The sequence below is a fragment of the Melozone crissalis genome, unplaced genomic scaffold (assembly GCF_028551555.1).
Source record: "Melozone crissalis strain CALT ecotype California unplaced genomic scaffold, PUWL_Pcris_2 ptg000016l_1, whole genome shotgun sequence".
Classification (NCBI taxonomy): Eukaryota; Metazoa; Chordata; class Aves; order Passeriformes; family Passerellidae; genus Melozone; species Melozone crissalis.
The window spans coordinates 6,575,372-6,712,996 of record NW_026535794.1 but is presented as its reverse complement, the minus strand read 5'-3'; the positions used below and the strand labels follow the sequence as shown (position 1 = coordinate 6,712,996).

Genomic DNA, 137,625 nt, shown 5'->3' with positions numbered 1-137,625 from the left:
GGCTAGGGAAGAGCTCTGAGGTCATCGAGTCTGACATATGGCGGAACGTCACCATGTCAGGCAGGCCGTGGTGCTGATTGCCGTGTTCCCGTCTTTACTTAAAATCTGCAGAGACTGTGACCCACTGCCTCCCTGGGCTGTCATTCCAGTGTCTAATCTTCCTTTCCATGAGGAAATTCCTCCAAATATCCAACCACAGCTCTCTGGCACAGCTTAACGCCCTGTCCTGTCATCCTGTCCCTAAGGGGATACCCCACCCATGTGTAAGAGAGGTGCCAGGAGCATGGCCCTGTCCTGTTCTGTCCCTGAGGAGATTTACCCCATCCATGTGTAAGAGAGGTGCCAGGAGCATGGCCCTGTCCTGTTCTGTCCCTGAGGAGATTTACCCCATCCATGTGTAAGAGAGGTGCCAGGAGCATGGCCCTGTCCTGTTATCCTGTCCCTGAGGAGATTTAGGAGATTTACCCCATCCATGTGTAAGAGATGTGCCAAGAGCATGGGCCAGGCTCTCCTTGGTGGCACCCAGCAATAGGACAAGAAGTAACAGGCAGAAGCTGGGGCACAGGAAATTCCACCAGAACATGAGGAAAACTTCTCCCCTGAGCAGTGACTGAGCACTGAACAGCTTGCCCAGAGAGGCTGAGGAGTTTCCCTCACTGGGGATATTCCAGAACCATCTGGAAACAATCCTGTCCCATCTAGGATGGCCCTGCTGGAGCAGGGAGGTGGGACCAGGTGACCGCTGTGGCCCCTTCCAACCTGAGCCATTCTGTGATTCTGTGAGATATAACCCATGAAATAGCAACTTACAAGTTCTAAGTGACACCCAGTTGTTGGAAAAATAAATAAATTATTGGTAGGATTGCCATGTTAAGGTTTAGGGTTCGACATGTTTCAATGATCTCAGACCTTGGGGAAGGTTAACAGAGCTTGGGAAGAAGGAGCTACTACTGATAGTGGACACAAAGAATGCAGAATTTACAAGCCACAAGGACATTTGGCAGAACTTCCAAGATAAGGAAGAAATAAATAAAACCAACTCAGTAACTGTGCTGAAATCAGCTCCAACTGGGTAAAAGGTGATTCTGGCAGGGAAACATCACAACAACTGACCCAAGAAACCCACAAGCTCCAAAGATGAGAAAGTGCTTGTTAGCATAAGAAGTGAGAGAATCATTAACCAGTAGAAGATAGAATGCTAATTAAGAAAATACCTATCCAACTTGTAGCAGATCAACAATAATGGCTTTGTTTGCTAAAATGTATAAATAGTAAAAAGTAAATAGTAATATAAATAGTAATAGTAAAAAAGTAAATAGTAAAATGTTTTGATAGTGGGTGTGCTTGATTTGTGGAAGACCACCAGCACCCAGGCTTGTACAACTCCAAAATAAATAATGTCTCACTCAGATGTGTAATTATTGGCTTGTTGCACACTAGTTAATGTGACAACAGCAAGACCTTCTGGCTCCAGAGCATCTGATGGCTCATCCATGGAATGTGGTGGGGGTCCCCAAGGCTGCCTGAGGGACGGGACAGGCTGGGTTTGGGTTGGGGGTGAGGGTTCTGCAGCCACCCCTCACCTGCCACCTCTGTGTGTGTGAGGCAGAGATGTGCAGGTTGGGTTTTTTTTCTCTGTTTTTTGAAGGCAGCAGTGTTGCAGGTGAGATTTAGCATGGGAGTTTGTATTTCCCCATCAGTGGGGGTAGAGAGGGTCTTGCCTGGTTGTGGGGCTGTCAGAAGTTAACCTGGGTTCAGAGACTGGGCTGGAAGAATCCATGAGGGGTGTGGAAAACCTGGTGCTAAACACCCCCTGGTGCTGAACACCAGCTCAGGTTGAGGCAGTGCTCCAGTGTCACTTTCAGTCCCCAAAATATCTGGGAATGGGAGCAGGGAGCAAAGCTTCAGGGATTTGGCAGTACAACATGGCTGCTCAATACTGTGTTTTATATTTGAGGTCCTCAGTGAGTTGAGGCTCATTCCTGGAATTTTTTTTGGTGCCTCTAAAAGACAATTTTTTCTTTTAATGGGTAACACCAGTTGCAAGTAACTCATGTGGGCTAAGTCTTTCATGTGACCAGCAGCATGTTGTCCCAGCAGCAAAGGGATTTCATTCTGTTTTACTCTATTTTATTTATGTGTGACTGAAATAATTGCTCAGCAGTGTGATTTATTCTAGAATGGATGGACCTGCAGGACTGTCCTAACATTTTCCTTAGGAAGTCAGGCAAACTGCCATGAGAGTCACATTTCCAGCTTTGGAAATGGGAACCTCAGAGGGATTATGGGCTTGTGAGCATGACACTGAACTAGAATTTCAGGATTCCATGTTCTCCCATGTGCATAAATCAGTAAGGCTTGCCTACTGATAGAGTAAATTTGCTTTATGGCAGTCTTGAGTTCAGTGCTTGAAACTTGACTACATCTGTGGTGACAGCTCCTGCCCATGATGGCCAAACATGAAGAAGTTAACAGGAAAGGATTTGCAGATCAGGTGCCTTTCAGAAGTGGGACTTCCTAGTATTTGAAGTTTTAGGCTCTTTTCTTATTTTTCTGCTTCATTTTCACTACAGCTACTTTAGGAAAAAAACCCTGTAATTTTCTTGTTAGACAATTGTGTATGTGTAATATTCCAGTCTCTTGAAATGTTAGTATAGCAACTTTTCTCACAACTGAAACTACCCCACTAACAAGTGAAAACTTAATGAAAATGCTCTTTAATAATGTCCTTGGAAATTAAATTGAAAGATTCTCCAAAGGCAAAATGCGTTTTCTAAATTAGTTCCAAGCAGTACAAAGCACAGTAATATCCTAGAGAAGCCTGAGGAAAGGACAAAGTGTTTGTATGAAAGAGTTTACAAAGGAGTTAGTTATTTAGTCCATGCATAAACCTGCACTGACTTTAAAACCAAAGTTTTCAAGGTCCGTGTTTAATTAAGATAACTAAATCAGCCAAAGGACAATGAAGTTTTTGAAGTATTTCCTTGCAGGTAATTTCTCATTTCTTGTGGACTAATTGTTATCTAGTATTTCTCCTTGTTATATCTATTAGGTATATCTATTCTTTATTTTTTTCCCCTTCTTAATCCTTCTTTAAATACTTTAACTACTGTGAAGAAAAAACCCAGTTACTATGATGTCCCAAGGCTACCCATCAAGAAATAGGGAGACATTTTCCATCTCCAATTTTTGTGAAGACTACATTTGAAATGGAGGCATGTCTGAACACTTGCAGCCAGAAGTGGGTGATACAAAGATCCTGTTTGTGTCATTGAAAAGCACCTGCAAGAAAGGGTCTCCTCCCTCTAAAGATCTTGAAGAAGGGGAGACCTCATTAGTTTTCTAATGAAACACTGATGATAAATGGGAAACAAAAATATATTATGGTAAAAATTATGTATCATAAAGGAAATGTATTTACTAAGTCTCATTACAACAATAGAAATGAGGAGAGTTTTTATTAATTGATTTAAAAATGCATCAGAAATTATCTTGAGTATCTTGAAAGTGAACAATGAAATCACATGTTAAAAATTATAAAGATATTAAAGGTTTTATAGTCAGAATCTTCCATTGCTAATAATAGCAGTAAAACCTCAGCAGGTTGATCTGTGTATTTACAAGGATTACTTTGCTATTTTAAGTTTTAGTCAAGTTTTTGACTAAGTTTTAGGTGTTACTGAATGTCCTCATTGTGAGACATACAACCCAAGCCTCCTTGCAGCTTCAGAAATTCTGGGCCCTTTCCTATTTGGGAAAGGGTAAAAGTTCAGTTTGTTGCAGGCTGGCATGCCTTTTGTAGCAGAAATGTGCTGATGTGCCCAAAGTGCTGCAGTGGGTGATTTCAGAGGAGGCTTTTGGCAGGAGCTTGAAATGTTGCAGCCGTTCTCTCTGCTGACACTGTTCAACACACTTGAGCTTCCCAGCTGCCTGAGCTCAGCCAGTTCACTTGCTCCTGCTGATTCCTCGGTCTGCAGTGTGCCATTTCCCTTTGAAATCAGTCTCTGGTTGTCAAAACTCCATGGTGTGCTGCTGCAGTGGGAGAGATCCCAGGAACCTCCTTGTCCCAGGGCCTGCCCCAGGCGGTGCCTGCCCAGGTGGACGCGCCATAGCAAATCCTCTTCTGAGCCGCCGCCCTTGGTTGTCTCCAGTGGGACCTTTCTGACAGGGACATCTCCTCTACATGACTTTGATCTTTTAACTTTCTTATTAATTAGAACAGGGTTGATCATTGATTCTGGCAGAGCAGATTCATGTCCACCTGCAGGAGAAATGCATTTGTGCATGTTATTATGGTGGCAAAAATCAAGGGTATGGTTTCTGCAGCATTAACTCATCTGAAAAGCTTCAACATGAGTTTAAACTGCTCTTTCTTTCAGTGGCTGAGAGTAGTGCAAGTTTTTTTGGTGCCAGGTTAAGGAGTAGAACTATTTCATGCTTGCTTTTGCAGTTCTGAGGGCATAAATGGTATCTGAGTTTTAGTCAAATCAAAATGGAAATTTGTCAAGACAATATTGATCTAACTGGTACTCTAAGACTCATTAACAGCACAGATTGAGAATTGACTTTCAGTAATTAATTGCTTGTAAGCAAAACTTCTTAAGGTGAGTAGGGACTTGCTCAGTGTGTTGGCAAGTGCTGTAATTTGAAAGACAAAAATGTTCTGTTTGAAGTTTGTATTCACAGCTTAATAATATTGTGATTATTTCCAGATGAAACAAGTTGTGAATGTCTTCTTTTTCTGAATGAGGGATCATTAACATTATAGGCTTGTATTTTAATATTTTACTGCAATTTAACTATTCCAGTTGGAATAAATTGTATAAATAGCTTATGACACTAGTTTTTCTTGAATGATAACTTAGAGGAATCTGCTTCCTCTGTGAATGGTATAGCTGTAACAGCTGGAGAGATTCTGGTCTCCTTTTTTGTTTATTCTTCTACCCCTATAAGCTTAATTTCTAAAGCACTATGAAAGTTAATGTTAAAAATGTTTAAGATATTAGATAGATAAAGATATTAATGCTACTTTAATTATGTGTAGCAGTCATCAAATTGCTGGACATGGCTGGTTTTCTGTGTCTTGAAAATGAACAGAAACTGATCTATTACACTAAAGATAATTCACTGACACTACTCGATATACTTCAGATGGTATAAATATAAAGTAGGGGTTTACAGAATGCTGGCCTTATTTACAGGGTTGACTTATAGTGACTGTGTCTGTAGCAGTGTAAGTTCTGAAACACATTAAGGGGAGAAAAGTAGACATAGAGGAGTGCTGATTATATTTTGAGTGTCTCTGAACAACTGTTTTAAAAGGATTGCAACCCTGAGTTTGAAATTAGGCTAGTTTGAGTAGGAGTAGGCAGTTTTTTCCCTGCACAAAAACCCAACAGCACAACCTCTGCTTTACAGCTGCCTTTTGTGTCATCTTTACAAATATGTATTAGGAGATGTCAGACCCAGCTGATTTACTGGCAGTAAATGAACCTGTAAAACAGGGATTTTGCTAAGCAAGGGCTTTCACTGCTGCCTTTCTCTCCCACTGCCAAAACAACAACCCCAGCATAATATCACAGAACTTTTTCTGCTCCTTGGCCATGAAGGGTTGATCTGATAAGAGATGTTTTGCAGCATGGCTGGGAGGGAGGACTGTGTCAGACCACACTGGCTCTCATGCCACGTTACTGGGAGAGAGGAGACTGAGGCACGTGCAGAGTTTTGAGACACAGGTGTGTTTGTGCATCCCTCTGTACAGTGAGGTGTGCTAACAGAATTTCTCAAGGTGACACCACTCAGAGACATAAGAATACACAGTTCTCTACCATGCAACAGTGAGAATCAAAGTTATGACTGGACCTCATCCAAGAAGTAAAGCTGAGTGCCTATTTCTTATCCAAGAAATAAAGCTGAGCTTGGCTGACTACAAAAATGTCCACGTGCAAATCAGAGCCCTATGTGCTCTGCAGAACAGCACCAAGCTGTGAAAACTAGGGCTTGTTCTCTGTGAGAGAAAAACCAAGAGAAAATAGAACTGAGAGACTGAGGTGAAGCACCTTTGCATGGTTTTGTGGTGTTAATTGTGCTCTTGGCTGGGCTGACATTGATAGGCAGCATCAGAACATCTAGAACCTTGTGGACTGGTCATCAGAATAATTATGATCTGTCTTGAGCTGATCAGAAAGTTCAGAGTGACAAATCTACTTCAATTTTAATAGTGTGCACTGGTTTTAAGTTCAAGGTTGATTTGATTCCTTGCTTGGCTACAGGTGCAGCACACAAAATTGAGCAATGACCTTGGATAGAAATGCGATAGTCCTGAACCACTGGGTGTTGAATTAACACGCGTCCAACACTGTCCAAACTTCTCAAGAAAGCTGCAATTATACAGATCTTTCTTTCTGTTTTTCTTTATTTTTTTCCTCCATGTAAATTGCATATTTATATTTATATGTAAATTGTGCCTTGTTGCGCAGTTGTTTACCCTGTGGCCATATGCTGTCATCATTAATAGATTCTTTTAAGGTTCTGGAGTGGCAAAAGTTAATCTTATCTCAAGTTGGCTTGGGAAATACTTGGAAGAGATTTCTGCAGTCAGAGCCCAAGTATTTGTTCTGTTGTGACTGCATGTGCTGAATACTCCCACTTAATTCCTAAAGTAAATACTGTTTTTCAGCTTCTTAGCCAATAAATAATGAATGCACTGCTGTATTATCCCCTAACTGGTGCCTTTCAAATCTTCTCATGGTCTTTGTTCTCAAACAATCAGGAGTGGGCAGAAGCATGAATGTGGCTGTGTGTATTGGGGAAGAAACAGAACAAAGTTGTTTTCAGGTGATTTCTTGGTTACTAACCCCTCTGTCCAAAAAAAATAGAGAAGTTAAAGGATCTTAAGTTCTGTTTAAAGGTCCAAAATTTCATGACTTCTGCAGACAGGAAGTGACATACAAAGCTAAAAGTCCTCCAGAAAACTTGGAATTACCATTCCAACCGTGGTGCAACAAACCTACAGTGCTCAAAATCCCTGTGGTTCCATGGAAGGACAGCAGCTGTGCCAGGCAGGAGCAAAGCAGGGTTTTACTGGTAAGAACAAAAACCTTTGGCAGGGTCTTTTAAGACCACAAGGAGCTGAAGGTGATCTCCTTCCATAAGGGTTTTTTGTGTGTGACCTTTGAGGTTTGTGTGTATGTGTGGGGTTTGTGGTGGTGCTGTTGTTGTCACCCCTTTCCCAGCACAGCCATAATTTTACCCTCTAGGGTAAAACAATTTCCTGTCAGTGCAAATCACTGATCCATACATGGACTGCCTTTTGGAACTACCTGGAATTTCAGGATGGTATAGGGCAGTCCTGATATGGCAATGTTCATTTCTGCTCCACATTTTCCTGAAAACTGATGCATGTGACAGGTGCAAAGTGCTGAGCCATGTATTAAGTTTTCCCAGCTTCCACAGGAATGTGTAAGATAAACTTTTAGGACCTTGAGAACTCAGTATAACAAAAAATGCCCAAATTCTGACTGTTTCTTACAATGACATGAATTCTTTTCACACTGGTTGTTTGAAGGTAGAAATTAAGTGCAGCAGGTTATGTGGTTTTGTGAATGTTTTGGGGAATGTGCACGTATATAAAAATATTTGTATGTGGATTTTTAGCCCTACTACATTTTAAACTCCCCAGAATCTTGTGCAGTTCTACTTTCTTACATATTTTAATCTTCATCTAAAAATGTCCTTGCAAAAAACCTGTTCTAATTACATTCATTATATCTGAAACTTCATTTGAATTAATCTGAATAAAGGCTTCTGCTCCCTTTCTATAACTAACGGATTTTTGCTATAACTGATTAGATGGGCTGTTTTGTCTTCAAGTTAGCTGCTTTTTTGATGCCTGATAAAATAAGCTTGTAAATATATGTTTTTCTTCCTCACAGAGATTTTAATTCTTTTAACATGAGAATTTCAAAACATTTGGATGAAAGAATATTGAATAAGCAAATCTGTTGTATAGTTCATGATTACATGGGGTTTTTTTCTGATTGTTTTGATCATGAAATTTTACATAGCCAAATGCTAGAACTGTTGAAAAATGTAGAGGAAAATGTAAAGAATGAAATATTCTAAGTCCTACACTTGTTGAGCTAAATACTAATATGAGAGGTGAATGAAGCATGGGGTTTATATTAAAATTAAATTCAGAAGACAACTTCATTAGTTGTCTTAGTATTCTCAATATCACTTTAACTTGGAAAGCTAATGTGTCAGTGTAGTATTGTCAGCAGTAGTCTAACTCAAAACTTTAAAATAATTGCAAGTTTCTTATATAAAATCTGTTTGACATGGCAGGTAGATGAGTGATACATATTCTTACTTGTTTTTCTATTTGTGCACTTTCCAAGCACTATGCACTGAAAATAGTTTCAAAACAGGAGCTTTTGTTCAAAACTTGTATCTTAGTTACCCACTATGAATTTCAATTAAAGTTATATTTTAACAACCCCCCAGCTTGTGCTTGTTATTTGATATTTGCCATTATTTCCTGTAGTCTTTCTTTACACAGATAGAGAAGGGAAAAAGAGAAAGATGATCCAGAATTGCTGGTTCTGATGGAAGCATTCAAGAGAGCAGAAATATTACAGAGTACATTGCACAAGTACACTTATCATAGACATGAACAACATGGTTACTGTAAAGGTTACTGTTTATGTTTAGAACTTTATTTTACTGATATAAAACCTGTAAAACCTTACCTCAAATATGTTCATCTGTTTCAAATACATAATAATATTTCACTGACAGGAAGCTTATTGATGTAAATTCAAAACCACCTTTCAACAAAACAAATAAAAACCCAAAATGACAGAAAAGGAATTCACTTCTACATCTCTTGAAGCTGAACACAAAAAGAACAAACTAAGTATTATTAGAGATTTAAAGAAATAATCTTTACATTACATAGGCATTTTTTTTCTACAAAGAGAAGCGTACCTGTTTTATATACAATAATGTGTGGTTGCAGTTTTTGCTTCTGTTTTATATGGTCATACTGCTCCTCAAGCATGCTTACATCCATCCTGGTGAGCTTCTTAACAGCATCTGAAACCTGTGGCTCTGAGCTATGAGTCACTAAAAAAATACCAGTCACGTATTTGTAAGCCTTCACCATCTGTTCCAACAAGGAAGAAAAAGCCAAGCAGAAGCAGGACATTTCCTTCATTGTGCTGGCAAAAAAAAAAAAAAAGCAAATCAAGTGTGAAGCATCTGAAATCTTCCTAAATGAAGGAGTGACTTTCTTCCAAGCACGGTGCCTTGTGTCAGGAGCTGCCTGGTCTGCACTGGAGCTGTGGATGTCACCCAGGTTGTTTTCATGCCGAGTGCCCGGAGCTCCTGCAGACAAGGGTTCAGGATCAGGACTGCATAGCTGGATTCAATGTTTACTCAAGGCTGTGAGCATACGAACCTTTGCCAAAAAAAACAGTGAAGTACAAACCCTCGCTGTACACAGCCACACACAGAAAAGGCTGGGTAATACTGGTTTATGTAGCAAAGTTAATTCTTAAATGCATGCTGTTGTGGAGGCATCCCCAGGCCAGGAGTTCCGCCTGGGAAATATTTTTCTTTTTTCCTGTGTATTTTGTGTCTTTCCCCCCCACTCTCCCTTCCTTAACTTTCAGTTACATTCTTGCTGACGCTTCTTGGGGCAGTGGGGTGGGAGGGGAGAATTTATCAAGCTTTCATACTTTTGTGCTTATTGTTGCCTTTCAAATAATATGTTAAAAGTATTTGAGCCTGGGTGCAGAGTCAGAAAAATATGGGCCAATAACACTTGCAATTGGGAGGCTGGGGACAGGAATGCCTTACTCTGACTCATTCAGGACTTCTGCTGTTCTCTAAAATGAAATAAACTAGAGAAATAATAATTTTGTTAATGAGAGCTGAACAGACTTTTAAAATGCATGGTAAGCTAAATTTTAAAACTCAATGTTAACATTATTATCTCACAATGAGGCAAAAATTTGAAAAACATTTCTTTTGATCATATCAGATAAGGTATAACACTTTGCCTGGGCTATGTACTGCAAGTTTTTATCCCTGAAATAGGTCCATCAAGGGCCCAAGACAGTAGTGGGCGAAAAAATTATCCAATTAAACTGTAGTTTTAATACAGTTGTGCATCTGGTCATTCTCACACAGTGACACATTTTTGGTAAGAGTTTAAAAGGACTATCTAAAAATGAATTTGAGTAAACAGGCGGGTATTTCCTAAGAGCCGCTTTGAATGCAAGACTGAAGTTTTGTAACCAAAATGTCATCCTCTACTAACAATTTACCTTTTGTGTGGCATAAACCAAGTAAGGAAAACAATTCTTATCTCTATTCTCTGCTCCTGTTGTTTTTGCACGTGTGTTATGGAGATTGTTTACTGAGATTGAGTTCTTAATTGGGTTCTGGTGATGGTTGTTCATATTTATTGGCCTATGAGGTCCAAGCTGTGTCCTGACTGTCTGGAGACAGTAATGTTTTTTTCTTTAGTATCTTTTTAGTATTCTTCAGTATCTCTTTATTATAGTTTTAACATAGTATTAATATAATATAGTATAGTTTTAATAATGCAATTTGTTCAGCCTTCTGAGTCAATGGAGTCAGATACCCATCATTCCCATATGTTTGGGCATGCATATGATAAAACACAACAGAAGTCACAGAATCACAGAATATTCTGAGTTGTGAGGGACCCAGGGATCATCTAGTCTGAAGTGAATGGTCCATAGAGGGATCAAACCCACAATCTTGGTGTTATTAGCACCGTACTCTAACCCACTGAGTTAAAGTCAGTGGAATTGTAAGGAAGATTAGTGGTTTGGAGTTGCCATTAGTGAAAAAAAAAGATAGTTTCTCTTAGAAATGGATAACATTCCTGTCACTTTGATGATAGGCTTTTATTTATCCATTGATCTCTTCAAGATACTTTGTGAGGGGATGTTTCATTCATGGAATGTTAAGGGTTGAAAGGAACCTTAAGGACCATCTTGTCCTAGCTCCCCCTGCCATGGGCTGGGACACTTCCCATTAGATCAGGTTGCTCAAGGAATTGTCCAGCCTGGCCTTTAACACTGCCAGGGTTGGGGAATCCACAGCCCCCTGGGAAACCTGTTCCAATATCTCACCACTCTATTTCTTCCTAATATCCAGCCTAAACTTCCCCTCTATCAATCTGTACCCATCACTCCTTGTCCTGTCACTACAAATCCTGATGAAGGGTCCCTCTCCAGCTTCCCTGTAGGCTCCTTTCAGATACTGGAAGGTTGCAATGAGGTCTTCACACAACTTTCTCTTCACCAGGTGGGATGTTAAATCCTCTCTGTAAAAGTCAGTTGTGCTACAACAGTTACATCTGTGTAGCTGAAATGGTTACATTCCCTTTGTGCACACATGGGAAGAGCAGGAAGATGTGTCACACTCTGGTAAGGAAGGTGTGTTGTTACATGGTATCAAGGAACTGAGTAATAAATTCCAAGTTTTGTTTCCTAACAAAATACGGGGACTGGTTGGGAAGCAACAATATGTTATTATAAAATTTATATGTAAGGAAGAGATGCCATTTACTGAGACCCATTAAACAACAACAGAAATAAGCAGAGGTTGTATTCATTGATTTTGAAAGTTATAAAGATATTAAAGATTATGTAGTCACAATCTTCTGCAGCTAATAAAAGAAGTAAACCCACAGCACGTTGACCCATGTACGTAGGAGGTCTACTTTGCTATTTCAAGTTTTTGACTTAGTTTTAGGTATTACTGAATATCATAAGACATATAAATCAAGCCTCCTTGCAACTTCAGAAATTCTGGGCCCTTTCCTATTTGGGAAAGGGTAAAAGTTCAGTTTGTTGCAGACTGTCATGCATTTTGTGGCAGAAATGTGCTGATGTGCCCAAAGTGCTGCAGTGGGTGATTTCAGAGGAGGCTTTTGGCAGGAGCTTGAAATGTGCAGCCGTTCTCTCTGCTGACACTGTTCAACACACTTGAGCTTCCCAGCTGCCTGAGCTCAGCCAGTTCATCTGTTCCTTCATGTTCCTTGGGTTGCACATAAATGATTGACTGAATCAGGCCGAAATCCTGCAGATCTGGGGAATCCCCTTGGAGGTTCTGTGCCTGCAGGTGACAAGACTCTAGATATGCAGTACAGAGTTCTGGGAAGGCTCAGCAGGCTCACATGTGTAAATCTGCTGTAGCTGACTTGTTAATAATTACTCCTGCCTTTCCAATATGCTTGTGCCTTACAGTTGGGTGACCTACCTCAGCTGCAGTCCTTTCCTGCCTTAGCCAGAGAGAGAACAATAAATACAATACTCTGTCAGAGACTGTGGATACTCATGAATTTGGCTTCTCTTTACCTCAGAAAAAGCATGTGTCATGTTAGAATTGTTCTGATGTATCATGGCTTTGTTAGATCTACTTTGATTCTCTGCCTTCAGCAGTGACAAACGCCTGGTGCTCTCTAGCAAGCAGTGCCTCAATGGCCTTGTTTGTCCCGTGTTCTGAGTTGTTGTCACATGGAGTCTGCCTCTGGACCTTCAGGCAGTTGGCTTATACATTGGGACAGGAGATTTAATTAACCTCATTACAGTTGAAGCTGGCATTCAATACAAACATTATTAATGGTCATAAAAGTTACCCAACCTTTTTAAAATTCCAGTCACACTGTTTGACTCTCTGACCTCCTGTGAAAGTGACTTGTGCAGCCTGCCTGTGTGTGGCAGGAGGAATTACTGGGATGGCATCCTTAAACCAGAAACACAGGCTCTGCCTTCAGAGATGTGAGCTTCACTTCTCCTTAGAAGAGCATTTAACATGTAATGAGTTTATATCTGATCAGAAATTATTATTAATTATTTGTGCTGCACCATTCCGTCAGCATCAGGAAAAGCCATCACACGTATCCACGTGAGTGGTTTACACAAGTCAGTCCCCTCCCAAGCAGTGCCATGGGTAAGCAACAGAACCACAAAGCAGGTAAAGGAGCCAGATGGCCAGTGAGACAAAGGGAATGGGCCCAGGTGGTACAGCAGAGAGGAGGAACTGCAAACAGGATTAGCTCAGCCAATCCTATATACATTGCAGTTTGTTTGCTTCTCAGGGAAAACTTGTGAACAGAGTCTGCACAGAATTGTTAAGGCTGGAAGAAAGCTTTAAGATCAGCAAGTTGACCCAGCACCACCACGTTCACCATTAAACCATGTTCTCAGGTGCCATTACCCAAGGGCTTTATAACCCTTTCCATGAAAAAAAAAAATCCTTAAATCCAGTCTGAACCTCTCCTGGTGCAATGTGAGACCATTTCCTCTCATCCTGCCACTTGTTACCCAGGATTAGAGACCCCACCTCACTATGACCTCCTGACAGGAGCTGTAGAGAGTGAGAAGGTCCCCCCTGAACCTCTTTTTCCCCCTGAGCCTCTTTTTCTCCAGACAGAGCCCCCACAGCTCCATCAGCTGCTCCTCATCAGACCTGTGCTTCAGGCCCATTCCCAGCTCAGCTGCTCTTCTCTGGACACACTCCAGCAAAGTCTTTCTTGTCGTGACAGGCCCAAAACTGCACTCAGGGTCTGAGATGTGATTGAATCAGACTCTCTAATTGTATATGAGTTTGTGTATATATGATATGTGTGTTTATGCAGGTACACTTTGCTATCAAGTCATGTCTCTTGTGTCTGTATATACACACACACACATATATACATGTGTGTGTTTTTTGTGAACAATTTGCAACCAGGATATGATTAATAAAATAAATTGCAGCTCTAATCTCCATGACATCAGAAAATACATGAGGTTAATTGTGACTTTGATGTGTAGTGAGCTGGTGCAGCTAATCCTTGTTATGCCACCGGGATAAATTTGAAAACAGATTATCCACAGGTTCTGTTTTTACAGCATAGTGGAACAACTTCCTTTTAGGTATTACTAATAAATAAAAATAAATTCCTTTTTTCATGCATGCACACCATGTGATTTCTTTTAAAATCAGTCAATCAATCTTTAAATCGAGTTACCTGGAGCTCCAGAGCCCTGTACACTTTCCCAGTATGCAGCAGGTGGCACTATTGGAGTGGCATGGCTGTGTTTGCCTGAGACTGACGCCTTAGAGATCTCCATTTGGGTTGCTCTGGGTTGCTGAGGAGTATAAGCAGCCAAGCCATTTCCTAGCACTGGCACATGTATCTCTGAGCAGCACCACAGGTTCTGAAAATTTATTGCCGTGATTAGGTTTGTGTCAAAACTCGTTCTTTTTTAATTGAACAAATTCCTGATCAAAACATCATCTGAGTGGTTTTCACTTGATTATCCACTGAAGTCTGAAGTGCCCTATTTCCCTTAAGGCTTTTCTTCCATCACAATGGAACCAATTCTTCATTTCCTTGAGGCAAAACAAAATTTGAAATACTTCATAGTCCAAAAGCTGTGTCTTTAGAACCTGAAGTAGATGTTTACTGCCCTTGACCTTGGTTGCAAAATCTCATTTAAAAAGATGCCACTAATTTTATCTCAAACTAATTAATTTGTGTGCAGTAAATTAGTTTTTTATTAAAAATTGTTTCGAGGACCTTTTAGGAATAATTGTTGATTTAAAGATAATTAAAAATGCTCATAATGGTTAAGTGACTGAATGCACTTCCTGTAACGCTGGGTTTTACTGCACACCTGAGACTAGAGGTATATTATTCATGATATTCGTGTGCTGAATTATAGACATGTTTAGCACTGTTCATGGAGATTAAAAAGACAGAATACAAATGTCTGTGCATTTTAACTGGCACTGAGAAGGAAAATCAAAGTTACTGTGCTAATCCCCTTTCTCTAGCTTTCTCTAGTACTTTCTAAATTTTTATTGAAGTGCAGTCCTAAAGTGTAAGAAAGTGACTATTTTATTGTTAGAAAATGGAATGGCACAAAGAAAGACAGAAGCAAGGTGGCTGCTATTATTTGGATTCCAGGCAGTATTAGTAGAATCAATAGTAATGGTTTACTTTTTAGTGAGATTTTTGATAAGAGCACACACATTCCTATTGTTTGAAAGCACAACCTTAAAGCACGCCCCAACTGTAGCTGTTGTGAGTAGAGCACAGGACTTTCTGATGGGGCAAGATTATTTCTGGTGCTCTTTGCATGTCCTTGCTAATGGGGTGAAGGATCCTATGATGGAAGTTTTCAAAATGATCTTGAGGTGTTTCCTCTGTCTGATCTTTCCTGTGCTTTCAGACCTAAAGGATTCAAGTATTTTAAAGGATTCAGGTATTTTAAACCTGCCCTTCAGGTCCCTCTGAAGGTTTGGTGAGCTTGGGTTGCATGTAGTCCCTCTTCACATTTCCTTGACAGGATTCTAAATACCCATTTTATTCCTTGTGTCTTGAGGTAAATATAATTAGGTAGTGTGTGTAGGTAGGTATATCCCAAATATCTCTGATTCTGCACTCTGTCTGGGTGTCTCTATAGCTTAAATCAAGCACTCCAAGTTAGCACTGAGGGTTTCATACCAAATATCTTGTGCTTTACATGCTTTTACCAAGAAAGGTTGGACCAACTGATCCTTGAGGTCCCTTCCAGCCTGATGTCCTGTGATTCTATGATTTAGTACTCACTCATCTGGCTTTGCAGGTGTCAGGATCTTGGTGCTATCCAGTCTCCTCTGCAGAACCACATTCTTTGGTTTTTTCTATTTTTCTTTTTGTGGATGGTAAATGTGGTCAAACAGAAATTACTGTGTTCCTGCATGTTAAATTCAGTGCTGCTCTTGAGGAGTTAAATGCAGCAGATGTTCTGTATGTGTTTTTTGTGCCTGACATAAGCAGCATTTGAAAACCTCTGTTTTTCTGTCTTGACTTGCTGAGGATTAAATCATATCCCTTTGGAGTGTTAGTTGCTACAAAAAGTAAACTGAAATGCTGAAATGTGCTTTGTTATAAAGCTGCTCCCTCTGTTGGTTGTCTCATTGATAGGACTGGAATCTCTCCTGGGCAAACAAACAGCCTCCAAAACTGAGGGTCAGGAATTGTTCATTTTGCAGCTCTGCTATCCTTGCCCACCAAGAACTTCTGAAATTCTCTTTTAGAAGTGACAATGTGCAGAGGCAAGTCTAAGAAGAAACTGAGCATATTTACCAGTTAGAGATTTTAAACAAATGAACTTTTGATATCTTCCCTCACAGTTCCCCTGGCCTCTTTCTCCTCTGTACTAACTACTTTTCTGACTGTTTTCTATCCATGGAGTTATGAAGGCTACAGCTCTGGGAGGTGACAACAGCCTGTGGTTATTTGTTCTGCCAGAAGACATAACAGGCGTATAGGAATTCTGTGGGGATTTCAAGCAGGGTCTAAAACAAATTGTATAAGCGATGTAACTTTTCACCGAAAAATCCACCTTGATTTTTCCACCTAAAAACTAAAGGATTGTGATTGCAAGATTTTTGGTCCTTCCTGGATGGTGCTGAAAAGAGCAAGGTGGTTATTAGTGTCCAATTCAGGCATTGTTTGAGTAGGAATGAGTTTATCTTTGATTGCTTTTAATCAATAAGATGTACTTATCTGTAAGTGAAGTTTGATATGAATCAAACACAGCATGAAAGAACTGGTTAATGTCTTGTTAATGAAAAGTTTTTTCTGGATGACACCATCTTGCTTCTGATGTATTTGCTTTTGAGCACTAGAACACAAACCACTTTGGTATTCATCTTCAAGAAACTCTGCTGGGTGCATAAGTTAACTTTAATAAGCCTTGCAAATGGCTGTAGTTAGGATAGTCCTCCAAAGAGGATGGTTAAGTACTGTTACTATTGTGAGAATGAATGGGGACTTGAAGCCTGTGCAGAGGAGGAAAGTGTCCTAAAAATAACTTGTTATTCAGAAGCATCCTTCACTTCCATGCAAAAATCTCATGAGGGCTTTGTGCTGCACTTCATAATCACTGATAGCCTAAGTGAGTCAAGAAAATTACAACTGTAAAACTAGAGTATATAAACTACAGTATATAAACTAGAGTATGTAAAACCAGATACAATTCCACAGTGCCTGATTCAGTACCCACTGAAGTCAAAACATCTTCTGATCAATTCAATAGAAGTGCAGTTGGAGGATTGTATGCTCATGATCAAATAAAAGCTGCAAACTGACCAATACCCATGAACCTGATGGTATAGTAGAGATTGTGTATTGAGCCATCATTTAAACTCTTTTCTTGTACCCATTTTTTGTGTGCTTGTGTGTATTTTTATATGGAATCCTGCACCAATTCCTCATGAGTTCTCTGTAAAGGGCCTTAACTGGTTAATGCAGTACCACACCTGGCATATTGAATATGCACATGTCAAAAAATTCACTCAGCCGGTAAGTTTGTGGAGTAATTACTATACTTAAATAATCAACATTTTTAGTCTCTATACAACAACTGTGCTTTGGGCTTCCTCTTGTGGAATTCATTTACAGGGATTTCACTGGATCTTTGATTGTGCTTTTATGGAACCACAGAGTGGGCCAGGTTGGAAGAGAGCACAGTGGGTTATCCTGGCCAACATCCCTGCTCAAGGGTTGTCCTAGGGCACATTGCATGGAATTGTGTTCAGATGGTCCTGGAATGTCTCCAGTGAGGGACATTCCAAAACTCCACAGCCACTCTGGGCAGCCAGCACAGCAACAAAGTTCTTGCTTACACTCCCCTGTTCATGGCACAGCCAGTATAAAACCAGCAACTTCAATCAATTTAAACATTGAGTTCTTATTCTTACAGAGTGAAGACTTTCCACTGCTTTTGGAGGTATGGACAAACATAATGGTTACCACAAGATCGTGTGCAAAAATAACTTCAACAGATAAGCACATATTTAGGGAAACAAAAACATTATTGGTGTTATAATGCCATCTCAATAAAAAGAACAGAAACTTCATCTTTTATTTTATGGTACTGCGGTATTTTATATTTTCAGTACATGGTTAAACATTGCTGGAGATTTTGTGATAAGAGTGCTTGCAATGCCAAATAGAAAGGGAATGACCTTTAGGGCATTGCCATTGTTCAGATATTGTTCTAGCAGGTAGGTCCAGTGCTCAGGCCGAGACTATTTCTTTTTTAAACGTGATGTGTTAATGTGTTACTGTTGTGTTACTTGGAGCTTAACATTGTAAACATCTCCTTCCTCATTAGCAGCAGTGCACGTGACTCAGGTTTCTTGGCAAAAAAGGTTGGCTTGCATCTGACCCAGCTTACTATGCTTTGTGTTTCTGAGGGTAATTAAAGGGCCACAAGATTTCTTATTGGGTAAAGGATAATTGTGCTGGCAGAGTTAACAATGCTTGTACTGACACGGGCTGCTGTGGTTTATTGCATGTTTGTAACTTAAGTCTCTATTTGCAGTGACTCTTACCTGTCCCATTGCTTTTCCTGGGCTCACCTATGCAATGTGGAATACCTGCTTGGGGCTTAGAAACAATTGGCTGGCTGCTACTTAAAATAACTAGTTAGGTGCCCAAAATCTACTTTTGGGAGCAGGAGGATTGTTAGCTTTGTAGTTGCCCATGTGTTTCCTGTGGAGGTGTGAGTCCTTCCACATCCCATTAAATTATGTAGCTGGTATAAATCAGGTTAGCTGGACTGCTGTCAATACAGTCACCCTAATTTAGAGCAAGGGTCTGGTCCATCTCCTCTCTAGCTTGACATGTCTCAGATGATGTGGTGATAATGAAGCCTGGAATTTAGGCTGTCACTGTTTTCGAAGGAGTTCCCCTGTGCAAAGCTGAAGAGGGTGTTTAAATCCAAGTTCATATCAGGGGACAGCTGAGATCAGAGGCAGGTTTTGATACTGGAATTGAGAATAAAAAGTGAAAAATCTCAGTGTGTAGGAATGTGGCATACAGTTAATTTGTATTTTGCAATGAATTGCTACAAATGTGCAGTCGCAGTTAACTGACAGTGGCGTAAGAAAAAATAGCTTTAATTGGCACCCTAGTTGTAACTTACCTGAACAGCCAGGGGCCCAGGAAAGCATGGAAGTATTGCTTCTCCATCAGGTCAGAAACTAGTTAATAGGAAAAGAGGAATAAACTTGCTTTTCCCTTTACTCTGCTCCACGTGTCTTGAGTGATTAATCTGTGCTTTGCCTCGAGCTGTTAATCTGCAGTGGTGACATTTCAATTATAAACAGCATTTTGTCCATCCCCTCTGGAAATTCTGGATTTGTCAGTGCTAAAACCTCACCAGTACATGAATGCAACTTCACTGATAAATGCACAGCTAAACCTTCTTTGCTTTCAGGAGACATTTTTGGAGGCTATGGCATGAATTTGAGTCCAGAAAGAACAGCAGCAATGCACATTTTCCATACTCAAACAATACATTTGAGACAACGCTGCATTGATGAAAAGATGGGCAACAGAATGACTGGGTGAAACATTGATCCTACAAACTTCCTGACTGTCTTTTGAGAAACATGGACAGTGAAAGTAGCAACAACAACATTCCCACTTTGTCTTTCAGTGGATTCTCCTCCTGACTTGTCTTGGCCCCTTATTCCTAATTAAGATTGTTAATACAAGGGAGGTTATTCCAGTCCCAGCTTTACTGTGCTGTTTAAGTCAAGTTATTTCTTGTTTTTTGATACTATTCTGACCTGATTGCTGAAGAATAGAACTGATTCTTACATCCTCACAAGACTGCTTTTTTACTTATAAACTCTGGTTCCCTTTCTACTAGCCAATACCTCCTTTGAAAAAATTAAAATCCACTCATTTTTCTTTTTGAGAAGTATTCATCATTCTTTCATTCAGATTTACATTTCTTGTTGTTTTTTCAAATCCTTTGAATATTGCAGTGCTTCCAGCCTCAGCCTTTGAATCTGTCACTGTTTACAGGGACTGTGCAGCCAATGAAAGGGCTGAGCAAACCTCTCCTCTCTGGCTCACCTGCCACATTCTGCATTAATAAAAAACCCAGCCTCTGTGTGTTATTTGATCCTTTGTTTTCTGGTATAAATTACACCGAGGAAACAGTTCTTGGTAACATTTCAAAAATATTGTTTCCTTCACAGCCTCTGGTGAAGTGAGACCTTTGTTCAGGACAGGTTCATCCAGCATGAGCTCTTCAGGGGCAGGCAAATTCCACCACTACCTTGTGGCCATTGTTCAAAAGCTTGTTCTTTATAATAATATAGAAATATTGTAAGTATAAATCTATGCGTGTTAAGCTTTGAGAAATCACTGGATATATTTTTAAATGCTCAGTCTATGACAAAATTTGGTAATATTTTATAGTTAGAATCACAGAATGTTCTGAGTTGGAAGAGACCCACATGGATCATCAAGTCCAACTCTTAAGGGAATGGCCCATACAGGGATCAAAGCCACAACCTTGGCATTATTAGCACCGTGTTCTGACCAACTGAGCTATCTCAAATTAAGTGTTTGTACTGTAAAAATATTTTAAGATCCTGGGCATGCAAAACCTATTTGACTTCATTAAGGCTCTGCTGAGATACTGCCTTGATTGCAGAATGGAAGTGTATTTTAGATGAGTCTTTTTTTGATTAAGGAATACCACTTTGCTTGTCACAGGCAGATAATGCAAAACCCTAAAACCTCCCCAACCCTCCCAAGTGAAAAAAGGCAAACTAGAAAACAATAATTCAGCCAAAGTAACAATAGTGGGATTTTTAATGGAATGCTGTGTGTGTTTGTGCTGATTAGAGTGTGATACCATAACAGGGCTGTGGGGTAGTAATTGCAACAACATATTAAAATTTAATTAATTCCTTGGGACTGTGGTTTGAGGTTGCTGATTTTGATTTGGTTCTGGACCCTGGGTGGCTCCTGCATGGCAGCTCTGGTGTTCTCTCACTGGCCTGGGTGCTGCCCCTGGGTTTCCCTGTGTAAGGGTGCTGGTTATCCGTGCTCAGCTGCCCCATGCACCACCCTGGCACAGTGTGACCCCATCACATCATCCCACCATCCCACCATCCTGATCCCAAGCCCCTCAAGATTTGAACAAGGGTCTGTGTCAAACTTTGCAGGTGGTTTTTTTTTTTAGTTGCTCACCAGTAGCTGTAGCTGGACAGTTAGGATTTAGCAGCTGCATTGTGAATTCCGTATGCTTGGCTAATCTGTTGTTTTAAGGAACAGGGAAGACAGTCCTAAGATGAATGGGCTGGACAAGAGCCACCAAGAGTGAGTTCAGCAGAACTGAGCAGAAACTGGGGGAAAAGTGATCGCAGCAGCAGGTAATCTCGACCATCAACTCACGGACCACCCATCAAAAGGGACTCAAATGCCGGGAAAAGTAATATAATTTGTAACCAATAAAAGCTGACGCCTTTGTTATAATGTATAAAGAGTGTAAAGCTTTGAAGACCGGCACTCCAGCCTTTTGCAGGTTACCACTCCGCTCCCTGCTTTGCTCAATCTGGAATGAAGGGACAGCACCACCTCGGCCCGGTGTGCGAACTGGGGCTGTGCAGCGGGGAACGGGCCGTGTTCGGGACAATCCCACGGCAGCATCACCCTACCATGGCCTCAATCCACCACCACATCACCCCCGAGCTCTGCCCGGCCCCTCCAAGCGAGGGATGCAGCTCTCGTCCCGCTCCCTGCCCCCTGAGCACTCATTAACCGCGGTGCCGCCGCTCGACGGGGCCGGGCCGGCGGCTCCTGCCCCGGGAGGGAGGCCGGGCCAGCAGAGCCGCCTCCTTCCCGCTCCCTGCCCCGGCTCCCGGCTGAGGGCCAGTGCCGTGCCGTGCCATGGCCGCTCCCTGCTACCTGGGCTGGGATTTCAGCACGCAGCAGGTACCGCGCCACCTCCCCCGCGTCTCCCCTCCCTCGGCCGGCGGCGGGGCCGGGGCTGGGGCTGCCCTTCCCCTTCCCTTCCCCTTCCCTTCCCCTTCCCTTCCCTTCCCTTCCCTTCCCTTCCCTTCCCGCTGCGGGGCTGCGCTGCCCGGTTCGGCTCCGAACGCGGGCCGGGGCTGCCCCGGAGGGATGAGCAGGGGATGGCGCCGCCGCCGCCGCTGCGGAGCCCGATCGCGGCCAGGCCTTCCCTCTCTCGCCGCTTCCGTCCCCTCCCCGCGCCTTCCGTCCCCGCTCTCCTCCTTCCCCGGGCGGGTTGGGTTTCCCGGGCGGGGCTGCTCGCGGTTCCCGGGCCCGGCCGGGGCTGCGGGGAGCGGAGCGGGGCGGTGCTCCCGGCCCGGTTCTCCCTGCCCCGGTTCTCCCTGCCCGGTTCTCCTTGCCCCGGGCTCGCAGCCGCTGCAGCCCCACACGGGCGGTGCCAAATTATTCACGGAATTACACAATCCTTAAGGCTGGATTGTCCAGAGAGGTTGTGGAGTCTCCGTTACTGGAGTCAGTCAATAGATGTCTACTCAGAATCCTCCTAAAGCAGGGAGGTTGGACCGAATGATCCACTATGGTTCCTCCAACCTGACCCATTCTGTGAGTCTGTGGGAGGGACCTCTAGAGATCATCCAGTTCAGACCTCCTGCCAAGGCAGGGTGACCTGGGCGCAGGAATATGTCCAGGTGGGTTTGAAATGTCTCCAGAGAGGGAGACTCCGTGTCCTCCCTGAGCATCCTGTTCCAGTGCTCTGCCAGAGTCAGTGTAACAAAGTTCTTCCTCATTTCGAAGCAGAACTTCCTGTGCTTTATCTTATGGCTGTAATAATTCTGAGTGATTTCTGTGTTTTAAGATGTCTGTGGCCTGCACACAGTGGATGTACCTGGTTGTTCTCATATCCCCTTCACCTTCATCCCTTTCCATTTGCCCCATCTGAAGCAGTGGGTTATATATCTAAATGTGCCTTGCTTCCCCATCCTGCTAAGGATGGGTTAAATCCTGGAGAACTGTGGTCATTCTTTATATGCAGGCTGCATATAGACCCCTCTGCCTGCTGCTGTAGGAGCTGGGATTTGCACCCAAACCCAGATTCCCAGTGTCTTTGTGTGAATCAAAACTGAACCTGGATGCTCAGGTTTCTGCTTGAAATCCTGATTTGTCAGAACAACCAGGTACTGCTGCCCTGTGAATAGAAACTCTGCCCAAGTTGTGCAGAGACCTGAACATGTTAAAAATAGGTGTTCAAGCATAAATCACCATTATGGTTGTGCTGAAGTTTGGGAGCTTGAAAAGACACATCCAGGTTAGGTTGATCAAGTGTTTTTATGGGGACATGCTGCAAGCAGAGAGCCAATTAAGCTGCAGTGGGTCAGAGCCATTTTTAAGCTAGTGCAGGTTGGTAATGAGTTGTGCCAGGACATGGATAATGGCTCTACAGTGCTGTGGTAAAAATGGGGTTGGCCTTGTTATTTGAATGCAGCTCCTTGAGATGACAGAATTGTAGGTTCTTTTTTTAATCAGTTCCTTTAGCAGCAGCTTGCACTCTCGCCCTGGTTGGAATAGGCACAGAATGTGAGCTGCTTCTTGCTTTTCTTCTCAGCTCTTACTGTCTTTCTGCAGAACTAGCTGAACTTAAGTGAAGATAGATGAGGAAAGGCTGTAGTACCCTTCTAATTCGTGCTTACAAGAAGGCTCAGCTTTGTGGAGTTGGGGATGTTGCTTTCTGTGGCATTAGCTCAAAATACACTTGTATAATGCCCTCTGAGCTTTTCCAAATGGGCAGAATTTAATTTGCTCACCATCTGGGGAGCAGGAAAGGTGTTCAAGGTAGTCTAAAGGGTCTGTGAGGTTCCTTGGCAAGATAAGGCAAAAAAAAGGAGGTGACAAAAAAAGAAGGTGTATGACATCTTTAATCTAAGATACTGTATTCTTTGGAGGAATTGGAAAAAACTGGCTACTGTGATGCAAGCTCTGAGCCTGGTAACATGTTTGCCATTCTTTAACACATGCCTGTAGCCTGATCTTGTGCGTTACAGGAGAAAGAAAATACAAACAAACAAACCCACATGTTGCTGAATAGGTAACATTCTGGAAATTCACATAACTTGTTTAATGTAACATTATGCCCTACTTTCAGTGAGTTGTATGGATTGGGGTGATTTTTTTTTTTTTTGTTCATTTTGTCTGTGGGAATTAAATTATTTTAAATGAGCCATCAGTGCTATTCAATTATTGCTAGATTTTGTTAACTTCCTGTTTTATATCTTCCAGTTGAAAGTCATTGCTATTGATGAACAGCTGAGGGTCATTTATGAGGATAATGTTCATTTTGATAAGGACCTTCCGGAATTTAAGTAAGGCTTTTTATATTTTATATTTTACTTGGATAATGTAATTTAAAGCTTTGGAGATTGGGGTGGGGGAACTGTTGCCCTTTTTGGTCTCACTGATATTTATGGAGGCATAGAAAAAGTCATGGCATGTTCATGTTTCCCACTCTGCAAGGGTAGTATATGCTCTTGCCTTCCTTGAATAAATGTAAATGTAACAAGAGCACCCAACAGGAGATAAATTAGAAAATATACTCCAAAATATTACATATAAATAGATCATTCTTTTTCTTTTGGAACTTCAGGCTTGTGGACATGACTGGGTGGGATGCTCTCAGAACAGCATGTAAATTGCATGAGGGGAACATCTAAAAGACATTTGGAGATAAATTCAGTTGTTGAGATGTGGGATGACAGTATTTGCTTACTTAAATGATAGACTAGAATTGACAAATGTCATCCTCCAGTCACAAGTTTCAATAAAACACACTTATTTACTTGGTGAATTGAACTTCATCTTTGAGGTTCAAGTCACTAATTGTGACAGAAATAATTATGAATCACATGTAGTCAATGAGCAATATCAGCAATGGATTCTATCACAGATCTTTAGGATCAGGGCCTTTCCTAGAAAATCACTTATTGTGCAATTGTGTCAAACATGTCAGCTCCTAAGAGAAGGGTTTTACTTTTTCATGTTTCAAACACTGATCCTTGCTCTTAACATAAAAGCATTGCAAATTCTCTTTGGTCATTATAAACTTGAAGAACTCTACTTGGCAGGGAAAAAAAAATTGCTGAATTTACCAAGAGAAAATCCTGTTTTTCTGTAGGACTCAAGGTGGAGTCTACATCCACAGTGACAGACTGACAGTCACTTCACCAGTGCTTATGTGGGTCAAGGTATGAACAAACTTTATATGGATCAACTTTTTCCTTGCTGTGAAAGTTTTTTGTGAGCAATAGTGGAACCTATCACTCAAATCCAAATAGTCCTTTTGCTTACATTCTCTTTCTTTGAAGTGTTGTTCTGTGTCTTTGGTATGCAAATAGTAATGCTATCAACAAACATAGTAGAAATTGCTAACATTTTGTTGGGTTTTTTGTTTATTTCTTCACTTCCTACTATTATAGCATTCTACGTGTGAGAAATTCCTTCCTGACTTTCCTTCACTTGAAAAAAACCCCTATTTTTTTCCCCCTCATACACAACTGGGACAGTGTCACTTTGCCTTCCTTGAATCTGTGTTTTTGTAGCACCCCTATTACTTAAACTATTTAATTGAGAATACGCTCTGCTTGTCAATTGATGTTGCAGCTGGCAAGTGGTGAAAAGGCAATTTATTCACTGGTTCCCAGTAACTTTGACTGATGTTTATTTTGAAGTACAGCATTTTTAAAAATCTTAAAATAAAGCGTTTCTTACTTCTGTGCAGATTTTGCAATATTTACGTGAAGGCACACAGTTTGGGGTAATTGGGAGTGGGGCTAAGCCTCATCCCCAATGGGTACAGCTGTGAAAAGCAGGTGAGCAGCATTGACAGCAATGAGCCATGGAGAGCTCAGGTGTGCTAATCACAAAGGGAGCAGAGGGCACACAGGTGCAGTGCATCAACATCAGGAATATAAAAGGTTGGGCTGAAGAACCAGAAGGGCAGATGCCTGCAGACTTCTGAGGTGGGAGGATGTTGCTCTGTATGGGCAGACATCTGAAGCCTTCTGGTGTGGTAAGGTGTTGTTGAGTATGAAATTTAAAGCCTTCTGGAATTGTGTGGTGATGCTCTGTGTGTCCTGGCCATCTCAACTGTGACACGGGCATGGTGCTCTGTAAATTTGCCTAACTAGAGGGATTTGAATAGTTAAAATATTAGAAAGGTCACGGAACTGCCAGCTGGTGATCCGCAGTAGCTGACAAGGTTTGGTAAATTTGCTTGCAGTTGGTTTTTTAAACCATAATGAAGAGGCACTGTTGTGATTATTAAATTAATAATATAATGATATAGGTATATATGATGTTTGGAAGTCTTGCAGTGCTCCATTTGTCAAGAGAGTCTGGGAAATGCTGATCTAAATTAAGTGATTTAAAGATAGATTAATTTTTTTTTGCTTTAAACTTCAGGAAAATGTGTCAAGAACAAAATTTGCCTAGGTGCCTGAAGTGCTAAAATCACTTGAATTATCTTTCTGTTAAAGACACTGTGAGTTTGTTGACACTGGGATTACTGGTATTGAGGTTACCTTATATCTTGTAGGATGGGGTGCAGGGAGCACCCTATTAAGATTTCATAGATTTTCAAAAGTAAGAACAGAAAAGATAATCCTGCTTTGTGTCTAGCACTCTTAAAGTGCTTTTTAATGAACTGGAGTTCTTTAATTTTTGCCTCTTATTTGGGATTCAAAGAGTGGATCTTTGTGATTTAGTTTCTTTAAAGATCTTATTTTTCCCCTGTGTGACTCAACTTTTCTTTTATGGACTCTCACTTAATAAATTAATTTATGTAGATTTTTGAAAAGTCCATAGTCATTAACTAATTTTTCATTGTCTGCCAATGAACTCTTATCAGTGATGACATGAATTTACTGTTTAATTCCGGATTGTGAGTATGCATAATTTGATGGCTCGTTACTGTCATTCTTGATTCTGTTTGTTGTTGTAGGCTCTGGATGTGATCTTGGAAAAGATGAAATCTTCAGGCTTTGACTTCTCTCAAGTCAGAGCAATGTCTGGTGCTGGCCAGGTCAGTTTATACAGAAAAGTTCAGTTTTACTGGATTCTTTTATTGAGTAAGAAGTTGATGATAAGATAAATTTAAACAATTATATGGCGGGAGACTGTAATGGCATAAAATAATACCTGAACTTGTAAAAAATAACATCTAAACGTCTACATAAGCATCCACAGACATTCCTGAGGGGAGCTGGACACCTGAAGCACACAGAGCAGTCACTAGAAGATGGTGGGAGTGGAGGATGAGGTTTGCAGTGTAATTGTTTAGATCAGCATAGTGCAGAGCTGCTTGGCTTCATGTTGTTTTAATTCTTTGTTAATTTTGTATTTCAGCAGATCCAGGTGCTTGTGGAAAATGGGGTAGGAAAACCAGCAAGGAGCACAGTTTGCTAAAAGCACAGCGATATCCCACTGAGCAATTTTTTGTTGGCATGGACAGGGATCTGCACAGAAACAACAAAACCCAAATGATGCAGAAATGACAGACGTGGTTCCATGATTTAGCCTGTAGAGCATAATGCCTTTTTTTTTTTAATTTATGGAACCCACCCTGACATTTAGTCAGTTAGCCAGTCTCCTCCTAGCTCTCCAGTGAATCAAGAGAGGCTTTTACAACTTTCACAGATGATATTCAGGGTGAGGACAGCACCAAAGCAACAGCTAATTCTGACATGTGAGGTTTAGGTTATTCATCTTGATGTATCTGGGACTATTTAATCAAAACCCTTGCTTTCATCTCCATGTTTTATTGATTGCAGTTGAAAGTCTGAGCGAAGTGTCTGAAAATCAGAGCTGGTATCAAGGCTCTGTTATGAATTCTTCAGTGGAGCACGAGTTGGAGACTACCAAGCAACCACACCTTACTCAAGTGAATAAAGAATGTGCATTTCCAGACTGCCCATATTCCCTTTATTTTGCCCCCTCCAGCAAGAGTGACAGGCTTGATGGATCAGGGGGCTCTGCTGAAATAGCACAGAAATAAATTTTGGCTGTGGAGCCCTGGCTACAGCTCAAAGAGCCCCCCAAAAAGTATCGAATGCCATTAGCAATACATTAATTATCCCCACTAGAAAATTCTGTGATTCAAAATAATATTCTGATTTAGTGTCTGCTTTGCTCAGTCTTAAATAAGAGATTTTTTTTTTTTTGTGAGGCCTTTGATTTGAAGTAGGCCGCTTTTTGGTCCTGGTTTGGGGAGAGCTCTTTTGTTCCTCAGAATGTAAGATCAGGACTTTGATGCTTGGGAGGGCATTTCCAGCTCCTGTTTCTGTGTTTCCTACAGCAACATGGGAGTGTGTACTGGAAAAAAGGAAGCATCCAGATTTTAAAGAATGCATCACCTGAACAGCCTTTGCACCAATCACTAAAGGTAAGGTGCACAAAAGCTCTGGAGGGAGGGCTGCACTGTCCTTTTTCTGATCCTTACACACTGCTTTTCTTCCTCTTTTTTGGCTGCAAGCCCCTGCAGCATAAATGAAATGTAGTAGTTATTCCTTCAGTTGCAGGACTTTTGACACTTCATTTTCTCCTGAATTGACAGTATGCTCCGCTTTAAAAGCTTACAGGTGCCAGTGGGTGTCCCAGAATCTTTCTGTGTCACAGTAACAGCCTCTTTGTTCTTCTAGAATATGTAGTATTTTTGGAAACAATCTGTAAATATCTTACGTTTTTAATATATTTATATTTACAAAAAATTGTGGCAAAAAGGACTGCTGTACCTGAGTTTCCTTGCAGGATTTCATAAGAAAATAGATCTATTTAAGAAAGACCATTTTACACTTGCCTCTGAAAGGATAGAAGTGTAATGTTGTGTGGGCTTAAAATCCTAACCAAGTACCTTGTTGACCTCAACGTTTTATGTGTGTGATTGGTGCGCTTTGAACACAGACTTGACAAGCTTTTATTTAAAAAGAAAAATTGGGAGGACTCAGCTTTTCTCTGGAAGGCCCTTCTTCCCTTACTTCGGTGTCAGAAAGGGCAGATATATGTTGAAAGGGAGACATTTTGTGTTAAATGTGCTAAATCATTAGTTTTGTAACTGTCATCTGTGCAAAACTCATGAAAATGGCATCAAAATCCTGGAATAAATGGTGTATTAAGCCTCAGTTGTATTTCCAGGTGGTTGTGCCATGCATTAAGGAGAAATGTGTTGTTAGAGCTGTGGGAGGATAATCTGATGGTTTGTGGAAGGGTTCTAAAAGGGGCTGGGGTTTTGGCTGCCAGAGGATGTGAGAGGTGACAGCAGAAAGAGAATGTTGCTTCCCTCTGAAGCCAAGTTTGGGTTGAACTTTTCATCCCTGGCCAGCATGGTACCCAATATCAGCTTTCTGTAATTGCTGAGAGAAAGGCAGGAGGCACGTCAGAGAGCTGAGCTGTGAGCTGATACCCATGGCTGCTGTATTTCATTACTCTAGCAGGGAATTCAGAGATCAGACTTGCTAATAGAGGGTGTTGTTGATTACAGGGCTGTTTTTCAGTCAGTGACAGCCCCATCTGGATGGATTCCAGCACAGCCTCCCAGTGCAGAGCCCTGGAGAAAGCCCTGGGGGGAGCCCAGCACCTGGCCAGGGTCACTGGCTCCAGGGCCTACGAGGTAAGGAATGGATGGGGGGGGGAATTCCCAGCAGAATCCTGTGCTGGAAACAATTCTGTCAGCCCAGGGAGCTGCAGCAGCTAACCATCAGCCATTACCTAGCAAAGACAGAGCTTCTGAAGGAACTCCAACCATACTGTGCTTTGCAATAGTCTCACACAGGGAGATACAGAAATTTCACAGTGAAATGAACCAAACACTGGAAATTCTGCTGCAGGAGGCAGTTGGAGCATTTGGCCAGTGGCTCCCAAATGCAGTGTTGGGTGGCCATGCTTAAATTCTCAGGGCCTGCTTGTCCCCTGGCAGCATCTTGTGTGGCCACATTTCTACTGGAATGCAAACCCAGTTTGTGTTACACTTTTGTTTAGGGTGAATCCTTCCACCTATTTGTGAATCATGCTCTAGGTTACTCCTGCAATTAAAGGATTGGCCTTTTAATATTGCCTGGAGGCTGACAAGCAGCTGTTGACCTAAGAGAAATGTTTCAGAGGCTTGGGGCACTGTCAGAGATTCACTGTCACTTGTCTCCTCTCCCTGAGTCTTCCCTCCTTGTAACTGTGACAATTGTGACAATGAGTTCTGGAGTGGGAGCAGGGCTGCCCTGCAGGCACCTCAGCCCTTGATTAATCAGAATAAGGCTTCAACCTCCCAAACTGATGTTTCTGTTTCTGAATCATCATTATGGCTGATGTTGAAATCAGACTTTGCATACCACTAACATTATTTTTCACTTGTTAAATGTTAAGGTTTCAGTGTTATAAGGTTTTTTGATTGTCTGACACAATACATGGATGAAAAATAAATACTCTTAAAGCTGTTTTTAGCCTGTGCTGGAGTTTCTGCTTTGAGTATGAAACTTCCTGCTTTAATTTCAATTCACCTGCCTCACAGGCAGGTACATAGATTGTGTAGCTTAAACCTTTTCAGGGATTTGAAGGCAGCATTTGAATTGTGCTGGTTCCTCTGCACAGAATAAGTGTGATTCATTCCATTGAACTGTCATTTCTGAAATGTAAATTATGGATAGTAATGCTTTTCCACATGCCTTTTTTTCAAAAGGTGAACAAAATTCTCATAATGAGACTATGTGTTATACCCTGTTTAGTGCAGATTGCCTGCTGTGCACTGACTTTCATCATGCATCAGGCAAATTAAATATCCGAAGTGCAATGTTCTGAACTCATTACGCAGAGTTAATGATTATTGACTCCATTTAGGGTTTGTGTTTCTAAGCATTTGCATTTCTTTCTCAGCGTTTTACAGGAAACCAGATAGCAAAGATTTACAGCCAGAATCCTGAGGTCTACAAGCAAACTGAGGTTGGCTTAACTTCAATTCCCTTATTGGAAAACATGGTTGAAAGTCTCTTTAGATTTATTTTTGTGGAGATGTTTTTACAGACCTTTTTGTTAAAGATTATTCTGATTCTTGTGTTTGAATTAAAGATGAACATAGAATTTAAAAAAATTCTGTTAAATTATTAGTGATTAGACAGATAAAAATCTGACATTGGTTCTACTTTGAGTGTTATGCTACTCAAGCTGGTGAATTGCACTTCAAACTGAAGTTGTTGGGGGAGGAGAACCTCAGACCACTCCTATGAGGTTGGTGCCAGAAGGAGATCCCAGAGCCTGGAGAGGGATGGCAGGTGAGCAGGAGAGAACCTGGAGGGCAGCAGCAGCCAGCAAAGGCACCTTCATGGGTGGAACAGATGAAATGTCTGAGCAAACACACATGGCATGGAGAATAAACAGCAGTTAGGGGGTTCTGATCCTTTTAGCATCATAGGGATGCTTCCCAGAGTGTTGTAATGGAAGGATACAGGCTCTCCTAAGCTGGTTCATAGTCAAGGATCATCTCCTCCAAGCTCTGAAGTGATGCATCCCAGCTGAGATTAAGTCAGGCAAAAACATCAGGGGTGCTGTGTGGATGAACAAATTGCCCCTGGACAAACTCAGACACAAGAAGCCTACAGAAGGTGGAAATAAAAGCAGTAGCCTGGTAGGAATACAGAGAGGTTCTTTGAGCAGTTAGGAGTCAGGTCAGGGAAGCAAAAACCCTGACAAAATTAAGTCTGGTCAGGGATATCAAGGGCAATGAGAAAAGCATTTTTAGGTATGTTGGTGTTAAAAAGATTTTTGAGAAATGCAGGCCCTCTCCAAAGGAAATGGGAGACCTGGTTATCCAGGCTGTGGAGAAGGCCAGGTGCTCAAGGACTTTCTGGACTGGCCAGAGCTCCAGCCACATCACCTGAGCCACAGCAGGCAAAGGCAGGGACTGGGATGATGAAAACCACCCAGTGTAGGAGAAGATTGAGTTCAAGACCATCTAAGGAACCTGAAGTTGCACAAGGACCTGGTGAAATACTTCCATAGGTCCTGGGGGAACTGGTGGTTGAAGTGGCTAAGCCACTATCCATTGTATTTGAGAAGTTGTGGTAGTCTGGTGAAGTTCCCACTCACTGGAAAAGGAGAAACATAGATACCATGTTTTTATAAAGGGGAGTAGGAAGACCTGATTTTCCATTACTTCAGTTCTTCTTAATAGCATTATTTTTATTGGTGAGTTTATTGTTTTAAATCTCACCCTTGTAAGAAGCAGTTCATTTCATGAGAAAGTGAATTGCAAGTTGACTCTATTTGGTTGCAGAATGATAAATTTTTTTTTTTTTTTCCCCTTCTTTTCTTTTACGTTCTCATTGTAACTAGAAAGGTATGAGATGAAACAACACTGATACATTCTGGTCATAAGCTTAAGACTAAATTTAGAGAAAGATATGTTACTGGGGGGAAGTGGGACTGAGAACTCGCTAAACCAATTTCAGACTTTGAGGGCTGTTTGAACTGATGGCAACTTGTAGCAATAAAACCTATGCAAAATGCATTCAAGCACAAAACATCTCTCTGCCAGAGCTGCTCTTGGGGCCCCTCAAGGAGCACTTAACAGCTTGGCAGTCTCAATGACATGTGGAAGGTGGATGTTTTTGCTTCTGTAGGTCAGCTTGCTAAACTGGCTGGCTGATTCACAGTTTAACTTCATCCTTTTTTCCTTCCATTTCAGGCAGCTAGTGCCCACTGGGGCACCACAGAAGGTAGGCCTTTGTTACCTGAGCACAATGTGATGTATTCTTGGGGAGAGATGCACCGAGAGCAAGTGCATCATTAAATTTCCTGGCCATTACAACCACCTCTTAGATCGCTGCTTCACAGCATTCAAGGGCAGCCTGTAGCCAGTGCTTTTGTGATCATTAATAAAAACCTGTCACTTCTGGCTCGCTCCACCTGTGGAGGTTTGATTCTGTTTAGTTATTGGGTGACAAGCATATTTCTTCTGAGTGAGTCACAGCACAGAATGAGGGATTTGTCTGCTTTTGTGCCAGCTCCTTGGCATCAGGCAGTGCCTGATCATGCCGAAAGCCTGGTGGTGGCTGGTTAACCTGGTAGCTCACACTGCAGATGTGAAGAGGAGGAAGGTTCACGGTGGATCTGTGTCCTAGGGGGCATTTTTTGGCAGCCCTACAGCTGGATGTCATGCAGCTGGAGCATGCCCTGAGGCAGAGCTGCAGGCAGGAACTCAGTTCAAAGCTGTTTATTATAGTTTATTGTAGAGTAACTCCAGGGAGGTCCAGGGGCTCAGCTGGAAGGAAGGCAAAGGGTCACAAAGAGATGCTAAAGGTGCTCCAAGAGCTTCTAAAAGGTTCCAGACCTGTGCTGTGGGTGGGGCAGAGCAGGGTTCTGAGCATTTCCCCTGTCATCGACATGCAGGTGGCTTTGTGGTGGTTTTTTTTTGGTTTCTTTTTTTTTTGGTGGGTGTGTGTGTTTTTTTCCTTAGAAACTGTTTTTCTTAGAAAATGAGGTTCTGTAATAGACTGAAGTGGTGGATTCATGCTAACACAGTATGATAACATACCAGGTGTGTTTTGCATGTTTCAGAAGGCAGAGCTATTAACAGCTTTTATCATGGGGTTACTTGTAGATTGCTATGTGCTCTATTCCTGTGATGGTCAGAACTGAATAATCCTTCTAGGTGTATTTTTGTGTGCTTTCTGGGCCTAACTTTAAACATTCATTAACATTTGCTGCTTCAAATTATTTAATTTGCCTTCTGCTTTATTTGAAGTGATTACTGATATGACTCACTACTTCTCACTGTTCTTGGTTTTTTTTGCAGAGAATCTCTTTGGTCAGTAGCTTTGCAGCTTCTCTTTTCCTAGGAACTTATGCACCCATTGATTACAGTGATGGTAAGTGTGGGCTTTTTTCATAGTAACAGTTTAATAAGGAAATTTTCCTTCCTATCTCCACATTACATAGTTGGGGGACAAGGTGTCTGGTATTTGTTTTCAATCTTTAAATTTTAATGACAAGTATATTAGATTTTAAGCCAAGTTACTTCTTTCAGTTTGATGTTTGCTATGCTCATCTCTCCCCATCATACTGATTCCCACTTCTATCTAATGGATCCACAGAAAAGATTCTTAAATGTAATTATAGCTTTTTTCATTATTTTGTGATGTATAAAGGAGTTGTAAGATTTTCTAGAGACATCAGAAAGCTGTGGAATCTTAAACAAAACTTCAGAGTTCTGATATTTGTTCTTTAGTTTTGCTGGTTTAGCTCAGAGATGCACAGGATGAATATGATGTATATTGTGATGATTTCTTCCCCACTTAACTGGAGTTTGGATCTACAACAGAAGTATATTTTCAAAATGAACCAGGGAAAAAACCCCATAAATGAAGCAAAATGCACTAAATTCAGTTAAAAAAAATCTTCTGTATCTCTCCATTCATCATAGCAAAGACAAATAAGTGACAAGTCTATCTCTCTTTTCTGTTGTGTGTTATCTTGGTTGTCCAGCTTTTAAATGGCCATTTAAAATAGCAATTACAAAGGAAAGCATTTTCCTGGGAGCTCTGCTGTTATTTCTAAAAAAATTTCTGATTTCTGCTCTGAAACTAAGAAGATATATTTCAGAGCTGAAAGGTTGGATAACAAGGGTCTCCATGGATTTTTTGCCTTATTGAGACATGGTTGACACCCCTGTGTTAAGACCAAGTCATTTTTCCTCCTTTGTTATTCCATCAAATCTTGCAGGAAAAGACAAGACACCTCAATTTTAGCTAATGGACAACTTACTTGCTACCAGAGCTTCCAGTTATACTTGAGACCTCAGAAATGGCAAGGCAATCCATGCTTGTTTCACACCACTTGTGAGATTATGATGTCTGTTTTCTGGTCCTGTCCTTTTAGTCAAGTATTCCACAGCTGAATTTTATTTTTTGTGTATTATTGGCAACAATAACTCCTTGGAGATTTTCACTTTTCTCCTCAACAGGTCCAAATACTGAGCACTTGGGCTGCTCAGCCACCTACTGGATTTCAAAGAGAGATAGTGATAGCTTTAGCTGCTTTTTCTGATAAAGAAACATATTGGTTTTATATTTTTCAATGAGAGTGCAGTGTTAATTTTGATTTGAATGTTTAAAATTATAAACATTAAAAATATCTCCTGTTTTGGTTTGGTTTTTTTATTTTTTGGTAATGTTACTTTACCTTTTCTGCTTGGAAGCAAGTGGAGGAAAGCCATGCTTCTCCAATTTCAGAACATGAAAAATTGTTGCAAAACAAAATATTTTAAAGTAAAGAAAATTTAAATTTCCTTAATTGGAACATTTCCTTAGAAAATGAGTCACATTTTTCAAACATCTGCAGGAGAGCATGTTCTGTTACACCTGTGGGTATTTACAGAACCTGAAGAAATGTTTTGTGCTGTTCAGAGCATGTAAGATTATTAAATCTTTATGTGAAAAAAGATAAGAGAACTAAGCAGGATGTTACAAAAGATTTTTTGGCATTGTAATCTGTATTTTTCCTCATTCATTCCTTTCTTCTGTTAATATAATGAGAGAGAGTTCTAATTCCAGTAATAAAATATAATGGATGCAGTAGTTATTTGGATGCAGCAGAAAAAGTTGTTTTCTTGTCACTTACAATTTCTTGCAATTCACTTGATCTTTTACTTAGCACCTGTGTATTGTAGTTTAAAATGTATCTCTCAAAATAATATTCAGATAATAGACCTATTCTTCATTTCTGTAGGTTTAACTTCAGGTCATATCATCTTTAAAAGACCCTGTCAAATTGTTTAGCTCTACACAATAACTTATCTCCAAATTGGCAGGTTATTGTGGGAAATGTGCTATTCAGTTTCAGAGTTTTTTCGTTCTCTTCTTAAAGGTCCAATCTTTTAAGGTTCAAATCACTTGAGAATGGTTAAGCAACCTGAGTGATTGATTTAAAAAAAATGAAATTACCTTCTAGTGGAATGAATGATTTTTATTTCTATTGTGCAGATGTTAAAAGTAAGATACATCTGGGACCTAAAAGTTGAACACTTGGAGCATTGCTTCTTTTAGAAGACACCTTCAGGAACAGCAATTCAGCTCTTGACCTAGAGAAACTTTATCTTTTGAAATGCTTTTCTAAGAGCTTTAGGCAAATTGTAGCTTAGCATATTTGTGTTTTGTTGTTCTACCAAAAAAGGACGTGTTGGACTGAAGCTTTTCCAAAGGGGTGTGTTGGGCTGAATTTCCTCCTCCTGTAGCTTGTGGTGTCAGCAGTTACACTTGTCATGGCTTTAGCTCTCTGAAAAGGCAACCCAGAGGGCTGTAATGCAGAAACAGATGCACTTAACTGCTTATAAATGTATGCAAATATTGATCTTCACTTTGTGGATTTATAAAACCAGTTAGTCTGCATGGCTGGGTCACTGTAATGGAAGTGTTTGTGTTCTCCCCTTTCCCCCCAAGTGCTCAAGCACTTCTGTATTTGTAGTAAATATTAACAAGTCCTGCTTGTGCTCCTGGTGGTTCTGTGCTAGAAGTCAGTGATGTTTGCAGTGAAATATGGAAATTTATTATTCCATGTTTTGATCCTTCCCTCAGCTCTTACTGTGCCATGGCCTTGGCTGTTGGCCTTCACTGCTGATGGGGTGATGGGTCAGGGCTGCCTTTGGTTTTTGCTTGTTTTCTCCCCTTTCCTTCTTAAATTATTACTGATTTTGTATGTTAAACTTTGTGATGTTTAACAAGAGCAGAGGTGCTAGAGGTAGGAACTCACTGTGAATCACTCCTTGTATAATCAGAGGAGCATGCAGCTCTTTTTATTTTCCACAGAGACTCCCATGCCTACAGCTGGATGGGATAAATCCAGCCCAACAGATGAATAGTTCTTCTAAAACAGTTGTTTCACATTTTAAAAATAAATTTCTGAGTTTGGGGTAAATTCTCTCACCTCTCTCTTCTCAGGGCACATGAAAGTCTTTGTGCCGCTGCATCTACCAGTCAATAAACTGAATGGTTGTTTCTGTATAACATTCAGTTATAAAGATTAGAGGCTTTTCTGGTTTATGCAGGAAAAATTGAAGGCTACTCTGATGTCTTGTAAAATTGCATTGGAGGATTCTGGTGAAATGTTTCTCCAGGTTTGTGGGCTGTGGACAAAGAAGGACTAAAAAAACCAAACAAAACCTGCACAAAACAAGAGCTAATCTTTCTGTAGAAATACCCTATTTATTTAAAGATTCTGTTCCTCACTGCTTTAGTTTAGTGAGGAGGTTTTTGGCCTTTTAAATCATGGACTCTTCCAGGAAAACTTATAAATTTGTATATTTCCTTGTGGAAAGTCCTGTTATGCCTGAGAGCATGGAACATGTGGCTGCTCACACCCTCTGCCTCTGAAAAGTGCAGGTGGTGACTCTGGGCTCAGTTTACCTTGTCAGGACTCAGTTTACCCTGGGAAGGAGGGGATGGATGGATTTAAGAGTGGTCTGTCATAGAGACATCAGATATGCTGGATTAAATCTTGCCATCTTTTCGAAGTGTGTGATTTTGATGGCAGAAAAGGGATCCTTTGCCCTTTGGGACGGTTGTTGCACTTTGTGCTCTGTCAAATTCCTGCTGTTTCAACATAGGCCAAATGTTTTCAATAATAAATTGAATTGATTGATTTGGATAAAATGAATTCTATTTTTATGTCATTAAGTATAACCCAAATATGCTGCTGTTTGGCTTGGGTTATTCCAGTGTCTCAGCTCAAGTGTGCAGCACTTTCTGTTTACAACACCGTGTGGAGCACTAGGTCCAGACAACACTGGGGGTGCTTAGGATTGTACTGATAAATATAAAGTTTGTCTTTAAATGATGTTAAACCCATTTTTAAGTCTGTATGAAAAAGTGTGCTGGGAGTTGATAGGGTGGGCTTACCTGTGCTTGTGTAAGCAGCAGCAGAGTGTGTGTGGAGTGTGTTGAAGGCTCTTTCTCAGAGCAGAAGCACTGCTGGAGCCTTGTGATGTGCTGCCTGAGATGGGGCTTGAATCCTTTTCTTCCTCTGCATCCCAGCACTGCAAGCAAAGTCTTGTTCCACAGGCACTGCATGTGGCATCAGCTTCACCATCTTTATGATTTGAAAAGCTTAAAAATGTATTGAACAGAAGGAAATATCAGGCTTTCCGCTGTGCTCAACTGAGGATGTGGCTGCATTTCTGAGATAAATAAATGGAGGGCTAAGCAGTCTTTAGAATGATTGGTATTAATTGGTATTAATCTAGAATAAGAGTATTGATTGGATTGGTATTAATCTAGAATAAGACTACTCTATCCCTGAGCAGCACTAACCAGAAATACACATTTTCATGTCTAATGAGATGTTCAGTTAAAGGCATCTTAGAATCATAAGCCAGGGGTGTGGAGTGCTCAGTATGTTATATGGATTTGGCCACTAACCAACTTCAATTAACTTTTAAACCAGCAATAAAACAGTGAGAAAAGAGCAATGAGAAGCCAAACCAAAACTGTAAAGGCCTTTCCCAGATCTAATGATAGTTCTGGTGAGAAAACAGGTGACCAAATCAGTTATTTAGATTTTTTTTTTGCATCCTGTAAATAATTTCACAGAATCTGGCCTTAAGAGGTTTGCACACTTGCAGGTGTTGCAGATTTCATTGGGCTACTCAGCATGCCTGAAAATCATGGCTTTGGTATTCAAAGCTGGATACCAAATTATCCTCAAAATTAGAGGCTTTATTTGAGAAATTGGAAAGGGAAATGTTGAGATGGAGGAGGATTAGTCAGTGTGGATTTAGATGCATATAGGATACTCTGCTCAAAGGCAGGATTTGTGTAAAACCATCCCACTGAGGGGGGAATTTCTTCACTTTTAGGTCTCTGCTGAGCACAACACATCTCCAAGGGACATTGCTCCATCAGTTTTAGTTACTTGTATGAAGTCCTTGTCTAAGGTGGAAGATTTGGGGAGGCATTGATATTCCTGTCTTTAATCATAATTTGTGAATGACTGAATTGCCTAGTGCCTTGTACATCAGAGAAGCATTTTCTGCTACTTTTACAGGTGAAAGCCCTCCAGAGACTAAATTATCAGTACCCTTTATTCTTAGAAGGGCTGAAACCATTCTCTTTAAATGGAAACATACATCTGTGACGGTGTTCACAGGGGTTCTTGGATGAGGGAAGAGATGAGGATCTGAGTCCATGTTCAGAAGGCTTTATTTATTATTTTATGATATATATTACATTAAAACTATACTAAAAGAATAGAAGAAAAGGTTTCATCAGAAGGCTGGCTAAGAATGATAACTAAACCTTCTGTCTTGGACAGAGAGAGAGTCCAAGCCAGCTGACTGTGATTGGCCATTAATTAGAAACAACTCTATGAAACCAATCACAGATGCACCTGTTGCATTCCACAGCAGCAGATAACCATTGTTTACATTTTGTTCCTGAGTCCTCTCAGCTTCTCAGGAGAAAAAATCCTAAGGAAAGGATTTTTCATAGAAGTTGTCTGCGACATACGTCTGTAAGCTTTCTGTTGTTGGAATTTTCTGGTCTTTTGCTTAATCCTGTGCACTTCCTCTTTTGATCTGTCTTGTAGGTTCTGGTATGAACTTGCTGCAGATTTGGGAAAAGGCATGGTCAAAGCCCTGCCTTGATGCTTGTGCCCCTGGATTAGAGGAGAGACTGGGATGCCCTGTCCCATCCCACTCAGTCCTGGTATGTCCCTGGCCAGAAGAGCTGTAAGCAACAAGAGGAGCTTTGCTGGGAGTTCTGCTAATGGCACTTGGAGTGCATTTGTGTGTGCAATGCTGCTGCTTTAATATTTCCAGCTGTGTTGTGAAGGTGTAAATCAAATATTTGGGAACTGGGATGCATCATAGCTTTGGTCTCCTTGGATTCCTGCATGCCCTGGGCTGTGTGAGAAGCTTTTTGGTAGATGCTCCAGTGATGAGAATTTTTGGGGTCCTCTCCCACACCCCAGAGCACCTGGTCACTGCAGAGCTGTGCATGGGAGTTTATTGCTGCAGAAACAGAACCCAACATTTGCATTTCTCTACAGAGATCTTGTTTTAAGCTGTTTGTAGAGTTAATGAGGTAATCTTTGTGAATAATTTGGGATATTTAAAGCTCCTGAGTTCGCGTAGCATAATCGTGAAATCAAATCAAGCCTCGCATCTCCTGAGTAAATGAGTTTAGTCTTACTACCCAGCACAAAAGCAGCTATTCTTTAGCTGTGCACATGTGAGGCAGTGGAGATACCCATCACCTGAGCCCTCTGAACTCACTGCTGATCCGTGATGGAGAGCAACATATTAAAAAAATCCTTATAGACCTCCTTGTGTTTTTTTTATGGGTAGTTTTCTTCTGTTTTTTCTCAATGGCTATCAAATGTGGCTTAAAAGTATACAGTTCTTGACCTCTAAAATAATAGGGGTCATATTCCAGCATTTGATGCTGTGATGTATATTAATGTTGTGTTTCCTCTTATGTTTGCATTGAATTTCTAATTTCTAGCTATTAATATTCATGTATATGTGCAAAATAGATAGATGTGTTTATGGTACTTGATGTGAATAACTGAAGAAAGACCCAAAGCTAAAATGCTGCTATTTACTAGCCTACTTTCAAATCTAATCTGAGGGTATTCCTGCAAGGTTCTCAACAACTACAATGAAAAAAGTGCATTAAAAATTTTTGAAATATTCATTTATACCTTAAATGTTCAGAAATTATTCTTGTAGCTGCTCTAGGGTTTTTCAGTTCTGTGTTACAATACATTGTCATACATTGTAAGATTGCATTCCATTTTTTTGAGCTTTTTTTTCTTCTCTTTCTTTCTTTCCTTAGGGGCCTATTTCTCCATATTATAGTCAACGTTATGGGTTTAGCCCAGACTGTAAAATAGTAGCATTTACAGGAGACAATCCAGGTGAGATGATTAACTGTGCGAGATCCAGTGGATATGATTATGTATGTGCTGAAATTCTAAATCTATCTTACTGGTTCTCCTATAAAATGACAGAATATTGTTTTTATCTGTATTAATTCCTTTTTCTAACACCCTTCCATCACTGATTCTTTTGAGATAGAGATGTCTCAGGCTGTGTATGACAAATTAATTGTCTTTTGCCAAGTAATCAGAAGTGAATTCATTTGCCTTTTGATAACTTCAGGTTTTGTTATGAGAAACCATCCCTACTATCAACTGTTAACATTTTAGCTTGGAGAATATGAATTTGAAAATGTATCTTGTATCTTTTCAAGCAAAAAGATGGAGATGGACCTTGTTGGCTTTCTCTAAGAATTAGAGATGTCCTTTTCTCAGACTGATAGATCTCAGTACAAGGGAAGGTGTTAATTCAGGGTCAGTTGTTTGAGTCCTGGAGGCTGTTTCAGTGTAAAGCAAATGTTTCTGTTTCTCCAGACTGTGAAAGTAAAATACTTCCCATATTACAGTACCTTATGCAGGTTTGAATCATGATAGAAGTTCATTATGATATATTTTACATTCTTTTTCTGGGAGTTGGGTAAACTCTGCATTTCCCAAAAGTCCAATTTTTCTTCTAGACCCCCCAAATTCAACATAGTCCAATGAATATGTGATTAATCTGATGAAAGTGGGAATGTTCCTCCTTTAAAGTGTGTTGTTAATCAAGGGTCCACTGCATATAAAACCTGAATACATAAACCATCAGAAAAATCATGCTGTTCTGTACTCTTGTCTTGAGCATTTTGATTTTATCAAAATAAAAATCAGACCCTCACCAAAAATTTTGCCCATATTTTATGGTGGATAGCTCAAGGCCACTGGAAGCATATTTGCTATTTATATTGTACTTTGAGATGGTGTTTGTAATGTGCTATGATGTCTCAGGTAACAGGCTGTAATTAAGTCAAAGAACTACCTTTATACCTGGTATTCTTTTTGCTTTCAGCATCACTGGCAGGGATGAGACTTCAAGAAGGAGACATTGCAGTAAGTCAAAACACTCTCCTGAAAACTGTCCTTGGATGTTTGAAATACCTGAAATGTAAATAGCTGCAGGTTGCCAGTTAAATATACCTGCTAGTGTTGATTTGCTGCTTATTGGATACATGCTTGTTCTATTTCTATCAATCTGTAAGCTGCCTGAAAGATTTTAAGTAAACTCTTGTGACTATTTTTAACTAACACTGCAGACATTAAAACCCAAGTCTCCATCTAGTATGTATTTCACTGCCATGACAGCCTAAGTCAGAGCTAGCTTCAGCACGAATCCAATTGACTTAATGTGTAATTTAAAAACAATTAGTGGCAATAACAAATGGTTTTAATTTAATTTCTGTATTGCTTTCCATGCACATTGTGATAAGGCTTCAATTATTTTTTTTCCCCTGCAGATTAGCCTTGGCACAAGTGACACATTGTTCCTGTGGATCCAAGAGCCAACTCCTGCCTTAGAAGGTCATATTCTCTGCAATCCTGTTGATTCTCAAACATATATGGCCCTTTTATGGTAATATAATTTTTTTTTTTACATCTGGGATCAATAACATATATTTCTTTCTCTGTGTTAGTGCTTTTTATTTCTTTTGTGAGATGATAATGAATAGAACATTCAGCATTCTCTACGGTATATGGCAATCTACTGCTGAAACATTTCCATCAACCTTATAGCATTCCTATTGTTTAATCTGAGGAACTGAAACTGCAGAGTTGTGGAGGATAAATTCTCATGGCAATAAAAAGCTGAAATTATTTCAGTGTATGGATAGAGCCAGGTCTCTGTGTACCTCAGGTAATGCATTTAATGTGCAGGAATAACAAATCTGCTGAGATGGGATGTGAAATGTGGGCAGCCTGACCTGACTGTGGAACTTCTGTGCTCCTCTGGTGGTCCAGAGGGGTCATAATGGAGAAGGTGAAGATTCCCTTTCCAGAGAGGAGCTTAATCAGTGATGGGATGCATTAGGGCTGTGCTTCAGGAAAATATTGAGATCTCAAGAAGCCCAGTGGAGAAAATGATCCTCATGGTAGCTTTTGGCTGCTGTGATCTGGGTGTTGTTTGGCCCTTTGTCAGCCAAGGAGGTTGGACTGGAGCTGTGTTCGCCCTCACTGAATCACTGTGTTCTGGATTAAAATTTCCAATCTAGGTCAAGTATTTGCAAGTAATATGCAGATAAATTTTGTGCCTAAATGCCCTGGATTGTAGTTGCTTGAAACTCAGAACTTCAGCAAAGCTCAAGTCTGCCCTGGAGCTGTAGTGTTGAATCCCACCTGCACAGTAGTAGATGAGCGTTCATGAGGCTGAGTTCAAAACCAAGATGTCAATTGCAAGTTACTGAGTTTTGTTTTGTAATTTCCCAGCAGGTTTTGTTTGTTATGTTTTGTTTTATGTGGGATTTTTTTTGTTTGTTTGCTTTGTTTTTAATTTACATTTGAATTTTTCTTCTACCCAATGTTTTCTTTACTTTTGCTGTGTAAAAGAGCTGTACAAACAACCTGTTCATAATAGGAAATCAGATACTGAGGTATTTTTTTGAATAAATGTTACACTTCTGTTCTTTCACTGCAGCTTAACATGCAGTTTGGTGGTGGCCTTGGCAGTGCTGAGTTAATCCTTCCTGCTCCTTCTGTGTAGTCGTTTCTGAGCTGACCCTGCCCCTTTGGCACCAAGGCCTCTTTATTTCTAGACTATTAGAGTTAATAGGGGACTCTGAGTAGAGAATGAATGCCTGAGCTACCAGACAGGGTATTTGTATAGAAAACTCAAATAGCTTCAGCTGATGCTACAGAGCAAGTTCAATGATTTCCTTGCCGTCATTTTTGATATTTCTGTGCCTCTTCTGCTGAGCTGCTCTGATAACTCTGTGCTGGAGAGGGTTCAAACTGCTTCCCCCTGGATACGAGTCCGGTATTTTGCCAGGAGTGTGATATTCACAAAGAAGGTGACAGCATGAACTGTGCAAAGACCATAAAAAATGAAGAGATGCACACTTTACTGCATAGTTTGCTAACTGGCTGTGGTGGTTTCCTTTGCCAGATCCTGGCACAGAGCTAGACATCATCATAATTCTTGCTGGACCCAAGCTGGTTCCACACAGGTACCACATTCCTGAAACCATAAATGCAACGTGGGGACACTCCTGCTGCTCCTGGCAGAGCCATCTCAGCGTGAGGGGTGGCAGGACACCTCTCTGAGGAGATGTCTCAGCTGTGCAGAGCTGGCCTGGGTTTGGCATGGCCTGCCTTGGATCTAACCTGACTCACTGGAGAAATGCACACCCCCATCTCTGCTCTCTGCTCCCCAGCACCTCCTGTAAAATCTTTCTCTTATCTTGCTCTTCCTTCTCTATCTCTTTCCATAATGAAGTGTTTACATCTTTTAACTTGCACAGCTTCAATTCAGCTGATAATCTGAACAACAATGTCGAGTAATGGAACAAAATGCTTTAAATCTAGAGGTAAACATTTTGGAAAATGCATGTGGTGTGTTTGTGTGTTTCAGTTTTAAGAATGGCTCTCTGATGAGAGAGAGGATCAGGGATGAGTGTGCTTCAGGCTCCTGGGATGAATTCTCCAAAGCCTTATCATCAACTGATGCTGGAAACAGTGGAAACTTGGGTATGAGCCTTGGCAGGGCTGGGACTTTGAGGGTTTGCTGGGACTCATACTGCAGTAGGTGCTGTACCTCCTTTTTACTTGGGTCATCATATAGGTCAGGAGTGAAGTTAACTAGAGCAAGAGAAATTCCTAATGTGTCCTTGGAAATGCTCTGTTGACAACCCAAGTGTCATCACAGTGTTTTCCTTCAATGTTCACTGACTAACAAAATTATATTTATGGATCTCCTGTGGTTGTTGGAAGGGTGTTAGTAACATCTTATTTTCTTTTTAAAAATTACGTGTTTAAAACTAGTAATTTCTGAAGGAGATTTTCATTAAAGTTTATTTCTTTTTCTGAAGACTCAAACCAAGTGAATTAAGTACCTCCATATTATTTCTTTCTCAGTCATTACTCTAGAATCTTGTTCATGCATGTGTACAAAGCAATGATGTCAAGGGATGTCTGGATATCCTGCATTTTCCCTAGTGTGTGTCACAGAATCATTTAATCCCTGTTTTTTTCCCCCATGTTATGGTTAGTAAGTGAAATATAACAAATTTCTGATGATGGAAATATTTTAAAAATACTATCAAACTCATTGATTTGAAGTTTTTCATTATTTTCTCTCCCACAGTTTAACATTTTACAAGTCTAATATATAGCTCTGAAATAAGCTGTTGAAAAGTGAGCACATGTCTAATCAAGATTAAAATGGACCCATTGCAGAGCAGGGTATGAAATCATCACCATCATCTCAGGTGTGAATTGATATAGGTAAAATTAATGTAAAAATTACAGGCAGCAAAGTTTTTAAATGTAGATATTTAAGCTATAGAAGGGCTCACTCCTTAGCAAAGTGAATTTAAGATAGAGCCTCTTGACACTTCGAGATTAGATTTTTCATTTTTAGAAGCTCTGTTATGTTGTCTGTCAAGTCCAGTCTCTGTGGGGTATTAAAATGACCAGGAATCTCTTTTCACTAGAAGACAAATCAATTCTAGTGTTTTAGAAAATGGGAAGAAATTATTCTAAAACCCAAAAGTCAGCCAGTTTAGACAATATTAAAAAAATTTGAAGCTGATGAAAATATTGTTATGGAACCAGGACAGTGCCTTAAAGTTTTAAAGCTTGCGTTATAGTATATTCCCTTGAATATCTCACTCCCCTATAAAATGGGTGTTTCATGAAAGGCATCCTCAATAATCTGTGTGCTAGAATAACCTCTGGGTATATCTGTAACAAATGGAATAATCTCCATAATTTAAGTGCCTGGGGGGAGCAAAGCAAAGGCATAGCTGTTTAAATACCCCTCTCCTTTTATTCCTTGTTTCCTGTGCTCCCTGTTGTGTGGGGAGGGGTTTGGAGTCAGGACTGGGATGCTGGGATGTGCTGCCCCTGCAGATCTGGGGCACACAGAGTTACTTGCTGGCAACTTTGCAGAATGTTTAACCAGAAAGGTTATGTGTGCTAAAGCACAGAATTATTTTGGGTTTTATTTTGCCAGGTCTGCTAGGGCAGCACAGTTTTGTTCCAAGGTTAGAACCTCAGAAACTCCTTGGTTTCTTAGCTATTCTGTTCAGTTTTTCTGTCCTCATTTTTTTTTCTGGTCTCCTTTCTTGAATATCTTTTCTGACCAACCCAAAGAAATCTTTGTCTAGCTGTCTACAAAGCATTACAGCATTTCCTCAGATCTCATCAAAACTATTCACAGACCAGCTCTGCTTCGTGACTTAAAATATCTGATGTTCTCTAATAAGCTCATGAAATCTAATCCAGGGTATGAGATGTTCCAATATTCCTGTACTCTTCTTACCAACTTCTCATTTTTTTTCTGTGTGTGGTTTTTTCCTCCTTTCACCCTTGCATCTGACCTACTCAAATATTTCTAGTGTGAGTTGTGTATTAGCTGTGTTACTTGCAAATGTGTGCCTTGTGGTAGATGTATCCTTTCTTATAGGCTTGGTGTTTATTACATTTTTTGGCATGTTTAATATCCACACTTTGGAAACTGAGAGAAACACAGAATTATAGAATATCCTGAGTTGGCAGGGATCATTAAAGTCCAGCTCCTGGCTCTGCACAGGAGAGCCCCAAGAATCTCACCCCATGGCTCAGAACATCTAGAAGTTGATGTGTGGACTGAAATTAGTAAAGAAACAGTCTATGTGGTGACTCACATGTCCAAATACATGATGAACATCTATTATTGTTTTAGCTGTGTGCAGAAATGAGATTCTAGCTTTGGGCCTGAGAGAAAACATGACAACTTTAATGTTTGTTGATGCAGGTTTCTACTTTGATGTGATGGAAATTACTCCTGAAGCAGTTGGGGTTCACAGATTCAACAGAGACAACCAAAAGGTAGTAATAATGTGGTTAATGTCTCAAACTTTGAAGGAATGCTGTCAAGGTTTCAAGTTTTTGCCATTATATATTTTTTTCTTTCTGTCTGAAATATTTGCTGTCCAGTTTCATTTGTTGATGCAAGTCCCTGGAACGATTTTCATAAGGAGGTATTTGGTCTGTAGCTTGAGAGCATCTACAGAGCAGTGTCTAAACTAGAACTTATATGGTATTTTTTTCATTATATACTTTCTTTACTGGAAAATGTGGATTTACTGAAATTAACACTGTCTTTGAGACAGGATTAACTTTAAGCTTACTGAGAACTTAGTACATATACATGACTTAGGGCTTGTTTTTTAAATTTTAAACTCATAGATAAGGGTGTGTTGAAACTTTGGGCTGTAATATTTTGTCTATATATGTGTGAACTTACAGACCTCATTTTTCTGTCCTGCATGACTTGGAGTAACCTACAAGCCACAGAATGGTATTTAAGTAAGCACAGGCTCAAGTCCAAGTGGAATAAAATAGAAGTTATGGAAAGTTCTTTGTATATTGTATTTTTGGGGTTTTTTTTGAGGAATGGCTGTTGTTTAAATGCCTGGCTTTCTGGGTGGTACTGAAACTCAGGAGGTGTCTTTGATCAATCATGACTCCCAGTCGATCAGACCTCACGTAGGTGAACAGAGATTGATGCTATCTGGTGTTTGCAGTGCAGCTCTACTCTCTAAAGTGTTGGCTGTTAAATGAATGCTTAATCACTTCTGGCTGTTACACAAATGTAGGCACTTAGTGCAGTGCATGGAGAAACTCAACTTCATGTGAAGGATTCCCTCTATTTGTTTGCAGTTCAATATTCTCCTGCTTCTGTTTCCTCATTGATGAAAGGACAGAAAAATGTTATAGATGGAAACAAAATAAATTAATGAAAAGATTACATGGTTTCACTGTTGTGCAGACAGAAATAGATTTAGGCTTCTGTGACATTGCTTAATTGATCTGAATTTTATGTAATTTTACATTCTATAACTGCTTTACATTTATATTTTTGAGATATAATTATTCCTATCAGCTCTTGGTGATGGGAAATGCTTAGGGAAGAGTTTACAACTTGCCCTTAACTTCTTCCCATTGTGCATCAACTTCAAGTTTGGTGTATTTGCCAACAGCATTGAGGATATGGGTTGTGTTCTCTGTCATGAGGTTTTAGGTCCATCTTGTGTATAAATGGAGAGCTGAGCCTAGATGAGAGCAGACTTCAGGGTGAAGGCAAAGAGAATCAACTATAAACCTGTCCTGTGTTTTTAACCACTCTGCAGCTTGGCAGTGAGCGCTGGGTAAGGAGTTGGTAATTCATCCCCTCTTTGGTACAGGTTCCAAGGTTTCCAAAGGAAGTAGAAATACGAGCGCTGATTGAAGGGCAGTTCATGGCCAAGAGGATTCATGCTGAGAAGCTGGGATATAAAGTCTGTGAGTATGATGAGAACTAATGGCACTGGGGGCCAAAGGCAGCAATGCCAGTGCTGTCATCCCTGTCCTGCCTCATGGATACAGAAACTGGTGTGAACTCTGAGTTTGGTCTTTCAGAAAAATTATTGAAGGTGTGTTGGGTGCAAGTTTTTGCAGATGGTAGCATTAGAAGGACCAAGGAGGTTTAGCTTTAAGAAGACTTCTTTTTCAAGTGTTCTTCTTCATTGTTTCTGAGCTGCATTTTCCATTTTTAAATAAGAGTTTGGCCTTTGATAGATGTTTAAGTGAAAAGAAAACCAGCCTTCTGCCTGAAGCACAAGACTGTAACTCAGAAAATCTGAAATCTATGCTCAGTTCTTGGATCTGCCATGAGCTGGTCACACAGCTCTTTATCTCAGTTTTCTGTTAATAAGGCAGAAGCCCTTTCCCTGCCTTGTGATTTCGAAAGCCAGAGCTCCAGCTTCCTACAATTTTTGGTATGAATAGTTTTTAACACATTGGAACAGCAAAGTCAGCCAGCATTTTACCTGTAGAAGTGGGTTCAGGTCATTACTTGGTGTACGATTCTACAAAAATAATAGAGGCAAGCCTGTAAGATTTTTATTGATGTTTTCTGACTGTTTATCAGCCAGTGGTATCTTAAACATGCTGCATTAACTCATCTGGAGGATTTTTAATAAATATTTTATTTTTAAAACTCATAGTGTTTTTATTTACATCCTGATCTCCTTCACAAGTCATCCCTACCCCCAGGCTTTTATCAATAATCATGAAGGACAGAATTTTTTTATTGTTTATTTTTAAGAGAACTCCAGGAGCTGAAAGTTGAGAAAATGCAGAGATACTGGAACAAATCACTAGGCTTGACAGCACCACCTCATAAATTTACACTGTAAAGGTTTTTGTGTTATATATTTTCTTATATAGTTGAAACTGTATTTATTTGTGGGGATTATCTATGGAGACAGGCAGAGTTTCAAATAGGCTGTGTTTAAACTACCTGTTTATCCTTCATTCTTAGATTCTGCTGCACCAAAATCTTGGTTTATATAGCCCAGAAAGCTCATGGCTGAGGATACTTTTGTAGTCTGTAAATGTCAGGGGTTAGACAAGCACCAGAGTGTGAGAAGAACTATTTGAGATATCAGACAACCCTGACACAGGAACAAATGGGGATAAATTATCTGTAAATACATTTAGGCTGAGTAGGACAGCCAAAAATCCAAATAGTTTTAGGATGTGGCTTAATAAGCTTTGAGAATTCTTCATTGGTATTTTTTAAAATGCTGTAGATGCCTGCAGTGGGAAGGAGACAGGTGTGATGGGATTATATTCCTATGGATTCTTTGGAATGTTAGATACTTTTGTTTTGTTGCATCCCCAGGGCCTTTTAGCTATTTGGTAACTTAACAGATGAGTTGCTTTAAAAAAGAGCTGCTGTACATAGTGTAGGCTCTGTGCATCTCCCACTTCTCCTTAGTGGTATTATTTAAATGTCATACTCTGTTGTTTGTGCAGTGATGGCAGGCTCACATCTGCATTTGTTGTGTGACAGCTCTGGAAACAGGGTGTGTTCTCAATGTGTTTCAGGGTAAGGATGAGCATTGTGGGAATTACTCCAGCAGTGCCAGACTTTCTCTTGTTTAATAGCTGCTGTTTTTCAGGCTGCCTTTTTTTTTTCCTTTTCTTTTAATGTGATTTAAAAGCTTATTTATTTTTTGGATTAAATATGCAGTCGGGACCCTTGTGTTTATTCAATTCCTTTTAGGCCTTGCCTACATGGGGGATTTACTTTGATATTTCCAGGAATCAAGCTGATTTACATTCAGAAATATAATCACAGCAGGGTAAATCTTGGCTTTTTTTTGTTGTTGTTGCTGTTGTTTGCACTGATGTGAGAATACAGTAAGAAGTGCTCACAAGCTCTGGAAGGTTCTGTGATGACACCTATTAAATCAATGTGTGACAGAAATGGATGTGGCATGGTCAGCGACAGCGAATGCCTTGCTGGGGTGCCCTGAGGTTTGTGTGGTGCAAATGAGTCAGAAACCTGGCTAAGAATTTCCCTAGCTCTGGCACCAAGGTGCTGGGAAATGATTTTGGCAGTTCTGATCCTGCTTCTCTGTTCTTGGGCCAAATGCAGTTTGGATGGCTGTAATCGGAAAAGCAGCAGTGTACGTGAGAGAGAATTCTGTAAAAACAAACAAATAAAAACTGCCATATAGAGTTCTTGGTTATGCACTGTGAACATGACAAACATTAGATAATCCCTCAGAATTAGCTTCCAGTTAATGAATATATTATCTTGCAAGGAACAGTATTTTGAATCCTCAGTCTAGCTGGTGCTGTGCGAAGGAGTGCAATGATGCTGAAAGAGCTTTTTATACGTGAGCTTTTATTCCCAGCTGCATGTGTCCAGCACGTTATAAATCTGATATAAATGACAAATAATAGTTTAAAATACCCCTTAGAGCAGCTCCTCGGGTGCTGTTTGTGCTGCCTGTGACACGAGCTCAGATTTCAGTGTGGCTTTGGTGCCAGTAGAGGGCAGGGGATTCTGTCTCATGAATTTTGTCTCTGAGGCTGGGACGTGTCAGCCTGGTTCTGAAAATGGCTCACAGTCACCAGATGATCCTTGGGAGAAAGGTTAGACCTTATATTAATTGTGATTTAAGGGCTTTCAAAGTGTGTGTCACTCCGTTCTAATTGCTCTAATCTTTCTCAATCAGGTTTCAGAGGAAATCATTCAGTAACACCCTGTATCCTGTTTTGCTTATGTGCTTAAGGGGTGGACTGAGTGTTGAATCTAGAAACAAACAAGTGAAGTTTGGTCTGTCCCTGTTGTTTACATCCTCCCATTCAGAGATTCACAAAGATAAGGTGAGGGTTTGCTGTTCTGCCTTTATTTTCCTGAATTTTGATGGTATCATAAACACCTTCTATTTTTTCACTTCCTTTTATAGCTTGCAGCCATTCCCCTTAGAAAGCCAAGCTCACAAGTGCAGTTCAGAGTATGGACTTAGAGCCATGCTTGCTGCATGGTTAGGGGGCTCTCTGAAGTCAAAACCATGGTAACTTTGTGGAGAAATGACAGTGTCTGCAGCTCAGTGACACTGGTGGTCACAGCAGCTATAAAGCTGTCAGTGGTACAGACTGATCTGCCAGTATATACGTCAATAATCTTGATGATCACTTCACAGTTGCTTCTGTTCCTGACCAAGCAATCCTAAAGTTCATCCTAAAATTGACACTAGCTGGAGAATGTTGCCATGGTTCTTGCTTGGACCTAGTGAGGCTGTCCTGGTGGAAACCCACAAAACTGAATAATTTTGGGAGCAAAATCCATCCCCCACTTTACTGATAGGTGAAGTTAATATGCCATGATGTATCTTACATATGCTGAAGGAAAATAGCACACAGGTAAAGGCTCTGTGCTGATCACATATGTAGTCAATAGACATTTAAGTTATATTCTGCTGTAGAGTGTAGGAACCTTCATGACAATGGTGACCTGAGCCCTGAGTCAACCCATGTTGGATCAGGTGTGTGCTAGAGTTTAAGTCATCTTTTGTGGGACTGCAGCACAATTAATAAATCCCGCCATGTAGGAAGACTGATTATCTGGGGTGGGGTCTGTGTTGAAGCTGTTAACTTTGGAAAGGGCTTTCTGTCTTGTTTTTGTGCCTGTCAGTGAGTCCATAACACTCCAATTGCCCAAGGTGCTGTTCTGTCACCTTTGCACCCTCAGGAATCTGATTCTGTCACCCAGCTGTGCTCAGCAGAGGCAGGTGGGTACAAGGTGCCACATTTTATAAGTGCAGGCTTTGTCCATAAAACCCTGTCTGTGATTATTGTGTAATTTATAGTTTCTAACATAAATCCATCACTCACAAATGATTTTGGTGCCTTGAGTTCTAGAGACTGTATTGGTGCTTAAGTGCTGGCTGGGGTGACACTGAAATGCCTGGGGCTTTGCACTGCTGTAAGAATGAGCTGGTTTTTTTCAATGGGGTGCATTCTTGAAAAAAAATAGCAGTCTTGAAGTGCTAAGAAGAAAAAGAGGAATGTCAGAGCATGCTGGGCCTGATATTTCAGGGGTTAGAGGAGGGACTTGCATTTCTGAAGAACTCAGTTTAAGATTACATGAGGGTGAACCCCAAGGTGATGAATTTTCTTTTTCTTCAGGTGTGTTTTCTTCTGATGCTCTTCCCAGCAGGTTGGAGGTAGCAGTAATGTGGGGCATTTTTCCTGCAGGGAAGGCAGTCTGATGGGAGTCAGGGATGCTCAGAAAACAGAATCAAGGACTCTTTAAGGTTGGAAAAGCACTCCAAGATCATCACATCCAACATTTGACCTAACACCAGCATGCCCACTAAGACATCTCATGAAATGCCATGCCTACATGTTTTTTGAGCACTTCCAGGGATAGTGACTCCACCACTTCCCTTGTTCCAAACTATTGCTTAGTACGACATGCAGCAATTGTGTTTTACTGTTCCTGTTATCATGTGGAGGCACAGAAACCCAAAGGTGAGACCTGAGGTTGTTACTCCACAACACAATATTGGATTGGAGGATGAAGTGGCTCTCCTTCTTAGGAAGGCAGGATGTCACTGGTCCTTGGGATGCTTCAGGGATGCCTTTGTGTCTGGCTGTGAGACAGATTTTCCTGCTGGTGGTTGTCCTTGACTGTCTGGCATTTGTGACTGTGCTCTCCAAAACTCCTGTGAATTATTGGGAGCGTGGAGATTCTTGTTCCGTCAGCCTTTGCCTGCACTGCTGAGTGTGTGTTTACTCCAGTTGTAGCAGTGTTTTGGCTCAAATAAGGAACACTGGGAGTGAGGCCATTCTGTAGTTGCATACGGATTAAATTGATGTTTATGCCCTGTGGGATTTAAATTTCTTAGAGAAATCAATACTAAAATGTTGTGTTGGCTTCGTGCTTGTCTCTTGCTGTTTGCTGCTGAGAGTGCTGATGGTGTTTCAGCAGCACGAGGGTGCTGGCTTTGTTAGGGAGCTTTTGCTTCAGCAAGCTTGTGAAAAGAGTTTAGAAATTATTAGAGGACAGTGACAGGTTGAAGTTTTTATTTTGGAACAATAGTAACAGGCAGATTCAAATGTGGAACAGAGATGGGGCAGAGTGTGCTGCTTGGCATGCAGTGCAAACAGAAATGCCTTGCCATTACATCTTAAACCTATATTTTGGGGGGAGGAGTGTTGGCTCAAAAAGTACTTTGAAATTCATCAGAGGCAGGATCTTCCTCCCAGATAAGCCAGTCATTCTGCTGCAGAGGATATTTATATTTTCTGATGAAACTTCTGCCTGATAAGAGTGCCAATGTGAGGATGGGCAATAGCTTGCCAAGGACTTGACTCTATCCACTTTTATTTTTCACAGAGCATCAGACTTTTATCATGTAGCTGAGCCTTCAAGGCATGATCAAGCATTGGCTTGGTTTTAAGCCAGTGATCTGGAAAGGTTGGTTAGCTCATTACAAATTCCCTGACCAAGTATTTCACAAAAAATTGGCTTTTTATTATTACTTGGCTCAGGAGAGTAAAGTATTAGTTTAACTAATTTTTAAAGGGTTAGATAAAATGTCTCTGAAGGAAATGACCTCATGTGCTATAAGGAAGCTGCTTACGTGCTCTAGAATTCTTCATGCAGTGGCTATTGTCTTGCTTTTATTTTGCTTTATTGTTGTCATGCATATACAGGAAACACAATGAAGACAGAAAATCTGAAGAGTTAATAAAAAAAGATTAGAAAGGGTACTATCTATCTTTCTTTTCTGACACCATGATAAAATGCTGTCATTCTTTGAACAATTGCTTTTAATGTTTGGTCAGCAAAACACCAAGTATGTAAATGGTTCAATTCCTGTGCCCCGATGTTGGGAGAGATTGTTTATGGCTCTGTCAGTGGCTGTGCTGTTCAGGCAGTACTCAGAAAAATAGTCAAGCTGTCAGTTTGCTGGGTTTGTTAGAGCTTTGTGGATCTCTGGAAGCTGGGGACCTGGAGATCAGCTGGGTTATCTACTAAATCTCCTTTTATTGTTTGTTTTTTGAGACTGATCTACAGTTTTAAATCCAATTAGATTAGCAAGGGAATGATATGACTGCAGTCCATAACTGCCTTCTTGGGGAAAGGAAACTTGATAGTATGGGACTCTTGGGCCTTACAGACAGAAACATTATGGTTCAATAACTGGAAGCTGAAAGCAGGCAAACCTCAAATGACAAGGAAGGTGCAGATTTTTAACAGAAACTGAAATCAAACTGCAGCAATTGACAGTGGTGTAGTGAATTCTTTAGCACTGGCAGTTTTAAGAACAAGATTGTTTTTTTTTTTTCCTCTAAAACCAAGTGCACTGGTCTAAAGAGATCATTTATATTACAGAAGAGAGAGTTTAAAAGATGAGACTTGTCCATTCCACCTCAGACACATGGGAATCTGTAAGAAAAATAAGTTAATCTGATTCACAGCTATATAACTTTGCTGTGTAGTAATCATTTATACCCATAGCAGCTTCTGGTATCACTGTAAATGAAGGCCTGTTTTCATAATCATTCTGCTTGTAAAATACTACATTTACCTCTAGTTGACACTTAGTGAAATGCCACATATTTATTACTTTAAATCTTTCTCCTGGTGTGTTCCTGTGTTTTCATTGTTGCTGAAATGTGACAGTCCTGTTAGTGAGCTCTAATCAGCTCTCCCAAGACTATCCTAGTCCTTCCAGCTGTATTTCCTTTTTTTTCTGGTTTAAGGTTATTCAGCTTCTTTTACACATCTCAGGTTATGCATCACTCCTGAGCATGAGTGTCTCAATGCTTTCAGCTGCATCAACCCACACTTGAGCTTTTCAGTGTTAACAGGGGTTCCAAGCCATTCTTTCCCTGCTTCCAGCACATACAGTGGTTTTTAGCTGTGATTTCTGCATGAAATTAGGCAAGGCAATTTTCCCTTACTTAAAAACAGATTACTGCCTAAATTTCAAAAACAATTTTGGTTATCTAAAGCTTTGTTTCCATCCAAATTTTGATTTCCAGAGGACAGCTATTCAGTGATTACCCAGATTATCTCAAGGAAAAAGATGGCCAACCACCTCCCACACTTCTTATTTAAGCAAGACCCAAGTAAAGTTCCCACAATTGTGGACAAGAGTTATTTTTCTTTTGACTTGCATAACTTCAATTCTCTTCAGACATGAGGAATTAATCTGGGCAACTTTAAAAATTTTTCCTCTTTCTGGCCTGTGGTTTTCAAGAACACACATGAAGGATATTCTTAAAACTGTAATCTTATTTAACTTGTATGTGGTGTCTAACTTATGCACTAGCACAGATATATGTGGGGAATGTAAAATGACAGGTATGAGCCCCAAGGTTTTCCCAACCTCAGTTTACACTTTTTGCCATCTTTTACACTTGAACTAAAGTTAATGAAAAACCACCTTCAAGTGCAGTGTGTACTTGTCCAGTTGTCTGAGGTAAGAACAGAAATGTGTTACCTTTGCACTTGGAGCTGGAATTTGGGATCAGTGACAGGACCAACCCAAGGGAGAAAATGGTGTGTGTGGAAGAGTGAGATTAGAGCATCCACAGAATTAAAATCCCAACTTCCAGATCCCAGCTTCTGGACAGTGATATAACTTTTCACTTTGATGTTCAAAAGGCTGGACTTGACAGTGTCTTGCAGTGACCTCCAGCTTGTCACTGCTATAACTTTCCTAGCTGGAAAATCCAAAGAATGGATAAAAGAGCACAAAGAAAGTTTGCTTGAATCTGATTGTCTTTTTCTGACTGCAGTTAGAGTGATTGTACAGCATCAGACAAAGTAAAACTAAACCCAGGAGTACCTGCTGAGCATTGTACATCAATTACTACACAAGTAGAAAGTGAGTTTAAAAATGGCCACTTCTCTACCACTTCTGTTGGTTTTAAAGTATTTATGTTCCATTTGACAATATCTGAAGATTAATAAGAAATGTCAAGAAATCTCTGAAAGCTGGAAATTTGAAATTAAAATACAAGTATGAATATACATAGAAGCAAAGGGTAGGTTTGTAATGGTTTTATTTTTCATAGTATCTCAAAGAGAATTAGTTCTTTAGAGAATACCTCTACTGCAGATAATTTCACTTGTCAATATTTATCTGAAATGTTCCTAAACTGTGGCTTAGCACCTCATGCTTCACCTCTTCTTGTGCCTATTTCCATGGATTCTTCTGAAATGCATATTTATTAGACATTTTCAGAAGTTCTGGTGGGTGGAAGTTCAATTAGCTCCTGGTTGTAAAAATCAGCTGCATCTTTGTCAAATATAAATCATTTCCATTTCCACTTTTGCAGTAACACTAACAAAGGAACTGACTGGTAAACATGTTCAGTTTCTAAAGTTGGTAGCCAAAGTTTCAGTGTGCTTGTCTATCTTGCCAAGGCACTCCATCATTTAGCAGCTTCCTCAGAGTGTTCTTATATCTTATTTTCAACAGTTTAGTATCACTTTTGTTGCATTTTAACAATGGGCTTTGTTGGTAGAGGGTTTTGTACCCTGGAGGTATCCAAGTCCTGGGGACTCCATTTCAGGGCATCCCTCCTTTGTGTCTCCAGGAGTGGTCACTCAGCTCCTTCCCTCTCCATTGCCAACATCTGTTACTGAGCAGGATAGATGTCAGAATTTATCTGCACACAGCCATTTTCTTGGTGGGAAGCTTAAAACATACAGAAATGTTGTGTGTTCTATCCTGTGTGGCAGCAGCCCTGTGAGTGGTGTTGGAATGAAGGTGGTCACAGAGCCTGAGGGATTTTGAAGGATATTTTCAAAAGCATCCATTCTCTTCACTTAAGATGCTCTTGATTTTTTTTTTTTTTTTTTCCCCTCTGTGTTTATTCTGGTCAAAAATGAACTTTTTGTTTTTTTGAAGTAGTTCTAATTATAATGGCAATACAAATGTACAAGTGAAGAGCTGCTTGACTAATCTCTTCAAATTAAGAGCACTTCTAGTTAAATGACTTAAGGTTACCTGCAAATGAACAGTTTTACTGCAGAGCAAGTGATACAAAGCTCATGTGGGGCACTTAATTTGTGAACACAAAGGCTTTGTACCCACTGAAATGGAGGTGAACATGTGAAACCATTTTTTTTAAGTATGACACATTAGAATAAGAAATTGCTGGCATATCTATTGGAAAATGTGAAACTCTGTTTGTAAGTAAACTGCATGAAATAACTTCTTCAATTATCATGTGCATCTGATGCTTTGGAGCAATGCCACAAAATTGTGAAAAAAGTGATTTAAGGGATGGTGTGTACCTAAGAGCTTCACATAAAAGGCTCAAAGAACAATTACCTAAGTTGAATGCACTGTTTTAAAAACAGCTTCATCCATTTTCCTGCCCTTTTTTTTGTGCTTTTCCTCTAAATAACTCTAATGTATATTAATTAATTGCTTGAAATAATACCAATAAATCTAACAAGGTTTGTCTAAAGCTTCACTGCACAAAGGAAACTTCATGCTTGTTTCAGTGGTGAGAGAAAAAAAATCATTTACTGAAAATATTAAGAAAGCTAATATTAATTTAGATGGAACTTAATGAAATCTTTAATGGCTTTTTAAAATTATTTTCCTTAGATTGTAATTTGAATTAAATCATTACTATTGTTAAATTAGTTAAACACTAAATTAAGAAATGCAAATGAAGTGAGCCCAAAATCCAATGTGGTTATTGTTTTTATTGATATATGTAGGCTAGTGGTGCGGAGCAAATTCCAATTATATCTGATCTGTTATTTGCAGTACAAGTTCCTGACTCTTCATTAAGTGTAATACATTAGATTAAATGCTTTGTTCGATGAGAGCTTGGAAAATACCACTATTACAATAAACCTCTTGCTGCTCTTGCCTCTTTGTTTGGGCTGTTAGCACATGCAGGCTTCAAGGCTTTCTGGTTTAAAGTTTGGAAATCCTGCCCAGCTGTGATCATCGGAGGGAGATAAATGCAGGTAGCAGAGTCACAGGAGGCCCAGGAGTGAGGGAGAGCTGCTGAAGGCAACTCCATTACATACATGAGTTCACCTGAATAAATGTTCAGTGGCTTCTGTTTTGCTAACTTTAAATACTGGTAGCTAGCGAGGAAAATGCTCCTTTCACGTGATGTATCTCTCTCTGTGATTAAAACATCCAAAATAAATGAAGCATGCCTCCACATATCAGAACTGGATTGATCCAAGTTGTCCTTTATCCTTTGGTTTATGTTTTTATAATTTTTGTATTTATAAAACACTGACTGGAATGAGTAGAAATCCAGGGAGGAGAGAGGAAAATGTGTGTGCCATTTTGGGCTTGCCTGCTTTGTGCACAGCCAAGGTACTCGCCTGTGTCAAAGCTCATTTTTCATTTTTAAGCTGCTGTTTTCCTCAGGAGCTCTTCAGGAGGGTGAAATGGAGCACCTCAGCTGCCCAACCTCCCTGTGACAGTCCCACGTGGAGAGAGGACACCATGACCTGGGGTAGGTCTGGCTGCACGACTGGGCAAGCTGGGCACACGTGGTGGGACCCACATTGCTGAGCTGTGCCAGGCTTGTCCTGTGCCTCTGCATCCACCCTGGTGCTGCTTGGCTCTGCATCAGATGATGGGGCTTCTCAGGTGCTCTCCAGAGCTCCTGTTTGAGCTGAGAGAACAATTATTATTATTATTATACCCATTATTGTACACTGAGGAAGGATTTGCCCGGCCTGTTGAGCCCCCATGCAGAAGTGCTCTTACCTTTGTCAGCATTAGTGATAAAAAATACTTTCAGCTCAGTCTGCTCCTCAGTTTAATTTATTCTGATGGCGTCACGGCATGTGTCCAGCCCAAGTGCAGGAGCTGCCTCTGCTCTGGCTGCCCTGCATTGGCAGCAGGGTGTAGAGTGTAAAACCATGAGACCTCATCACTGTTTTTCAGCCTTCTGGAAAGGTTGTATTTGGGAATGCATGCAGGCGGGGTGCTGGCAGAGCAGTGGTGACAGCTGATGTTTGCAGCAGTGGCTCTGGTTTCTCTCTACATAGATATCCTCTTTCTCCCAGTGTTTGAGGTTTAAGCAGTGCAAGTAGCTCCATAACCATGTGAGTACATCTGATTCAGCTTCAGTCTGTGGTTAACCTTTTCCTGGCAGAATAACTGCAGGAATTGATGTGATAGAGGCTTGTGAGGTGGTTGCTGCTCTGTTTTAGCCTAATGTGGTGGGCATGGTTAGTGTATTTAGGTGCTAGTTGGCTTTGGGAGGTGGGGTTCTGTTGCTTTGGTTTTTTAAGATTTTTTAATCCTTCTGATGTTGACGTTCTTGTAGTGAACTTTCTCACACACTTTCTGTGAATAATTCATTGTTTTGCATTCTTTTATGGAAGAGGAGAAAGTTGATAAACTGTTGGTCTGTCTAGTGTCATTGGAGAGGTGGCACTGTCACCCTCCAATCTGCTGTCACTTATAGAAAACTACAAATGTTGGAGTCAGAAAACAAACTTCCCTTTTTTCTTCACCTTGAAACAGTGGTGTGCACTTGTGTTCTTTTGTGTCCTATGGCAACATAGTTCCAATGCTGGGATTTAGTTGTTGATGTTCATGTTTACACCAGGAGTGTGTGGCAAAGTAGGACAAGACATTGAGCACTGAGCATGTTTTGTGAGCCTTCTTTCCAGTTACCAGAGAATATTTTGCCCATTGTACTCCAAACATTGAAACCCAATCCTTTTCCCATACTGTCTCTGTCCTCCTCCTCTTGTTCCAGTTTCTCAGAATTCTGAATCATCCTGCATCCACAGCCATTCAAAGGGTTCTGTGAAGGTACTAAAAGACACCAGAATGTTTTATTACTGGAAAGAATTAAAATCCCCTGTTTTCTGCATCATGATGAGGACCCTAAGGATATTTGCCATGTTGCTTTGTTTTGTGCATTTGAAGGCTCAATAACTGCTACCACACAATTAGCCAAATGCTTCCCTTTCTTGGTTTCCTCCAATGCTCCTCATTGCACAAATCCATGGAGTGTGGCTGCAGAATGAGTCTCTGAAATGCTTTTATCTGTCAGTGTAGCCTATTCATCCCACTCTATTCCCATGGTCATCCCTGATCTGTGCTGGGAATGGAAATGAGACCATTCTGGCTGGAAAACCTCCTGGATGCTGTGCTGGCATTGCTGCTGAGGGTGGTGGCAGCTGGAGAGACTCGTCACAGTGGTGGTGTGTAGAGAGGAGTTTCTGGGCTGGAGACAGATCTTTACCTTCTCGGAGATGTCCTGTGGTTTTGAGGCTGGTATTATTGGCCTATTCCTCTTGAAGATTTTTGAATATGCTCTTACCGAGATGTTTTTAGGTCCTTCTCCCAGACCTTTTTGCCACACTGCTGTCAGAGGATAACTAGACTACCAGAATGATCCTCTGGCCTTCTAGGACCCTGTTGCAATGGCATCATCTTGTACTTGTGTGATGCTGTTCACAGGGGTCTCAGGTTGAAGGAAGAGATGAGGATTTGACTCCATGTTTCAGAAGGCTTGATTTATTATTTTATGATATATATTACATTAAAACTATAGTCAAATAAGAGAAGAAAGGGTTTCCTCAGAAGGCTAGCTAAGAATAGAATAAGAAGGAATGATAACAAAGGTTTGTGGCTTGGAGACTCTGTCTGGGCCAGCTGGGCTGTGATTGGCCATTAATTAGAAACAATCAACATGGGGCAACCAGAGATCCACCTGTTGCCTTCCACAGCAGCAGATAACCATTGTTTACATTTTGTTCCCGAGGTCTCTCAGCTTCTCAGGAGGAAAAATCCTAAGGAAAGGATTTATCAAAAAAGATGTCTGTGACATACTTGAACTGACTTGAATGTTGTGGCACCAGCAACCTGCAAAGAATGAGGATCTCAGCACCCAGGCAGAGCAAGCAGAGGTTATTTTAATGCATGCTGTGAAATGGGAATCAGTTGTGGAGAAGCCCTGGAAGCACTGGCAGAGAGGAAGTGTGGTTGGTGTTCCTTTAAGGTTTGGCCATGCTGCACAACAGGAGCTTGTGCTGCTTCCTCCTGCAAATCAGTGTCAATGGAAGCACTGGGTTATGAATAGTGCAACTGCTGTGAATAGTGAGGATAAGTAATGCTGGATTAGAATATAAATCTTAATCAGGATTAAGCCTCAGCAAATATATATCTATGAAGCAGAATGTGTTGTATGAATAGGGAAGAAGCCAGATAAAGAGATTCTGAAGCCCTGCTTCAGTCTGCGAGTGGTTGTGTCCTTTTACACTCCAAGGAGCATTCTTCTTGCACTGATGTGAGGCTTTTCTTTGAAATGAAATTTATTCACAGAATTGCAGAACTGTTTGGGTTGGAAGGGACCTCTGGAGATCATCCAGTCTGTCTGCCCTGCCAGGGCAGGGTCACCTGGAGCAGGTGACACAGGAATGTGCCCAGGTGGGTCTGGAATGTCTCTGGGGAGAGAAACTCCATGACCTCCCTGGGCAGCTGTTCCAGGGCTCTGCTCTGCTTGTTGGCCCACAGCTGAGAAATGCTGCTGCATTTGTGAAGGATTCACTCACCCCATCTGAAATTCTATCAGGGCTGAAATGAAATGTGAGCAAGAGGAAGAACCATGTAGCAGTAGAGGCTCATTTGTTTTCACATGAATACATTAGAGCAAAATCTCACTTTCATGAATCAGCATTTCCTTTGTCAATAGCTTTCAATATTAAACAGTAAGGTGACACCAGGATTACATTGGAGGAAAAGTAAATTAAACTGCAACAAAAGATTCTAGAGGGTAAATTGACACTTCAGGTCTTGATTTAGGTTCAGCTACAGAACAGGGAGGGAGTAACTGTTTCCTCCCCACAATGCTTCAAATTGTTTTGTGACTGAGAGATAAAAAGGACATTTCCAGATCCTCAGTGGATACCAGCTCATCCAAAGCCCACACTCTATTGAGAAATTATTCTGTTATTCCCTTCCATGTTCTCTGAAAATTGTAACACTCAGTTTGCTAAGATATGGAGCATATAGTGGTGCACATCCCTTGTTGCCTAGAAAGAAAATAGCTGATGTTTTAATATCCTCATGTGCTGAAATGTCATATTCTTCTGCTGAAGTGCACTGTTTCCTTCTCTTCCTTCTTGCCAAATCCATTTTGTGTTTCCACACATTAACCTCTTCCTGACCTAGTGCAGCTCATGCATGAAATGCCCAAGTGCTTCTGGGCTGCAAGCACAGCAGTTATGTGATGTGTTTGTCTTGACAATGATGCAAAGGAAATGCCCAGGTGTATGAATGTTACCAATAATTTTAGTAAACAGTCCCTGCAAGTTATTTAGGGATGTGTATTTTGGTGGAAAGGCAGTCTTTAAGTATTCTGAAACCATTTTTAAAATTACACAGGTGTCTCTGCTATTCTGATCTTAGCAGCAGAAATTATTTTCCCTTGAGACACATTTGGTTGTTACCCATAACTATCCATGGGTTTGCATAAATACAAGTGCATGCACTTCTTGACTTGTCAGTGTAGTGGCAGCTTCTCCCTCACCCTTAATTGTGTGGGTCTCCTGTATTCTTTCATTTGCCATTACAAGTTCAGATGGCCACTCCTGAGATGTTTCCAAAGTTCACAGCAAGTTTAGAAGGCAAACAAAACCAAAAGGGAGCACACTTTCTGCAGGATTGTTGGTAGAAATTCAGCTGCTTTTTTAGTTGTAGAATAGGTTCTGTGGAGCCAATAGCAGTTAAAGCTTCCCTATGCTTCAATTGCAGCTGTGACTTAAGGAAGCACCTTTAGAAGAAAATATGTATATCTTTATTAAAATGGACTTAACCTCTAGTCTGACTGTGACCATGTTCACAGGGGTCTGAGGATGAGGGAGGAGATGAGGATCTGACTCCGTGTTTCAGAAGGCTGATTTATTATTTTATGATATACATTACATTAAAACAATACTAAAAGAATAGAAGAAAGGATTCCATCAGAAGGCTAGCTAAGAATAGAAAAGGAATGAATAACAAAGGCTTGTGTCTTGGACAGAGAGTCCAAGTCAGCTGACTGTGATTGGCCATTAATTAGAAACAACCACATGAGACCAATCACAGATGCACCTGTTGTGTTCCACAGCAGCAGATAATCATTGTTCACATTTTGTTCCTGAGGCCTTTCAGCTTCTCAGGAGGAAAAATCCTAAGGAAAGGATTTTTCAGAAAATATCATGGCTACAGTCTGACCATTTTTTTTGTTTTTATTGTGAACCTAGATTTAAATATAGACATTGTCATCTCATTGACTTGTTGATACTAATGATGCTACTTGTGTTTAGGCATGTTCTGAAGCAATTTCCTAAGATCCTGACTTGAATTTTTTACCTCCTCCTGAAAGCCACCAAGAAAACTGAGTTGTCATTTATGAGCCAGTGTGTGCTTAGCAATTCCTGGCAGAAATCCCTCCAACAGGGATGTGAGTCTGTCAGAACAGAGAAGCTTCAGCAGTGAGACCCCCAGTGTGTCAGTCACTGTGGGTACAAACACTGAGAGAGCTCTTGTGATCTAATGAGAAAAGGCCAAAGAGGTGAACTGTGCAACACACTTCTCCACCCAGTGTACACCTAATCCTGTCTTGCACATTCAGCTCTATCTCCAGGCTTATCCTCTGCTGTGATGATGAGAAGCTCATGCTTGTGACTTGAATAAATCATGGAAGCTGCATGTTAAACAGAGGAATGGTCCGTTGGGAGCCTCATCAAATTCAACAAGGAAAAATGTCAAGTCTTGCACCTGGGGCACATAGACTCTCCCTGCCTTGATAAGGATCTGGGGGAAAGCCCAGCTGAAAAGGATGTGGGAGGTCTGGCTAAAAACGAGCCAGCAGTGTGTTCTTGCAGCAAGGAAGGCTGAGAACATGCAGGCTGTACCAACAGAAGCACAGCCAGGCAGTTGAGGGAGGAGAATTATTGTCCTTTATTCAGCAGCTCAGCAGATGACATCTGGAGTGCCATGCCTCACTTGGGGCCCCTTAATGTAAGAAATTTATTGAACCAAGAGCCACCAAAGTGCCTTGTGGCTGGAGGAGCTGGGCTTGCTCAGCCTGAAGAACAGGAGGCTTTAGGGGGGCTTGAGGTGCTCTTGTCTGAGCTACACAGCAGAAAAAGGTGAGACCGTGTCCATAAACTGATAGAGGACAGTTTCTAATGGGACGCATAAAAAAAAGAGATGCCAGGGAGGAGTATAAATATAAAACATTTTATTAGTGAGCTCTTGTTAACTGAAGGTCTTAAAACCTCGTCTGGGAAATGTAACACAACAAGGCTAATTTTATGTTGTCCTCCTCCTGAATAAAGTTGGTATGTTGACCTAGTTCTGTCACTCTGCAGCCATGAGCCAATTGGATCCCTCAGCTGCCATCCCATCTCATTTTGCCTTCTTTGGAGAGATAGAGCTAATTACAGTAGGTACTCCATCCAAATTTTTATGGATTAATTTACAACATGATCAACAGAGTCAGTGATGGAGATGCAACGAAGGAAGTGAGGGGTGCTCTGACCTTGTCACTCACAAGATGTGGAGACATACTGCTCTTTTCCCAGATGGCTTTTGAGTTTTGCAGAAAGTCAGTGACAAGTTTAATTATTTCTGACAAACAGAAATGCTTTCTCTTCTATCTGCCTTGTGTTCTACCCTTCATGACAGTGGAAGAAGGCAAAGCAGCATCTTGACTGGCCATCCCTTTGTGTGGGATATTTTGGACTGAAGTTTTGCGGTTGAAGTCCAGAATTTTGGCTCCAGTTGGCTCAGTGCTGTCAGGATCAGATATTTCTGATGCAAGAAGGTGCTTAGGTACCTCTCGTGTCAATGAAACTTCAGTGCATGCCTAAATAATGCTTGGCAAAGAGATGTTTCCTCAGCAATGAAGATGTAGTTTACATGCTATATGACATTTGATAACTCCTGCTAAACAGACAAGATTGAAGTGAAGTTGCATTAGCACGTGGGTTAAAAGGTCAAGATTTTTGCAGTCTCCAGAATTACAATAAATATAATTAAGGTTGTAAGACTTTTGTCTTTTTATAACTTTTGAAACAAAATTGACGGGGGGAACGGCTCCACTTGGACACGTGGGGCTGGTAGAATCAAATATTTCTTTGCAAGATTTGAAGATGTCTTATTTTTTGGCTTGATAGTGAATTTTTAAACACCCATTGTAAAATACTTTCACGTATTTTGGGACAGGGAAAGGAAAATTGTGCAAGCTGTGTCTTCCCAGCTGAAAATTCTTTTGCATCACCTCTGGCTTGAACTGATTTGCAGGCTTTTGTTCAAAAGAGAATGAAGGAGAGGTTCTTTCAAGAGTGCTCAGAGATGAAATCGTTTTGCTGCTGTTTGTGAAAGCATAAATGGTTATCCTGAGTCAGGCTGAAGGCAGAGCTGGGCCAAAGTCTTCCTCTGGCAGTGGCCAGTCCCTCACACACATGCAAGGCTTGAACATCCTCCTGTTCTGCAGCTTTCTCAAACCTCAGGTGTTCTTATGTAACATTTGTTGATGGACTTTTCCCCATGATTTCTTTAAAAACATGTAGATTTTTGGTATTCTGCAGCACTGAGAGCTTCACCTGAGCTGTGCATTGTGTGAGATGTCCCTGTTTTTTGTTTGTGTTAAGCATGTCCTACTTCATTTGCACCTTGGTAGGATTTGTACTATGAGAAGCAGATAATAGTTATTCTGTATTTATCTTCTCTGACTTCCTGTGCCCTGCTGGGCTCCTCCTGGTATCCCCTCAGCCATTTCTTTCTTGGCTGAATAATTGTCATCAGGATTACTCAAGTCTGGTTGGAAGCTGTCCCACCTTTGATCAGCCTTGTTGTGTCTCTTTATATTGTTTTCATTTTTCTACATTCTTTTTGAGATGTAAGAGTGGTGCTGCACTGAGTATTCAAACAGAGACTCAGCTTTTATTTAGCTGGTGGCAAACTGCTGTTTCTGGCTTTATTCTTTTTATAAAAGTTTTTAATGTACTTGCTTTTCCCATTTTTTGAGTATTGATCTGGTATTTCTATGAAATTTTTAAAATTTACCATGCTTTACTCAAAGATAATAGTTCAGAGCCTGTTGGGTGTACAAATTTAGGTCTCTTCACTGTTGGGTTTGTTGTCCAATTCTCTGCTTTTCCCCAATTTACCTTTCAATATCAGCTGTGGAAACATCACTTCTACCCTTTGTGTCATGTAATTTTAAAAAATGATAAATAATTTGTGAGACCACTTCCATTCTTGTCCTGTAGCAGCCTTCTTTCTCCAAGAAACTTTGGTGAATGACCTCATCTAAATGCCTGTCAGAAATTTATGCTTGTGTAAAGCATTTATATTTTCCACAGGTAACATTATAACAATTGGGCACTCCATTTGTACACATCTTTTGCTTGGGTAACATGATTTGTTCTAAACATCCCTCGTTGACCTCCTGAACCCATGGGTTTTGTGCTTAAGTCAAAAGTTGCTTTGAGTTTTTTTTCTTAGGTTTCTTGAGATGTTGTAGCAGTAAGCAGATGTGAGCATGATGTTCAGCCTAATATTTATTTGTTTCTTAATTTATCCTAATATAGAGATAACTTTAGTGCGTTGTGGTTCCTGTATTTCCTCTCCAGGCAGTCTGTGAGATCTTTGTGTGTGTTTTGTTCACTACCTGGGCAAGGAGGCTTTTATATGGTCCTGGTATTGATGTGATATTCAGACCATATGGATTATGTTACAAGTTGGTACAAATAACTGCTTTGTCTGCTCCGGCTTCAGGTTTTCATTAGTGTATGGCAACACTCACTGCCGTGGCTTTCCTATATCTTTGCAATATAATTTGTTCTTTTATTTTACAGCATGTAATGATTGCCTGCCTTTCACCAGTGTGTTGCTTCTATCAATATCCTCAGTGAAAACTAGGCATTTTAAGCCTTTCTGTCTTATTTTTTTACATTTCTAGTGTCAATATAACAGCACTTCCACACTTAGCTCAGTAGCTTATTTTCATGCTATGATTAAAATGGAATTGTGTCCTCTTTGTGGTTACTTGTTAAGATTTATTAATGTCTGCCCTATCTTTTGTTTATAGATACAAAATTTTAATGATTTCGGCCCTAGAAAATGTTTAATTTGCATTTATGCCAGCCTTACTGTACTTCTAAGTTTAAGGATTCTCTTGTAAGATTATTAATTGTAATTGCTGGTAGTTTGATTTGGATGAAAATCATATTTTATATATAAGCAGAATTCCTTCCAAAAGTTTCTGCAGCTCCTACTGAAACAAGTGCTCATAGTAAAAATGAGGAGAGAGTTACACCAGAATGGAGGTTTTTTTTATTTTTTAAATACTAACTGAAATATTTGACAGACTTTATTAATGGAAAGAGATTTGTTAGAACAGGTGAATATTGTTGATATACAGTAATCTGTGGATGCTGGGAAGGCAGAGTGGGAGTTACCAAAGCAATGGGCATTCAGGTGTTGGCTGTGACTTTGGAAGAACTTAAGCCATAAAAGAACATTTTGTTCTTCTGGTGACTTGGCAAAAGGCATTCAGAGTCCTCAGCAGAGGGGAGAATCAGGCTAAAAAAGGCAGATTCATGGTGTATGGGTAGGATTTGGTTGTAGGAATTTGAAAGTTGAAGACAGTAAGCTAAGCAGCTTAACATCTTCAGAATGAGAGGGAGTGAAGCTTGTAAGTGCGTCAAGCTGTTTGCTTAGATCTGGACTAAGGAGCTTAAGTAGCTTATAACACCACAAGCTCCTGAGCTCCAGAGGAAGGGACTTACAAGCTGTGCAACAGCCACACTTCAAAGGCCTTACAAGTGCAGCTGATGGAGCCTGCAGGGCTTCTGGGGAGCGTGTCAAGTGAATGTGTCCGTCTGTCTGTCTGCTTCTCTGCCGCATCCCAGCGCTCCCTTTTGTTTCCTCCTTACAGAGTTACAGACCACTCTTCCCCCTGGAGTTATCACAGTGTTAAATACCAGGCACTTGGAAGTCAGGAGGTTCTGGAAATTAATTTAGTCGTGTCCTTTAAGCATATTCTGTCCTTTTTACTCACTTAAAAACCACACTATTATGCATGCTGGGATGTATCACTTGTTTTTATGATTAAATGTATGAGGACCTTGAAAATGCAGGGTTCCCTGCTTACGATGGGGGATAAAAAATTGTCTTAATTGTATGATCTCCAAATGTAAATTAGCTGTCTTCAGGGTCTTCAGCTCTAAATGTGTTTGGCTCTTGTTGAAGTCTTTAGGACTAGATCATCACAGCTTGCAAAGTTGCACTGTGCTGCTGCTGTCTCACCCAATTCCCACTGAAATCAGTTGACTTGGTTGGAGTCAGAGGCTCCTGCAAAGCAGAGATGGCTACTCTGACAAACTTTTGCTCTCCAAAATAGCTGTGATGTCCTCAAGAGTGCCATTACTTACTAGTCAAAAAAATTACCTTCATAATGGTGCTTTCTTAAGTAATTTTGTCATCTTGAGCTTGTTCTGTCCTGATTTTATTAAGCCCAGGGAAGATGCACTTTAAATTAGAGGCATATGATCACATTTCTGGTTTGCTCTAACTCCTTGCTCCCCAACTATTTAGTTTCTATGTATTTCAAAGTAGATCCTTACTTGCAGCTTAGTGTTTTTGTCTGTACAGACTGAGGAATATGATGACAAAAAATGGATCTTTGTACATTAATACCTCACCCAGACTGATTTTGCAAAGTAGTCTTTCAGGATATTTTGCACTGTTTGCAGTTACATGTAGTGTGATACAGAGGGTAATTCAAATCACAGTGTGGAAGAGGATGGAAATGATCTCAGGAGCTCTCCTGGTCAGAGCAGGGCCAGTTGGGGGAGATGGCCCAGGACTGTGTCCAGTTTGGGTTTGAATCACAGAAGGGTTTGGGTTGGAAAGGATCTTCAAGGTCATTTCATTCCACCTCCCTCATCCCAGGGATGTCTTCCACTATCCCAGGTTGCTCCAAGCCCCAGCCAACCTGGCCTTGGACACTTCTAGGGATGGGGCACTCACAAGTCTTCTGGGCAACCAGAGGGTATCTTAATGCCTTCACAGTAAAGCACTTTTTCTTTGTAGCTAATCTAAACCTACATTTTGTCTCAAAGGGTAGAGGTTCCAAACCCTCTCTGGGAAACTTGCAGTAGAATTTTTTTTAAAACAAGTCTATCTTTGAAAGGATTTTTTTCTATTTCCGCTTGTGCCCTTTGCCTCTTGTTCTATCACTGGACAGTACAGAGAAGAATCTCTTTTCTACTCTCTCTTATCAAATATTTATGCTCATTGATGAGACTCCCTGTGAGTTTTCTCTCCTCCAGGCTGAGCAGTCCCAGCTCTCTCAGCCTTTCCTTGGATGCCAGGTGTTCAAGTCCCTGAATCATCTGCACATTCCTCCATGGGGCTCACTCCAGTGTGTCCATGTCCTTGCACTCTGTTGCCCAGCCTGGCCCCAGCCCTGCTGTGCTGGGCAGCTCCTCATCCTGTTCTTTCTAGTGCCACCCAGGATGCTGCAAGGGCACAGGGCTGGATTTATTTGCCTTGCTGTTCTCCAGGATCCTCAGCTGCTTCCCAGCTGATCTGCAGCCAGTTGGTGCATGGGGTGTTTCCTCCCCAGTTGTAGAACTTTTCACTTCCATTTATTAAACTGGATGAGGTTCCTGGTCCATTCCTCCACCCTGCTGCTGGCAGCACAACCCTCTTGTGTGTCAGCACTCGCCTCAGTTTTGTCACCTGCAAACTTGCTGGGGACTCACTTTGTCCCATCATCAAGGTTGTTAATATTGAACAGCATCAGACCAGTGCTCACCACTAGTGAGTTGCCTCCAGCTGGACTCTGTGCCACTGTTCACAACCTTTAAGTCCAGCAATTCAGCCAATTTTCAGTCCACCTCACTGCCCATGTATCTAGTCTGCACTTCATCAGCTTGTCAGTGGAGATCTTGTGGGAGACAGGGTCAAAAGGCCTGCTAAAATAGAGATAAACAGCGTCCCCTGCCTTCTCCTCATCCATCAAACCATTCATCTCACCTTAGAAGGCTGTGCTGACCAATGCCAGTCACGTTTCTATCCTTTGTATGTTTGGAAATGGTTTCCAGGAGGTTTTGCTCCATCTTCCCCAGGATCAAGGTGAGGCTGACTGACCTGTAATTCCTGGTGTCCTCCTCTTTGCCATTATTGAAGACACATTTGCTTTCCTCCAGTCCTGAGGAGCCTCCCTGAATTGCCATGACCTTTCAAAAATAAGAGTGGTATCAAGATGGTGTCAGCCAACTGCCTCAGCCTTCAGGGATACGTGCCATGAGGTCCCATGGATGTCTGCGCATTCAATTTATATAAATATTCCCTAACCTGGTCTCTTCCATTGAGAGTTTTCTCTGCTCTGGATTTCTCTCCTGGCCTCATGGACCTGCCGTTCCTGAAAGCAAATCAGACTGAGGCAAAGTCACCATGGTTCTTCCTCACCCAGTCCTATTCCCTGGCTGTCTGTGTGTGTGTGTTTACTTGTGGGCTCCTTTCCAAACAAACAAGCCTGAGTTTTGTGCCGATTTCCCAGACAAGCTTTTCCTGTTCATGGCTCAGGATGTCAGCCAGCTGCCCCAGTGAGCCAGCAATTCAATTCCAGGGGAAGTTCAGCTTGGGTGAAAACAAAGAAAGCAGTACACGTTTTTCTTTGGCTTTTTAATTACTTCCGTCTCTGTATCTGAAGCATTTTTCTTAAAAGTATTTCACTTTGCAGGTGTTGTCTCACAGACTTTCTCTCATCATAACTTTTCTTATCATCTGCAGCCATTAAGGAGTTCAAAATACTTTTGGCAGGGCGGGGTAACACAGGTGCCATGGAGCAACTCCCATTGGAATAATTATGTTCTTCTTAAAGTCCCCTTTTTGTCAGGTGTTATCTTAGGGTTCATTTCATGTCAGGGGTTGCTGTGTTGTGCTGTGCTGCCTGCCAGAGAGGGATGTGTTTCACTGTGGACTTTTCTAGGGCTGAAACTTCTGTATGCAAAGTAATTTTATTTATTTATTTTTTTTAATACTGGAAGGACAATCCAATAAACCATTTTCTTTCTTATTGGAAATTGAAATAATGTTGCTTTTTTTGGATGGAAAGACATGTAGAGGCTGGATTTTTGTCTCATTGATTGTCAAGCAGAGCCATGGCTGCTGCTCACAGTGAAAATGTGGAATGATTTCAGTGCTGCTTTGACCCTCAGGACACTTGGCGTGCAGTCCTGTTCATCTAGATGAGTATCTTCTATTTTTCTCACATTTGGAATCAGGATGCTGATAATTCCTATCTGTCAAGGGTGTTCTGAGCACGAATTGACTATTTTTAGACTGGGATTATCAACTCCCTCAGTTGTTAAATGGGAAATGAGATTCAGACCTGGAAATTTCTTTTTTTGGTGCTTAATTCTTAGATGAAAGATCTGCCAAGGACCCTGAGCACCAACATGTGCGAGGGTCCAGACCTGGATCACTGAAGTTTTCAGGTTCACAGAGGGTTATTTGCAGCTTGGATGAGGTGTTTGTGCACAAGCAGAGGAGAATAAACCAGGCTGACACTCAGCTCTGGAGAGCAGCAGTTGTTGCTTCTGCAAACTTTGAAGCATATGGTTTGCATTTCTGTGTGGTAGGAAAATGGAAGATGCTTGGTAGGGCTCCCATGGTTTCTTCTGGGAATTTGTGGAAGGAAATAGTCGCTGATAGGCCATGAAGGCTTTGCATGGTGAGCCTGATGTCTCTGATATGTCAGATCTCTGACACATGTAGTGCACAGGAGACCAGGGCCCATATGGCAAACCTTGATGCATTTTGAATTCCTCCCTTGCCAGCCAGTCAAACTCTGAGCTTAAGAAAGGAAACGTGAAAGCAGAAATCTGACCATATGGCAACCCTAATTAAGGGGGTGATGCTAGTTTTTTTCTACCTTAAAACTTAAAGCAGTCATGGTGACCTCAGTGCTCTTTGCTTTCCTATGGTGCAATTCAGCATGAAAAGTTTGCTTTCCTGAGCAGGGAGACTGAGGGAGCATTTGCAATCAAACACTTGTGGTTTTGTTTCATAGGAAATCATGTGCTTTCAAAATTTCTGTTCAAACTGTCTCATAGTTAAAGTCACGTTTTAGGAGCCTTTTCTGAGGGAGCATCAAGGATGCATCTCCTTTAGGAGACTGAGATCCCTTTTTTAAGTGATAAGGTGAATGATTCTTGAACCTAAATTTAACATTAATCAAGCCAGTGTCTTTGCTATTGGGCTTTGAGTCAGTCTGTCTTCTGCTTGGGGCTATTCTGCCTCTTATGAAATATTCACCAATCCAGAGAGACAGTGTGACTTTGTTTAACTTGGTGGTGAAGGAAAATCTGCAGGATAAAGCAGATCCCAGTTCAGGTTCTGTCCCTGCTCTAAATCAGGGGATTTATGTCCTGACATAGGCAACAAGGTGATAGTGTTGACTTACTTTCTGATGTTTCTTCAGTAGCACATTTTCCAATGTGGCCTTGAAAAACTCCTCAGTTGGCTGTTCTGGTCCAACAAAACATATCTGGCAGAAAAATTCTTGACCAACTCCTTCAGGATTACTTGATAAGTTATGAGTTACAGAACAAAGGTGCTGATATGTTCCAGGTAATAGTACATAGGGTTTCCCATTTTATTTAGTCAGTCTTTGCTGAAGTCAGCACTTTGGATTTTTGGCTTATTTGCTGCTGCTATAGCCCTACTTTGCATGAGACCATGTAAAGAGAGGTTCTAACACTGTCTTTCTCATGACCAGACCTTTGTTTTTCCATTTTTGTGTGATTTTCCATAATTTAGATATCTTGACAGTGTGTCTTAGTGGATTTTTAATTTTGCAGAACTTTGAGTCGATTTGCTGCTGAAAAATTAACCAGTCCATGCCCTTGAAAAGTCATTGCATCTGTTATTACCTCTACATGTGATAAGTTTAAGAAAATGATTAGCAAAGGTGTCACTCATTTCTGCATGCTGTATATCAGATCAGACTGGCTGTGAAGTAGTGAACCATATTAAAGCTGTGAAATCAGCCCTGCTCTACAGGGACTACAGCCAGCTGCATCAATTTTACTATTTTTTTTCCCTTGCAGATTCAGGAATGATTGGAATGGAGTTTGACAGTTTATTTACAGATTTGCTGTGACTGACAGGATGCCAGAGGGGAAATGTTTGTACTCCCTGAAGATAGTTTTTAGTAACTAAGGCTAAATATCTGACAGGACTTCTGTTACAAAACAGAGCGTGATCAACAGTTGTGTTACTGCAGGATTCAGTGCAGTTCTTCATTTAACATACAGCTAAAAATACAGAACTAAAGCCAGCACTTGCTTTAATGTAAAATGTCTCTACAGAGGAGTGTGACACTGGTGAATTCAAACCTTCCAGTCCACTACTAATCCCTCATCCCTGTGAGACACTGGGGAAAGGAGGATGAAAACTGCTCACATGCCACTTTCTTTCCTCTTGATTATTGATTTTCAAACTTAAAATTTCTAGGGTCCTAAATTTTTCAGTGTGGGACTGGACTTCTTGCATGGTAAGTTCAAGTCTCCTTGGCAACCAGTGTGTTTCTCTTGCATTATGGGCTGCCAGGAGTTCATGGACCATGCACTGAAAACTTGCAGCCATGTGGGAGATGTTAAAGCTCTCTGAGGTTTAACCTTGAAATGAAGAAAACAAAATTAATCTTGTTTTTCCCCTTACATTAATCCCTTGGCTTTTTAACTAGTGTGAGTGTGAGGTTTTTTTAATGCCCATTCTTTTTCTGATTCCCAGTGTAAATCCACAGTAACCTAAAATATCCTTGTGGTGTATAGAAATCTTATACAATGGTAATTTGAAAACAGAAACCTTTTAAAAGAAGATGCATGAGCTATATACTGTATTATGTACAATATATGGGTACTAATATTATACTTTGTATTCCCAGAATTAATATTAAACTTTTAGTCAGGAAAGTATTTTTTGTTCATTAGGAGCTCTTTGTTCATTTATGAGGCACAGAAGCTTTTGTACATTGCAAAGGTTAACTGTGCTCAGAGTAAAGGTACTTGAATAAATTGTTTTATGAGTAGCAGAGGTTGAAGGTGGGAAGATTTGTCTAGCACAGAGGAAAAAAAAAACTTTTATTAGATCGTTAGGTGCTAAGAAGTGCTGCCAACTTGCCAAATGTAACCTGAGTATTCATGAGCAAGAAATGCTGAAATACTGCAGGGGACAGAAAAGAGGCACCTGAGTGCCTGTATCCTTTCTTGTATTTAAGACAGTCCTGGTTATGTCAAGTGTGACAAATTTTATTGGGGAATTTTTTCTTAATTTTGCTGTTTTCCTGGCTGTATTGATAATCTACTGCAGACTGTATTATTTACTGTATGTTTTTGTCGTAATAAGATTGTGCACCAAGGAAGAGATGTAGAGCCCAATGAGTGAGGAATAAATGAGAAAAGGCAAAATGAGCCTTTCTCAGTTATGATCTTCCAGTGAAAAAGTCCCTTTTTAAAATATTGATATGTGAAGAATGGCTTACAGAAAGACCTGAATACACTGTGCTGGGCCACAGCCCTAGGGAAGATTTCTCTGGTTATCACCAGGCTGAGCTCACCTCCCCAACAATGGGGCTCTTCCAACATAGTCTTTATTCTGGTAATGCCTCAGGTTTTAGCTTTTATATTTTCCAGATTCTGTGCTGCTTTAGTGTGTAGTTCTGAGCTTCATATCAGGGGATGGTGAGCTCTCTGCACAGAGTAAGGAGACAAAACAATTCCTGCTCCAGCTGGGGACCAAGGGCAAATGATCCAAATCTCAGCCCAAGAGCACAAGCAACGTTGGCTGAAGAGAGAAAAACAGGAAGGATGGGACTTCATAGGCTAAAACTGTAATTAGGCAATTAACTCCAATATGCAAATGGAGCAGAACTGATAAAAGTGAAAGACCCGGTGACTGGTGGTCCGTTTTGTGACCATTTTGGTTCATTTTGGGTGTAGCCCTGGCTGGGCTCTTGTGCTGCCCAACGTGCATCCATTGAGGCCTCCTAATAAATCCCTTCTTTATTCTTTTCAACTCCATCTAGCCTCTGTTCTAGGTCAGCCTTCACAAGGCATCACTGGATGCTACAAGGGAATTTTTATTTGCCTTTTTTAATTGTTGGTAATAAAAAACATACTTCTGGGAACAGAGACTGTTCCAGCTCAGCCCTTTCCTAGTGAATTCTGTTTTCAGTAGATTGTATGCCCATGGTTGTTCTGAACCTGTGGCTCTGGCAGTCCTGGCTGCAGAGTGACTTTTCTGTGTTGCAGAGTGAAGGTTTTCTGTGTCTGCACCAATGTCATCCACACAGTCAAGGAGTTCCTCAGGGAATGGGAATGCTGGTTAACCTGTTCCTGTGTCTTGCTGTCCTATCAGAATCTTTTATTGCAGCAAGTCCAACTTTGGGGTGTCTCAGCCTAATCCTGCCAGGCTCCCTCCTGTCTGTGCTGGCTGTGGGGTGGCAGTGATGGCTTTCTCTGCCTGTTGTTATCCATGCAGTCAAGCAATTCCTCAGGGAATGGGAATGTTCAGTGTCCAGTTCTGGCCCCTCAGTTTGGGAAGGACCTTGGGATGCTCGACCGCATCCAGAGGGGACAACAAGGGGAGAGGGGCTGGGAACACAAACCCTGTGAGGAACCCCTGAGGGAGCTGGAGGTGCTCAGCCTGGAGAAAAGGAGACTCAGGGCTGCCCCCATCACTCTGCACAGCTCCTCAAAGGTGCCTGTGCTCAGCTGGGGCTGGGCTCTGTCTGCAGCAGCACTGACACAACCAGAGCACACAGCCTCAAGCTGCACCAAGGGAAATACAGCTTGGATAGCAGGAAAAACTTTCATGGAAAGGGTGATAAAGTTCTGGAATGGCTGCCTGGGGAGGAGGTGGAGTCCCCATCCCTGGGTGTGTTTAACAAAGCCTGGATGTGGCACTGGGTGCCAGGGTTTGGTTGAGGTGTTGGGGCTGGGTTGGATTAAATGATCTTTAAGGTCTCTTCCAACCCAGTGATTCTGTGAATTCTGGTCATTCTGGGAATTCTGTGAATGGTGGTTGTGGCTCTGTGGCTCTCTGGTGCCTTTTAGAACTTCAGAAAAGTGACCAGAATAGTTAAAGAACAGTCAATGACCAGTGTGCCTGAAATTATAGTTGAAGTTCTTCAGCAGTTGGATTATGCTATTAAAAAAGGATTAGATGATGTAGCAGGAATGGAGTGCTTTGAGATCAGCAGCAGAGCTGTGAACTGGAATCATGAGCATTACTAACACTGTCACCCAGTGCCTAAAGACAAAAGTATAATTACCATCAGGAGGTCATTTTTCTAAGCAAAGGACAGTTGTAAACTGCCTTTACCAGGAAAAAAAAAATCACTATTTGTTGCATTGCATCATTGAATTATTCATCAAGATCAGACACTTTCTTGTTCAATTTTCTTTGTCATTTTCTTCTGGCTTATTCTCAGCAGTTTGGATGAAAATATAACACAGTAGCACCTGCTTACAAGAGACATTCAATTCACTGGATGTCTTGATTGGAAAGACATTTGCTCTTGTCCAACATAAAATCAAATGCTCTTTGTTTTAATGGGATATTCATGTTTTATGGACAAATAGCTAGAATTGGTGTTATGATACCTTTCTGTTAACCTGGTCTTATTACTTTACTGAGTTATTTCAGACCCTTAATTTAGAATAAATGAGATCTACTCAAGGATCAGGTCCTGCATCTTTTCTTCTGTTCTATACAGCCTGTGTTGAAACAAGTGTTTTCCCAGCAGCAAGATTTGATTGTTGAGAAAGGTGTAAACATTCCTTTTTCTGAAATTGCTTCATGTATATAGGTGAAAATAACACTCTCTTAGGAAATTCTAGGCATGGTTAGATTGTTTCAAGACCCTGGTCAGAGTACTGAGATGAGTAAATAATAATTTCTCTGTCACTTCACACGCTTTCCTTCTTACACACATGTATATGGAGAAACTCAGAGACATGAGATGATCAGAATTTGCCCCCATATGTTCCTCTCCATTTTTTCCTCTTTTGTTGCTTTCCCCCATAATTTACTTCGTTTGCATATTTCAGTGTTTCATACCGTGGTGCCCGAGTCAATTTTCTTTTGAATAATTAAACAGGTACATGCCCTTGGAAAGTCATTGCACCCTTTATTGCCACTTAATGTGTTAACTGTGAGGAATTGGGGAAAGATGTTGTACATTTTTGTTGACTGCTGTTTTATGTGGGGATTGGATGTGGTGTACTGAAAGGGACTCACAGAGAATGTTGCATTTTGGTGAGCCACATCTCAGGTACCCAGAGTGGAAAATCTTATCCTTTTGCATTTAAAAAAAAATGTGAGCACCCTCTTACTTTAACAACAATAATGATAATAATTAAAAAAATTAAAAATTAAAATTGATAGTTTCAGTGGCTATTCAGTGATGTCTCATACTTAGCTGGGGCTGGGTTTTAGGTAGTGGAAGATTTTGGCCTTTGCAGAAGAAAATTCTTGAGAAAAGGGGAAGAGAGAGGGAATGGACAGGAGGAGTTTTTCAGTTTTTTAATGGAGACAGCTGAGACTTCTCTGGAGGGATGACAGAGGCAGGTGGGGAATGGGGTGGGTAACACACCCTGAGCTGCTCTGGGGAAGGCTGGGCTAACAGGGAAGTTTCTAAAAGCAGTGGAGAGCTCCAGGTTGTCATTAAAACCCTGAGCCAGGTGAGCTGGAGCATAGCTGTGCTCCAGATGCAGCTCTAGCAGTGATTTTATAGGGGTTTGTTAAAATTGTGCTGGTTTAGATAAATGAGTCACTGTTTCTGTTGTAAGAACAAGGAATGTGTGCCAGGGTAGGCCAATGACAAAATGTGCTTTGGTAAATTGCATTTTATTTTACTATTGTCTGGTAGTCATGCTTTACTTTACCCACTCTTTTTTCTAGAGAATGCTCTTAATTGTGTACATATTTCAGTGTCTTTGGTCACTCTAAATGACATTTAAATGTTGGTTTGCCTTCATTGCTCATTCAAGCTCTACTCTTTGCAATTAGGGTGCTACTAGAAATTTATATTGATTTCTATGTGGGGTTTTTTTTCTTTTCTTAGGATAGGACAAATCTCTGCTTAAATGCTGCAAAATAAACCAAGGCAGTTTTTGCTTTTTAATGCCAGCAAATAGGTTTTTGGGATTGTGTGGCTCATTACTCAGCATGCAGAGGGATCTGGGGAGAGATCCCAGCTGATCCCTGTGGCCAAGGCAGCTCTGGGGCAGGGAGGTGAAACCTCTGCTCCAGCTGACAAAGGCTGAGAATTCCTTTAAAATATAAAACATAAAACTGCTTGGTCAAGCTTGAGAAAAAAGTGCAGACTGTGTCTTATGCTTTTGATGCGTGAGTTGATTATAAACGTAGAAATAGGAGGAAGAGGTTATGGCAGGCTGGGTTTGGGTTCAGTGCAATCGATAGTGATTTATCCAGAGAAAAGGGACTCCATCCATTGAGACAACTCTCTTCTCTTGGCCTTTGGAAGAACTTTCCATAGAATTGCTCAGCTGTGCTTAAAATACTCCCATGTCAGCAAGGCTGATGTGTTCAGCCAAATGAAACACGCCTGATTTTGGGGTTCATCAGTGGAAAAAAACATGGGGAGTATGGCAGCTGTTTATAAAAGAGCAGCCTCTTGAATTATGGAGATTAACATCTCAGGGAAGGCTACAGGCACAAAGCATACCTAAATAATGATCATTGGCTAAAAGGCATCAGTGCCTTGGAGATAAAGAACTGCTATAGATTGTCAAAGAGATTATCAAAATCCCTCAATCCAGACAGTGTTAATGATGCAGATCATGAAATGTGTGGTGACTGAGACATAAATGTGTGTTTTGATATGGATTGTATGATCACTCATCAAAGGATTCAGACCTGTTTTTTTTTTTTTAAAGAGTGTTTTTTTTACTATCTGAATCAAATATGTCAGCTCTGCAATCTGTGGCAGGTTAATTGAAATGCAGTGAGAGTGCAAAATCTGAATCAAGCATGAGGTTGGCAAACTTTGTTTATCCTTTTATTTTTTGCAGATCTCTAAAAGTAACTGCTTAACTTGAGAACTGTTGGTGAAATTAGTATGATTTTTCCATCCTTCCTCACATAGAAAGTATTTGACCCATAAAGGAATGATTTTAAAGGTATATTATTTGGCTAGATTGAGTGAAGGTTCATCAGGAGCTTGAGGAACATCTTATTATTAGAGGAGTGGTAGTTAGGTTTCAGTGGTCAGTGAATGGACTTCATCTGTCTTGAGTAAAATTCTGCAAAATGCATGCCAAAAATATACCAAGGTAATTTTTGTCATCTCCTTTTTCCTCAGAAATTATTATTTAGTTATACCTGGTGACACTGAGTGCACATTAGAGGGAGGCATTTCCAATGATGGCTAAAGCAAAGGTTTGGGGTATTTCAGGTTCATCCTTTGTGAGCTGTTCTGCTTGTTCTGCCAGGCCCATGTGCAGCCCTGCCTGTCAGAATCCTGTGCCAGAGCCTCACTGGGCTCCTGCCTTTACATCCACTGAGATCCTCAGGCACCGTCAGCAGGAGAAAAACAAACCCATCAAACATGGAACTGTAAAAATTACAGTGTGAGGGGCTGGAAATGTTCTTTCCTTCTCCTTAGCTGGACCTATGGATCCCATTGCAATTTTAGTCTTTAAGTTTTAGTGATTTTATGGGGAATGTGAGGGCAACAGGGAATGGTTCAGGTACAAGGATGATGCACCAGGCCCATGTGAGCCCAGCACAGCTGGAGGGGATTGGAACAACAGGAATTCAAAAAACCCTTTGTCATCAGAAAGTCTCCACTTTTCAGTGGCATGGAGCTATTAGGGTGTGTGAGAGAGTGTGTTTGTGCTGAGGGGTTGCATTGTTCAGTACCCAACAGTGCACCCCTCCTAGATCTAATATTTCATTTAAAAGCAATTTGCCTGAATGAAATAAAATATGCATGATGGGTGAACACAGATGAGCTCTGTTAATGTATTCTAATTAACTTGCTAAAAATATTTTAAAATCTTAATAAGCTTAAAGAGAATTTCTGATGATCAGATGCAATGTTAATGAGCATGGTATAAAAACATAAGAAGGTAAAGTGAAAAGCTGATTGGCAGTTGCAGTGCTGTCTGTATACCTAACACCTTTCTTGGACAAAAGAAACATCTCTGGGTTAAATTTTATCTTTTGTCTTGGTAGCTAATTTCTCAAGATCTATTTCTAGAAAGTTTAATGAGCAAAAGATTAAAAAAAAAAAAGGACTTTACCTGTTTGATTTGGGGTGTAGTGGGAATTTTATTGCTTAATTACGCCTTAGAAAAACATGCTAAGGACATTTATTATAAAGTATCTGTGTTCTTTGTGTGTGGGAGAATGACTCTTTCCGTTTTATATATGCCATAAATCTCTGATTGTAGCCCTTTTTCTCTCCAGGCTATTAGGTTTCTGCAGACTGTATTTCATTCCTTAGCACCTATAGTTGCTTGGCAACAACATCTGATTTACATGAGCCCAGCCCTGTGAATGAATGGTTACCTGGAACCTTTCTGAGCAGAAACCCCAAGAAATGCAGCAGCTCTCCCATTCACCGTGACAATTATTAGGAAATATTAATTGCTTCTCTCTATTCATCCTTCTACAGCCTTTGTTTTTCAGTTAAATGGGAACAAACTGTATTCTCTGCTTAGCTCTGGCCTGCCAGAGGTCACAGAATTCATTTATAAATAATCCACTTGGAAAGGAGGAGATTTATTAATAACAGAAGGCTTTAGTGCTGCTCAGAGACCCAACTGGTACAAGTGGTCCCCAGTGCTGTGTTCTTTAGGTACAGGAAGAATGAGTTCAGAGGAGTGAAGTAACTCAGCACAGTCACATAGAGCAGGTCAGCAGGATTTTTTTATTTTTGTGAGTAGGTCTGGTGTAGTTTTTAGGGAGAAAAATGTTACTGCCTCAATTTATTTTCTTCTCTTCTTGATATATGGAACTTAGCTGAACAAACAAAATAAACAGATTTTCTGCTACCTCAGCTCTTGTTTGGTGAGCAGTTACACCCTCCTATCAATTAATTTTATTCTTGTGAAGTACTTTTCAAGCTGTAGGCTTTTTCTATTGAGAGGAGGAGGAGATATGAAAGACAAAAATCAACAAGAAAAATTCTTCACAAGGCACTGAATGAACACAAACCAGCCTTCCTGGACTAGGAGATGAAAAGCTACAGGCAATATTTGTGGATGCCAAAACAGTTGGAATAATTCTTTTGAAAAAATGTTTAAAGAAAACACCCAAATTGCCTTGTTTTGGGAGTTTTCTGTTTTTTATCAGGTTTATCCTTTGCAAAAATAAAATATTGCTTGAGCTTGGCTCTTCTCTGTTGCATTTCCAGAGGCTTTTATTGCTGTTGTTGATAAGGCACAAAGGCTGGTGTGGAGGGAAGCAGAGCAGACCTGAGACCTGGAAGAGATCTGCTTTGCAAATCTAGATCCCAAACTGATTTTCCCCCCAGGTTTGTTGTGCTTTGGGTTTCTCTAGAATAAAAATATTTGATAGCACATTCTTTTTTCTCATCACTTGAGTGGCATTCAAGGTCAGGTCATTGCACCCTGTGCCTTTTAATTATATCCTGTGGCTTTGGGTCCTGCTGAACTTGCAGCTCATTATTATTATATTTTCTCCTGTGGACATGTCTTGCTACTGATGCTCATGCTCTGCAGATTAACTAATGCAGAATTGAATGCATTTGTGATCTAAGTAATGAAGAGGCCTTTGTTCTATTCCTGCTCGTTCTTCTGATTTTGTGTGACCTTGGGGGACTCATTTATCTCCTTGCTTGCTTTTTCTCATTTTAACCTTCGATGGATGGTGTCATATGTTGATTTGCCAATGTAATTTTCCATTTCCCTTAGAAGATTTTCAAGGCTGGAAATTGGTGTAGGAGGACAAATCTTTATTAAAAACTGTGTTCTTTGTCTTCCTGAATAAGTCAGTAACAAGCATTATTTACTGAAGGGTGATCTGTAAAGTCACATGTGGTACTTACACACATCAGAATTGTGATATGTGTGGGAGGATGTGTATTCTGCTGAGTTTCAGGCACAAGTTTCTCCTGTGTCAGAATACTTTGAGGAGATACTGAGCTGTGCTGCAATGCTTCCTTCAGAGCACATTGAAGAAATTGGTTTTAGTCAGTGGAGAATGCCTAAGGTAGCAGCAACCTTTTTATTAAACTAATTTGTGAGCACATCTTGCATGTGCCTGTCTGGGTGAGTGTCCCACCTTAGCCTGGGACTGAGAGCAGGAATTGTCAGGAGGCACTGGGATGGAGCTCAGGGCAGAACTCTCCATAACCTTGGGCTCACTGTGATGTGGACCATGAAACAAAGTGAAAATTTTCCAAGATAGAAATCCATTTTAATTTAAGTGAAATGTACATTTTTGAGTTGACTCTGTAGTTAGAAACCATAGTCATTTAGCCAGACTGCAAAGCCTAAGCTCAGTGAAGTTACTTCAGCGAAAAACAGAGATAAAAGAAGAAAGACAGAAGATGATAGAGAGAGACAGGGACTGCTGTAAGAGTGAGTCAACCTGACCTCAGAATTCTTTCTGATAAAAAAGAACTAGTGGTAAAAGTCACACGAAACCCATAAAAATGAATATGTATGTGAAACTGTATGCATGTGTATTTGAGAGAGGGATAAAAAGAGACCGGAAGTTCTCAGAGGTACGCACGCCTTTTTGAGGAGAGCAATCTCCGCGTACGTCCAGCGCTGTAATAAACATACCAAGCTTTACAACTTTGACAAAGTTGTGGGGTTTCTTCTTTTCTCCGCAAAACATGTGTCAGAATACTTTGTGGAGATACTGAGCTGTGCTGCAATGCTGCCTTCACAGCACATTGAAAAAATTGCTTTTAGTCAGTGGAGACTGCCTAAGGTCTCAGCAACCTTTTTATTAAAGCTAATTGTGAGCACATCTTGCATGTGCCTGTCTGGGTGAGTGTCCCACCTTAGCCTGGGAGCTGAGAGCAGGAATTGTCAGGGGGCACTGGGATGGAGCTCAGGGCAGAGCTCTCCATAACCTTGGGCTCACTGTGATGGGGACCACAGGACACTCCTCTCACATGGCCCTGCAGGGAATGTGCCTGCTGGAGCTACACACAGAGCCAGAACAGCCCCTCCAAAAAGCTCTCCTGGGAGGTTTCCCAGTGCAAGGTCCTCTGTGATTTATCAGGAGTTTTTATAAGCTGGTAAATATCCGTATAGACCATCATAACATGCCGTCAGGCACTTCTGTGCCAGGCATTTTTAGTGCTCTTACCAACTCTGCTCTTTGCTTTGATGGTGGTTTCAGAGGTGAAGACCAAGGCAATGGTATTAGGCCAGCAGCACTAAACATCAGTGGTTTGTGGTCTTGAAATTATGCCTTTTAATGAGTGGCAGAACATAATATCCTTAGCTTAAAAGAAATACAAGATGTAATTTAATTGTGGTCTGTAAAGTGCCAACATGTGAAGGGGAAACCTAATTTTAATAATAAGATTTTGACTGGAGGGCTAAAGCCACAAAGATTAAGTGACTAGAAGTTTAAAGAATAAAAATATAAATTATGGGAGGAATGCAGCTATTTCAAAGTATTAAACATGAGAACAGTCAGTAGACACAGCAAATTCTCAGTCACTTTAGCTGAGGCTCTGTGTCTCTCTAAGGTCCCTGTAGCTCAGTGATGACAGATCTGGACTCTGGGATCACTGTGTGGAATTTGGGTGATCCCATTTAGGCAAATGGTCCACTCTGATATTTTACTCTTTAGGATCTGTCTGCAGGTATGTTATTAAAAAATGGGATGTGATGGCCAGATTTAACTGGCCTGGTTTGCATCGCCTCTAGGTTTTGTTTTCAGACTGGCACCACCTGCTTCAGAACATTTTTTGGGAATCTGTTAATTTGTCACATTGGTTCCGGATCTCTTGTTTATTTGCTGAATAACAGGAATTCTGCAGTGGAAGGTGAAGGTAGAGATGTTGCCAAGAGTCTCATGAATAATTGTGGCAATATAGGGTAAATCAAAGCAGGTTGTTCTTTGTTAGGCTAAGCCTTTAATTGGAGCCTTGGCTACTTTATTGATGTTTGAACAACCCCTGAATAGTTTTTGTGGTTAATAGTATTTTTCTCCAACAAGCAGTTCTTATAATATACAAACTTTGGGTAACAAAAGAGGAAAACAGAGTGGCCAAAAAATAAAAAAATAAACTTGATGTAAGCAGTTACGTTGGTACATGAATCCTTTTTACCTTATTAATTCATGAAAAATGTTACTTATTTTTTCTTTAATGAATTGATTCAGATCCTAGAAACTAAACAAGAGATAGCAAAGTTCATTAGATTGCTTCTAGTAATAATGTCTTCAGAAGAGGACTTCCCCCAATACAATTTTAGTGTTGACCAAACAGATTTTGTCTTCACAGAATCACAGAAAATCTTGGGTTGGAAGTGACCTTAAAGATCATCTGGTTCCAACCCTTCTGCCATTTCTTTCCTTAAAAGCCTCAGAGAAATATTTTTCCAAAACAGTCAACCTTTATCTACAAAATTTGTCTGAATCTGCTGTTTTTTTTCCCCCCTTGCTGTAAGCTGTAGTGCTGAACTGTGGAATTTTTTTTTAATACCTTACCTTTGGAATTTGTCCCAAGCTTCATCATAACATTCTGCCAAATAGAGCTCTGTGCCTAAAAAAAAAAACAAATTAAAAATCACTGTGAATTGATAAGCAATTGCAGCTCTGCAGCATTTCTACAAGAATTGCAAATATTTCAGAAGCCTTGTTGCCAGCTTCAATGTATGTTATAACAATGTTATGACTATTGATCTGCTTGTTCCCAAAGAAGTCTTTACCACTCATGCACCAAAGTTTTCCCTGCAGTACAATTCTGCTGCAGTCAATGAAGCTGAATTTTATCTTGAGTAGATTTTGTTTCCTCTGGAGCACCTCTTGGACTGTGTGGGGGTTTTTTGGGGTGATCTGCAGTAATTTAAACTGCTTTTAAGAGGTAATTTATGTGCATGTTTTTCTTTGTTTATGTCTTCTTGAAATCCATCAAGAAGGAGAAGGCTTTGAGTCAACATTAAATTTAAAATTAATCTCTGAGTTGAGCTGGACTAGGAGGATTTTCAATAAATGATTTGGTGTCTTCAAGCTTCAGGTTCTGAAATCCTAAAGTTTTGTCTTGATTGAAATAAGGTCTTAGGAAAGCCAAATTTGACATTTTCATGAACAACAATTTCTTGAGAACATAGAATGACCTGTGACTATCAGTGACACATGAGCCCTGGCTACTAAACTGTTCCTACTCTGTTTCAACTTGATTGTTGCTCCTCTGCTCATTTTAGTGGTGTTATTCTTGCCTTGCAGCAGTGTGAGCAAGGAGAATCATGCCTGGTCTCCCCTACATCATTGTAGAGACTTTATCTATGTAAGTAGCATAAATGTTGAGAATATTAGGCAAATTTATCATTGCTGCTGAGAAAATCCAGGCTTTTTTCCCCCCTCTGTTGAATTACAGCTGATTTAATGGTAGCTCTACTACAGTGGCCTTAGAGGCTGATGATCAATTCTATCTGTAAAAGTTGTTTTTCTTCCCCAGGCAGTGCATTTAACAAACAAGACTGAATTTTGTGTCAGGAAAATTCCTGACAAACATTTGCGCAAGTCTCAGTGAAATTAAAGCACATTACTAAATATATGAAAACTTCTTCACTTGCCAGTTAAAAAGCAACCACCCTCTATGGCAAACCTGGCTTGCTTTTGTCAGTAATAAATTAGCTGATGCTTCAAAGTGAAAGTCAGAAACACTTCTGAAGAATAAAAAAAAAAAATAGTTTTTGAATGGCTTTTACTTGGGCAGTTGTATTTGTCTAAATTAAAAAGGAAAAACAGAAAAAGGGTACATTCCAGTTTCCATTACTTTTGCCTCATTCATGTAGATATTATTTAGAACCCAGTCCTAGAAGTCTCAGGGACATAAAAGGCCATGTTTACAAAGGGTTTAGATAAGAGAAACATTTTACCATAGCAGGAGTTAAATTTCAGTGTCTTTATATGAATAAAGAAGATTAACATGAATTTTGGAAGAGTTAATAAGCAAGGAGGATGATTTTGGAATATTTGTTTGATAAATGGGACAAAGCCCCATATATTTTTTTTTTCTTGAATGAAAAGCTAGCAAATACTGTTTAAAAAAATTATAGTCTTTGAAGTTAATCAGAGAAATAAAGGAGGGGCTTTTCTTGTTGCTTGCAAATTGTAAATTGCAGTTATTTGCAATCATGCTTATAACTGGTGTGGGTTCATGTGCATAATCAGCTGCTTTTTGAATACATGTTCTATTGTTCTGTTTTATTTATGGATTCGCTTGTTATGAGAAAGATGTTATGAAGCTGTTTGGATGAATTCTTGGAATTGTCTTTTAAGAGCTTTGAAAATCAGCGTGTGTCTGGAGTTTGGGGTACAAACCGGGACTGTGGGTAGCACTGAAAATTTAGATGAAAATGTTGAGGGGTTTTCAGTCTCAAAATGGAAGGTCAAATTCTGGTTTTGGACTTTGAGGTGCATGAACCAGCAAAATTCTGCAGTGACACAGACACACCATTTCTGTCCTGCTGAAATGCAGCAAGATCCAAAAGCCCTGAGGTCAGGAGTCATCCCACCAATTCCAGCATCTGGATCTGTCACCAGTCTGATCTGACCCACTCCTGGCGGGACAGGAGGCTGAATTTCTACCTCCAGTCTCCCTGCACCAGTGATGTGGCAGAAGATTTTGGTGACAATTACCAGTCAGAAGGGTAATGCTGGTGAGTTTGCCAATGTAATTATTTTTCTTAATAGTTATACTTATCATCATAGAATCACAGAATGCCCTCAGCTGGAAGGGACCCACAAGGATCACAGTCCAACTCCTGGTTCTGTGCAGGACATCTCCAAGAGTCACATCTGTGAACAAGAGCTTTGTCCAAACACTTCTTGCTCTGTCAGGTTTGGTGCTGTGCCCTGGGGAGCCTGTTCAGTGCCCAACCACCCTGTGAGTGAAGAATCTTTTTCTAAATCCAACCTAAACCTCCCCTGACACAACTTCAGACCATTCCCTCAGGTTCTGTCACTGTCACATAAAGCAGAGATCAGTGCCTGCCCCTCCTCTGTGTTTGTAAATACACAGTGATGCAGGTCTGCAGTTTTTTTGGGACCACTGACAATGCTGAACATATGTCATTGTCATTTCCTTCTATTCTCAGTGACAGATTATTTTTCTTTTCCCTATGTACCTTTCAATAAAAGCAATATTTTGGCTGAAAGCAAGAGACAGGAGATGAACTTTAACATCACTCAGTTCTAGCTGGATTTCTGTGGAAGGCACAATGAGTATTTTGCATGCATAGTGATGTGCACAGAGTGTGCTGCCTTCTCAGCCTTGTGGGAAAGTGCCTTTTGCTCAGACTTCCCACATAAACTTCTTTACTTGGGGCTTTGTCCCTCCTCCTGTCCAGTGGGAACCATTATTTTAAATCTATTTTGTTAGGTCAATCATCATGTTCAACAGAAGACAATAGATCTCCAGAAGACGTGCATATGGCAGAACAACACTGTGCCATGTGCAGCTGTAGCCCTTCTAGATTGCGTTAAAATTCAGCATCAGCTCTCTAAAAAATAATTAGTTTTTCAATAAGAAGGAAATAAACTGGTTGGTTAGGTAGTATGCAGAGAGCTTTTAATTAAAAGATGTTTAAATCTGATTCTCTCAACTGTTAAAGAATTGAATTCTTGAATTATGTTTGCTACTGGTGTTGTTGTTGGGGACTTTTTAGTAACACTGTGAAGTTCTCTTTGTGCAGTGCTGTAGGGGATGGATGGTAGCTCCTGACAGATTCAAACACAGCTGGCTGAGAACACTGCTGGTGATGGATGAACAATGTCTCTGTTAATGCCTTTTATACATAAATGATGGGCTTGCTTTATTTATTTATAAGATGTATCCAATTACACATCTCAGAGCAAATGTCCACTGTTCACTAAAGCACACACTATTGGCATTAAAAAGACAATCCCTGAAATCAGTGATCAATGTATTTTCCTTGCTCTTTGGAGAGAGACTGAAACAACAAGTAAACCTAAAATTCAGCAAATTCCAGAAGTTCTTTAGAGACCTGTGAAAAGTGACTGAAACTCAAAGAGGAATGATGTTGTCTCTGCTCTGGCCACTTGCAGAGCTCCACATTCACCTGAGATTCTGCTCCCATGTGGCCTGGATGGATCAGTCCCACCTGTAGAGCAGCTCAGAGTCTGCCATCCCACTGTGATGGCTAAAGCTCACTTGGCTGGGATGTGTTTCAGTGGAGTGAGCCATCTTATCTACTCCAAGAGGAGGAGAATAAATGGTTTTCCCCTTTGTGTAGCTTCAGCACAGGTTTTTGGGTGCTTTTACTGTGTGTCTGTGGGTGTTTATACTCATGAGTGGATCCAATTTAGAACATGAGCTGTCTAACCAATGTTAGAAACTTCACAGTGTAAATTAAGTTAGTTTATTTTATCAAGTAGGTTAGGTATACTCTGAAACAATTCTTAGCATTTTGCTATGAAAGAATTAGTCTGAATTAAGGTGGGTGTGCAGATAGCAGCATGTTAAACAATTTTAGACTTGAGATCTGATTTGGCCTCTTGGAGGACACCTAACTCAACTGATAGTGGGGTGAATGCTTGCTTGTGTGGAGTCTGTATTAAATAGAAAATGTGCTGTAAATTTGCCCCTATGTTTCTGCTAACTTATTGATACAGAATTCTCTTGAATTGCAGTGATGGCATGAATTTATAACGCAGCCAAACCCTGAAGGTGCTGGTCTAGCAAGGAGTGAGTCTCCTGTCCATTCCTGGATCCAAATGCAGACATTTGGGAGGTTGTGGAGCAGCAGCCCTGAGCCAGAGAGCTGGGACAATGGCAGTGCAGGGAGCAGCTGAGCTGGGCTGTGTTTGCTGCTCTCACAGGGTGGATGCTGTTTGGTTTTGGCACTTTGATGTTGCCCACTGCTCTTTCCTGATGGTGGGAGCCCAGCAGGGGCCCCTTTGAGAGGCACTGGAGAGCAAGCCTGGCTTGTTCCTTGCTTGGAGCTGCTGGGAAGTGCAGCCTGTGTGTCTGCTCCTCATCCTGTCCTGCTGTCTGTCTCTGAAATGTGGCGTTTGCACGCTGGATGTGGTGGTTCTGCAAGAATTTATATCCTCAGCAAGGCAGAATTGTGACTACCAGGCAAATAATTTAGAGTTTGGTTTGGTTTCCAGGAACAGAGGCTTGCTAGTTATTTTTCACTGGTTTCTGTGCTATTATGTTGTTGTGATAATCTTGGCAGGAATCTGTCACTCTGTGTTGGTATAATTGAAACTTGTTTTCCCTGAGGAATCACTCTGCTGTTTGTTTTATTTGTTTACTGACATTGACAGAGATCCTAATGGCTTTTAAAACCCAATTTGTGCATCACTGAATATCCTCCAAAGAGGAAAATAAAATTAAATTTATCAGTTAAAAAGGGTCCCCCATGCAATGCTTTGTCTGGGTCTTGGGCTCCACCTGAGCACCCAGATGGGGGTCTGGAAATGGCGTGGTGAGCTGCATTTTTCTGATTATTTCTAATTCTGTCTTTGGGGCTTTTGTCATTAAGATACTTAAAAGGATAAATGACAATAAGTTATTTAGGGCATCAGTGTAAGCTGCCCAACTTTGCCTTGTGAGAAATAAATTATCTTTAGCTTTTATTAAAAAGGAAGTTAAGATAACAAAACAATAACCACAGTGAAATTTCCCTTTTGGGAGGGTATACATGATGGTATCACTTATTATTGTCATAAATCAGAGTAATTAAGTGTTTGGATTTTTTTTAAAATGTATGATATCAAAGTGTTTATGCATTTATTTTGTTTTAAGCCTTTGAAGAACTTCAGTGAGAACATTTGGACTATTTACATTTGGAATCTCTTGCTGAATTGTAATTGTGGATTGTTGCATGCTGTGCTCCAGAGGAGCATGCACACAAATAAATGGTGAGGCAGACATTTGTGACTGTGTTTGCATGGGTCTGAGGATGAGGGAAGAGATGAGGATCTGACTCCATGTTTCAGAAAGCTTAATTTATTATTTTATGATATTTATTATATTAAAACTATACTAAAAGAATAGGAAAAAAGATTTCATCAGAAAGCTAGCTAAGAACAGAAAAAAAAAAAAAGAATGATAACAAAAACTTGTAGCTCAGACTCTCTGTCCCAGCCAACTCACTTTGATTAGCCATTAATTAAAAACAACTGCCTAAGACTTATCACAAATCTACCTGTTGCATTCTACAGCAACAGATAATCATTGTTTATATTTTCTTCTTGAAGCCTCTCAGCTTCTCAGGAGGAAATACCCTAAAGAAAGGATTTTTCATAAAAGATATCTGTGACAGACATTCAGGAATGTAGAAGAAAGGATGGATTTCTTTAAGCCTAAAGAATACAGGATATATTTTTAACTTCCCCAAAGCTGTGGCTTTGCCCTGGATGAAGATTCAGAATTTTTTTTTTTATTTTAGTGACATGATTTAGACCATCTGTAATTGCCTTTTGACACACTTCCTTGTCACTCAAGCGCATGGGGATTGCCCAGGTTTCAGTGAACTCTGACTGTGAACGTCATGAGGAGATAAGTTTGGAAAATACTGCTGATTTTAAAGGTTATCTGTCAGTTTGTATATATACAGCTATGAGCCAAACCAATCTGACCTCAAAGCAGAGCTGTAATATAATAACACTGCCTTTCTTACCCTGTATCTCCTTTACAAATCTGCCTGACATTGATAGCACTACAATAATAATAGATCTGCAATGTTTATGTTGCCTCTTCTAAGGAGGAGTTCTAATGTACCTTGGAAAAGTGGGTAATTAGTGTTATCTCCTTTTTTACAGAAGGTAAATTAGAGGTACAGAGAGAGAACCCTGGCTCCCACCTCCTTGTTCTCACTGTGCTTGGCTCAGTAGCACAAATCTTGACCACGTGCATTGTCAGTCTGATTTGTACTTTTTATTGCATTGCAGTGCCTAAAACAAGGATTTTGGCTACTGGTGGCGCATCCCACAATAAAAAGATCTTACAGGTAAGTAGAAAATTAAATCCTGAACTGAGCTTGCAGTTACACCTCCATTTTTATTTTGCTGTACTGAATCCAAATCACTGCAGCTGCACGTGAAGGTGGGGATATGGAATTGTGAATCTGCTGCAGGTCTTCGGGGTTTTTCTTCAGGTTTAGTGTGAAAACCTTTAGCCCAGTGCTAATTTTACATTCAATTTAGAGTTTTTTTCACACTTGATTGGCTTTGTGAATGTGTATCTGAAGCACTGATGATTTCCGTGTCTCATCACTTAAATCAATCAGCATAGAAATCACAAAGAAACTTCTTATGTAATACCTGAGGGGTTTTTTTTGTTGTTCAGGTCAAAGTTGAACCATTGGTTTCTTTCAGCTGAAGGGGAATTATGCTGGTGGTAAACACTGAAAAAACCCCAACAACAAAAACAAACAAACACCCTCATCCAAACCTCAACCCCTTGTCTTTGTGTTACTTATTACCATCATGTAATTTGCTGGGAGGAGGCTACACTTTGGTTGGATTGTTGTTTGTCCCAACCTCCTCTTTTGCTGCTGCTGCACATCCAGCCTGGGTAAGATGCTCCATCCATGGTGTGGAGAGCAGAGACTGTGTGCTCTCTGCTCCTGCCCACCGAGACCTGGCAAAGCCTCCCTCACAAACGGCGAGAGGCCTCTCAGCTGGCTGTGACAGCACAGAGAGAGACATCTGGGCTGGGATTCATCCTGCCCAAATCCACTCGGCTGTGGTGGGATGTCTGGGTATGATCTGTCAGCCCTGCAGCAGTCGAGGGATATCCCGCCTATTGCAGCACAGAGGAAAGCAACAAAAGCCCAACTGGGTTGGGGTTTTAATTTAACAAATGTAAAATCTCCTCCTGGGGGATCCCAGGAGCTTTCTGGGCTCTAGGGGCTACCTTGACCAGCTCCCCTTTAACCACAGGCTTCAACATTGACCTGGAGGTAGACATGGACACCAGAAGTTCTAATCTTGGGCTAGGTCTTATCATTGGTGATAGATGTGGGAAATGATACTTCCAAAAATTTAAAAGATTTATTAACCTTATCACAAAATACAGCAGAAGACTGACTAGAGAAAATAACACAATGCCGAGAGAAAAGGATTTTTTTTTCCCACCATGGTAAAATTTTTAACCCTTTAGCCCCTCCCAAAGTCTTGTCCATTGACTTTTCCTTTGCTGTCCAGCGATGGAGATCACTTTCTTACATCTTGATTACTAGGGCAACACCTTAGAGCCCAGGTGTTGCCCTAGTAATGAGCCAACCCTCCCAAATGTCCCAACTACCCAGGCCATCCCATGATAACAATGCAAGGAGGGGGTAAAACATAACTATCAATTTTAATAAGAGGCAAAATAACAAACTTTTTACAGAGAAAAACTGATCTAGGTGCAAGAGGCTTTCCTGCCCTTGGTAAAACATCTCACAAAAGCGATCGGTTTCTTTGTTTTCTTCTTTTTTTAGTAAATTGCTCAGGCAGGACTTTTTGGCTCTTGTGTAATTAGTATTTTTTTAAGTTTGAGGTGAATTCCTCTGGGTCCTCTGAGATGCCTTTTTCACCTAATCGAGGAGAGAAACTTCTGGGCTTATTTCCTTTTTAAAAGGACAAAGAATAGTTTTGTAACTCTGTTAACAAGGGGCACATTCCTACAATAAATCTATAAAACTTTATATATAATACTTGCCATTTAATTGTGAGAGTCAACCATTGCATTGCTCATCTATCACGTAGGCAACACAGGGTGAAATGTTTTCTGGGGATTCCAATCCCTTCCTGTCAGGGCCAGCCTCAGCTGCACACCATTCTCTTTGACAATTGCAGTCAATTCTCTGCTCCACAAAGCCTGAGCTGGATTTAAAGAGCAAAAAGGCAAAAATCTGTTTTCTCCTAAGGCATCTAAACCACATATGTGTGTAACTGCTGCCTGTAGAGCTGATTGGGGAGCAGCAAATTTGGCATGTTTTGCCTGCAGATGTCACTTCTCTTCATCTGCTTTGGTTCCTTTGCGTAAGAAAGTGACATTGGAAAATTAACTGATTGGTTAATTGCTTAAAACATTGGTCCTTACAGTAGTAATTCTGCTAAGGAAAGATTGGGTTCACAGATGAGTTTGTTTTTAAGGCTGTATTTCAGTTTGGGTGCCAGGAGGATCTCCTCGCTGTGCAATGAAGGCAGAGAAACAAATATTCTTAAAAACATAATTTGGTAACAGACACAGCTGAAAAACCATGGGATTGGGAGAGTGGTGGCTGGGGTGCTTGCTCTTCACGTATAACAATTCAGCTGCTTTTAAAACTCATTAGAAGTGCCTTAAAATAATATGATCAATACAGTGTCATTCACTTAATTCAATCACTGGTTAATTGGATCTTTCTTTTTAATTTAATCAAAACCTCAGAAACCATATCAGTTGCATAAAGAATAACAGCTTCCACCCTTATCATGGTCAATTTTGGATAATTTGTTCCAGGGCTACAAAGGACTATCATTTAATTAATCAACGTTCAGGAACTCCTATATTTTACGCCACAAAGGAGACAACTTATGAAAATCTGTTAAAAAAAATTTAGTAGGGCAGCTTTCTCCACAGTTCCAGGAAGATTTTTATAGCATATGTGGTGCTTGATTAATGACCACATGCAACACAGTGAATTATCTTAAGTAGTAGAACCTCTAACAGCTTATTTTTAAATTATTTGTGAGAGATACCACAGTTTCAAACAACTTACCAAATATATGGACTTTGAATAATTTTAATTTTATAATTGTGGTAAAAAAATGTTATTTGTTAAATTGTTAAAATATTATTTGTAGTATTACAGCACTTCTTAGCAATCAGTATAGAGTAGAGCTGCATTGTATGAGGCTCCTCAGAGATACAAAAAAAAAATTGTTGTTCAAAAGATTGTACAATTTAAACTTGAGAAATGCCTGCTAGAGATGAGGTGAAGATATAGGTGGGGAATGTGTTGAAACAAAGTGGCTTTGGCTGGTAGGATGGGCAGTGGGACTAGAGCTCTGTGACCTTACAATTTCCAGAGTACTTTTTAATAGATGACCATGATTTATTTTTCATTTGTTCTCTAGCATTGAAATTCATGTGCTGCTTAAGACAGTTTTAAGTGTATCAGCTCAGGCTTCCACTGGGTTCTAGTTAGCAAACAGCCACTTTCATTTAAATTGTGAAAATCAGTGATTTTCAAAGGTTTTGATTTGAAGATTCTGCACAAAATTTCAGAGAAAGAAAAATCCTTTAGAAATTCCATGTATATATATTTCTATAGGTGATATGGATTGAATTTCTTACTCATCTTTTATGGACCCTTGGGTCCATCCCCAGCAGGGTTATAAATTCCAGGATCAGGGTTGCCTTGCACTAACCCAAATGGTTTGGAATTCTGGACATTCTGGCTTTATTTTAGACTCAATTGTATGGATTTAAGTCAGGTGAGATACTTTTCCCTTTGGCAAAAGTAATAAAACCAGCACAGGTTACATCTGAATTGTTTCCTGCTTCTTGTATTGCTCAGCCTGAGGGGCACTTGCAGTCCTAGAAGTGATGAAACCAAAATGGAAAGCATTTGTTGACAATGTTTTTGGAAAGGAATTATTAAACCTCCTATGCCCTTACCCAAATATGTCTTAATTTTCCCAAATCAGTATTGTTTTTCTAAACCTAAACTGTGGGGAAGAGCAGATGTGAGGTGCTGATGGTGTTGATTTCAATGCAGAATGATGAGTGGTCAAATAACTTTAGTATCTGTTGAATACCTTAATAATTTCTTTGCCTGTAAAATTTTATTTGTATTACCCAAGCCAAATGTCTCAATATATCTTCATAGCTAAAGTTCCCTTAAAAACAGGAAAACTGGTAAATTTAGAGACTGTGTAATCAGCTCCTGTGTTGTTCTCCCTGCTGACCCTAATGGGATGGGAATGGTGGAGATGAAGAAAGGCTTAGCAGGCCTTCATGTTGCTGGAGCTTTATTTTTATGCCAGTTTACAACTGAGGAGGTGTGACTGGTTCTTCTCTCTTTTCTCCCCTTCCTTTCCCCTTCCTTTCCCCTTGAATCAGCCTTAGCATGATGGAAGCAAACAGGCTCCAATTGTGGGCTCCTGAGCAGGTCTCCTTGCCCTGACATAAGCCTTTAGCATGTGCTGATTGTGTGAGCTTTTGAGGAATGATGCTTGAACCAGGGCTCCTCTGGACTGTAACCAAGACATCTGGAGAGAAATGGGACTTTATTTCCTGGCTAGAGTTACGTCTGTAGCTCAGAATTACCAATACCCTGTGGTGTGACAAGTTCAGGCCTCACTGTTGCCAGCAGTGCCTCTTTCCACGGGTTCCTGAGCGCTTGGCTGGGGCTTGGGACAGCTGCTTGTTTTCCTGAGCAGTGATGAAGGATTTTTCCTTTTCCTTTGTGTTTCATGGATGCTTTGATGCCCCTCAGGTCCTGTCCGACGTGTTCAACGCGCCCGTGTTCACCATCGACACGGCCAACTCTGCTTGTCTGGGAAGTGCTTACAGAGCAATCCATGGTAAGGCTGCCAGGAGACTCCTGTGAGCAGTCAGGGAATTTAATTTCACTTGGATAATACTTGGGATTAACTTTACTGGGCATGAGGGGGGAGTAAAGCTGTGCGCATCCGACTGGAAGGTCACACGGGTCAAAGAGGGATTTTTGCTTAGTACACTTGGATTAGGGCAGAGAATATAATTTACATTGTAATTCCAAGCCTGGTGGCTGCTTCTCAGCCAAGGGATGGGGTGTGGGAAGTGTTGGTACTGTCCAGGGAAGATCTAGGGACCTTCACATGTTGAGTTGTTACATCCATGGAAGAATACAGCCAACTGAAGGTGTGCTGGTGCACCTGCTGCCCCAGTTTGGGAACTGGGCTGTAAACTGGGATGCTGAAATGGCCAAACCAAACAGAAGGTTGATCCCAGCAAAGAAGATCATTGAGGGCAGGGACAACAGGACCTATAATACTGCTGGCCAATATTAAACCTATATTTATCTTTCAGCTTTTAAACATCAAGTTGAATAATATGCAAGGTGTCCTGGGCTCCACGCACTTACTCTTGTAAAAGTATGAATCTTGGGATAGGTTGACCAGTCATCTTGCTTGCTGTGCTATACCTCTCACAGTAATATTACAGCCAAGCCCCAGGATTTACATGTTAAGTAACTTATATCTATTAATGCATGTGGGTGTGTGTTAAGGGTGGGCCATCAGCTACTTAAGACTTGAATCCCAACCATAAATTTTTATCCATGTATTTTAAAATGGTTTCTAATATCTTACAACTAAACAATTCAAGGAGCATGGAAGTCCTTGTTTAGGTCAACTTCAGTTGGCCTCAGATTTTTTAATTTGAATCCTTAGGATTTGGGCCTTAAGACATGGGTAACTTTTCTACAAGTTCATGTAAGACCATGGGACTGTAACAAGCATGGAAAAGATAGCGCCAACTATCAGAAGAAATCAGCCAAGTTTTAATTTTAGAAGCAAATTCTGCTGTCACATTATAGCATCTAAAGACTACATGATCTCTTGCATTTGAAAACAGCACAGAAAATTGCACGACCAAAACCTGAATTGGTATGTTTAATGCACACAGCATGCTCTCCTCTTTATCTCCAGAAAAGGCGCAAGGATTCTGTCAGGCCAAGCAGGCTTTTGCAGGACAATGGAAACACTTGGATTATATTAATATTTGAAGCCACAATGGGACCATTTTTGCACCTTGTGGGTCGAGTTTCCAAACTGTTTTTCTTTATGATCAAACTTTGCCTTCAGCTTCAGAAGCCTCCCAGCACTTAATGCTGCAGGCAGATTCCTTGCCCTTGAATGCGTGTGAAATGTGGAGGCACCATTGAAGTTTGTGCAGATATTTTGTGTGTGTGAGATGTGTATTCCCTCTGCCAGCTTGGCATTTGAGCTGTGGAGGCTTGGCTGACAGAGCGTTTGAGCGAGGGTTTGGGCTGCTGTGCTGATGGAGGGACTCCTGGGCTCACATCCTCTGCCAGCCAGGCCCCAGGGGGTTTGCTGTGTGTGTGTGTTCCTAAATGGCATTTTTGATTGATGCCTTCAGCTGCCGCAGTCTTGGCCAGGCAAAGGGATTGAGGAAAAGTGGGGACTTGCTAATATAAATGAAATACCGATGGCAAGGGCTCTTTAATAATATTGCAATGTGCATCTGGGGTGTTCCACAGTTAGCCTGGGGTTCTTAGCAGGTGTGCAGGGAGCTCCTGAAATGCTTTGTGATTTGCTCACAAAGCAAAATGCTGTCGTAGCAGAACTCCCCTATTATTCTGCTTCCTTACACATAAATATAATTAATAATTTGTAGCATATTTTCTTGAAAGTGTTTTCATTTCTCTTCATTTTTATGTTTAGTCACATTTTGTCCTTGAATCCCTTGCTTCCACCTATTTTCACTGCTGTTTACTGTACTGTTGTAACCATAAATAATTACTGATATTGTTGAGTAGCATTTCTGCTGCTTACCTGTTCCCCAGGGTAAGAATTGAGTGATTGGCAAAAACTCAATCACAGAGTCCCCACTTCCCAGGCTAGCCCATAGGAATGTAAGATCCTCTGCCATTTATCCTTCAATCCTGAATGCTGACCTGACCAGGGAAGATCAATATAATGTATTAATTTGCCAGGGAGTCAAGGCACATCCCTCATGGTGTTTTTTTGCATTGATCAGGATTGTGATTCTCGTTGCAGGACTTGTAGCTGAGAGGAATGTGCCCTTGGCTGATGTTGTGAAATTAGCACCAGAGCCCAGATTGGCTGTTACACCCACCCCAGGGGCTGAGGAGGTGAGCAAGTTTGGGAATGCCATTTTTCTTTTCATTTCCCGTCTGTTTCAAAATGTAGTGGTTTGTTAATTATCCTCATAAAATAAATTAATTTAGGAAACTCTTGGTTACAGAGTTCTTATTCCTTGTTGTAAAGACAGATTTGATTTTGAAAAGTATTTGGTGTTGTAATGATGCAATAATCTGACCCCACCATCCAGGTCTGTGAGAATGAATTTTCCTAACAAGGTGTGATCAGAGAGCAGAATATCTTCCTTAAGGGACAGAAAAAGTTATAAAGTAGATTGAATTTGGACACAGGTCAGTCAGGTTGTAACTGATAATCTTGAAAAAATAATCTGGACTTGTTTGCAGCAAGCAGCAGCAAAAGCAAAAGGAAGGTGATTGTGCTTTCTGGCTTCTTGGAAAACATCTCCAAAAACCCTTCCTGTCTGTAAACAGTGCTCAGCAATTGTATATAATCACTGGTAGCTCCTCTGAAACCATGGCAGCTGGGAGGACTCAGTGGGCACAGCTCTTTGGTCCTGTGCCCATCCTGTGAGTTCTGGCACGTCTGAAGGTGAGTTTGTGCTTTATGGCCCACGTAGACAAAGCAGAGGAGAGAGTCATTGCTGGTAACTATGTGACTACAGCCCTTGTAAAACCAAGGAAGGAATCATTGTCTCAGGCTCTCCAGTGCAGCCCGGCACGTCTCACCCCCAGCCAAAGGCTTCAGTTTACAACATCTTTTCAAATATAATGCACAGTAATAAATAAACAATACAATATAGCAAGATTCCTGGAGAACACATGTTTAAATAACAAAGGTGAATCTCACCAAGGTCTTCAGCTGTGCAAAAGCTTCTTTTACATCAGCGCAGCCTTACACACTCCACCGTTTATGAGATTTGGAAGTGGCCTAACTACAGGCAAAAAGGTTTTAAAGCTTTTATTTAAACTGGGAAATTAATGATCTGCCAAAACTACTAACTCCCAGCTACATGTGTAGAGGAGCACCAGATATCATCATGAGTAATAATAGAAATGATCATGCTGCATTGTGCCTGCCAGCATATTATTTAATTATTAACTGAGATGGAGGAGCTCGGTAATCGAATAGAAGTCCCCTTCAGAAATATTAAGACATTGAATAATTTAAACTTGATTGATCTGATCTCATTTACTCAACCTTCCCCCCTCATTTTAAAAGATAAAATAATTAACAGCAGCTGCCTGTGCCACGTGTGCTGCAGCTGAAGCTCCCTGCAGGGAGCACAGCACAGGAGCAGCTCCCTGGTGCCTGACCCAACCTCACGTCGCTGCCCTGTTCCTCCCCAAAATGCTGCGTGCTGAAAAGCTGGGGAGGGCTCAGAGACCTGCTCCTGACCCCCTGGTGCTGCTTCAGCTGGAAAACTCAAGGGCAGAGGATACAGCTGTCACTCACAGGGGCCCTGCAAGCACCTTGTACCCCTGCAGGGGCCGAGCAAACCTGGCAGGAGAGGTCACTGGGGAATTCAGCCACCTCTTTCTGCTTTGCTCTCTGGATAAAACGGCCTGGAAGCTAAAAGAGTTAATTATCTCCTTCTCAATACTTCCCTTTTCCACATGGTTAGACCTGGCTCTCCTTGCACATCTTTTTTTATTGGTTTTAAATGATGTGCAGTAGTGAATTGTTGCCCCAGTAGATGGGAATGAATGACAGGGAGGCAGTGGCCAAACAGCATGGGAAGGAATAACCATTCCTGCTCTTTAGCTGAGCTTTCCAGCTTCATTCCATTAAAATCAGCTTCTTGCGATTACATATTCCACACCATTTCTTTTTTTCTTCTTGCCTTATAATTTTGCAGTTGATGGTGGATTCCCTGGCTAGTTTCATGGCTGTGAAACTGCAGAGAGCCAGAGGGCCTGTCAGTAATACAGTGCGCTAGCATGAACACTGCAGCAGAAATTCATAATGCAATGAGTCAGTTTGATTCTGTTTCGTACAGAGCTGCATCTCCCTGTCCATCCAATTTCGTTCTGTTGGGGTTAGAGCCTTTCACTTAAATGATAGTTCTTTTTATAAACTTCAAAGTCATCCTGAGGTTAAGTCCTGTCTTGCTGAGGAGCTCTTCTGAAAGAGTCTGGCTCACCAATGTGAAATTCCCCCAACCACTTCTTTACATTTTTTGGACAGCTACAGCTAGATCTTGGCAGGGTGGAGAGAAAACAGGTCATAACACAGCAATCTGCTCTGGTTTCATCCTTTCTTCCTGGTATAGGTTGGAGACAGCGTGTTAGATCATTGGAGAGAGGAAAGCCTCCTGTAGACAGAGGTCAGATGGGACAGTTTGATGTAGCTTCTCCTGCCTTGCCAAGGCCTATGCCCACAGCAGGGGTTTCCAGGAACCAAAAATGCAAAAAGCTTCTCTTTGATTTCTGAGGGATCATTTGTGATAATGAATGTGATTTTAAAAAGCAAGGGCAGGGCACACAAAGCAGCTCTTCTGGTTCAATTAAACTGATGGGCAGGTAAAACAGAACAAAGTCACAAGAAGGGGAACACAGGGCTTGTGGTGGGCCATGAATCAGTAGTTAGTGGAAACTGAAGTCTCAAAAGTTCCAACTTGCCTGACAACAATGTGACTTTGTCCTGCAGCAGACCATGGTGCCTTGAAGAGACCATTTCAAAGAGGATGAATCCCTCTCTGTGGGTATGACCCCAAGTCTCTTAGCTGAACCTGATTTCCCAGTATTTTTGTAGGATAGGGGTATTAATCTGAGCTTGTTTCTAATTCTGTCAATACCCAAATGGGTCATGAGGTGTTCTGGTGGGAACCACTGTGGTAATAGTCCTTGGTCACTCACTCAACCACACTGGCTCAAGTCAGTCATTTGTAGGTTATTCTGATTAATCCTTCTTCCTTTATTTTCAGCATAGCAGAAATTAAAGAGTCATTTCACCTCTTTGGGGCCTCCTGTCTTCCCCGAGGAAAAAGATTAATCAGAACCACGAAGCATGACAAAAATAACCAGGAGATTCTAGAGCAATAAATAGATGCTAACAGACAGAAATAATCTGTTGTTTTAGCATTAGGATTCAGATCTATTTTAGTAATCTATTAAAGCAGGGATGGTTGGCTAGTTGGTTAATTAAGCAAAAATAAAACATGAGAGGGAACATGATTGTCTGGGAGTTGGTCACTTATGTTCATACAAGCTGTGTGACAGAGTGCCAGATTGGTTGTGATATTGTCCTGTGGGGTTTTGCAGGGAGAAGGCATGGAGCAGCTCACTACCTCTGGATGTGTGGTTTTTGATTGCATTATTGACTCTGCTGAGATGTATTAATCTTGCAAAAATTCAGGAAGGGAAAATGTAAACCTAACAGGTTTTCTTGACTTTGGTGAATTGCCTTGTAAGAGGGTGGATTTATAGAAATGACCCTATTACCCAGGAAGGTTATAATGACCTATTTATTGATTTAAAATAATTGTATTTTGTTGAGTTAGGTTTTGGAAGGGGGAGGTTGTTTTCTAGAATTGGTTTGGGTTGGTTATTTAGTGCAAAGTAGGTAATAATAATACAACCACAAAAATATAATAGGTATTGATAGACGTTTGATTAAGGTGATTTGTGTAGCCAATAATTTTCTAAACTGATTAAGATGGGCTTGCAGAATGGATATCTAAAGTAAAGAATGTAATTGTTTCAGGTGTGGTTCCTTGGAGAAGTCTTCAGAGTATTTCAGAACACTGTTTTATTGTTTCTGCTTTATGAGTATTCTTCCTCTGTTAAGAATAGTGAACAACTGCTATGATTTGAAAAATAAAAGAACCCTTGATTTCTTAAACAAATCTCTATGACTAATTTGACTTTGGTTTAAAAAAAAAGGAACATATCAAAAGTAGCAAGTGTTTGTGAGAGACTGATTAATTTTAATCTATTCAGGGTAGATTAAATGTACTTGGGTAGATTAAAATTAGATAATCATCAGCATCATCTTTGTGATTTGTAAATTTTGAATTGCTCCAGTGATTGGCTAACAGACCATTGCAGGAGACAGGAGGATCCATGTGGATTGTCACTTGTAGTAATAATTTGTAGCTGCTTTTGCTCTTAGAAGGTGGCAGGGATAATCTAAACAGTAAAAGCCCAGTTGAGCACATAGGCTGGTAATGTGGTGAGATGCAGTAACAGGATGAAACATTTGATTTGTTCTAGAGAACAAGGTAACATTGTACCAATGCATTTTTCAGAGAGGGCAAGTTAAATTATTACCTGTTATAATGTATTATTTATCACTGGCATTTTCTTTAGTTATGGGACTGTCAGAATGTGACCAAATTGTCCCAGGAGAGAAGTTTAGGGTTTGTAAATGAAGCAGTCAGAGTACTGTCAACATTGTGGAGTAGGCTATAAAGATAAGCTGGAGAAAGGGCCATAATTAAGCAAGGACAATTAAATTATGGACAATAATAAGGTTTGTGTTGTGATACATGTAATTACTTTTATTAAATATCACGGTTTGATAGATTAGGTTTGAGGCTATGGCAGAGAGGGAATTTATGTCCTTGGGTTTTTATGCATTATTGAGAGTCCTTTATTCCCTTTGGACCTCAATTACAAGAACACATCTCTATAATTGCCTCAGGAAAGAGACTCCCGGAACTGCACAGGAGGAGTTGCCCAAGGTGCTGTGGAGGCACTTCAGTCATGGCAGGTGTGGAGAATCCCCTTCCACAGACACACCTGGGTGCACACTCAGGCCATGCTCTGGGCTGGTGCTGTTTGGATTTTCTCTGTGTTTCATGGGAGCTGCACTGCCCCAAACCTCAGCTGGCATGAAGAATACTGCCTGTGAAAAGCCTGTGGTACTGCTGCACTCATCAGCTGTGATGTACTGGTGGAATTACAGCCACATTCCCCGAGGAGGAGGAATTTAAGGCTTTGCTTATCCCTCTGAACTGCACAGCTCTTTACCCCAAAGAGCAGGAATAGAGTACAGGAAATATTCTTGACTATTTGTTTGCAGGTTTTTTTTGTTTTTTTTTCATATGGTCCATAATGCAGGATTCATTTCCACTAATGGCTGAGAAGCTTATTGCAAATGCCTGAATTTCCTCAATTAGCAAACTAAGTGCTTAAGTCCAATAAACAGGAAAAGAAACTGTGTCAGTAAATGTGGTTGTTCATTTATTTTGACACATTTTAATTTAGAGTGATGTATTAACAATAATACTTCCCAGCCTTCTGGTAAATGTGTGTATTTTGTAAAAATACTGATGGGCAAATAATATGGAGCCTGCTTTCTCAGTGCCTGAGCTCACTTACCAATGCAGCTTTGCTGTGCTGAATCTTTGCTGAGAAGCACTTAGCACTTATCAAATTTACAGAATAGTGAAGTAAGAAATAGCCAGTCTTCATTACAGATGCTTCAGTGAATAGAGGAGCTGGTTTTATTTGAAATACTGATACTCCCAGTATAGCCATAGTTGCCTGCTCAATGTTTTGTTTACTCTGATGTGCATATTTACCAGAAATGGGAGCAATATTTTCATGTTCTTTGGGAACATGAAAAGAATATGCATGTGTACTTCTTGGAGCCCTCCAGGCCTCATGTAGTTAGTTAAAAATACCACGCTGAGTAATGTGACATTTCATAATAGTGGTGCATTTTATTTTCTAACCCCATAAATCTGCATAAACCTCCAGGATCTCAGTATCACTGTCCTGTGGAGAAGAGGAGCTGGGGCACACACATGTTAAAAGCCTGGCCTGGGGTCACTGAATGAGTCTGTTTCAGAGGCAGGAGTGAGCAGGATTCTCTGCTTTAATCAGTGGAAGGCTCTGCAAGACTCAGTCACTGTGAGATGGCTTTAAAAACCATTTTCTGATGTCTTAGCTAACAAACTGTGTCTCTTTCCACTTGCTGTGGATGCTCCTTCTCTTCTACCCCTTTTTGTACTTAACCTGTTATAGAAATGTAGAAAGGAAACTTTATTTTCTATAACATCTGGTTTGTAAAAAGGAAGGAGTTGGTCAAAACTAGATCTATCTGCAGAATGTGCCCATTAAGTCACTTCCACCTGCTGTTGTGGAAGGTGGGAATGGGAATGAAGAGATAAATTCAGTTTTCATTGGTCTGTCTTAAACTATCATTCAGCAGAAGGGAAAGATAAAACCTGAGTATTTTGCCATCAGTTGAAACAGAAAACAAAAACCCACTGTTTTTTATTTCCTAGATGAGAAAACTTTGTGATTTTTTTTTTTTTTTTTTTATTCTGGGAAAGTGTGGCTGTTACAGACACTGAGGCTACTGCAGGACTGTACAGAGACCTGCCCAGGAAGAAGCTGCTCTCCTACTATATCCCCATAGTTTACACCTGAAACATTTTCCTCCTGAATTTTTCATACTTATGCACACACTGTTGTTGACTGTCCTGAAAAGGATAAACCACATTGAAATGCTAGATCTCTCTTACTGATGAGAGCAGTAATTCAGTTTGCTGGCTGTGATTCATTATGGCTCCATAACCTCTCTGAACCTGGAGCCAGGAGTGAGGCTGCCCTGATTATGAGTCAGTGCAGAGGGCTTGTGGAGCAGACTGGCAGCCTCTAGGATTCACTGTGGCAGGGATGTGACCTCATGGCATCCTCCTAGGGACTGCTCAAGCCTGCACCAGACCCTGCTCATGGCATTCCCTTCTTTGTGCTGGAGCCAGCGAATGTGCAAAGCTGTCCTGGTGTGGCTTGTCACAGTGCTGGTTTTATTAGAGGGACAGATAAGGGAGGAGATAAGGAGAAAGGTGCATCTCCAAGATCTAGATGAAGTCCAGTTTTTGGTTGGAGCAGAGTAGAGATTTTGATTTTTTTGATTTTGAGATGGATCTCACCCATATCTGAAAGTGCAGAATGTGTCCGAGACTGGGGTTTTGAACATATTTGAGTCTTGATTCTTCTTTTTATGGTTGTAACAATACTGTACCTAAAAACTCCTGGAAAACACAAACAAGTGACTCAGATACTTGGTGTAGCTGTGGATAGGAGCTGGGTCTGCATTTGTCCCTCTGAGCTTGGGGAGCAAGGAACATGGCCATGGAGCAGCCTGTGGATAGGAAAGGATGTGGCTGTGAAAGATGTGTGTGGAAATCCACAAAATCAGAGGGTTTTGTAAAAGCTGCAAAAGGCAGGCCTCAGAGGCAGTAGAACTGTGATTAGAGCTAAGCAGCAGCCATGAGATTGGTCAGCAGAAAAATTATTTAAAAAGTAGAAAAGCAAAGACAAATAGAACAATGGTCTGTGTATTAACACTTGTCTAGAATAACCCTTTAAGCTACAGAAAAGTTTATCTAGTGAGATATTAGGAAGTTTTAAGCTTAATAATGGAGCTCTGTGCATTGTGTTTTAAGGCTGACAAGCAGGTATTGTATTTGAAATAAGTAAGCATTGTTTTAACCAAAGGTTCGGGTGCTTATAGTGGTTGGATAGAACTACTGTTAATGTGCTTTTGCTTTGTGTGATTGGCCAAAAAACTTATAAAGTAATTTGTAACATTGAGTTCTTGGTCTGCTGCCTGGGATAGGAGCTGCTGGCATCTCCCCATTGTCATAGCCATGTAATGAGGCTGATGCTGAAAAATAAACCAGCTCAAGGCACATTCCACAGCAGTCCCATCCCATTCGTGATTTGTACACAGCCCCCAGCCAGCGATAATGTGGAGTAGAGAAGCAGCTCAAGCAGGCACAGGAGTCTGAGAGGGAGTGTGAGGTGCATTTTGGAAGGGCCTGGTCAGCACATTGGCCAAGGAGCACCCAGCTGGCTGTGCTGGAGGGAGCAGCGGGGTGATGAGTGAGGCAGAGCAGGAGGAGGGGACAGGCAGTGATCCATCCTGGGGCAGTGCAGGGAGGCAAGGACAGGAGTTCTGCCTGGGTGATTAGCACAGCTATTACTGAGGGGGCACGGCACACTGGGAGAGGTGACTTTAGCTGAGCTGCTTCTGCTGGAAGTAATGGCTTCTGCTTATAGCAAGAACCCAGTCACAATAAGAACAACCTGTGCATGTCATAAAATTAAGCTGTAAAGGCGATGGTAAAAAGGACTGTGACATTTAAAGAGGGAAAACTCTGCAGCACTTTCATGAGCAAATTGGGCAAAAACCAGCCCAAACCTTCAGGTACCTGTGAAGATGCTGCATTTTTCATGTCTGAAATGCTTTTTAACTGCAGTGTAATTTAAAAATCTAATTTTTCAATGAGACATATTTATTTCTTTTTCCTTTTTAGCTCTATCGTCCACTTCTGAAAAGATATGCTGAGCTTGAACAGAAGGTTATCTACAACCCAGCCTCTTCTTGTCTTGTGAAATAGAAGCAAATAAAATTTATATGTTGTCTGAGCAGACTCCCAAGGAGAAGATCAGAAGAGATTTGCTCAGAATTTACTGGAGCTGTTTAAATCATTTCGTTCCTCTATGTAGACAAATAATTTTTAAATGTCTGTGTTTGAGTGTGTTGGTGGGGAAAAAAATTACATTGTGATTGAAAACCTGATTAAAAAAGCATCATATTGCTCTGTGTGTTTGTGGCCTCAATTTTTCTTAGGTACTTTTCAGACTGTGCTTGCTGTTTTGGAGAGCTGGGTGACAAAGTCAAGTTCCTTGTGTATGTGAGTCACTCTACCCATCTCTGTCAGCTTTGATTCCATGTGTTTGGCATGCCAGCCTCTGCATACCTGTCTAGCAAAGTGTCTCAATTCCTCAATTTCTCTTCCTTAAATGTTTTCAGACTATCTTTCTTTTCATCTGTGACTTGGAGATGTTTATATCTTTGCCCACACAGAAAGCATAAGCACACTGGCTTAATCCCATCTTTCTTTAATATGTGGAGGAGGCTGATTAAATTCTTTAAAGACTCCCTGGGATCCTCTGGGAAGGGAAATTCTTGTCACATGATACTATGGAAAGCCTGTTGTGTGATAAAGCATGATATGGCAGGGGTTTATAGATTGTGGAAAGCACAGAGATCTTCTGTGACACAGACACCCCTGTGCAATGTTTTACTTGACATCAGTTTTGTAAAAAAAGAAAATAAGAGACCAAACAGGGGAAGTTCCAAACACCTCCTTTCTGCTTCAGAAAGCAGAGTCAGTCCATCTGCACACCAGCTTGGGGTTATTCTTTCTTCCTCCTCCTCCTTGTCATGGCTGTGAAATTCTGTGTCATGCTCTGCCCTTGACAGGGCAGGAAGATGATTTTTTTTTTTTTTCACTCCCAATATCCCCTTTCTTTCTTGGAGATCTTGAATAGAACAGCTTGATTGTCTTGCTCTGTTGCTGCTGCTTCACTTCAAATGCTTTAGTCCAGTTTAAGTAGCCTCTAGCTGAGAAAATATTAGAAAATGTGAGCCTGGAGATCTTTCTGCAAAGATGTGTGGAAGTTGCAGAATTTGAATGAACACCCCTGTGCAAGTGGGAACACTTTACTGCGTTCTGTGGAGCTGCTATCTTTCCCTTAGGATAAAATTTCTCATGGGAATAAAGAAGATTGTTTAATGAAAGTGACTGAAGCCTCTCTTCCCTCCCTCTAGAAGCTGTAATGTGTCTTGGGAATAAGCCAGGGAATTGTAGAGAATAGAGAATCTCTTCATTGACTGAGAGCTGGATTGTGCCCTGCTGGAGCTGGATGACTCAAATTCATATTCTTCACATTCTGGGGGCATAGGAGCACTCTCCCTGTCCCTGCCACATCCTGTTGAGAGTGGGAACCCTTTGCTATGACTCACCTCTGGAGTGGCCAGGGAATACTCACATTCCTCCTTTGGTCTCTCTTTTATATTTAAGTGATCCACTTTTGAGTACAAACAGTACCTTCTCTTCTTCATGACTGAATAATTACAACTTCTCCTGATATTAGCATGATTACTCAGGAAGGTCAAGAATTACATTTCTGCGTTGCTAAAGCAGGATTCTTTTAAGCAATTGCTTTAAAAGGTGGCATTAGAAATACACATCTATCTCTTTTATGTGCTTATTATTCTGGATCCGAAGGTACCGTGCTAAAACATATAATACTTCTTGCAGGCCTCCACTGTCAGCAGTTGCTTTGTCATTGAGCAAGGCTGTAGAGAAATCCAGAAGGATTAATTAATGCAAGTTCTACAATGCCTGCTAGTTTAAGCAGTGTTACCAGCATCATTAGCCTGAAGTTCTGCCAGGTTACTGGTTGGTTTAATGTCAAAGTTAGCCACACAGGGAAGGGGTTTGGAGAGGTCACAATCACAGAATGAGTCAGGTTGGAAGGGGCCACAGGGGTCATCTGGTCCCATCTCCCTACTCCAAGATGGTCAACCCCGAATACCTGGCAGAGGATTGTGTCCATATGGTTCTGGAATATCTCCAGTGAGAGAGACACTGCACCCTCTCTGAGTGATCTGATCCAGTGCTTGGTCAATGCCCAGTAAAGAGGTTTTTCCTCATGTTCAGGTGGAACTTTCTGGGCATCAGCTTCTGCCCATTCCTCTTGTCCCATTGCTGGGTGCCACTGAGGAGAACCTGGCCTATGTCAAGGCTGAACAGCCCCAGCTCCTCACCCTTTCCTTGTAAGAGAGCTTCTCCAGACCCCTGGTGACCAAAGGAAGGTCTTCTTACTGACATTCATTTACCCTGGTCTCCTGGGTCAGAGATTCCTGAGGTCTGGGCTTGTTGGTGAACACTGATGAAAGGAAGGCATTCAGTAACTCTGCCTTCTCTACATCTTTCAGCTTTGTGCAGTTTTGGTGACAATTTCTTGAGTAGCTCATTGGTTTTGTCAGGGTGAGATGATTATTGTCTCTTGTAGCTTTCTGGCTTTATTTGCTTGTGAAATGGGAGGCTCAAGATCAGTTTCTTACTCGGCTGGGGAAGATTAAAGCTCCCATTTCCCAGCTCATAGCACATTGTAGAACATTTCTAGTTAATATCTTGGCTCCTAGCAAAGTATTTTATGGTGCTAGTAGGATATTGTCTTGATGATTTAACTACTTTCTGGGCCTGAACTCTTCTCTGGATAGGGAGAAGAGACTTCCTTGCCTGTTGGGCTGGGCTGGAGCTCTCTGACATGTCCCACATTAAAGCACTGTGTCCTCAGGGCAGCTGATGCACAGTGTTTGCTGCAGGAGCCCCTGAGAAAAGATGCAGGGCTCTGAAAAGTGAGCCACCACTGAATTATGGTATTGCTGTGATGATGGGTTTATTAGGGCTGGCCTCTGAGGAACAGTGTCTGGAGTACAAGAATTTATAGACAAGCTCTTTTTTTTCCCAGCTCACCCAAGTTGCACATGTTCACTGACTAGTGTCTGATAGAAGAAGAGTCAATAAATCTCCCCCTTGAAAGGTCCTTTGAAGAAATTCTGCTGTAAGACTTCTACTACTCTTTTATTTTTGTCCTTCTAGGAAAGCACAACAGCTCACCGAGGAAACACAGGTTCTTGCTCTCACATCCCTTTAAAAAAGTGATGGAAGGATCTGGTGCCCTTTGGTTTCCAAAACCACGTGGGCTTTTTGCCAACTTCTCTACCTTCTGGTACTCTGGCTGTCTGGAGCAGAGGTGGTGTTATGGTATCAGCTGGACTCGATGATCTTGGAGCTGTTTTCCAACCTCAGTGATTCTACAACTTAACAGCTTAGCTAAGAGAAATCTAAAGGCAAGGCAACAGCTTCTACTTCTAAATATTTGATGGAGGTTGATTCCCTCCCTCCTCCACAGGGGACCTTACTGTTCTTCAAGGTGAGCAACACAGCATGCCCATCTTACCTAGATGAAAGTTCAGCCTCTGTGTTTAAATGTCTGATGAACTATTCCCAGTCTAGAATAACTTGATGGAAAATTGATCTCACCTCCTGTAAAAAAAAAACCCAGACCCTTGATTGCCACGAAGAGATTGTTCCCTGCTGTCTTGCCTGCAGCTCCTGTCCCACACAGGTAAAGCTGCTCTAGGTTGGAGGTGGGTCATGGAGTTACCTGGAAAAATCCAAGCACCTTTCCCAGCTCGATGGCCCTGTGCTCTCAGCAGTCAATCAGAGCCTCACTGGATTCACTCACAAGCTCTTGCTGTACGACAACCCAAAGACAAACAGTTTTCTTTGCAGCCTCAAGTCTTTAAAGTCTTTTGTGATGCAGCTGGAAACAAACAGGGAAAGATGTTTGCTTTTTCTTAAGGGATCAGTCTGAGAGAGTTGGAGCCCTGATTGAATAAGTAATGTACTGAAAAAAAAATCTATGCTGTGTCGGTGCTTTAATAAGTAATTGAGCTGAATACTGCTGTGTGTGATCCCGGGGGGACCTTTTTGTTTTGCAGCTTGCTTTTCCTTTGGAGTTGAGCTACCACCACAGATCACAGAGCAGTGCAGTGAAGAATGTACATCTAAAGCCACGAAAAGCCAAAGCAGGACTTTGAACAAATAATTTGTTTTATCCTCATTTCTATTACCTTGATCCCCAGACTGCTGCATGCAGGTTAGGGGCTGAGAGGAAAAAAGACCAACATTTTAGAAAGCTAAACTATCTGGTCTTGGTGTTGTCATTAATGCCAGGCCAGTTTAGAACCTCCTCTTTAGGAGAAAGAGACTAATTTGGATAATTCTTCTCCTCAGCTGATGATTTTTCATGTAACCTCTCTGATTTTGGTTTTGGTGAGATCTTGACCCTCATGTTAAATTTGCATTTCAATGCAAATTGGAATGTCCAAACAAATGGCAAAGGAAAATAGGCAGAGCATTCACTCATCTGATACCAAGGCACTTCTGTTCTGTGAGAAGCAGTTCCCTAACAAGCCTCTCTGAAGGTGACTGTAGTCCTGATTCCATGTGGCTTGAAATTTTATACTCCTGGGCAAATTTGGTACTAAATAATGTCTGCACTCTTACCTCTTTATTACTTTAAACTTATTTTGTGCAGGTCAAAAGCACTAGGTGATGTGCAAGGCAAAAGAAATCTGAATGAATTCTTTGGGTAACCCCTGCTCACCTTCCATGCTTTGCAGTCTGGGGCAAGCCTCTGGTTGGTCAGTTCAAATGGTTTAGCTTCCAGCCATCACAGCTTACATTGCTAGAAAGCAATATTTTTAGATTATTTTTCCTCCTAGAACCAGTTTTTTCCTCTTTTGCTGCAGATAACTACCTTTTCTTTCTGTAGATTATTTACCCTGTTGGCTGTTTCTGCTTCTGAGGGATGCTGAGAACTTCTCTTATGTGACACTTCGCTGAAATCCAGCCTCAAGAGTAATTTTGCTTTCCTTGTTCTTCTGCTTCTCTGCTGCTGCTAAAAGTTGGCCTTGACAAACAGAGCAATGTTTCTGTGGTGATCCCAGGCTTCTGGGAATGTCTCAAGCACTGTGGGAGCTCAGTGACTTGGTTCAGTGTTCTTGAAGCACAAATTCTGGAGGAAGGGTGAAGGAGCAACTATCACTGCGTATGGATACTGCTACAATCTCTGATTCCAGTCTTTCACAGAATCACTGTCCCAGTTTGGAAGGACAGGAGTCTGCTAAGGAAGGCAGGAGGCTCCCCTGAAATGGAAAATGTAAACCTCCTCCCTCAGAATTGCTATAAATTTTAAATTAAGGGGCCCTCAGGCAAAAATATGGGAGCAGGAAATAACAGTTCTTTAATACAGAAGAAATTAAAAAGATAAAATAAACAATGCAGTAAACTAAAACAACACTGACAGAGTCAGAACACAACCTGACACCCTGTGGGTCAGGGTGTTGGCAGCAGTCCCATTGGAATTGTGGCTGCAGCCCTCCTGCAGTGTCAGGAGTGGTTCTGTTGGAGCAGGGATCCTGTAGAGAAGGATATATTCTTCCTCTGAAGATCCAGTGGAAGAAGAGGCAGCTGCCGTTCCTCTGGGGAATCCAGTGGAGAAGCTGTGCTGGTGTTCCAGAATCTCCAGATTATATCTGGGTAGGAATGCTTGGCTCCTCCCTCTGGGCTCACATCTCCCAATGGGATGCTGTAGTTCTTATCAGCCATGCAGTGACATTCAATGGCCTCTTATCAGCAGATGTCCCCCCAGAGGGAGGATTGGGTGTGGAAGAGATGAGGAAAACTGCCCACTGAACAGAAGACAACTGTCATACAGATGGCAAATAGAATACAATTTGCTTGGCAATCCAGGACAGGCACCTCATCCACTGATGTGTCAGCCTGCCCATTAGGCATGATGTTCAATCACCAGCCTGACTTTGGGGATATCATTAACTGTGTGAGATGTTTTTTGCTCTAATATCTTTGGATGACAGGAATTTGTGACACATTCTTAAGATGCTTTTATTTGGTATATGATAGCAGAGTACTCTGTAAGGCATCCATCTGGTTGTCGTTCCTCTTTTAGCATCTCATCAGCCAAACAGGAGTCTGGTCAATCAGGTGTGGGATTCACCTGACCAGCGTAGACATCTCTGTCTGCTGTCATATGGGCTCCTTTAGCAATCAAAGGAGAGGACCACAAGGGAGAGAAGTTTCTGGCTGTTGTTCATCTTAACTTGTGGCAGATGTCTACAACAGATCAGGTGATTCGTCTTCTGAGTGAGCAGTTTCTCCCTACTGAGTAGAAAGGCAGTGGTGTGGAGAAGAGGACAGAAAAAGCTGATTTCTCTTGTGCCAAAACTCCTGTAGACTTTATTGAAAGCTTGTCTCAGTTTTGGAGATGAGATTTGTCCCCATTTACTACTCTACAGCTGGAAAGCTCTCTTGTTCCATGACTGCTCTGTCTTTACTGTCAAATCCATGAGACTGACCTCTCCAACTCCCCTCAGACACACCTGCATGGAGGTACCCAGCAGACACATCTTGAGAGCTTCGTTACTCACATTCTTGCTTTTTGTTCCCTATTTGCATGTCCTTGCTTGTGTTTATCCCTTCAAGCTGGACTCTCCCAGGCATTTGTGTTATGCCTGCAAGCTCAGAACCCTGGTTCAGTGAAAGGCAGCTCCCTTAGGGCTGAGACAAGCTTTGCACAGGAAAACAGAGGAAAACAAAGGTCTGCTCCACTTGCTGTTGGAGGACACTATTTACTCTCTGATTGACATGTATGCACTACCCTCCTGAAACCTCAACTCTCTTCCAGGTCTGATAAAAACTGATGTTTTGGAAGATGGAATTCTCCATAAAAAGTCATCCAAGCCATGCTGTGTAACAACTTTGATATCACAGCTTATGCCACCTGGGAATATCTCTTCACATGGCTGTCATAACTTGTTAAGTTAGTGTGGGACATTCCCCTGTCACTCCTGGAATAATTTCTTTGCTGGGTTACTGCCCTGCTTGAGGACAGTTGCATATAGCAGAAATACCCTTTTGATCAAGAAAGATGATGTTGAAAAGCAACAATATGTTTTCCCAATTTCCATTTCTCAGTTAAATTATTTGGGTCCCTGCAATTTTTGTACCTTAGAAGGAGCACCTACCCAAGCAGAGGAAAGAGAACACATTGAATGCAGCTAATCCAATATGTGATTTAGTCAGAGAGTTCAACTGAATGAATAAGCAAATAAACTTCATTTCAATCTCTGCCTTACTGTGAAAGTATTTTATTTTCCTCAGAGTGATTCTTGGCTGAGAAAATACAACTGTTGTTTTTCATTTGTGGAAGGTGTCCCTGCCCATGACAAAGGGATTGGAACTAGATGATCTTAAGGTCCCCTCTTACCCAAACCATTCTGTGATTCTGTGTTTGGCAGACTCTCCCAAAAACCTTTCAGCACAGACTCATTTTGCTGTTTGTCCAGTGAATACAGATTTTTTTTGTGTTGTGTGTGGTTTTGGCATGATTTATAAATGGACTGGTTAAACAAGTATTGCTCCAATTGCCCCTGCCTGTTGTCAACCCTCCTTCCTCATGGGCTTCCACAGAAAGAAAGATGAGCCTCTGTGGGACAAAGGACTTCCCATAAAGGCCAGAGTAAATGTTAAAAGGCTCTTTTCCCTTCCTTCTTGGCCCAGAAACTTTTTTTGTAACTCAGGTTTGCTGGACAGGCAGTGTTGGGTTATCTATAGCACGAGTGGTTTGAAGTGAAGGATGCTGATGTTCAGCCAGATTGTCTGGATGAGAAATCACTGAGGTGAGACTGGACAGGCAATTTGTATCAAGTTCTGCATTTTGTAATTTATACCCTGAATCTTTAATTGACAAAGTAAATTAACTTGCTCAGATGACTGAGAACCATGTTTAGATGGGGAGGGAGAATTCATCTGGACTCAGGAATTCTTGGTGGGGAGAGCCAGGCACTCAGAGGCTCTCTTTTTTTCTGGCCTGATGCATCCTGACTTTTTAATCTACAGCAGCTCAGGTTTACAGCAGACATGGAAACTTCTCCCTCCCTGAGGTTCCTGCAGCCTGCCAAAGGTGGTCTGCAAACTGGCACCTGGGGTCAAACCCAGCAGGCAGGGGGAGCACCCAGAGCTCCCTGCTCATGGTGATACGCTGTCGTTCTGAGGCTGCTGTCCAAAAAGTTGTCTGCTTTGCATCTGCTGGGCACAAGGCTCTCTTTGGGGGCTGAGTCATGGTCCCTCTTGGATCTGCCTTAGACTAGAGTTCAACCTTCAGCAGGAGTAAAGGAGGTGAAAGGTAAAAACATCCTAGTTTTTTTACATGATGCCTAAGAACTGTGAGTATGACCTGACCATGAAGAAGGTGAATGTTGTCCTGGACTTCACCTGTGTGCCTTTCCAGTTGAGATGGAGCATTGCCTCATGCAGAACTTTGGTAAGACCCTGCCAGATCTACTGTCTTGTGCTGAAGAAAGAAGAATTAAAACTGGAACAGGGCTGATACCTTGGTGGGGCTGATACCTTGATCAGGGGAAGGGCTGTCCTAGGAGAGCAGGCTGAAAGTTTAACTTGCTTTGCCAGAAGCACAAAGAGGTTGAGTTATTCAGTAAAACTTATTTATTGGGTTATTCAGTAAAAATCCTTCAGGTTGGGGGTGGAGAAAGCTCTTCAAGCCAAAGAACAGTGTTGGCACATGAGCAAGTGACACATACTGACTGGGAATAAATTTGCACTGGAAATTAGGAGCGAGGGGGGGGCGAGGTGCTTAAGGACCTCTTGTACTCTGTGCGTGGTGCCAGGAATACAGAGCCCCACACCTGCAGCACAACATGCTGTGGGGGGTAACAAGGTGTTAGAAATCCTGTGTGAAAACTGGTTTGGACCAACAGTGACCTTTAGAAAAACTGTTGTTTGCTGTGTGGACAGAGCAGGTTTTCACACTTGACCTCTTCCTTCTTGACTGTGTTTGTTTTGTGGGAAGGAAAAAGTAAGGAAGGAACAAATAATGGAAAGCTTCCAACTCTACTTCTTAATCTTGGGATATGTAATAGCCCGGTTTGCTATCAGTTTGTTGGGCTGGTCCTCTACAAACAAGAGGAATTTACCTCACGGCAATCTTTCTTCACTAGAACCCTGCAAAAGGAAGTGAGGTTTAATTAGCATTTTAAAGTGGACAGCCTTGAAGTTAATGATATTCAATAAAGAAAAATTGTTTTAACCTTATTTGCACTTTTCAATTTACTTATTAGAGGCCATCTGTTATATTTTAAGCAAGAGCACTGGGAGCTAAACTCTCAGATTGTCAAATGAGGTTTTAACTGGCTAAGCAGAAGGGAAAGAACAGGCTGCCTTAAATGAGCAGTTAGGCTGTTTTTCTTCAATTTCTCACTTTTGTGTCAAAAAGCAAATGGTCACCCTTTCAAGAAACAGTCAAGTTGCGACAATGACATCTGTTTTTACAGGAGCTGATGAGTCTTGGCCAATGTCACTTGTCCTCAGATCTCAGATACGCTCTAAGAAATTCAAAAAGCCAAAAGTGAGATGAAACTGGTGAGGGTGTGAAGAGCAGGAATAAGGATTTCTATAAGGAAATCACCAGGAAAGGGAAAATGGGAACATATTGATTTGCTGCTGAATGTGTTGGCCAATCTAGTGACAAAGGGCATGGGGAAAGCTGAGGTGCTCTTTGCCTTTGTCATTACTGGCAAGGTAATGACAAAGGCATTTCACCCCTAGGAGCAGGATTTAGGAGAGGCAGGTGCCACCTGTCACAGGGCAGGATCAGTTTAGGGACTGGTGAAGCAAAATGGGCATATATGGGACCAGGTGGGATGTGTTGAAGGGTGCTGAGGAAGTTGGTTGATGCCATTGCAAGATGGTTCAATGTGATCTCTGAAAGGTGGGTGTGATTATGGAAGCTCCCCAGGGACTGGGGAAGAGGCTGATGTCGAGAACATCCTCAGGCAAGGAGGGCCTAAGAAAACTGCAGGCTGGTCAGCTTCACCTTTGTCTCCATGAAGGTCACAGAGCAAATCTCCTTGGGGACCATTTCTAGACATGGGAAGGCCAAGAAGTCACTGTGGAATGTGGGGACCTGATCTCCATTGACTGTCACAGGATTTTGACTCCTAAGCTTAGCTCTCTTAAGCCTTAGGAGATTCCCACCATACCTCTGAGAACCTGGGTGTTTTTCCTGTGTTCCTGGCCAAAACAGGAACCTTTGGCAGGACAAGAGTCACACCTTGGTCTCCCAGGTCTCATGAGAATAATTTAAATACTGGGCAACCCATAATTCCTCCTAAAGGGTTGGGAAAGGAGAACAAATTGTGCTTTCCACATCTACTGAGAAATGTCTGGGATCCAGTACAACTCCTGCAGTGCACCTGGATTTGGGACTGCATTCATGTATGGTTGTTTGGATTCAGAGGTGTTTCTATAATAGATAAACTGTTGTCCACCTGAGCAGAGGCTCTCAACCCTGGTCTCTGGGGAATTTGGCTGTGGTGGCTGCAAGGTTGCCATGCCCAGATTGGGGTTGGGATAATCCCTTTAATCCCTTTTGCAAACGAATGCAAATTGTGATCAATGTGGAGCAGCAATGTAAATTGCTTCAGCCTGAATCCCTCTGAACTGGAAATCTGAAGACAGATCCCACAATTGCTTGAAAATTTAGATCTCAGGCTGAAGTTGTGAGATTTTTCTGTCTCTGTGAGATTTTGTGTGTATCCCAGATTTTCTGGGGACTGACCCAGCAGCTGCTGGTGGTGCCAGGCTTGCTCTGCAGCCAGCTGTGATTCTGTCCTGCGTGGTGAGTTATGGCAACAGAAGGAGGGAGAAATGATCCAACAAAAGAAACTGGGCAGAAATGCAAACTAGATCACATTGATTCACAACACCTCTTGATCATTAGGAAGAAAATCCCCACTAAACCAAATGAACTATGAAGTATCTGTAGCAGTGAAATCTGGCTGCCAACAATGTTATTGTAAAACACAGTCATGGGTATTGTTAGTTTGCTGTAAGCATTGAAGCTGAATGAGTGGGCAATAAAATTGCTTTTATAAAACCTGTGTTTTGTGTCATTTCAAGTCAAAAATGCTATTTGGTGTTCAGATCCATAGATTGAAAAAAATCCCCACACCACAACTTGGGGTGACTTTTGTTTTAAGACTGTTTTAAATTTATAACTGAGCTGGCTAAAATGCTTTTCATCAAAGTACAAAAGTTTCATGCCGTAATTAATGGCAAGTGATATCTAATGCAATAAAACACCATCATTTGAGTGTTCTTACAAGACTATTTATGACTGGATATTGAAACTGATAATGATTCTGCCATTTGTCCTCATAATTTATTATTCCAAGGAGAGGCAAGTGGTGTTAAGGGTTCACGATCCGTTTTATGGAAAGAGTGCTGAATTCAGCTTTTTATTGGTGTAAATGACAATGTTTGGCTCTCTGTGGAAAATGAGCTTGTGACAGTGAGTGCAGGCCCTATGGAAAGGTGGAGGTGGGGGATGTTGATGCTCTTTCTCAGGGAGCTGAAGCCTCTGGCTGTGTGATCTGGTTGCAGGTAGCCTTACTGGGAACAATGCAAAGGCTCAGTTGCCATTCCAGCAGCATCCCTTGGAAGACCAGGTCAGGATTTTTCTGAAAACCTTCTGCCTGGTTTCTCAGCTAGATGATATATTGAGATATCACCTTGGGCAGCCAAAGGTGAATTCACTATAAGGAGCCTTATCCAAAGTCCATGGAAGATAATGGAAAGAATTAACGACTCAGGTAAAATCTTGTGTCAAGCCAAAACAAAACGACTCTGGAGGAGACTTCCCTTGGTCTTGCAAATTGCCAGGCAGGCTGTGTCTCTCTGAGCACAGCTCTTTCATGTGGTGCCAGGCCAATTTATGGAACTCTCAGGCTCTGATCCTCACCTTATTCAGGCTCATGGAAACATGGAAGAATTTCTTTTAAGTCAATGTTGATGCAACTAATCTGAATGAAGTTAAGTTAGACCTTGTAGTTTTTTTTTTTTTTTGGACTGCTATCTGAAAAATAGAGATTATACTTTGTTCTGACAGACTCCCAGCCCTGAGAATACAGATTTTTGGTTTTCCCCAGCCTGCTGTTAATTTGCTGTGGAATAAGGTCCTGTAGGTAAAGATTTGCATTTCCATCAATGGCCCTAGCAGCAATCTAATGAGTTTCTTGCCGTTTTGCAAATAACTTGCAGTGAATCTGATGGCAGAGAGTCAGGGAGCAGGATGTGGCCCGTTGTCTTTGCTTTTCAAGAGCTACAGTCACCTTCCTCTTCCCTTCCACCTCCCCTCATTCATTCTAATCAGCGTGTCAACAGGGAGGGCACTCCTTTATTGGAGGTTATCCATGTCAAGGGAAGTTATGTTTCCATCACTACCTGGGGGCCCATCAGCAGATGAAGATGGAGAGCAGTGACTCAGAATGACTTTGAAGCAACGCCCAGCAGCAGCTGAAGACAAGAATGTAACCTCAGCTGACATTTAAAATAACCTGATTCACAAATAAAACTGTTCTGCTAAATTATGCATCTTTTTACTCTTGGCTGTTCTTAAAGGAAAGGGGCTGGGTGAGCGTTTTCCCTGTGTGTGTCTCTGCTTTTCCCTGTGCTGGGAGCTGAGTGACAGATGCACACTGATGGAGCAGAGTGGATTGATTTTTGTGGCTGTGGTACTTTATGCTGAAAAGAAATACAGCTTTTAAAATGATGGAGAGCCCCTTTCAGAGAAAAAGAGTGAGGTGTACGGGTCAGTTTTGCTGAATGCCCCTTAATTATCTGCTTTGAGTTAAGCATGTGCTTAAATGCTTTGTTGACCAGCATTGATGGGAGTACACTTAACAGTAAGTTTGAGTTGAACTAAGTAATGGCTAAAGAAAAAGCAAGAAGAATAAGATAATAGAGAAAATGAGACAAATCTATCTCTGTTTTAGTAATTGAAACCAATAAATAATGTGCTGTGTTTAAATCTTGTTCCCTAATGGCACAAACACAGGTTAAGTGCAATTGCTTGAGTACTCCTCTCTTTTCCCAGCTGAGATGTGGGGACAGTGAGATGCTGGTTGGTAGTGGACTGTGAGTCAGCAGTGAGCCTGGACAGCCAAAAAGACAACATCCATTCTGTGGTGCCTCAAACACAGCAGGACCAGCTGGCGATTGTCCTGCTCTACTCAGTGTTGGGGTGGCCTCATCTGGAGCACTGTGGGCACTTCTGGGCCCTGCAATTTAAGAAGAGTGTGAAGGTCTTTGAATGTGTCTGGAAGAGAGCAAAAAAGCAGAGGAGGGAATGTCCTGTGAGAAGCTGCTGAGTTTGTCCTGGTCAGAGAAAAGGAGGCTGGGGGGTGACCTCATTGCTCTCTACACTTTCCTGAGGAGGGGAAGTGGAGAGTGAGGTACTGAGCTCTTCCCTCTGGGATCCAGTGACTGTGTGGGAATGGTTGAAAACTGTACTGGAGGAGGTTAGATGGGACATTATGAAGCATTTTTTTACTGAGAGGCAGTCAAACACTGGAACAGGCTTTCCAGAGAATTGGTCCATGCCCCAAGCCTGTCAGTGTTCAAGAGGCTTTTGGACAGTACTTTAGTAACAGGTTTTACCATGGTCAGCCCTGAACTAGTCAGGGAGTTGAAGAGAGTGGTCATTGTATGTCCTTTCCAACTGAAACAGTCTCCTCTCCTCTCCTCTCCTCTCCTCTCCTCTCCTCTCCTCTCCTCTCCTCTCCTCTCCTCTCCTCTCCTCTCCTCTCTCTTTCCATCCCATTCACAGGTTCCAGCTCCTCAGTTTTACACTCATGTTTCTCTCATCATCACTGATTTCACTCTACTCTCACCAACACAGCCCCTTGTCACCTTCCTGAGGTCCTGTGGCCAAGCCTTTGCCAGATGCAATTTCCATGAGGGAGATGCATTGATTGACCTTGAGCAATGGCCTGCCCCCCAGTTTTCCTTTAATGACTCCTATTCAATATTTTTGGAGAGGGCAGAGGGAAGATGAAAGATGTCCCATTTGATTTGGGTACCACTGTAGTAGTTCTCCTACTGCACAGCACTGAGCAGTTGTGGGTGCGGATCACTGTGACATTGTGCTAACATAGATAAAGTATCAGGTTTGGACACCAGTTTCTCTTTGTTTTGTAGAAAATACAACCCAATTTTACACACTGAGTTGTCTGTTTGCTACTCTTCTTCAGGATCTTGCTGTGGCAGCCAGGATAGAGAGCCACCAAGACGTGTTTTCAAAGTGATGTCCTCTGAAGCACTGCTTCTGTCAAGTTTCTACACCAAGATTATCTTTCTGTGGGTTCCAGAAAGATTCAAGCATCACACATGTCAAGGGAGCTGTGGTTTGCAAGTGGAAGGGCTGATATAAAGGAGTTGTTTTAATGTTTATCCTCCTGCCATGCCTCCCAAAAAACCTGCTGCTTCTGATGGGGGCTGGTGATCTGGGCATAACTTTGAGGCCTTTAATATGGCTCCAGTCACCTGTGATACCTTTAGCTCACTGAATTCAGTGTACTCATTTCTGGTGAGTCTCTGGTTTGAAAATTATAGCTGATTTTATGAAGAAATCTTATGTCTCTAAGGGGAGGAGGGGGAAAATCACTCTTTTGTGAATATGTTGATCAGCTGAGATCAGTCTGTCCCATGGATGGGCTCTGTGAACATGTGTCCACATCATAAAATGGCCGTGCAATTTAGCATGACAGGCAAGAGGCTTTTTAGAGGTTATTGAGGGGATACATTGGCTGATCTGCCTGTGAGAGCTTGCACAGATCCTGGCTCAGCCTGTGTTTTGTGTTCCTGCATCTCTTACACTAACTAGCAATAAAAATTTAAGCCGTGTAACAAAATTACTTTTGTTTCAGGGGCCAGGCAAATGTTCCAGGTTTTGTGTTTATTTATGGGAGATGAACTTGCTTGTGAGATGGGTTTTGTAAAATTGGATCCAGCTTTACCCAGAGCTGAGCCAGATCCATAGCTTGCATTACTGGCAGCTGGTTTTCATGGGGAATATCCTCCTGGTTCAGAGGAGCACAGGACACAGAGGAGGGTGGTGAGGATGCAAGAGGTGATGCAGGAGACTGGTGGCCCTGGTTTTTTCCTACCCAAGCAGAGTCCTTTGGTGTTGGATTAACAGAACAAGGAAGAGCATGAGCTTGTAGAGAGGTGAGGGTTGGTGTCTTTGAGGGGACCAGAGGAAATGTCCTGAATTTGTGCCAGGGGAGGTTTTAATTGATATTGCTAAAAATTTCTTCACTGAAAGGGCTGTCAAGGATTGGAAAAGGCTGCCCAGGGCAGTGGTGGAGTCACCATCCTGAGAGGGATTTAAAAGATGTGTAGATGTGGCATTGTGGGACACAGTGGTGGGATGGGCAGTGCTGGGTTGAGGTTTAGGCTTGATGATCTTAGAGGTATTTTCCAATCTAAATGATTCTGTGAGGGATGAGGGTACAGGACTGTTTTGAGGTGACAAGCAGGCCCTCAACCAAACACAAACATCTGTGAAGATCACAGAAACCTCCAACACATCAAAATGCCAGAATGAGGTGTCAGGCAGGGGTGACCTTCACTGGCACAAAGGTTGGTTAGATTCCAGGTCTTCAAGGTCAACAGGGACAGTAACAATAATGCAGTTGCTGTACCACTCATGTGGCCTGTTTGGACTTGGCCCTGTCCTGTCTCTGATGGCTGCAGCTGCTCCTAGGACCTACATCCCACCTACACCTTCACAGGTGCTGAAGGTCAGGCCACCAACCCCTGTCCCATTGCCACGTGGTCTGACCCCAAAACTCTATTGCTTTCAAAGCCCTGGGAGAGAAGGACAATTTGCTCAGTAGAATTTGTGGAGTTGGTCCCAGTGCCTGGGAGGGGATGGTGCTCTCTAGGTTGGGGTGTTTTATGTCCTCTTGCCTGTGCTCTGTGTTGGTTCCTTGGATAGGAATCCTCATCCTGAGGAATACAAGGGTGCCTGTTTGCCATTCATGGAGCAGCACTGCTCCGATGACACAGCATACATTACCCAGAAGTTCACTGCAGGACAGTGAAGGTGAATAGGAACGGAAGAAAGTTGTTTTTCTTCCAGAGACTGAAAGCCAAATCATAAAAAGTGAAATGTGATTGGGTGGCTGTGGCTGTGCCTACACTGATGGTATGGGCTGGACTGGGACACCCCGGTCTGTCCTTGACGGTTTTGTTTTTTTAATTCAGACTCTCTTAATACAAATGTCCCACCCCAGATGTCACACAGTCAGCTAAATCTGCTCTCTCCTAGCTTAATGCTGTCCAACAGCAACATGTCTAATTTCCCAGTATGTGCCCTGGTTCACATCAGTTTTCATGCCCAACCCTGCACATGTGGCGCTGTGAGTGATGGTGGCCCTGATGTCCTGGCATTGGCATTTCTTTACCCTCAGCCACACCAGGTCCCCAAAGCTTTGAAAATCTCCTTTAAAGCCTCTTTGGGCTGTGCATCTCCTTCTGGTCGGGCTCACACAGGCTGGATATCTTGGGACACGGCAGGCTCATCACGAGGAGATGCCGCTCGCACTAATGAGTTTCGTGTCTTGCTACAGTGCATGGTAATTAAAGAGGGTTGATGAGACAGAGCCTGTGGGCACGGGTGGTCCGTGTGGAGGTGAGGAAAGAGGCTGCTGAGGAACAGAGCTGGGTGAGGAGGGACGAGCTTTTCTCAGAGTGTCACACTAGAGGGTGCCAGATGGCTTTCCTCCACCCTGCTGCCTTCCTCGCTCACGTTTGGACACGCTTGGCTTTGTGCATCTTGAAGGCTCCTTCCACCCCCTAAATGCTCATTGTGCGCACACAGCATTGCTGTTAACCAGGTGCAGAGCACTGTTTTCCACCCCAAAATCCGTGCCATGGACATGTGGTGTCCTCCTGTGCACAGCCTGGCTTGGTCCCAAAGCCAGAGCTGCACCTTGAAATTCAGCAGCGGCCAAAGAGCAAATTGCTCAGATTGTGGGGTGTGCATTGACCTGATAGCAGGAAGCATCCCTGGTCTTCAATAGGGTGCCCAGAGGCTGCCCCGGTCTTGGATAGGGAGTCACAACAGGAGAGTTGGGGATTTTCCCCTATTATGCCATGGCAGGTTCAGGTGCTTCCCTGTGGATCCCCTCCAGTCAGTACATCATAGCTCTGACAGGATGCTGCTCTCATTGCTGGCTCCTTATGGCCCTTTTCCCTGTTCCCCAGACCATAAACAAGCACCGCTTGTTGTTCCTGTGCTCTGGAGATGTCCCTCCCAAGGGCCGGAGGTTGAACTCATTCCTCTGGATTTCCTTCTTGCTGCTTTCAGGTGCATTTCAGGCTGAGGCCCGTCTGAATTCTGCTCCTGTCCTCTTGAACATTTGCACCCTTTAAGACTTGAACCCAGCAGGCATTTTACAAGCAAGTTCTTCACCCTTCATCAAAGGCACCAATCAAGATGCTGGACAGACCCAAATCTGGGGCAAACCTCGGCAGTTTTGGGAGTGAGCCATCACTAATCACTTTGTATCTTGTCTTTCAATCACTTGTGCCTTTACCTCCATAGCTTCTGTGCAGCCTGGGGCCATCATCTTTCTGGGACCAAAGCAGCCAAAGGATGAATCAACCAAGACCCATGGATCTGCTCTATCAAGCAGTCCCAGTCCTGAAAAGACATTTTCACCCTGGTGAGGATCTAGGCCAAGTTTTCCAAAGTGACTACAATTCATGAGGACAGCAGCTTTTCCTTCCAAACTGGTTGATGGGTGCGTTCAGTGTACACAACTCTCATCCACATTAATTGGAAACCCTTGGAAGTACTTCTCCTTCCCAGAAAAGCAGGGTTGGAATTGCTGATCCCTGTAGGCTTGAGATTGTCTCCTAATTTGAGACTTGTAGATTCTATAAAAGAAGGGGAAGTATATGAGGCAGATGGGAGGAAATAATTAGCAACTTCAAATCCCTTGAACTGCAATCTCACCCGTGCACGAACACACTCTTCCTCACATTACAAGCAGAATTTTTACTCCCCAAATGCCTATAAGGACTCCCATTCTGTAAAATCTCTAGTAACAGAGGTTGGATATTGCAGGGGTGGGTGGCAAACTATTGGGTAGGTAAAGCTGCATGAAGGTAAATTAGACACAACCTGATTCTTGCATACCAGCAGGATAAATGTTTCTTCAGTGGGGAATACCTCCAGCTCCATTCCTGGCCTTTGTGCACAGCTCAAGGGATGGCTTTCTCTCTTCCTCCTGTTGCCATCACCATTGGAGCCAGACCTGTGTGTTAACTCTTTCTTGCCCCATGTGGGTAAACTAGAGCAGAAATTATGTGGGGTGTAATCAAAGCTGCCAATTAGAATTATGTTTGGTTATACATAATAAGCCTAATTAGAACCCAGTATAGATCTGCTGGAACTCAATGGATTTCACTGTGGATGGATTTGGTCCAGTGTTTTCATGCCATTTGCATGTGTCTGTAAATGGCTAATGTGTGACAACCCAGCAGCATCACAGAACAATGCAGGAAGGGGAGATGTGTTTTTTATCCCATCCTCTGCTTGCTCCTTCATCCAGCATATTTGCCCACTTTTATTTTAGAGCGTGGATAGTATCAGGAATGACTAGATTGTGTGTGTATGACTTGAATGACTAGCAAATGTGTAAACATCTCATTTGATTTTTCTAGAGGTTTTAGTGGTGCTGTTTTATCATCCTCTGATGATAAAACATCACCCCTCTCTTTCTCACCCCTCTGAGCTTCAGAGGGGTGAGAAAGGCCTTTCCCCCAGCTGCTTAAAAACCCCCTGGCACATATTCATTGCTCCTTACAACAAGCCAAGCTCAGAGGGGTTTTGAAGCAGCTGTGGGTCCTGCTTCTCACTGCTGTGTCAGCTCATCCTCTCTGGAGGTGAATCTTTCAGACCAGTGCTCAGCATACACATCTTTCTGCCCAGGTTGTCCTGGTGCTGTTAGTAAAGTGTTTGATGAGTAACTTGTGAGCAGCAAGAGGATGAGACATGTCCTGTGCTCTCTCCATCAGGCTCAGCTTGTGTCCTGACCCATGTCCCTTGTCCCTGCATGGATCAGAGTGGCAGCAACCCATGGGAGCAAGGGCAAGGAACCTGCCAAGAGACTTGGGGATGCTGGCTGATGGAGGGCCCATAGGAATTTTCTTTGCTTTCCCAAAATGATGCCTGGAACTGGCTGCTGAGTTCCACAGCTTTAGTCTCTGATTCAGCATAATTTATTTAATTTTTCTTATGATCAGAATAAAATTCAAGGTATTCTTCTTCTCCTCCTTCCTAAACTGAGACCTCACTGTTTGAAAAAAGCAGAGTCACTTCTCTCATGCCTCGATTAGTGGGGTCCTCTAATCCTACCAAATTTTACAAGTTTTAAGTGTTCATGCTAAAAATGCAAAGGAGGGCAAAATGGGAGTATTCCTTTATTTCAGCACCCTTGCAACCTGGCCTCTCCATTGTAAGTGAGCAAGGATGTCCCTTAGGTTGTGGTAGTATAGAAAGCAGATGCCCAGGGCCCTGCAGTCTACAAAGTGTATGGCCAAGGCTTTGAAATAAGTTATTCTTATTGTGATTCTTGTTTATAACACCAGATTCATTGTTTGTAATTTTGTTCAGTGGCATCCAATCAATAGCAGACAATAAAATATTATTTCAAGTGGTGTAGACATTCCACGAGAATGTGATTGATTGCTTTAATTTCTGCCTTTCTCAGTGTTTTTACTAAACCCTGTCTTCATTTCTTTCATTCTGCCTAGTTCTCTTCAGCATCAGTTGTTAAATAAAGTGACATATTTATTATATCAGCTTTATTTGACAGATTGTGGGGTGACATATTTCAGATTAATTTTTTCATTTATAGATGTATGTGTGTGTGTGAAATTATACATATATATATACACACACTGTATAAAATCAGTGTGTGCCTGAATATACTGAAGGCCAGAATTTCCAAGCACAACTGGAGATTTTAGGTGGTGGTTTTAGCTGCCTAAATTGACACCCTTCCACTAGTCTAAAATCAATTGCCAGCAAGTATATGATCATGCAATTTAAGTGACATGTTATATGAAGTTCTCAGTGGCCAGATGAGGTTTATTATCTCTTCAGATGGCTGCAGAAACAGACCACACAGCACTCCTGGTTTTCCATGTCTGACAGGACAGCTTAACAGCCCACCACTAAAAATTTTTATATTAAAACAATCCCTGTAAGGTGGCTTTAACATGTGTTTTACAGAGTTATTTAAAAAATGTCTAGAAAATTTCCTTTTTGTCAAAAATCCAGGGAATTTTGTGGAGCTATTTCTGGTAATCATCAAACCCTCTTGGAGCACCTTTGTTCCCGTAAGTCTGGTGTGTGCAGGGCATGGAGATTAAAATCAAGCCCTTTGGGTGGTGTGCATTGACTTAATCCACTTATTCCATGTAAGGATATGGGCCATGAGATTTAGTGCACCTCCTAAATTACAGCCTAAATGAGCTTTCCCCTGTAAATATTGCATGATTTTAAGTCAGGTGCTCCAGAACCTTAATAGCCTGTCCCAAAAACCCAGTGTGGTGGGGAACATGACAGCTGCTTCCAGCTTTAGCTGGTCTTGATATTGGGCTGTAAATCCCAGCCTTGGTGGAGGACTGAGCATTGCTTCAGAATGCACCCAGTGTGCTTTGGGTAAGGAATTTCGTAGCTGGAGAACATCTGGGTGCTGTTAAACATCCATTCTTGATCCTCAGACGACTCCTTTTTTTTGTGCTGATCTGAGTTTCACATTTAAAATGGTAATTGTCTGAACTTGTTTAGCAATTTAGGATGTTCTCATAGCAGGGAAGCATTAAAGACTACACAGGCTCTGAACCACATATTGAAAATGGAGCACATTCATGTTTCTTTCCTAATCCTTTCAAAATGTTGTTGGAGTAGGGTTTAAGCCCAGCCAGCCCCCTTTTCATGAACATAGCTTGTTTTCTCTGAGCTTAAAAAAAACCCCACAACCACCAAACAACCAACAAATAAATCCTATTACTCCAGAATATGATTAGTGTTCTGGTTTGAGTTATAAATCCCCTTCATTTAAAATGCACTGTTGCTACAAGTTAGGATTTGAAAGTACAATCATGCAAATGCCATTTGCAATGTTTTCACTCTAGTAACCTTGGCAATACTGCAAACAGCTCTCCTGTTTGATACACACAGGTTGGGAATCTCAATTGTAAAGCAGAGAGGGGGATGCTGCCAATTTGTGCTGCTCCTGGGAGGGGAAGAGGTCATTCCTGGGGTAAAATTTGGTTGCTGCAGGAGCCATCCCTTTTTAGTCCACCCCATTCTAGATACTGGTGCTGTGTTTTATGTTGTTTTGTGCTGGTTATATCCAGCTTTACAATATTTAAACCCCTCGTATAAATCAAAACCACGGAGCATAAATATTTATCAGCACAAGAAATACACTGCACAGGAAACAAGCTCAGGAACAGAACAAGCCAAGTATTGCTCATAAAGGCAAAACCAGTGGGTTACATTTCCATACCATCCAGAATTAGTGTAAAGCAGTCACAGAGCCAAGCATCTTAATTCCCTCTTGATTTGATATTAAACATCCCAGACCAGCATGGATGTTCCTGCTGTGGTCATTTGTTTCTCAGGACTGGTGCAGGGGGCAATGGAGTTTCCCTTGGGCACATTTCCATTCTGAACAAAGCCCCACCTCTGCAGGCTCACAGCCCCAAATACAGACCCTGTCCTGCACTGCTTGACCTGCCCACAATGGCTGGGGGTTGTTTTTGGTGGTCCTGGCAAGGCTGGTCACACCCAAGCACTGTTCTGCTGCCTGGTGGAGTGTGGAAGATGCTTTGCAGGTGCCTTCTTGTGAGTGTGGGAGAGCCAGAATTTCTTCTTGCAGGTAAAAATAAAGTCCCTGTAAGACGTGGCAGGATCCTTATTTTTGTCAGTCGTTCCCTCCTGACTGACAAGCTGGTCTGACATTTCCCCTTCCTAGAGGCTCCTTCCTAATGTTGATTTTCTGGCAGCCTCTCTGGAAATTCCTGCACCCACCTTTTGAACTGCTCCTGGATGCCAGCCCCTGGAATCAGAACCATTAAGGTTGGAAAAGATCCTTAGGATCATCAAGTCAAATTGTCAGTTGTCTTTGAGCCTGGGACACCAAAACTTCTTGTACTTTGGAGAGTGGGCAAGACCACAGAATCACAGAGTAGGTCAGGTTGGAAGGACCACTGAATCATCTGGTCCAGTGTCCCAGGTCAAGCAGGATTGTCCCAAAGCACAGGGCACAGGATTGTGTCCAGAGGGTTCTGGAATACCCCCAGTGAGGAAACCTCCACACTCTCTGGTTGATCTGTTCCAGTGCTTGGTCACTGCACAATGAAGAACTTCCTCATGTTCAGGTGAGCTTCCTCAGTATCAGTTTCTGCCTGTTGGCTCTTTTCTTATTGCTGGTGCCACCAAGAAAAGCCTGGTCTGTCTTCTTGGCACCCATCCTTTAGATATTTGTAAACATTTATGAGGTGCCCTCTCAGTCACCTCTTTAGAGACTGAACAGCTCCCTCAGCCTTTCATCATAAGAGAGGCTGTCCAGACCCTTGACCAAATTAGTGTCTCTACTGGAGCTGCTCCAGGAGATCCATGTCTCATGAAATCTCCAAAAGGCTTTGTGGGAGATGTTCTGTTTGCTCCAATCACAGAAAGCAAACAGAAAAGCACAAAAAGGTGAAGAAAATGTATGAAGATTTCTAAGGGAAAAAAACAGTGTTATTTGCATGTGTGTCTGCAGGACAAATTATTGCTGACTAGAAGTAGCAAATCTAACCTTACAGGTATTCATGGCTGCTTGAACTTCAGCTGATTTACAGCAGTGAATGCATTAGCAAAAGCATGAGTTAAAACTCAGTCTTTCCCCATGCAGCTCACAGGATAATCTCCTGAGGTCTGGAAAACTCATGCAGAACCACAGAAGAGCGGAAGTTGCATACCTTGAGTGTAGCTGCAGAAAGGCAGCAGAGCTGGAGGTACAGGAGCTTGGCTGAGCTCAGGAGGTGTTGTACACCATGCTCATGTGCTTCCCACCTCCACACCAGCAGAACAGGAGGGATCCTGGGCTGGGCTGAGAGCACGGAGTGCCTTGAGGGCAGAAAGCAGAACCTGGGGTGGGTTTCTGAGCAAAGGGCTCTTGTAATACCTGTACAAGGAGTTCCATCATGTGCTGTGCCTTTCTGCAGTACAGACATCGTTCAGAAATATTTCACTTTGAAACAAAACACCTTTCCTGCATCTTTTCAGCATGAACATGAAAGCACTCCATGGCTGGGCAGGGGCTGTCTGGGGGCCCTTCCTGCCTCGGGAGGGCTCTTTGTTTGACCATTGTTTTTTTATTGCCTTTTCAGACAGCATTTTGCAGCCTTTAGCATTGTTCGAGTTCTATAGCAGAGTCAGATGTTAATTGGTTTGTTGTAGAAAAAAGTTTTATGGCACAATTTGACTTCAGCCGTGCCCTCCCCCTCTTCCCTGCCTTGTTTTTCTTCGGAAGGGGAAAGCACCTGCATAATGCTGTTTGTCAGGGTGGGAGAGGTCTCCTGACCATGCTCATTGTCCTTTCCTGCTCAAGCAGGGAAGGCACTTGGGTGCTAATTTGTGGGATAGGTGTTTCTTCCATCTCTGGTGTGCAGGTGATCCTGTCTGGATCTGTGTGCTCTGAGGGAGATTCACCCTACCCAACACAGATACCCAACACCCCAGGGACAAGGTGTTGTGCTCAGGAAACTTTTCTACTATGGGAATCATGTTTTCCACCAATCTCCACCCAACCATGCCCAGTTCCCCCTCCATCACTTGTGGCACAGCAAGGCTCAAAGTGTTGGATACATTCCCTTGTGTTTACTGCAGCCTTTCCAGACTGAAAGGGCAATTTGGGAAATGGTGTTTCCAGTGCAAAACCATTACTTGGAAAACAACAATTCATCACTTTGGAAAATCGTGCTTTGAGCAAAGGAGGGATAAGGCACTGAACCAGGCTTATTGTTGTCAGGCTGCTTAATGTCTGTTCTCCAGCAGCTTCCCCAGGATTACAGAGCTCCTGATAAGGTCTCAGCTGTGCTTGGAGACTGTCTATGGGATGCTGAGATACTTCAGGATCTGTGGTTGTGCTGTCTGTGGCTGACTGGCTTCTGGTTAAAAAGCCACCTGGAAGTCAACACAAGTGCTTTATGGACTTGTTGAAATCCTCCCTCAAAGCTTGTTAGGTCAGTGTTATTAAATTCAAAAGGGTTTGGAGTAGGATGTCTGGAAGCAGACACCTTCCAGGTGCTGTAACCACAGGGGTGAAGCATGCAGCACCTGGAAACACAGACACTGTTTGGATGCCCTTCTGTTTATGGAAACTCCATAAGATTCAATGACAACAAGAGCAAGTGCATTTGCTAAGCACCAGATAAAAAGCTATGTTACTGTAGAATTTAATACATATAAAGATTGCTTCTATGAGGGTCATTAACAACTTTCTGTTAAGTTCTGTTGTCAAGGTCTGAAACAGAAAACATGCAGTTGCTATTACAACATGTAGAGCATCCTTCTAAGGATTTCTTCCCTCTATTATCCATAAAAGAAGTGTGTTCTAAATCAGTTGTCTACTCTTTTGTAATATTTTCCATTCTCCCCTAATCCTCCTGTTGTCAGAGGTCTTCAGTCAGCTATGATGAAAATGCTTCCATTTGGTGGCTTAGGATCCAAAATTCACCCTTTAAACAAAATTACCCAGATATGATTTAGTGTTTTTGATAGACATTGCAGTGTTGAAACAACAATGTGCAAACATATCTAGTGCTTGTGTTGTGGACAAATCCCAAACCATGAGCTTCTGCAAGGAAAAGGGCTGGAGGGAAAATTTCCATGCATGCTGGCAATGCAACAGGCATGCTAATTAGCTGGGCTGTTTGCTGCTCTGGATCTCAAAGGACCTGGGTCTGCCCAGGGATTTCTTAATTCTTTCCCTCATTTCCCCCTTGTTTAGTTGTTTTGCTTTTTTCTTCTGGCCTTCACCTGTTTGCTCTTGTGGGAACAGCTATTAAAGGCTCTGAGGAGGCCTGTCAGTGAGTAATTGCTAGCACCCAGTAATTAGCTGAACTAATCAGAAGTGGTTAATTGTGATGGGATAATAAATGTAGTAGCCCACCATTGTGCTTTGCAGAAGGGAGGTGAAGATGTTTGGGTGAATTTTAGCACTTATTAGTAGCTAATGAACGGGATCTGGGGAAGGGCTGTGGGTTCTCATTCAGTAAATCTGGTGACTCTTGATATCCTGATGTTGAGGCACCTCCAGTCCCTGAGCTGAGGTGAAGCTGCATGGCATTCAGGTTTCTTTACCCCACTGAGGTTTGTCATTCCTTACAACAGCTCTGAGTTAAGCTGTATGGCTTCCAGGTTTCTTTACCCCACTGTGGTTTGTCACTCCTTACACCAGCTCTGAGTTCCAGCCCAGAGGGTTGCAGTGCACAGTGGATCAGGAAACTCCTCCTGTCTTTCCTTGCCCCTTGTTTGTAGAGGTGGCTCTGATCTGGAGCAAGGTCTGAAATCACCACCCTGGACATTGGTGAGGATCTCTATACCCTGAGTCCTCTGCTTGGAGAGCTCTAAGCCCTGAGAATTTGCACTGCTCCCTTTTGACTTGGCTTGCTCTGATAAAGGGCATGCTTTGTAATGCCTGACTTGTGACACAGCAGGCTTTGGCACATCCTGAAACACCAGTCTCTTGTTTCAAAGCTCCTACATCAGGCAGTGAGTGACTTTTTATACCTAGGAAGCAAGTGCAGACACTGCACAGAGGATGGCTGGGGTGGGCAGAGCCCTTCAGGAGAGTGTTGTGCTGTATCCTTTCTCCTCACTGAAATTTTATACAGTATCCCTGTCTCCCTGCTACTCCATGCCTTTGTTTCTGAAGCAGCATGGTCTGTTCTGTGCTTGGACAATTTCCCTGACTGTGTTCTTCTTGGTTATGCATCTCATCTAGAAATGACCTTTGTATTTTGCTCTCCTACTGCTGACCAAAATTTCAGACCATGGCTTGGGTGGTCCACTTGTGTCAGCTTTGATCATCTGCTGCCACAAGGCTTTGTTTTTCCTTTTATAAACAGGGGCTGCAAATGAAGTGCTGGATTTAAAGCAATAATGGGGAAACAAACCACCTTTTTTACCACTTCCTTTCCTAAGGATGGACCTTATTTAAATGGGGGCTCCTGTTGCTGTCCTATGCAGAGTTTGTGAAAAAAACCTCTGGCAGGATTGTCAAAAGTAGGTCATGGAAGCTGAAGTTCATGTTGGAAGGGTAGAATTTCTGGCCAGAGACAAATATCCTCATCTGGAGTACCTGGAGATGGGATGAGTTTGGTGGTCACCCCAGAGATGAGAAACTGAACCTCACACCAATACCACGGCTTGGAACTCTGCTGCATCCTGCACTTCTTGCCTTGCTCACAGTTTATTGCTTATTGAACATGTGTTGTTTTTCTCCTCTTGCACCTTTCCCACTTCACGTGGATAGCTCAAGAACCATTGAACGGGAGGAAGGCAGGAAAGAGATTTTCTTCTTTCTGCCCCCCCTTCCATCTCCCCTTTGAATGTCACAAGACTGGAAGGTTTCTGCTTTGCAGAACCAGATTTAAAACACCCTGTAACGATCACTGTTTCCTATGAGACTGAGCCCTCCTGGGAGGTCTCTATCTTGCCCCAGGGGAGGTGAGGGATGTGAGTGCATCTGTGAATCCCAGTGCCTGTTTCCCACAAAGAAGCACTCCTTTATTTTGACACTGTTTTGTCGTTTGTTTTTTTTTTTTTTCTTTTTTTTTTCTTTTTTTTTTTTTTCCCGGTCACATTATTAGTTTTTCATTTTTAAAGACCATTGAAACATTGCCTCCAACATTAACTTGCCACTCCTCTCCTGTGATGTGTTGGAGACCCTTTGGGGCAGCTTATCTTCAAAGAAAGTCAGTTTTTCCTGTTTTACTAGGGGACTTTCATCATCCTTCTTTAACCTGGGAAAAAACCCCCCAAGCCCTAAACAAGCCCATGTGCAGGAGCCCAGGCAAACTGGATTATACTGAAAGGACAAGACACAAACTCTACCTTACACTACCAAGCCCACAAAGCTCAAATCTATTCCAATTTTAATTCATTTTAAACACCTAGACAGCCTGTATAGATTAGAGAAAATCTAGTTTTCCTTGTCTATACATGGTGTTTGCTGTTTGCCTTTCTCTTGATGTGTCCTTCTCTCTGCCTGTCCTTGGCAAGAGGGAAACTGTCACTTCTTGAGCATTAGAGAAAAGCTTCTCACATTGTAGACTTATAAATAATAATAGAAACCTATAAGTGTTCATACAGTAAATGCACATTAAGCACCATCCTATCTGGAAGAAGTATTCATATTTTATGAGACACTCTGCACAGCCACCTAGGCACACATAATACAGAGGTGTTTTGAAGAGGTGATCAGATAGCAATCTAGGCCATAAACTGTGTTTTTTCTTCAGGAGTGGGGACCTGTTTGCTTGCCCAGAATCACTCCTGCTTCCTGACATCAAGTGTGGCACAAAATTCAGAGAGTACATACATGGGTGTGGAGTCATCTTCAGTTCTCACTAAATCTCAACATAGACAGTTTTGCCACAAATGTAACATTAGAAACAATCAACAGATGTTAAAGATGTGCGGTACTAATGACCTATTTCATATTCAAGTTCAGTTCTGAATTCCCTTCTCAGCCACTAATCTGCATAACATTTTGTTCACGATCATTAGCCATCAGGAGATTCTAACTCAGCAAAAGTGGATATTAATCAATTTCCCCTTTGATAATGAATGGATACGACACCACAAACCATTGTAAGTTTCCCTGTACCTGCTGCAGTACCTGGAAAGAGTGTGTTGTGCAGCCCAGTCACTTCATATCTGACAAGGATGCCTTGGGGGAATTCTGGTGTTTGATTTCAGTGGAATAAATGAGCCCTGCAGAGAGGCAGTAAAAAATATGAGACCATGAGCGCATGCTAATGAACCTGCCTAACTGTGAAGGTATCCAAAACCTCCCTAAAATGCTGCCTGAAGCCCAGGAACCTCTTACAGTTAGCAGCTGAAGCCTCAAATCTGCAGGAGTGTTACCAAGAGGGAAAGAGAAACAGGGAGAGAACCAGCATGGCCAGTAATCAAAAACTGGTTCTAAATCTGATTGATGGACCAGCTTGCACCCTGTCCCTGACCTAGTCCATGTCAAACTGCACCACCAAAACCAGCAGCCACCACCTACCACCTGAATGGAAAGCAAATGACAGCCCAACATGCATGTCTGGAGAAGACCAGAACAATTTCAATAACCAAAAGCTGTTGAGTAACCTGGATTTTTAATTTTTTTGTTCTTATTTGTAACTCTGTTGGAACACTTGCTGCTTGGGAAACACTGAGTTTGTTTTCACCTCTAAAGGGAGATGTCTTGATGTCAATGAAATCTGTAATGGTGATGGCACGGAGAAACCCAGCAAAAATAAGTGTGGCACATTGTTAAGGGAGGGAGACTTCAATATGAAGATTAATTTGGAATGACCTGTTTCCACAGAGTCCAACTAGACCTGGAGAAGCTTCAGATTCTGGTGTTTATTTTTGAATGTGTCATGCTAAGCACGATGAATCTTGTTTACCTTCAGCTGTCAGACCTAGGGCAGGGTGGATTTGTCTCTGCATGGGGGAAAAAGGTGCTGGGGAAGGTCTTTCTCACCCCCCTCTGCTCTGGATCTGGAGGGACTCTGTGTCTTACACCTCAGAGTTGTGATTTTGAGTAATTCCAGGACAAAGCCAAGGCTCAGTTAATAATGTAAGACAATTCTGGGAGTGGGGGTAGGGGGCAGCCTGCTGTTCCTTGTGTTGATCAGGAATTAATGTCTAACCTTTGAAAATGCGGTGGAGAATCTCAGCATGATTGTGAAACCCTACTTTGTGCTGTGATCAGTAACCTCTGGGGACCCATCGGGCTCAGCCTGCTGATTACGGATGCATTAGGAAAAACCTGAATTTTCAATTTTTCACATGAATCTTATAAAGTGAGACGGACTCCTGCTGGGATTTATGGAAACTGGTTTACTCTCCACTGCACTCAGTACATCTACTTAGCTAAGGTGGGAGAGTGCTTCAACCAGAGAGGCACTGCAAGAATTATTCCACCCTCAGCAAGTTAATTGCTGCATCGTCAAGTAGCATGGTTATCCATCCTATTCCTTCTGCTTTCTCTCTCTTTTTTTTCTCCCCTCTTCCTCTCCAAGAGCTGATGTGTGATGTCTTTTATTTTTTTTTTCCCTCCTCCTTGCCATCTGTTTCATGTTTGTAACTTGCAGAGGGTGGGTGTGTGGTAGTGGAGCTTGTGATGAAGTTTGCTGGTGGAGGCATTTCTTTCACTCTGTTAATTAGATTTGTGTTTTTGTTACTCCCAGTTCTAAGGGCCATGCAAATAGGACTAAATTATGCATTAGTGCTATGCCCCAGTGTTTAAAACATTCTTATTGTTGGGGGACACTGACTCCATCCTCTATTCCTCCCTTTCATGGAATTAAATTATATTTAAACTATTAACATGGAAAGTCTAAAAATTCTATTAAAATGTCAGTTTAATAAATCTTCCTAGGTTTAATCTTTCATTTCTGGACTGGGGGAAGGGGAGGATGAATTATGGCAGTTTTAAGTTTTCCCTGAGCAGCCCCTGTGTGTTAAATTGTCTGTAACTGTCAGAGTGTTTCTGAACTTATCTGTATTGGTAAAACAATCTGAGGCAATAGCAGAGTGCCCGGGGTATTCACTACAATCAAGAACTTCATGTCCAGGTCTAAAACATGCCAAAATTGGAGGAATTTGGGCCCAGTTCTTTCCTTCCAACCATTACAGAGAAGCAAGGGAAATGGGGTGCTTCATGCCTGCTCTCCACTCCCTTCTCCAGGCTCACAAAGATGGGTTTATCTGGCTTGGACATGAGATTTGGACCCAGCACTATTTACAACTGATTAGATTGTTGTTTTTAATTCCTCTCTTCTTCCATGAGCCATTTCAGAAATAGCAAGGACTGTCAATCATTCTGGTTGGTACCCCATGGTGCTGTGTACCATGTGAGCATCTCCTGTGAGCAAAGCTTTCTCCTCTCCCTCTTTTTCTGCTTTTAATAAATGCTGAAATCGTGTCTCTCCTGTTTGCTTCAGCTAACTCTTGATTTGAAGCTGTTCCAGTGTCTAACACACAGGGAGTTTTTTATTATTTCCTCTTGGCATTCCTGTGCTTGAAAATCAGGACTCACACAGGACCATATAAAGAGATTGCAATGGTTTAGCCCAAATAAAGGAAATCCAGCTCTTGGTTCTCCACTCTCATGGCTGTAACACAGAGGATGCAGGTGTAGGGATGGTTCTGAGACCTGGGACATGAACAGAGCTCCCAGGAATGCTTTGTGACAGGGCTGCTCTATCAGGTGAAGATTCAAGAGCTAAACATCCCTTGGTGGGGGGGTCCTGTGAACATTGTCTGGGAGGGAGAAGAAGATCCAGTTGGTGATTTGACCCCAGTGAGTCTGCTTGCACCTGAAGTCCTCCTGGATCTGGTGTGGAGACAATGATGAGGACAGTGGTGGGTGATATCTGCAGGTGGTATTTTTATGAGGCAATTAGTAGTCCTGCTCTGCCTGTCCCATAAAAATGTGGATTGTTAGTCTGTAGATGGTGGTGGTTCCAGAGAGCTGCGAGTGTCAGGTCTGACCAGGCTTGAAGGGGCTCAGCTGGGGTTCCTCTGGAAAGCAGTGGATCATGATTTGTGCTGGCTCTGCAGGCCTTGCTCATGTGTGGGGTGCAGATCCAGCACTGGGAGAAAATCCAATTACTGTGGGCTCTTCAGAGGATGGATGATGAGGAGAAAAAATCCA

At 41.6% G+C, this 137,625-nt stretch overlaps 2 protein-coding genes across 2 annotated transcripts; one reads left to right on the top strand and one right to left on the bottom strand.

The window, feature by feature from the left end:
• Positions 1–3,689: 3,689 nt before the first annotated feature.
• Positions 3,690–9,217, bottom strand: CUNH9orf152 (chromosome unknown C9orf152 homolog). Its single transcript, XM_054274323.1, has 2 exons — positions 8,989–9,217; positions 3,690–4,261 (listed from the first exon to the last, which is right to left on the bottom strand). The coding sequence occupies exons 1-2, from the start codon at positions 9,215–9,217 to the stop codon at positions 3,690–3,692; spliced, it is 801 nt and encodes a 266-aa protein (XP_054130298.1).
• A 12,441-nt stretch (positions 9,218–21,658) lies between these two features.
• On the top strand, positions 21,659–106,891 carry XYLB (xylulokinase). Its single transcript, XM_054273888.1, has 19 exons — positions 21,659–21,823; positions 24,134–24,216; positions 25,026–25,095; positions 26,850–26,930; positions 28,203–28,289; positions 29,385–29,513; positions 30,767–30,832; positions 33,684–33,756; positions 39,464–39,582; positions 40,714–40,795; positions 41,802–41,842; positions 42,247–42,362; positions 44,355–44,470; positions 46,740–46,813; positions 48,172–48,268; positions 91,474–91,532; positions 95,997–96,084; positions 98,284–98,378; positions 106,622–106,891. The coding sequence occupies exons 1-19, from the start codon at positions 21,779–21,781 to the stop codon at positions 106,703–106,705; spliced, it is 1,605 nt and encodes a 534-aa protein (XP_054129863.1). The 5' UTR covers positions 21,659–21,778; the 3' UTR covers positions 106,706–106,891.
• Positions 106,892–137,625: the final 30,734 nt, after the last annotated feature.

Coding starts and splice junctions, on each gene's coding strand:
- CUNH9orf152 (XM_054274323.1), bottom strand. CDS start 9,217: ATGAAGGAAATGTCCTGCTTCTGCTTGGCTTTTTCTTCCTTGTTGGAA. Junction 4,262..8,988: donor CATTATTGTATATAAAACAG/GTACGCTTCTCT, acceptor TTTCTCCTGCAG/GTGGACATGAATCTGCTCTG.
- XYLB (XM_054273888.1), top strand. CDS start 21,779: ATGGCCGCTCCCTGCTACCTGGGCTGGGATTTCAGCACGCAGCAG. Junction 29,514..30,766: donor CTGGCTCCAGGGCCTACGAG/GTAAGGAATGGA, acceptor TTTCTTTCTCAG/CGTTTTACAGGAAACCAGAT. Junction 46,814..48,171: donor TCAACAGAGACAACCAAAAG/GTAGTAATAATG, acceptor TCTTTGGTACAG/GTTCCAAGGTTTCCAAAGGA.